The following is a 144,179-nucleotide window of genomic DNA, read 5'->3' as shown; positions in this document are numbered from 1 at the left end:
GGGGTCACGGGGGGCTGGAGCTAATCCCAGCTGGCTTCGGGCGGAAGGCAGGGTACACCCTGGACAGGTCACCAACCTATCGCAGGGCTAACACAGAGAGACAGACAACTATTCACACCTACGGGCAATTTAGAGTGATCAATGAACCTGGTGAGCATGTTTTTGGACTGTGGGAGGAAGCCGGAGTACCCGGAGAGAACCCACGTATGCACGGAGAGAACATGCAAGTTCCACCCAGAAAGGCACCCGCCCGGCTGGGAATCCGAACTAGGAGCCTTCTAGCTGTGAGGCAACAGCACTACCCACTGCACCACCATGCAGCCCCGAGGACAGACATGTAAACATAGATATTCCTGTAAAAGTCCTCCTCATGTTCAAGGATTCAAGGATTCAAGGTTTTTTATTGTCATACCAATACAAGCTGTCACATGATATGCAACGAAATTTTGTTTCTCCGGTCCCTTATAAAGCCAAAAAAGAACATACAATTAAAGAGAGACATTAGTAATGAATGTAAAAATATGTGGAAATGTTCTATTGAATGAGTGATAACAAATAAGCAGGTTCATGTTTTGAATTGAAAGCAAATTAACATGTTCAGTTTAAAATCACCCCGCAAGCAGACTGATGAAAATCTGTTGACCATTAGATTAGAGAGACTTTTTTTTTTAATTAAAGCTGTATTTATAATTTTTTTTTTTACAACAACCCTTTTAAAATAATTTTTCAAAAGCTTCTTTAAATCAATATTTTGTGTCAACTTTTATATGTCTTAAGTTGGTAGTTGGATAGAAAGCAGGATAATGTATCGTTAATGGGTGGTTCTGCAAATTAGAACCAGGGTAAGACAAGACCCAGACACAAAGCTGTGATTCTAATTTGCATACCCACCCACTCACTATACTCGATCCCTCACTTGTTGCATGTGTGATTAATTGAATTCTGATCTAACTGAATGAAAGAGCAACATCAAATCCATTGCGAGGGTTCAAGTTATAAAGTGCAACAAAATATTAAAGATTAAAGCAGCGCTAGACTGACATATTTATCTCTCCTTTAAGATGGTTCTAAGTCCTTGAGTCACCCATTCCCTTTGACATCTGTTTGTAAAAAAAAATATGTTTTTGTGTGATGTTTACCCTTCTCCCCTCAAGTTTTGAAATGTTTGTAGCACACTTTTGATGGTTCAAATACCCATGAGCTTTTCAGGATTTGTCAAACGTCAATCTTTGCCGTTATGACACGCACCTCAGTAAACCAAGAGGGATGGATCAACAATGCAGCTCACTAATACACGGTTACTGTCAGTCACTCAGTCAGCTCAGATGCAAATATTTCAAGTTTTTTCAAAACTGCCAGCGTGAATAAACAGTAACCATAATACATATCCGTCAAGATGACAGGCCTCCTGCTTTTTTAAGCCTGTTTCATTAAGACCTCAGCCCATGGGTTTATTTATGGGTCTAGTGTGATGTGGCTCTAGTGTGTACATCACATTTTCCCACAGTAGAGAACACACACACAAAACAACCAAGCATTGGTTACCCAATGAAGAACACAGCAAACAAACCAAAAGTCACAGTGGTTTGCTTTTTTAGGAATAAGAAAAGTATGAAAACAATAACATTTAATCTCTGATTTCATATAAAAATCAACACAAACTGACTAAACTGAAAGCACAGCTGCTGTAATGGTTAAAAAAAGATGAAGCAGATGAATATAAATTCAATTTGAACACCAATATAGTAACTTACATCACTGTTTTAAAGCTTAAAGAGAGATTTAAACCGACTTTTATGTGCACTCTTTTGAAGATATGACCCATCACGCACTGAGCCTCAGTTCTTCTGAGAAAGGTTTAAATTTTAAAAGGAAAAGCAGTGCGTTTGAGAGGAGACAAAGAAATGAAGTTCGCATGAAAATACTATCTAATACGTGCCAATAACTTTGGGATAATTCTGAGAGTGAAGTGTCTCGAGAAAAGTATTGCATCAATGAAATAGAAAATATATATTGTATTTCTCTTGTCGGTGAGTTTTTCATGACTCACATGTCCAGGTGGGTTTAAAGTATCTGATTTGTGAGGAACAAACTGGTCCAGCAGAGACAGACAGAAACAGTGGGATGGCATGAAAGTCTTTTTTTCTGTCTCTTGTCCAGAAAGTCCAGATTTTTTTGAGGAAAGTTTCTTGTTTCTTGTTAATTGTAATAAAGCAATGCAATAAAGTATACAGTCAGTAAGTTTTAAATATATAATTTAATTGTATTAGTATGTATTTAATTATAGCTAGTACAGTGGAGAAAAACTAAACTTTAAGTGACTGCATAAAAAAAATATTTACTAATGTTAGACAGACTGATCTCACTCCCCAAACCAGATGGGAAAAAACACTTTTCTCAAGTTTTCAAAGGTTATCGTTATAACAGTATTTAAATAAAGACAATAAGACTGTAACCATGCACAACTGCTTTCACAGAATCTATCATTTAGAAGGGATAACACAACTTAATATATTTTAAGTTGTCTGGTTTCCATGGCTTAGGCCTGATTAATACTACTGTGTTGAATCTGCGCCGTAGCATACACTGTAGGTTCGCTTAGATCTGTACCTACATAGAGGTCTACGTACCAAGCTTGAAATGCATCTCCTCAAAAATGTAACTACATGTGCAATGCAGTATGCAAACCCTGTGATTGGTCTAGTAACATCAAAATTCCTGCATGCACAAAATGTTTGTTATTGCTACGATATCATCTCATCCAATGTCTCCTTTCTTTTTCTCTTTGAATAATTACAGTATGATCAACTGCTGCTCAACATTTATTAGCTCCATCTCTGATATATGCACCCCATGGAATTCATTCTGCATGGTTTTCCCAGCACAAACAAGCAGACACCTACAGAAAACATACATTTCATTTGCAAAGCAGTCGTACAAGGTACCACTATACCTCGGGGTAGCATGTGTAATGAAAACTCTACAGGTCTAAGGATTAATCCCTGTGAGACCCCGGGGCGTACGAGATAAAGAGAGAGAAAGATAAAACGACAATATTGGAACATCTACATGATTACTTCTTACTGTGAGTCTCCACAATTAAACATCTAATAAAGGGCTGGAGCAAAACATGTTTTTTTTCTCCTTAGCTGGCATGATTCATATTTATCTTTGTCCTGAGACTAACAACATAATGAGCGCTCTTGGAGGGACAGTGTTAAAAGCTGTCAAAAGAGCTTTTAAATATTATTGTAAGCACAGCTCATAAAGTTAAGACTTGTAATAGTTCTAGGTAGGGCTTTTAACATTCAAATTAGCACTGTCTTAATAACTTTTCTCATTTCCCCATAGTTTTGCATTGGCATGTTACTGATTCATGTCTTCAGACTTGCTTACAAATGTTAGAGCAGTTTAGGGCTTGGTAACTAGACTCCTGTATGATATGCAGGGAGCTGAGGAAATCCAGTGTCATGGAAACCTGACTGAGTCATTCTGAGCCTGAGGCGATCAACAAAAGATTGAAAAATAAAACTAAGAAAGGGACCAGGTATGTTTTAAACAGCTGAGTAAAGTAAGACTAGCATTTTTCTGGAGTGATGAGTCATACAAATGTACAAAAAAAAAGTATCTACTGATGCTGTGTGTGTGTGTGTGTGTGTGTGTGTGTGTGTGTGTGTGTGTGTGTGTGTGTGTGTGTGTGTGTGTGTGTGTGTGTGTGTGTGTGTGTGTGTGTGTGTGTGTGTGTGTGTGTGTGTGCGTGTGTGTGTTTCGCCCGGAGTGAACACAGGCACCCGGTTGCTGGGAGTTGGCGTCTTTGTCTCATATGACTCATGTCACAAACCCGTTATTAAAGACACTAGAAACAAGATAACGGCCCACTGTAGCAATTAGAAAACATATTGTGGTGATTTTTGATATTTGGTTATGGTTCCAACATTAAAAAATTGCAACATATTTAGACTGTAGGGGGTCAGATGAATTAAATCAATGATATTTTATCACATGTAAACTCTCAAAGATTGTCTGACCTCCCAGGAGGTGATTAACTGACCATTGTTTCCTGTCTCTGTTGAATGTTTGATTCTGATTGGCCAACACCCACAACAATGGTAGTTAATTCTCTGTAACAAAGTGCCAACCTTAATGCAGACTTCACATCAAATCATGCCGTGTAAAGCAGTCCAGTAGATTCCCTCTCTGCCTGTTGACACTGTGGCAAAAACAATTGTTTCTGTTAAATTCTAAACATTGTGATTAAAATGTTGGTTTATGAGTCAGACTGGTCTTGAGATTTGGGAAGTAATGACAGCTACCAGGTAGAGAAATGAGAGCAGCCTGAGGCCCAGACCATCATGATCAGCAATCCAGGCAAGCAGAGCTGCTGAGAGCCTCTCTAAGCTGCTGAGCACTACAAAGTGACTTAAACTGTAAGTAGTAGTAGTAGTAGTAGTAGTAGTAGTAGCTACATTGTTTGGTTGATAGCTGGGTAATTAGTGGGATAAGGTATAGTAAATGGACTTTGCATAACCTCCTACACATTATTGGTCTTCATTTTGGTCCAGAACAGTGGGATTACCTTTTGGACTTGGTCTCTATTAAAGGCTTAGAAAGAAAATTTCATTACCTCAGACAATTGCTCTCTGAGAAAACAAAAGACATTTTATCTCTTAGCCCTCTATTATCACCAAACACTATTTTTTTCTGGACAATTTATCAGCTCAATTATACAACAGTTATTTAATTCTTCATTTTTGGTTTCATAAGTTTAATTTGGGAAAAAAAAAATAGGTAGGCAGGACAGCCACCCTGCTGACTGCAAAACTGCTGCTGCTGCTGGTATGCCTGACATGTAATGGATTATGATAAATACAAGGCTGGATATAATCCTCGCCCACTCACCAGCGGCGTGTATGATTTTTAAATCTCAGGAAAGGCAAATATTAAGATTGCTATTCCGTCAGCCAAGTGAGAGCAGTTTCTAACTAAATGCAATCCAAGGAAACAGAGCTACTGTGAAGTGGAAGTTAAACCAGGAAGCCTAGCTCGCCTTAGCTCTCATAACAAAGGGTTTCTATTCCCCTAAAGCACTTCACTTTATTAATTTATTCCCCTTCCTCCTGTGTTTGTTCCCAAACCAATCAGTGCATTTCCTTTTCTTTCTTTTAACTCCCAAACCATTTATCCCCTCTGTCTGTGGGTATACTACCTTGAACCAATCTGTTTATTTTCCTCTTTATTCTCTTGTTTAACTGCTTCCACGTCACAGCGACAGTGACAGGGACATCACCTGAAAGAAAAAAAAAATGAAACATTGAGGATGTTTTTTTCCCTCCTCCATGCATGTGAGAAAAAAATCTGCTGTTTGTCACTGTCTCAGGCTGCCTGTTAGAGTTCAGCTCTATAATAACATCCCTCAGCCTGAGACAAAAGAAAGGCAGATGGATCTTTAACTAACTGACACAAGCTAACATATGAAAGGAAATGTAAAGGAGGAGCAACAGAAGCTGCACTATCGCTCTGAAAGGGGTGTGGATACAGTTCATATCACCCACCATACCTGATTAAAGAGCAACACTGCAGTAATATAAACCAACCATACCTTAAATGAATTGGATTATGTCTTATGTTAAGACTTTCTAGAGGGTGGCCTGAGGTGGCATGGGCCCCCAACATAAGGGTGTCAGCACTTTTTTGAATCATGTTGCTGAACTGGGGCACTGCCAACATGAGTAGCATTTATTCAACCTCTCTGTGTCACAATACATCACTTATTAAACATTTATATTAAGTATCATACATATGGTAAATTCCTTTGTATGATTTTAAACTTTGAAAAGTAACAGAGTGACAACATATGAATATTTTCAGCTTCATTCTTTGAGGACTCAACAAGAACATGTATATCCAAACTCAAAATTTAAAGCCACTGTGAGGAATTTTCTGTTAATGTAGTTTTTGGCACCTTCTGTAAACAAAGTGTCACGTTTCATTTCCTAGCTGAAATAAGCTATTGTCCTGTACATGTGTTTTGTGACATCGAATGTAACCCTTTGTACTGGGACGAGCTGGTGAGTTGAATAATGCTCAGTCAAAGATCTTTATTCAATCGCAGTTTCTCTGCCAAAAGCAGGAGGAGCACAACATTATTATCAATCAAAGACAGAACAAACTTGTCCGCTGACTTTATGTTGTACACTGAAAATGTCCCAAAACATGCACAACTATTAAGCATCACTAACTGTACAACAACTATAATGTTAGAACTATAATTTCCCCGTTGTGGGAAAAATAAAAGAGTATCTTATCTTATCTTATTTTATGTCATTAACACACTTTAAAAAAAAATAATCTGCATTAACAGTCCCATGAACCTCTGCTCCGATATGTCAGTCCATTCTGGGTCACTACATTAGTTAAATTGTAAATGTGTCACTCACTGGAACACTTAGTACCATAAAAAAACACCCTTCCTTCAGCATGGATAGTCTTGTCTGACACCTATCCCTTTGTAGTGGTTAAAGGCATTCAAAATAAGCACATAGAAACACCCAATCTTGTCACTGGTGATCTGGTTTGCTTTTGTAGGTCATACAGAGAATAAATTCAGTCCGGCTCATAGTAACTTTATAATATCATCAAATATGTGCTGCATCAAGGAAAGCAACAGCAGCCTGTTACAACACAGCCCCAAAAAGTTACTATTAACATAAGTCTGTGAAGGTTCTCAGTCATCCAGGTCATGGTAATCCAAAGCTTGATCCGTAAGGCAACTGGACTGGTAGAAATTCTTGCAGACGGTTCACCTCTTCCCCGAAAGGCTTCTTCTTTGTGACTCCTGGACACACCCATGACTGTTAGTGGCTTATATCCTCAAGCTCTTCCCCAGTCTGGTCAGAACTGAAGAAGCCTTTTGGAGGAGAGGTGAAACGTCTTCAAGAATTTCTACCAGTCCAGTTGCCTTACGGATCAAGCTTTGGACTATTAACATAAGTTTTACCTCTGACAAAGCAGTTAGCCAATCATAGTTTAAGATTTTATGTGGCACCAGTGGTGACCTATTGACACACCCTAACCTCAGCTAATTCTGATTGGACACCCCAGATGCCATCCCATAAACTACGATTGGCTATCTGCCCAGATAGAAGCAGGGCTTCAGTTCAGATCAACTTATAGGTGAGTAATAAGGTTGTTCCTTTTTATTAAGACTCTTGGAGAAACACGTCCTTACATGTACAGAGTTAAAGATCAAAGATTTACATGTTGATATTGTGTAGTGTGATTCTTTTCCATAAGAAAACCACAGGTTTGTAAAAGCAGTCAGTGCCCCAGTTGGGCCACCCCAGTGAAAAAAGTTAAGGACACATACCTGATCTTGAAATCTCCATATTACCCAGCCTTTGTGTTTGAATTAACCATATTAACAGGAAAATCCCATAAAATATCAAATATTATCAGCCAGAGCTTTCATACAAATATTCGTGCCTTTTGCTTTCCTCCATAATTTATGCTTCTTCTGATCTTATCATAATTAATGGCAAACAGCTCATCCAGAAACATCTCCCCAATTTTTTGTCATGCTCAATATATACATAGTTCACTTGGCAGGGTTTCAATTAATTCCCTCCTCATGTATGCAGGCGAGTGAGTCATCATGCCTTTTTTTTTATCAGAGCACAAACCTAGGAAATCAAATTGAACATCACTTGGCACACTGTGCAGTTCTGCTCCCTCTGTCCCTCCTCCTGCAGCACAAAGTGCAGTCCCACCGTGTGCTTGATGTTCAGCCACAGGCTAGTCAGCTGTTGGCCTCTTTTTTCATTTTATTTTTTTTAAATGGCCTACTTTCCAACCAGTATGGAGGTCCAAGAAACCTGGGGATAAACACTCCTACATCTGTGCATGGTTGCTGCTCAGTGCCTGACAACTTCCTTCTTGCACTGCAGAGCTGCAGCTGTATGCAACGTAGTGCTCTTTGAACGTACAGTATCTCACATCTGATGATGGTACACAGTCAGCTGGAGAGGAGCCAGGTATTTTTAACTCTGCGCCAGTGACAGCTGCGCTGCTGATTTCCTGCCAGCATTATGTGACGCTCCAATTAAGCCCGCTGTCTGGAAACGTAATTTTTTGATTCAAACTGCTCCATTTTATTACTTCAGTCCCACATTGGATGAATGGTGGTGTGTATCATCTCTATTGTTTTTCACATTGCTAAACAGTACATCTTATGTTTTAACATGTAATTAGCATGATTTTATTATGAAATGGCTACATATACTGCTAAAAACTAAAAGAGACATGTCTGTGACTGTTATAAGGATAATCTCACTAAGATGTCTGAATCTTTAGGTTTTTCTTTACCATGTGCCTACATATGAATACATTTTCACGCTTGGAGCTAAAACAACCACAATATTGCATAAACCTCCATTTGCATTTGAGCTATAGAGGATTAGTGGTGGAGGATCAAACACTGCTTGCAGATTCACACTTGAGCTATACGAGTCACACAGCCCACTACCACCACCCAACATCAACAAGTTGATTATCAACAGATAATCTCACATGAGAAAAGCTACAACCAGAAACACTGTTTCTGTCACCACTGTGTTGCTGAACGTGCTGTGGTGCTGCACTTGTGGTTGCAAAATGCAAATGAAAACCACTGTGAAGTTCCTTTTATTGAATAAAACGAAACACAAGAGGTCAACTGTCGTCAAGAAGACGATCATCGACAACCTCCACAAGGACGGTAATTCACAGATGGTCAATGCTGAAAGGGCTGGCTGTTCACAGAGTGCTGTATTGAAGCATACTAATGGAAAGTTGATGAGGAGGGGAATGTGTGGTGGGGAAAAGGTGCACAATCAACAGAGATGACCACAGCCTTGAGAGGTTTGTAAAGAAAAGTCAATGCAAGAACTTAGGAGAGCTTCACAAGGAAGGGAGGGAGGCATGTTCAGGGGAGGGATTTCAACTGGGTTATTAAGCTACTCCTGAGTCTTACCTGGGCCAACAAACAAATAATGGACTGTTGCTCAGTGGTCCAAAGACCTCTTTTCAGATGAAAGTCAATTTAGCATTTCATTTGGAAACAAAGGAGATTCTAGTTCACTTCATTCTTTCATCTGCTGAATAGCTTCATGGGGATGCTGATTTCCTTTTCCAGCAGGACTTAGCACCTACCAACAGTGCCAAAACCCCTACAAAATGGTTTTCTGACCATGATGTCACTTGATTGGCCAATTAACCCACCTGACCTGAACCCTGTCGAGAATATACGGGCTAATTGTCAAGAGGAAGATGAGGAACACCTGAGTCAACACTACAGACAAGCTGAATGCAGCAATCCTGGGCTTTAATAACACCTCAGCAATGCCACAGGCAGATCATCTTATTGATGAAGCAATTCATGGTAAAGGAACCCCAACCAAGTCTCTGATTGATCTTAGAAAATATGCTAATAATTTGAGATACTGGTTTCCTGATTTTTATGAGCTGTTAGCCAAAATCATCAAAATTTAAACAGTGTTTTAAAATATTTAACTTTACATGTAATGAATATGAATGAAAGTATACATTTCAAATGAAATTACAACTAAAAATAACTTAATCATGTTATCCCAATGCTTTGAGAATGCTGTAAAAGTTTGAACACTGATACTCAGGTGACTCAGTGTTAGAAACACTTACAGCTACAATATCCCCGGTGAATTCTGCAGAGGGCCTTTGTTGGGTGTCATTCCTCTCTATTCCTCTCTCCATGAGTCCTGTTAAGATCTACGCTATCAGTTATCCAATAAAAGTGGACAAGAAATAAAAAGTAATCTTATCAGCTTTACACTCTAGAGTATATTGTTAAAATGTCTGGTCATCTGCCACCAGTGCAGCAGGACCAATGGGGAAAAAGACAAAAAGAATAAAGACTTCACTCTTTGGACACAGTGCTTTTCAGAAAAATACAGCTTTATTTGTGCAAGAACTTGCCATTAGCACTCCTCTGGCTCTGGTATGAAAACAGTTAAAGATACCCACTTTTCAAGATTTGCTGCTGTTGCTTGCAGGCATGTAAGGCTTAATATTATTTGTTAAAAACAGGAAATTCTTAGCACAAAGACTGACCCTAAAAACCACTGATTCTGCTTCAAAGAATCCAACTGCATGAAAAGCAAATTTCAGAGAGTTGAATTAATTAGATAAAAAACTATTAATCACAATATGTGTGCATTTAGATATTATACAAGAATGTGACATAACGCTTTTAGCATGTGTCAATTTGCAGATGACACTATACTTCCACATAGAGGCCTTGTGTTTAGACACTGTCCTCCAAAATACATGCAAAAACAATCCTTGCGTGTTTTAACAATCCAAACTTATGCAGACTGTACAATTATTGATGCAACAAAAAAGCCTGCAAAACTGAAACTCAAGTCTATATTTAATATATTTCTAGCGTGACATGAATGAAGATGTGTTCTGTCTTATATATAGGCTCTTGTTTTTCAGCCATGCTCTATAAAAGAGTGTTTGCACCACTTCCAAAGTAACATGAAAACCAGATAACACTCATAGCAAACAATTTATTAAAAATTAAACAGCAGATCTAAAAATAGAGCCAGTTCCCTGTAAGACTGCCAGCTTATGTGTTTATGTGCATCGTCCACTGTGGAATCTCATCAAACGGAATTTAAATTCCTGCCTGAAATAATTACAAACAGGCATGGAATATATTCATCCGAATGTGTGTTTATGTGTGTGAAACGACCCTGAAATATTCAGTAACTGTCTTGGTGGCCTTATTCGGCGGGGTGCTCACGCCAGTTAGCACATGAGGCTCCCATTGAGGAATAATATAAGGGTCATATGAAGGACTTAAGGCTTACAAATCACCTCAAGAGATTTACTGGAGAAGCTGAGGTCTTTATGTGGCTCACCTGCGAGGGGAGGAGGTCGATGTGTTGTGAACTCTGCTGAGATGTTTTCAATTTTCTTCCCTTCCCTAGATTCCTCAGTGGAGACAAAACACACTCAGAAATGTGCAACACAAGAAGGAAAAACAACAAAGGTGCATAAATGAAGCGCAAAAGAAAGTGCACTGTCTACTTTACTGAAGAAGGGGAATCTGGGGTGTAGGGAATATAATGCTCAAAATAAAAATAATAATTGAGGTTTCACCAAGCAACCCTTAAGGTGTTATAGAATGAGGCAAATGCAGAAGTGCAGATAGACTGCAGTTTTTTGAGTGTCCACTTGAGGCTGGCTCCAAAAGCCAAATATTCCCAATCAGTCTCTGTGAATTGGTCAGGGGAAACGGATGTTGTTACTGTACCTCCAAAATATCAAAACTACCAAAGGCTTGGCTCAGTGGTCATAACAGATGGTACTACGAGCTACACACCTGCATAGAAACTGCTAATTGATTAATGCAATTTAAGTCTTTACATAGGAACACAGTTGAACCTTTTTCCCTCTGGAAGCCACTAAAAACAGACTGTCTTCTTTAATGGTGCAACCTTTATTCCAAATTTTAGGTGAACGGTCAGTTTGAGTGACAGATGGATACTGCTGGCTAACTATACGACACCAACACACCCAGTTCCTGAACTTAACCTGTTGGAATTGTTCTACTGGGGATGCATTTTTGGGGACTCTTCATGCAAAACAATGGGAAAGTTATTTCTGTGTTTACTCCCACAACAGAGCGTCTTCTACGTGAAGAGATCACAGCATGGTGATTAGAAGACTGCTTTTATTAAAGCTCCTGTGAGGAACCTTTAACTGGTTATGAAAGAGACCAAAATTAATATTGATGTGTCTTAATGACATTAAAAGCAAACAAAAATATCAAGAAGAAGAGTGACTATTTTTCTATAGATATGCCAGTGTTGTAGGTGTCAGAAAAAAAAAATTAGCTGTACGCTGCTAATACAGCCATTCTTTTTCACAGTTAAGACTCTTGATAAGCTATATGTGACTGCACAAAAACTTGGCATGAGCTGTTTTGTCAAGAAACATTAATTACACATGGATAGGACAAAATCAGCAAAGATCATGTTGTCCACTGGGGGCACCAACATGCATACAAAACAAGTTATCCTCCAAGGAGCTATGCTACTTTCCACAACCTGGTTTTTCCTTTTCATGCAGTTGAATAAATAAACATGTTCAAAGAGCATTTACAACTTGACTTTTGCCAGTCCCTCACTCCTCTGCAGCACCATGCTGACATTCAAATATTGGCAGCAGTCTAAAAGTCCCAAAAATGACCCCTCATGTGTTTTCCTTACCACTTTTTTCTAAACCACTTACATAAATGTTACTGGCTCAAGGATAAGTGAGAAGAGGAAGGTGGGAAAAGACAACTGTGGTGTTTGGATAATTCAGTCGGAATAAGGCGGATGTTGCAGATGTCACCAGGGTCTGCTGTGCAAAACTATGGCTGGTTGACTAATTAATGGGTTACATTGCTGTCTCATTGTCCATTATTTATACAGTCTGGTTGTAACTAGTCTGTGCATGACGTTTGTTAGTGAAGGTCAAATGAGTGATTATGTTTGGTCAGCATCTCACTACATTCTTGTGCATTGTTGTTCACAGCTGAAAACAAACCCCTCAAAGCTAAACCTCACCCTCCTTTCCCCCCCTTGTTCTTTTTTCATTTACATAGTAGTTTCACTCCAGCGCTCTGCATTTATGACTGCCATTAATGGATTGTTTGTCCTGGCATTGAATCAATCTGCCATTCTCACTGACACACACTATTTGTTTAGTGCTGGAGCGGCTTGGAAAGAAACTAATGGGAAATTGCCCATCACCTTGGTGTGAAGTCTTTTTGGATCTGTTCGTTCTCAGTCACTCTCACAGACACCCCTGTTGATATTCCTGCCTCTAATACACCCAGATCAAATGAAGCAGTGCAGTATTATAGCACGGCATTGGATGACTGCCATCACATAGGCAGTGAAATGAATATATGCCTTGTGCTTCTGCAGGATAGAAATTTAATCACTTGAAAACAGGTCAGGGGTATGTTATTAACTGCTGCCAGTGCTGCAACATTAATAATAGCCTAATTCGATATAAGGACTTTGTGTAATTTGTTGATGGAAACTTAAAACAGTGTCGCACGTATAAGATGCCTACTCTTATAACACATATAAATAGTATGTTGAAGGTGCTCTCAAGAAAGACATAATCTAATTCAGCTTGATTTGTGATAGGTTTATTATTGATCAACAACAGCTACAGCAACATGAGCTACAATGACTCATTGCCAAGCGGCAACCTCCGGTCTAAAAATATGAGTCAATGCGGAAGTGTTAAAAGCTGCAGTTCATCGAGGATCCGCTTGAGGCTGGCTCCGGAAGTACCGGAAGTCACATACACACGAATGGGGAAAAGACGATCTTTGCAGCATTAATAAACATGTTTACAGCCTGGTACAAAAGATGAGTGTAGTCTGAATAGCTAATTTCTCGACGTCCTCTCACTGTGAGGGGGGTGAATTTTTTTCTCTAATTCGGCAATTTCAAAGATATTGAGATTACCAGTCTTCCAATGAGAGGCACAGCTGCCTGTGGGAACACTGCAGCTGTTGGCTAGGAGGCTCAAAGCCCGCCTCTTTACGTCACACTGGCTCGACAGAAGCAATATGGCTGCCGCAGCCGATTGGTCTCAAAACAGCTCTTCAGAAACAGATGGGTGAAGTCACGGATACTACGTCCATATTTTTTACAGTCTATGCTCATTACCTTGGGAAAAAAATGCTCTTAATACTACAGATTACTTGTCATTTGAAGTCCTAGATTATAACAATTAATAATTATATAATAATTAAGCACTTTAAGATTAGGATAGAGTAGTAATGTTCCAAATGTCCAAATATTGACATTTAAATGTATTCAAAATGTGATGGTACTGGGTTTTGATGTGTTTATGCATGTATATTTGTGACAGAACTGTGCAAGTGTTCAGACCAGGTGTTGGTGTCATCTGTGTGACAAGTACTGATGAGCACAGATTTAGAGTGTCCTCCATGATTGCTTATGACTCAAACTCTGCAGAGATCTGCACTGCACTTATTGTTAAATGTGCTATTATGCTACACAACCTTAAGAAATAGTCCTCTAAAGGAGGACTGAGCTGTTTCGTTAACTGTTTATGTGCTACTTCTGGACGTACATTTTTTCACCAAGATTATTCCAAATGCTCAAAGCTCCTGTGAGGATTTCCAGCTTTGGTTATGAAACTTTCTAAAATTAATACTGGAAAGCAAACATGACAATCCGCAAGAAGATCCTCTATTTCTATAAAAAATATTTTTAACGCCTGTAACCTTGACACTGGGTCAGTGTCAGAGTGATGTACAGCGCATGGAGCGGGAATCCCCTTATCTCAGTTGTCAGCAGAAATTATCCAGATTGAGTAATTAATTCGACAGTTGAAACAGCAGGAGGTTTTTTTTTTCTAGGTTGCACAATACTACTTATAAATGCATGTGACAAGATCAGCAAAGGCATAAGAGATGTGTCTTTGTTCAGTGGGGTTGACAAGATCGACACGAAATGTAAGTTTCACTCCACAGCGAAACATTATCATTGCACTGACACTGGTACTAGCTTGAGAAAATTAAATTTTAATTCTAAAATTAAGAATGCAAAGTTTGTATACAATACCCCATTCTATAGGTGTGTGTCTGTCCTTAAGTAAAGGAAATAGAAAGGCAGTAAGAGTGACACATTAATGTTGAGACTGTCAATAGTTCTATTTGTTATCAAGATTAATTGCTGTAATTGAGATTTGTTTCATTTTTGTTTGCAATTTTTTAAATAACATTATTTTGCCATTATTTCTAGTGTCTTAATTTAAGAAACAGCTTGCTGGACTATGCAAACCTTGAACGACACATGGCATGTGTTTGTATGGCAGGAGTTTTGCTTTTGCTGTCATATTTCATACGTGGTCTCTTCCAATCATTGTCTCTTTCCTTGCAGTATTCCATTGTTCTGCAACTTCAAAGGAGTATTAGACAAATCTTTTTCCATCTTTTCATTCATCTGTGTGTTGAACCATCAAAACAAACAAGTGCAATGTCCAGTCAGTGTCGATATGGTGTGCGTTTTTTTCATGATAATCCAGATCATTCCCCCACATCCAGTGATCCCTCGTTATGTGTCAGTATTAGCACTTTTCAAGAGTTCCAGTTCAGTTGCTTTCTCTGTTTTGTACAGGTCCTGTATGCCTGAAAGTATTGTTCTTTGTGATGGTAAGCTACATCAGGACCTGAGGGTGTCTGTTGACTGGCCTTCAATCTTTTGCTACCCACTTTGCAACTTCTGTGGACTTCTTTAATGTAGTTTAATCCAGGGGTTCTCAAACTTTTTGGAGCCAGGGACCCCTTAAAGGTGAGAAAATTGTCCAAGGACCCCCTCATAATTGTAACACAGATTAAACATATTAGTGATGTGTAATGATCAAAAGCTGCGGCTCTGAGCTCTGGTTCTGGTTCTATTTGCTTGAATTGGTTCTGGTTCTGTTTGCTTGAGTTTGGATCTGGTTCTGTTTGCTTGACTTGGTTATGGTTCTGTTTGCTTAAGTTTGGTTCTGTTTGGTTCTGTTCGGTTCTTGTTCGGCTCTGGTTCGATTCTGATTTGGTTCTGTTCTGGTTTGGTTTGGTTTGGTTCTGGTTCGGTTCTGTTTGCTTGAGTTTGGTTCTGGTTCTGTTTGCTTGACTTGGTACTGGTTCTGTTTACTTGAGTTTGGTTCTGGTTCTGTTTGCTTGAATTTGGTTCTGGTTGGTTCGGTTCTGGTTCGGATCTGGTTAAATTTTGGATCGGTTCTGGTTCGGTTCCGGTTCGGTTCTGGTTCTGTTCTGGTTCGGTTCTGTTCTGGTTCTGGTTCAGTTCTGGTTCGGTTCTGTTCTGGTTCGGTTCTGTTCTGTTTTGGTTCAGGTTCTGTTTGGTTGACTTTGGTTCTGGTTCTGTTTGCTTGAGTTTGGTTCTGGTCTGGTTTGGTTCTGGTCTAGTTATATTCTGGTCTGGTTTAGTTCAGTTCTGTTCTGGTTCCATTCTGTTTGGTTCTGGTTCCGTTTGCATAAGTTTGGTTCTGGTTCTGTTTGCTTAAGTTTAGTCTTGGTTCTAACCCTAACCCTTATAAAAACCCTAACCCTAGCCCTAACCCTAATCCTAACCCCAACCCTAATCATAACCCTAATCATAACCCTAACCCTAATCATAACCCCAACCCTAATTATAACCCTAATCATAACCCCAACCCTAACCCCAATCCTAACCCTAATCCTACCCCTAATCATAACCCTAATCATAACCATAACCCTAATCCTAATCCTAACCCTAATCCTAACCCTATCACTAATCATAACCCTTACCGTAATCACAACCCTATCCCTAACCCTAATCACAACCCAAACCCTAATCCCAACCCTAATCATAACCCTAACCCTAATCACAACCCTAACCCTAATCATAACCCAAACCCTAACCCCAACCCTAATTATAACCCTAACCCTAATAATAACCCTAACCCTAATCACAACCCTAACCCTAATAATAACCCTAACCCTAATCCTAACCCTATCCCTAATCATAAACCTTACTCTAATTATAACCCAAACCCTAATCCTTATCATAACCCCAACACTAACCCTAATCATAACCCAAACCCTAATCCCAACCCTAATTATATCCCTGACCCTAATCATAACCCCAACCCTAAACCTAATCATAACTCTAACCCCAACCCTAATTATAACCCTAATCATAACCCTAACCCTAATCACAACCCTAACCCTAATCATAACCCAAACCCTAACCCTAATCATAACTCTAACCCCAACCCTAATTATAACCCTAATCATAACCCCAACCCTAATTATAACCCTAACCCTAATCATAACCCTAACCCTAATCACAACCCTAACCCTAATCATAATCACAACCCTAACCCTAATCATAAACTTAACCCAACTCTAATCACAACCCTAACCCTAATCACAACCTTTAACCCTTACCCTAATCATAACCCTAACCCTAATAATAGGGTTAGGGTAAGAAGGATTTTGTAACAGAATAAATGCACAAAATCGGGAATTATAAGGCTTCTCATAAAAACACTGTACTTAAAAGGGTTTTCAACACACAAACCATTAGTTTTTGAAAAGTTAAGGTAAAATATACTTCAGACCTGTACCATAGTGATAAACAGATAACACTTCAATTTGAATCAAGTAAATACCACTTGTATACTTGTATAAAACAGAGGGTCATTTCATTCCTTGTGGACTCAACATGACAGCATTTATACTTTTCAAGTAATTGATCTTAAACGCTTTCAGAAAATTAATAGTAGCAAGACTCACGTATCCCTTCGAGCCACCAAACGGTATCATAACAGTAGTGCATATGCTGTTTTGTAATGACACAGCACAATTTTATAATTTATTAGAAATGTATTCAAATTATTTCACAGACCCCCACCCTATGGTACACGGACCCCCAAGGGTCCCAGGACCCCACTTTGAGAACAACTGGTTCAATCTACAGATCTGTGGTGATTCACTCATTCCAAAATAGTGCTCTGCTGGGTTTTGTGATGCGGTTGTCTGCTGACATCAGTTTGATTAGCTCCTACTATTAAGTCATAGGTAGTAGTTCAATCTATTATTTGACACATAGTGCACATTAACTTTGAGTTGCTAGCTGAGCTGTCTGGGAGTTTTTTATAGTGAAATGTACCGTTCAAAAGTCTAGCTGTGTCATTATTTTCCATGACAGCGGGAAGCAGGAAGACACTGCGGCACCTTAACTACAGTGTGCTGAATGGGACAAAATACCACGTAACTAAATAAAAAAAAAAACTCAGCTTTGATCTTTATGGTATCAGCAGCTGTACAGTAGCTGATTTGGCACATCAGCATATACAGTCTGAAGTAGGCTATACATCTCACTTCAGAACTTCTGTCAAATAAGTGGCCATTTCCATTGAAACAACTGAAGTCCCACGCTTTAGATTTCATTCACCTGCTTCAAATCTGTGAGGGTGAGATGCAAGCACTCTGCAACAGATGTTCTTCATTCTGCTGTTGTTTATACAGCACATCTAGCTCCAGGCTGTGGCACATCCAGCACAGGACTGATTCTACGTATTGGATACACAAGGACAACAAACCTATTAAAATCTGTGGTATGAACCAACAGCATTACAAGCCCAGAGGTGACAATTTCATTAATATTATTACACATTTGGAAACAAACCAATGAAACGGCAAAAACGTCCCATGTTTCTTTCATTCAGGGGACTGATAGTTACTCCACAGTTGTGTCAGTGTGCTGAAGTTGGAAGTGCACACTGCGGGCAATATATTGTGTTCTCACAGTGTTTTGATCTCCTCACAGGGGAGTAAGAGAGGCTATAAAATCCCACCGCCTCCAGCTGAAGCTTTGCAGCTTTACTGTAGACAAATATGAGCCTCCTTCATTTATAACAAATGGTTTCTAAACTTAAACAAATGTTGATACTTTTTAAATCATAATGGTTACAATTTCTCTTAAGTTCCTGGGTGAAGAATTAATAATTTCACAACTCAATCTTGCATGATCATGTACACTTCTTTGGATCATGAGCACTTTTAAATTTGCTGAAATAACTCATGGTATATTCTACATTTCCTCACTCTAACCAGGATTGAACCTATGGCAATGAAGTGACCAAGTAACATTTCAAGTTTGCATATTCTTAAAGGTCATACCTCAGAAAACCTGTTCAATCCAAGAGATAATGAATCGCCTTTAAATTTACCCTTTGTGAGCCGCCACCATCTAATCCATTTGTTTCTAGGCAACCAAGACTCATGGCAGTTTCATGAAAATATAATGTGAAAAAAATCATGTACATGAATGTACTTCTATTTTAGCATCACACAAATGGCAAAGTGCAGTGTTCTTACAGGAAGTGTAATTGGTACTTAAAACGCTCAAGCCTCGTAGCAGTCAAGTTGCAAAGTGTTAAGATCCACTGAGTTAACTTCTGTGACTGCCTTTAATTATGGATTGGTAAAATAATGTTCAGACTGGAGAGTCAGTTTATTATTTTAACTGGCATTATCTTTACCATGTATGTAATATGACTTTATGAACACTTTTCATTTCACCAAATTCACAACCTTTTCATCACCCTCACATGGACATTTTGATTTCTGAAAAACAAAACACTTTCTGTGACTTTCTTTGAGGTTTAGGCAACAAAATACTTACTGGTTATATTGGTTATTGACTAGAGAATCTATAGAAAAAGAGGTGCATAAAAGTGCAGTGTATTGGAGCTTTGTCAGGCTTCTTGCGTGGGCTTCTGCGTTGAAGTAGGGCTGCATAAGCTATGGCGTCAATTCGATGCAGAAGTATAAATCAGGCTTAAGCCCGCAGTGCAGTATTAAAGTCCCGCTGGGTATTTAGCTGTATGTGAATTCACACACCAGAACACAGATATATCAATATGAAAGTACAAAGGTGTGTTGTTGATGGTGGAGCTGTGTTATGGCGCTATTGCGGACTCATAATATGAAAGGACGTACAGATGGACTGCAGAAAATGAAAAGTGCAAACTAAATTAAATCTTGGCTTGAAAAGTCTTTATCTCTTAACCTGATTGATACATTGGAAGCCAAAAATTGGCCAAGCAACAACAGGCAGTAGTTGATTGTTAACAAGATTGGGGCTAACATAAGCCAATATTAACCTCTGATGTACATCAGACTGCAAAATTGGTCTCCCTAGTAAAAGAGAGAGCTTTCAGACAGGCATCCATCTCAGTCAGGACGGCTGCAAACATACAGAACCATACAGACCAAGCTACTGAATGTCATATTTTTCTTGCCATTTCCTAAATACTGTGTAAGAGCTGTTAAAGGTTTTTTTTAATGGGATGAATTTTACTAATTTGTTCCAAGAAATGGGGTTGCAAAGTTTATCCTGATTGTGACTAATTTAGCTGCTTGTCTGACTGAGTTAACGCTAAGAAGGTTTTGTTTTTCCAGACATCACGTCATACCGCTCTGATTAATTACTGATGTGATTAGTCAATAAATCAATCACCTGCTGAGCTGCATCAGACAGATTCAAATGCATTGCTCTGTGATGTGTATAGTTCACTCACTCGCTACATTTGTGGCCTTGCTGTGTTATTTAGCACCACTGCCCATTTTCACTGACATTACATTTCACACAGACCTACTTATTTCATGCAGAGGTACTGTCTATCTTAGCTATCTTTTATTTTTTATTTTTAGAGGTCTGCAGAGGTAAAACTGTCAAGTAGATGAAAGAAGAAGAGAAAATAGACAAAAACCTCCAGGATTTCTCTCAAGTGGTGGTGACCCCAAGGTTAATACAGCAAACCCAAGATGTGTTCTCGTAAAAAGGATTCAGTTTCTTAATTTGATACAACATTAAAGCACGATGCTCTCAGAAAAAAGCGTGACATGTGCTTTAATCAGTAGAAAAACATGATAGTCTGTCTTTGTAAATCATCATAACCTGAAATCAAAGCTTTTAAGAAGCAGCCTCAAGTGTGTTTCTACTTTTGATATGAAATTCCCAGCATTCACTCTGACACTGAATACTACCACTACACTCTTTTCAAATTCTTTGTGTTTACTGAGAGTTTTACTATTTCCAAAACAGGCAACATTTGGAGGGAATTAGATTAGACTCAGCTTCATTTGAACAGAATATGACCCCTGAATGTTTCGAACTCCAGTGCCCTTCTTTCAGCTTGGATTCATGATCATGTGACGTACAGTGACCTGGTAAAGGAAATTACAGGTGGCATTCAAATATGAGAGCAGCTCTTTTGAATATGAAGTTAGAATACACAAATTGTTGTCTTATCTTACGATTCTGTGTATAAAGTGCACTTTGTATATAACTTTCACATCTAAAAAGTGGGCTGCATCCAATACCAGTGTGACTAAATGCAGAGGCATTTTATTGTTTTATGGTGTTTTTTTTTTTTTTTTTCTACGTTTTTATTAGACTCAGCCAACATCACAAAACAACAATGAAGCCATCAGACTCAGACAAAACAGATATAAACAAGATTTTTGAAAACACCTAGTCCATAGTCAGGAAGTAAAGATATGAATAAATAGATAGTACACAATTAAAAATAAGTGAATACAAACATACAAAATAATAACAATATTAAGATTGTAATAATTAACACAAAATTAAAAAATATCAATAATAGTAATAATAACAACAATATAAATAATTGTATAAATAGTAATTAGGACAATAATAATAACAACAACAATAACAATAACAAAAATAAATCCTCACAGTAAACTTCAAAGAAAGTAATAATAATTCTGTATACCCCAGATCAGCCCATCAGAGAATTGGCCAAAAAGAAATGAAGCAACAGGCGCCCACCTTATCTGGAAAAGATCAGTTTTTAACTGTAATCTTGTAGTTATACTCTCCATATAAAAAATGTCCTTCAACTTGTTCTTCCAATGTCTGTGGGAGGCTGTGGCCTTAACCAGGAGATTGTGATGATTTTCTTTGCAACTAAAAGCAGGACCCTCAGCAAAGCTGCATGGCCACTGTACTCCTCATCCTCTGGTAATATTCCCAGTAGGAAGCAGGAGGGTTCAAATGGCAGTTCTAAACCCAGACAGTTCTTAATTTCAAGTTGAATACCTTTCCAATATGTTTTTAGTTTTGGACAGTCCCAGAATATATGTGTATGGTCGTTTTATGGTGTTTTACCCAGAAGATGGTGCTATGTCTGGCTTTTATGTAGGGTTTAACAATTTTATTACTTACCTTTTACTGTAATATTGATTTAAATGCTGCTTTATCATTTTAGCAATTTCAACTGTTATCTTATTCTATTTTTATTTATCTATTCATTCTTTTATTTATTTTATTTATCAACTCGGTTTTTATTGATATTTTTAGCCTTAGTTTTATTTTCAACTCTTATCCTTACCCTTTTAAAAACTATTTTAACTATTTGTATTCTTAATTAATGTTGATGCTTTAACTTATTTTAATAACACATATTTTATTGTTGGTGTGCATTGGTCTCTATTGTAGTCTCTATTTTATTCTATTTTTAATTTTTTTAGTACTTTTTTATTATTATTATTATTGTCCCTTAATATATCTTGCCATTGTTTTACTTCTGCTTCTTTCTTGTTTTTCAATCGCTGTAAAACACTTTGGGTTGCATTTGATTTGTATGAAATGTGCTATATAAATAAAGCTTGATTGATTGATTGATGCTAGCCAAAGCTTTTTCACATACATGAGCCGTTATAACCACCAGAACAGCTATCACCAACATCCACTTCATACTACCCGAAATTCACCTTCATCTATTGTGTGTTATAATGAACAGTTTCACTATCAAAGCATGCTGGGATATGTAGTCACATGGACCAGGCTGTTGGTGCTACTTTTCCTCACTTATTAGACCTTAATCATGCATTTAAAGAAAACAGTGGTTTGATATTTTGTAACAAACGTCATGGAGTGCAGGTTTTATTGAGGAAAAAAAAAAGAAATTTAAAATGACAAGTGACCAGTGAATGGTGTTACAACTACAGTACTGGTAACTAGCGTGATTGCAAACTTAACAGTGAAAACAGATAGCATTAGACTACTAGAGCTACAAAGCTGCACAGGAGCTGGATTTAACAGTAGCTCCCTCCTTTTGTTTTTAAGCCACAAAATATGATTGCACTGATAAAGAAACAAAAAACAATTCAGTTATAACATTGGGAATAACAAAAATGTTCACATAAGTGGACAACCAGAGGCCAATGTCATTGTGCCTCTGTTTTAATCATTACAGAGAATTCCAGCTGTTTTACTGCCTTACAGCCTTATCCCAGCTGGTTGTTGTTTTGCTCCTGGAACAGACCCCTAATGGCATGAACAAACAAACAAAACAGAGCTAAACAAGCATTTGCTGCAAAACTTCTCAAGTTACTGATACTGTCAAACAGAAAAAATAGGTCTTTGTTATTTTCATAACCCCAATTTGACTGCTTTTATTAAATAGACACACTTATTTACTTATTTTTTCTATTAAGCTTCAATAAATGTTTACACTGATCACATTGCAACAACAAGGGCTTAGTGACATGAAGGTTACCAAGCTGTGTTAAATACTTGATTCTGATTGGTGAAAACTCCACAACAATTGTACTTAATTCTAAACAGCAGAAGTGATGCCAGGAGCAACCTGATCACACACGTCAGATCAAATTAATCCACACGAAAGAGTCTGGAACATTTCACCTCTGCCTGTTGACACTGTTAGTTTCTGTTCACATTCTAAATTGGTTAACATTGGTTTCTGTCTCAAACTGGTCTTCAGTGCCTGGAAATAATGACACACACTGAGCACAGGTGTGAGAGCAGCATGAGGAGCTACTGAGCCAAACCATCTCTGAGAGGGAAAAGTGGAGCAACATCCTGTCCTGCAATCCAGGTAATGACAGCAGAGCTGGTGAGAGCTTGTCTAAGTTGTCAATCTTTACAAAGTATCTCAAACCATGAATGGTAGTGATAATAGCAAGTGTTTTTTTTTTTTTAACCTTTATTTAACCAGGTAAAACCCATTGAGATCAGGATCTCTTTCACGAGGGTGACCTGGCCAAGAGGTCAGCAGCACATGTCACAAAAACAGTCACACGAAAATGACAGCACACATTAAAACGTACAATTTATAAATACATAGTGTTTTACAGTATGAATAATAGGAGTGGAAGCTGTAACAAAACAACAAACAATAATTTAAGGTTTAAAACACAGGCACTGTTCAGTGCTCTCACGCTGTCTGTCCCTCAGGATAGAACGGAAGGCTCCAAGAGTCATAAGTTCAGAGAGTTTCAATGTAGTCTGTAGAGCATTCCATGCCATAGGGGCAGCAAAGCTGAAAGCTCTTTTTCCGAATTCAGTCCTTACCCGAGGAACAGATAAAACAAGAGTAGTGTTGGAACGCAGGGTATAGGAACTGATTTTTCTCTGCACTAAAGCGCACAAATATTGAGGAATCAAGCCTAAAAGAGCCTCATATATTAGGGTCAGCCAGTGTTTATACCTACGTGCACTCTGAGAAGGCTAATTTGATTTCACATACAAATCACAATGGTGGGTGAGACGACTACAGCCAGTGACAAATCTCAGTGCCGAATGAAAAACGGTGTCCAAAGACTGGAGACATTTGGATGACGCACTCAGATAAAGCATGTCCCCGTAGTCAAGTGTTAAAAGTTGAGACTTTTACTTCAAGTCCATTTAAAGGAGTGTCAACTGCAAATCTCAAAGGAAGAGGAGAGCTGAATGAGGACAAAAATGTCAACATGAATACATCTGCCAAAGTCCGGTTCCCCCTTTTTGAGGTTACCTTCAATGTAAAATCAGTCTTGCCCTGTGATTGGTTGGCGACCTGTCCATGGTGTACACTGCCTTCCACCTGAAGTCAGCTGGGGTAGGCTCCAGCCCCCCGTGACCCCCAATGGGATAAGCGGTCAAGATAATGCATGGATGGATGGATGGATGGATGGAAGTCTAGGGTGCTGGTTTGGCCTAGGGTTAAAGACGTGACTGGTGTATAGAGGCTATGGTCCTCATGCTGGTGGCCTTGGTTAGAGTCCTTCCTGCAGCCTCATTTTTGCATCACTCTTCCGGCTTCCTTCTATGTCCACTGTCCTTTCTTTTGTAAATAAAGGAGCAAAATACAACCATAAAAAAAAATCAAAATCAAAACAAAGCAGGCTTCAACTTGACTGAATTGAATGTTTAAGTAATTGCAAGTAGGCCAATACAAGTATCATGTCACTGACTGTGGAATCAAAGGAAGTAGGTTTTAGTTGTAAGTCAATCTATTTTAAATTAATAAAATATTTTTTAGTAATATTTAGTTTCAACTTGTTTTGTCTTTGTTTTGGTTGTACAGCCTCTCTGCATCATGGCCAGGTTCTGCTCACCCTGTCTGGAATCTAAGTGGCATAACAGCCACTTCACTATATATATTATCCCTTACTTGATGCATGTTATATAAAAATGTGTACATGTCATGTAAACATTAAACATAATCATATGAAAATGTATTTATATAGTCTTTCTAACCCCGTCTCATTTGCCACAGGCTGGCCATGTATGATTAATGATTATAATTCAATCCCAGAGCAAAGCCTCCAAGAAGCCAAAATAAATTGTTTTTGTGTGAACAGTGTGTATTACTCACATTGTGTTGCCCTAATTTTGCATTGTTGTTTGGTATGTTCAGTGCTCCCTCTTGAATTTCTGACAAACGCAATGTTGATCCTCTTCATGAATATCAAATGAGAATGAATATTAATCAATTCCCTTGGCAACTCTCCACCCGAGTGAGAATGGAATCAAACTGTAAGATGTCACGGTGAAGAGCGGCACTCCTGCTGCTCCTCCACCTCCAATGGTTTTCCACTTCTTAAAGGGAGAGAAAAAAAAATCAAGGTTAGGTCTATTTAGCTGGCAAAGGAGGATACTCACCGCTGACCTCCCTCTTGACAGAATAAAGATAATATTAAATCTAACTTCACTTCACAGGAAAGTAGGTTTAAAACTCACACTGGCCCTTTTCCCACATTCCCAGGTTTTGTTGAATGTGCTGATGCAATCTTCAGCCTGGAATTTCAGATAACACCGGGGAGCCAACTGGCAGGGGAAAGTATATTCCAACTTCCATCAAAGTGCAGTGCAGAAAGTAGAGGGCTGCTACATTTCATTCATTACTGTTAGAAACAGCAGTCACTTCTATTTAACACACTGTGTTTAGTACAAAGAAAAGTTCCAACCTTAGCAGGAGATTAATCAAGGCTTTGGTGTGTTTCCATAGGAGGTGAATTCAAACACAAGGTTCAATACATGAGTCCTGTGGGGTATTTGCATGGTGGGTGGAGAGGTGCTTGCTGAGGGATGGAGGATGTGGAGTCGTCTGGCTGCTTGGGAGGCCATGCGTGCTGCTGCACCCAGTGGGAAACTAATGACCGATGCACACTGGCTACGCAACGAGGATCTCCAGCACAGCTCTCTCTCTCTGGCAGAGGGGATTTTCTTCAGTAATTGAAGCTGAGACCGGGTGCACACACCATTTGGGGGGAAACTGGCAGAGGAGAGATGCTGAAGTTGATGTGTAATGCTAGAAAAAAGAACTCTTTTCTAGTGTGCCTGCTATGCTGTATTTTATCAGAAGTTACAGAGTGTCTGAAATTTTGGGGCTCATGTATAGCAAGCCGGTGTTTATGCAAATTAGAATCCTGACGGTGAGCGGGACCCCTGTGCTTTGGGTCAGGGTCCTGTTTTTCCTGATCACCCACTCTCCATACATTATCCCACTTATTACCAGCTCCCAACTAAAGCTGTTAACATATTGATGAAATATATTAATTTAAGGATGATTTTATTGATTTAAAAATCATTTATTTGTAGCTACAGCTTAAAGAAACAGTCCCTCTGAATCCACAAATAGTAATGTAGCAATGTTTCCATTGCAACAGATTCATATGAGCCTATTTGCTGGACATCAAGCTGAACATTTCAAGTCACAAACATGTGTTGTTTATTTGTTAGAATTCAGTGTAAATTGAGCATTTCCACTACAAGGCTGCAATAACTTTTATGTTGACGAGCTTTGCAGCCAACACAGCTTTAAACATGTTTCAGACAAAGTCAAACTTTTAACATTTTTGCTATTCTCACTGCCCCTCATGATTTAAGTTACTTTGAGGCAATCTGCAACTAAGAGATTAAGTCACCCGGTCTGCTGCCATTACCAGATTGCAGGACAGTGTCTAACATGAAAACATTCACTATGTTGTAAATCAACTAAAGATATTTTTTGCCACAGTGTCAACAGGCAATGGTAAAAAATGCTGGTGTCCTTTATGAAGAATGATTTGATATGAAATGCATGATCGTATTTTCCCTGGTGTTGCTTTTGCTATTAAGAATAAAGTATCTCTGTAAGGGGTTTTAACATATCAGAACAGGTAGGTAGTAAGCAAGCTGTGTGATAAATAATGCAGAAACTTTTTTATAAAATAGAAAAGTTTCAGGTAACCTAGTTTTTAGACTTACATTTCATTACTGCTCCATGTTTGGTGAGTCAGCATTTCTGACATTTAACCTCAGAATTCTCACACATTTTTAAACAAACAGTCCTGGAAGATTCATATCAGCCCAGCGTTGCACTAAAACTGAATTTTACCACATGAGGGATTGTGAATTAATGGAGTGGTTTAATTTGCTTTAGGCTTAACTGCCCTATTGTTGGCTGTCCCAAGAGAGAGATCACCTAGGTGTGTTATGTGTTGACAGCCAGGTACAAAAATAAGTTTTCAGCCGTGTGTATTACCTCGCTGATAAGGATACAATATGCAAATTCATGCATGCATGGTTTCCCAAAACAGAGACACACACTGGGGAAATGTCTGAAAAATGACTTGGTGTTTTTCCGCCTGACTTTATTTAAAAATTAAACAACTCGTGTTTAATTTCATTAGAACAAACATGGATCAGGATAATTTAGAGAAAAGTAAACCAACTTTGGTGGCAATTTTCATGACATGAGCTTTGAGCAGAAGGTCTTTTTGTTTTTTTAAAATATATGGGATAGAAGTTGAACCATTAAGGAAACTACAAATGTTTAAATATGTGGACAACCGGAGGCCAGTGTCATTGTGCCTCTGCTTCACTCATTACAGAGGATTCCAGCTGTTTTACAGCCTTGCTGCCTTATTTCAGATAGTTGTTGTTTTGTTCCCAGAACAGACCCATAATGGCTTGAATAAACAAACACAGTGCAGACAAACATTAGCTGCATTTTCTCAAAATTATATTGAAATGCTATCTGGCTTACCAACGGTGTTCTTGCTTAATGTGATCTTTGAGAGAAAAAACAATTTCTCTGTCATTTTTATACCCAGGCTTGATATCGTAACAGTTTTCTTGGAAAAATAAACATTTCTCATGGCACACATTTTGACTTGTCTTTGCAGAAAAGCACAAATATAAAAATGTTATTCTATTATGAGCTGTGTATTGAGTCAGTGCGCAGCATTACTAAACCTCTCATAATGAAATAGCTAAATGAATGCAGGTGCAATTAAAGTAATTAGTTACACCTGTGTTTTATGAATCAAAACACCCACTGTGAAAATGGCCTCAACCCTCCCCCATCCCTATCTGTGATGCACTGTGGACAGTCGTTGAGTGATTAAGCACAGGTGTGTTAGCTCCGAAGTGGCAGATTATTGTGTCGCTGTCCGTGGTGCTGATCTCAAGTCACAGCACTACAATGGCTCACACACTTTGTAGAAGAAACACAGCCTGGATTTGTTCAAACATTGTTTTTCCTCTATCAAAGAATCTTTTCCATGCACCGAGGAATTTAAATGACAAATACTGCTTCCTGTAAATCTTATCTTGTCCCGATCATGCAGTGTAATCATGAAATGTGCTCACAGTGTTTATCAGGTTTCCAGAACTCTGCGGCTTCCCGATGTCCTCAGCATATGCACATAATTTAGTGTTAGCCATAGATCTTTGCATGGCCCAAGCAGAATTTTAATATATTGAAGAACATGAACTAGTGCCCCTGTACTCCACACACCTACAAGGGAATCAGGTTGTTGCATGTGAAATTAAATTGCATGCTCAATCTTAGCTGCATATGCAACACATAATCTTTGTTTTCCTGCAGAAAACATGTACCTGCTCTGATCTGTACTAGTTTTACATGCTCTCAGTTTGAAACAACAAGCATAAAATCATAGCTATACATAGACATTTGTGTGGCATGTGGTAATAGAACTTCTCCCAAGGCTGTAGGCTTACCTGCAGGGAGCCCTGTAGAGGGGAATCCATTTTTATCTTCTGAAGCAGAAGATGGCAGTGGGTGGTCACAGTATACTGGAAATGCATGCACTGGAAATATATAACACTGCTCAGCTGCAGCCCCCTTTGGCATGTTAAACAAATCTGTTACATAGGTTTATTTAGGCAGATAGGTGACAAATGCAGAGTCTTATATTCTGCAAAGAATAACCCCTGCAGCAAGGGGTGATGGTCACAGCAGATGGAGCTGCAATGATGATAAACTGGAGCCTCACACTTGCACCTTTCTAAGCATTCTACATATGTTGTTATACACCCTTTGGTGATGCATTTTCTGTAAAATAATACAAGGGAGAAATATAAATAGGTCTAAGTTTATTATTGACAGTCTACCTGTGCTCTTGAGAGGGGGAGATATCAATATTCATTTCCATGTCCCTGCCTCCAGCTGCTGGTAGCGCCGTGCTTAGAGCTCATTTGTGACTCTGAGGAGTAATGACACACACGTCCCTGTGATACCGAGCTAATGCCTGCTGGCCACAAACACAAAGGAGTGTTACAGCCTCCACCAAGGAAGCTTGCTTTCCTGCATCTGCTTTGACATTTTTTGTCCACATTATGTGTTTTGCAGACATACCTTACATGTTTGTTTCTTTGAATATACCATATTCCCCGGCTAGCTCGCGAAGCATTTGCTCATATGAAATGTATTAGCTGCAGGAGGAGAACAAAGAGAATAAATGTTTGACTGAGTACAAAGCACCTGCTCAGTCAGAGTGAGGCCCTCTTCAGGTTTTGATCCATTGCTTCATTCTGACAATGAAGATGTTGGATGGATGAGATGAGAACGTAAGATTTCTGATTAGTGCACAGGGTTATTAAATAGAGTAATGTAAAAAAAATACTGGCTTTGAGAGGCATGCTTAAATCAAACATATCCAAAAAAGTAAGATAATTAAATACAAGAAACAGAAAATGCATTAACGCTTTCAGACAAACCTAGCAGACTGCACCGTATTTCCACTTGATTTAGCTTCTCTTCAGTGCCTGTTCATTATGGAATTCAATTTTCTGATTATTTTGAAGGCTCTGCATGCCCCTTCTTAAGTTATCTCTGTAACCTTTTATTTCTTTTCAGCTTGAATTGGTTTGAGGTCCTCGCTTTAGACTTCCTCGGGTAATAGACTGAAGGTGATCTGGCTTTTGCCTTCAGCACTGTCACAGTGGAAGAGACTACCTATTATTTTCTTATCCCCTTTTGTCTGTCTAGACTTATACTTTTTCAACTGACTTTCAGATATAATTGTCAGATTGTCAATTGTTTTTCATAGCATGTGATTTTTAATATAATACAAAATAGTTGCTGCAGCTGCTGCGGACGTGCCAGTGGCTACAACTACTACTATCAGTCTCACCACTATCATATCTGTCTCTGTTTTCATCACTTCTATCCCTTTTTCCAACCCCAACTTGGTAAAGGCAGATGGCTGTCTAACATGAGTCTGGTCCTGCTGGAGGTTTCTGCCTGTTAAAGGAAGTTTGTCCTTGCTGCTGTAACTAGCTAAATGCTCCAAAGTGGACTAAGATGAGATAAGACTGAGTCTTACCCAGTCTCGATGTTGGGTCTTTGTTAATAATATAACATAGAGTACGGTCTAGACCTGCTATGTTTGTAAAAGCGTCTTGAGATAACGTTCTTTTGTGATTTGGGGCTATATGAATAGAGATTGATTAATTAAGTTGATCATGTTAATGTAAGCCTTTTCAATCTGTCAGGGGTTCATTAAATGTAGTATGTTAACCTTGGTCACTGTTGACAGGATGCCATTTGCAACAACTCTGAAAGACTTGTTGGTCCGTGGGTTGGGATGGTGGCAACCATTTTTAAACATGGGGAAAAAACAAAGGAAAAAAATAGCAGAGCAAACATTGAAACTTTTCAAATAAAGTCACACTTTTGCACCAGTGAGATTTAAATATTTCTGTTATATTTAAAATATCCATCCATCCTCCATTATCAGCTTATCCCACCTTGCAGCCCTACTACAGGGGCTGCAAGGTGCTGGAGCCTATCCCAGCTGCCATGAGGCGGGAGGCAGGGTTCACCCAGGACAGGTTTCTCATCTATCACAAGGGTGCAAGCTCCAACAGTAATAAAGGAAATCAAGAGGTTTGACTATGGGGTGAAAAGTCAGTCATAAATAAATAAGAAAACAATTTAACCGGACAAAGAACAGAACACCTTTGGCACATGACACATCATTTCTAAACATATGAGCAGGACTGAATGTTTATGCCAGCGTGTGAATGCTTCACTGCTCCTTGAGGATAAAAGAGTTAAACCGTATTAAACAAGTACATCTGGTCACCTCTTATAAGCTAACAAATAAATATTATATGACAAATAAAGATTACTTATATTTGATTGGGCAAGATGGGCAAATTCAGTTTTCATTGCACACCAGAACAGAGAGTCGTGGGGTGAGAAAGGCAGGTGAAAGGAGTTTGTGTCCCTTTAAATACACTTTTAGGACTGAATATTGAGAGAATTGGATTGGTGCTGGCAATCAGCCCATGAACACATCACAGTCATATCCTCTTGTCTCCTGACCTTGAAGCGGACATGTTAGGTGAGCTCTTGGAAATAGCTTTTAGAGAGCGACATTAAACTCACCTCCCTCACCGCCCTGGGAAAGCGGTGGTCTGATCCCCTCTTGTTATCCAGCGGAAGGCAGATAGTGACTCCCGGACAACATTGAGACTCAATTGCCTGTGCTTATTATCCTTTGGCATAGAAACATCTCACGTCCTGCTTGCTGCACAGGCTGACCTCTATTCCATCACTTAACCGCTGATGATAAGATGGGGGAGACTGGAGCTGACTTATTCATGTTGAACCAATCGAAGGTGAATACACAGCATGTCAGAGATCCCGGGTCAATCATGTTGACACATGTCAGTTGTTCAATGAATCCAAACCGTAATGGTGAAGGTTAGTTCTACATATTCAGGAGGTGCTATCCATCTCCCTTGAGTTTTGGTAGAAACATTGCATTTTGGGAGCAAATAAAGTGTGTTTCTTTAGAGAGGGTGTTTTTTTTTATGCCAGATTGTATCATACTAAGTCTTGCAAAGAGGAGCTACAATATATCTCTGCATGCACCTTTGAATAATGTCTTTTTGTACCGTTAAACATTCAATATCACTTTCTACTGCAGCTGTATGGTTCGTTGTGGAGTAAAGGTCAGTGGTGTAGAGTTTGGTGAGGCTATTAGATATCAGCAAGCTAAACCAATCAATGCTCGACCTTATTAGAGGCCTCTGGCTTGTGGGGCACGAAAGAAAGAGCAACCAAAATAAATTCTAAGCAGTCTTGCATCCTTGAAGAAATAACAAAATCACACTGAAGGTGTCTGAAAACATTAAGTACACTTTCCTAACACTGCACTCTTTCAGCAGTGTGTATGATAGTGGTTTGTATACAGCTTATTAAGCCCATTAACAATATTAACTATGCAAAGCATGTTTTGTATGCGGTTTAGCTTCAAATAGACTGTTTCTGTGGTTATGAAAAGGAACAATGCTGTCAGTGTCTCACAGTGAATATTCTTGAGCTGTTATTCCTATCATGTGTTCAGCTGTTTAAGCTTCAGTTGCCTCTTCATCGATAATTCATTCTGTTATCTTTGAGATTTAGCATTTGGTGCATAAGAAGCCAATTAAAACACAGTCGGATTCATGCTTAATGTGCTGTATTAAATCAAAAGATATATATTTTTATTTAGATAACAAGTTGCACTGAATTAATCATGCGTCATTGGGGCATGGTTTCTTACATGGACTTTCAAACAGGCAGAGAGAAGTCACTTGGTAAAAGTGGTCTATTTTTATCTCATCTTAAAAAACTAAGTGTTAAAGTGATGAAAACTTCTTTATAATTCAAAGTCAAGTCAAATAAATTTCTAACGCACACTGACTCGCAATATAAGACAAGGGGCACCCACATACACAATAATGCAACCATACACAATACAACTCCAAGAATTAAAGAGTGTAAGTGTTTAAAATGTTAATAGAAACAGATTTTGATGGTTTTGTTTAGTATATAAAGCCTATGTTTAATTAAAAATAGTACAAAGACAGCATTACAAATGATGAGACTGAAAGCAAATGGCTGTTTTATGGAGAATATTTGCTCTGTTTAAATTTGATGCCTGCAACATGTTTAAAAAAAGCCGAGACATGGGCATGTGTACCTTTGTGTTGCATCACTTCTTCTTTTTGCAATACTCTCTAATCTTTGGGAACCAATGAGAACAGTTTCTAGAGTTCAATCTTACCTGATGCAAGATTTCAGCTGCTCGACAGTTTTGAGTCTCCTTTGTTGTGTCTTCATTCCATGATGTGCTGAATGTTTTCAGTGGATGACAACTCAGGACTGTGGGCAGGCCAGTTAAGCACGCAGACTCTTCTACTACAGAGCCATAATGGTGTACTATATGCAGAATGTTGTTTGGCATTGCTGATATGTGCAAGCTCCACTTTGGAAAAGACATTGTCTGGACTGCAGCATATGTTGGCATAGTATAAGCTACCCATGCACTTGCATACATCCCCACCATAAGATCACGGATGCTGGCTTTCCTACTGTGCACTGAAAACATGACATGTGGTCCCTCTCCACTTTAGAGCAGAGGATGCTGCATCACTGAGTTCTTAAAAGGATGTCAAATATTGATTTGTGTGAAAGTTTTACATTTGACCTCAGTCCATCCAGAATGAGCTCAAGCCCAAAGAAGTCATCACAATTCTGGCTCATGTTTTTATATGGTTCAGTCTTGCTGTGGTTCTAACCTACAGCATTGAACTGTGTCCACAGACAACATTTTTGGAAGGGATTTTGAGCCCATGCAGTGATTTCCACTACAGAATTATGTCTGGTTTTTAATGCAGTGCCACCAGAGGGCCTGAAGATCATGGCCATCCAGTATTGGGTTTAGGCTTTGTCAACTTTTTTAGAATTGGGTTTGTAAAGTGCAGTATGAGAATAAAAACTGTTAAAAGTTGAGATAAACTTTTCTAAATTAAAGAAATGTTTCACAGAATAAGATATGAAATGAAAAATAAAAGACAAGATAAGGTCAACATGAATTAAATGTTTTGGAGAAGAGATGGGTCTTTATTGGTGACTTAAAAATATCCAGTGACTGAGCATATCTGTGCACATATTTGTTTAAGCATTCTACTAAATCAGACTCTGCTAGCTTTCTCTGTGAACTGATCCCGTTGCAAATGTTTAACTAAACACACAAAGACCCTTTGTTGTTGAAACTTCAATTTCATATTTCCACCACACCTTAGATAAGAGGAAAAAGCTGCGTCTGAAGTGGACTGTTCATCAGTTTAAACCAACTGTCAAAAATCACCCTAGAATTCCTGACAGATGGAAATTTCAGGGCAGCCAGAGGGTGAAGAGCAGCAGCACAGTCATCCAGAAGGCTTGCTTGTCAAAATAAAACAATTTGTCAGATTTTAATTTAGTGTATTAAAATAAAAGTGTTAATTGTTTTAACTAATATTTTAATTGTATCTTTTTAGTAATTTGCTGACAAAATGGTTTGTTGTGATAGACATCTGCATGCATTATACATTTCAAATCTGGGATCTGCCATCAGTAAGCGTGTCTAAACACCTCCATCTATCCACAGTTTCAAAGAAATCAGATAAGTCTGGTTACACTAATAAGTATGCACAGACCACAAGTATCATGCATTTAAGTGGGACTGAAGGCTGTTAGCACATAACATGCACTCAATTGTGACCAGTAAATCTCCTATAAGGGGGTCAGATCAACATTTTTATTATGAATGTGTGCCTGTAAGTAGCAAAAGTAGTTGCCCTGTAATTTAACATTATGGGTTATGGTAGAGTAAGTCTTTATATGTGTTATAACTTTTCAAATAATACATTTTTACAGTAGGCTTAATAAAACATAAGATCTAGATTATAACTTTGACAATTTGATTATTTATTTAAACAATGTGACTTATATCCTGCATCTCTTGTCATACTGTCATGGTCTGACTCATTCCAGTGGTGGTAGGGTGCCCTTTAATGAGGACTTGTCATTAGTTTCTGACAGAAAAAGCTTTGAGATAATTGTTTGGCATTGGCTCCAAATGAAAATATGACAGGTTAATGAGATGTTACGCAACAAGGGGCTGTTGAATTTTTAGATGAACTTTGCTGTGTACAACGTACAATTTAAATATAAGAAAAAATGCATGTTAAACATCTCATCTTAATCCACCATGAGCAGAACACTTTGCAGTATTTAGCAAGTAACAGCAACAAGGAAAAACTTCCTTTAACAGGCAGGAACCTCGAGCAGAACCAAACTCATGTTAGACAGCCATCTACCTTGGCCAAGTTGGGGTTGGAAAGAGGGATAGAGGAGATGAAAAGATGGATGGATAGTAGTAGTTGTTGCCGCTGGAGTCTGCCATTGTCACAGCAGCAGGCCATCTACGGCAGCTACTCAGAGGAACCTACGAGACGGGAGATCAGGGACTCCAGAAAGGTCTATGGTTAGTCACTTTAATGGGACAGGGAATGTTATAGTAAGTGATAGGCAGAGAGAGGGGTGAGATGGAATCCCAGTGTGTCAGTGTGTCAGTTCCCCCTGCATTCCTAGCCTATAGCAGCATAAGTAAGAGCTGGTCCAAAGCTGAGCCAGCCCTTTACTTGGGCTGCAAATAGATTAATCATTATTTTCTAGAATGTTTCTAGTCTTGAAACCAGCCACAGGGTTTTTACATTACATTTGAAATTCACATTAAAGTCCTGATGGCGGAGGATGACATGTAAGGTGCTGATCATTATTAGATAATCCTGGTCACACTTGTTTGCTGGCTCCACATATTTAGATTTCAAAAACCAAAATATAATGCCTCAATGTGAATCATAATGCAGTTGAATCAAGTTGTTAGAGTCTTGGTCCTTTCATTAAGACATGGTTAGAATATGACTTTGTAGGTAGGTAGGTTTACCAAGGGTTTCAGTTGTGGGATGCAATTGGCCTAGTGGTTTTAGCGCGAGCCCAATATACAGAGGGTACAGAACTTGTTGCAGTGGTCGCAGGTTTGACTCCCGACCTTGGCCATTTGCTGCATGTCTTCCCTCACTCTCTACTCCCCACTTTTCCTGTCTCTCTTCAACTGTCCTATCAAATAACGGCAAAAAAAAAGTGTTCAGATTTTGATAAAAAACATTTCAATGGATAAACTGAATCAAACCAGATGAACTAACCCAGAGGAAATTTTTACTGCTCAAGGCTTTCTCTTCTAAGTCTCTGGAGACAAAATTTAGATTTTCACTTCAGCCTCATTCAAGTTTCAAATTGTTCTCATTCGTTTCTCTTTAGTGTCTCCTAAAATTCACTAGGAGAAATAGTTGAGACCATGACATGAGTCTTATTTGAGACTTAAATGAGAGATCTCATTAATGGCTCATTTTCTTCTCTTTTTTTTAACGATATATTTTTGGCCTTTTTGACTTTATTTGACAGGACAGCTGAAGAGAGACAGGAAATGTGGGGAGTAGTGAGCGGGGGAAGACATGCAGGAAATGGTCGACCGGCCGGGAATCGAGCTGTAGCCTCTGTATGTGGGGCACTTAGACCGTTAGGCCACCAGCGCCCTAAAGAATCCACCAGCGCCCTAAAGAATCCACCAGCGCCCTAAAGAATCCACCAGCGCCCTAAAGAATCCACCCCTTTAATTGTAATAATCTGGCTAAATCTGGTCAGCCCTTTTGCGGCCCATATTTTAAATAAATGGTCTGTCATACCTGGTATGAAATCTCTATCTTTTTCAATTTCTCTCAAATCCACAAAATCTTTGTGAAGTTGTTTTGTTCCAGACAGACTTGTAAAGGAATGACCATATTGTGAAGTCAAAGAAGAGATCATTTGACATCTAAATAGCTGATCTTGCAAGCGGTTCAAATGTTTTAATGAGAATTGTAAGTTTGTGGACAATTACATTGAAATCTTAATTTTGCAGGGCACTATAAATGTTCATGAAAAGATGAGCTCAGGCTCTTTCTTTGCTCCATCTGAGCTCAACTTGAGACACAAAAACTGAGTCTGACAAAAACAAATGGATGAGGTTAGATTGAGACAACTGAGAGAGCTCCCTGATTTCTCCACCTGAGCTCAAAAGGAGTCACAACACTTGAGAAATACCTGAGAATCATTTCAGATTCTGACCAGATCTCCTTTTGAACTGAAAGGGAGACTAAGCTGAGACTTTTTGCAACTTTTTTTCTGAAGGCAAGAATGAGAAACAGGAGACATAAGCTATAGTCTCATTTTGTTTCCAAACAGATCTCATTGTTGTCTAGGAGACATAGATGAAACACTTTTGAGATCTCCTCTTTAAATTTATTTCCCTATGGGAAAGCAGCCAGGCACACATCAGGTATAAATCTGAATACAGATTTTTCTGCAGATATTTTCTGACTGAGGGAGGAGAGTGATGCTCTCTCTGATTGAAAACCTGCTCCAGTTTGTTACGGCAAAATTGTGGAGTTCTGCTTGAAGTTGCATGGCTAAGGGTTGCAAATGGATATTGTGTCAATACAAAGATGTGAGGTAAAGTAGAAAAATATATTCATTGTCAGTGAAAAGATGTGTGCTCAATTTGAAGTTGCTCTTCCTTTAGGACAGAGTGCTCAGTATCTAGAGTTTTATGACTCCGCTTCTTTAGTGTAAAAGCAGAGGGAGAATGAAACAGATATGGCCCAGAGTGGAGGGAAATAACAAGTGGAGTTTAGTTTGAAATCTGTCTGTCTGAGCTGTCACATGCACACCAACACAGACAAACACCCTTCACAGACCGGATGTGTGTTATTACATCAAACGTCAGTGCTGTCAGGGAACAAGGCTATTGGCTATTTGTGGCCAAAAGATGGACTGCAAAAACAGTCCAGCTGTCAAATCTGTCCAAATAAAACCAGACAAGCTGCATCTGAACACAGCTTGCTGGCTGGTGGGATCCAGCAGTCGCTCTCTCTCTCTCTCTCCCTCTCTTAAAACAATTGCTGTGCACTCTAACAATCCTGCCCATACACTCCCACTCCGCAACACTGCTGCTGGGAAACAAAAGCAGCCCTGTTCCCCAGGGGTCTCTTTTTTTAAAAGCAAAATGCAGTGAAACCCATCTATCCTGCAGTGGAGGGTCTTGTTTGGAGGGCGTGCCTTCCTTTTGACAACCTTTTAACCCATCATGTCTTAACTTTGGTTGGCTGTTGAGAGATTTATCTTCAACCTAAACTTAAGTTTCAAAGTTAACTGTAAGAGTGTGTGTGGCTTAAAGTTGTGGATTTGTGGCCTTGTTGGATGCATTCATCTTGCGCACTCGTTTTTAGAATGGAACATTAAGGGGCGCTGGTGGCCTAGCGGTCTAAGCGCCCCACATATGGAGGCTACAGTCTGTGTCGAAGGGGTTGCCGGTTAGATTCCCGGCTGCGACCATTTCCTGCATGTCTTCCCCCGCTCTCCACTCCCCACATTTCCTGTCTCTCTTCAGCTGTCCTGTCGAATAAAGGCAAAAAGCCCCAGAAATATAACTTTAAAAAAAAAGAAAGAATTAAACATTAAGAGATGGCTGGCTTATCCATGAGTATATAGCCAAAGAATATAATTGCATGTGTTTTATCCATGGGAGACAGGGGTTACCCACTAAGGCTGTGGTTTATGACTCCCCTGACCAACCCATGGACACCAGGGGATGCTTGCTTATGGAAGCCCAGGAAGCAACTCAGGCTGTTATAGAGCTCACCAATGGGGTTCTGAAGGTGAGTGACACCAAAAATAAAATCTGTTCTCGGTAACACTTTACAATAAGGGTCCCTTAATTAGCATTAGTTAATGCATTATTAAGCATTAATTAACAGTTTAATAATAGTTTAGTAATCGTTATAATGTATTACCTAACATTAACTAACATAGTAGTTAGTGCATTAATAAGCAGTTAATTAATGTCCACTGCTCAGAGTTAATTAATACATTATTAAGCATTAATAAAAGTTACAAAACTTAATTAGTTAACCATTAGTGAATGCTTTCTGGACCCTTATTGTAAAGTGTAACACATGCATCACTTAAGTAACACATTATAAATGCTAAACTGCCTCATAAGCATCAGCATAAGCATAAGCGTGTGCATCACTTTTAAGTGTCCTCTGGAAACACTTCTGTTGTGTTGCTGTCTATTTGCAGCATGTTTTTCTTGTGTTGTGGTCTTTGCATCGCGTTTTCTAAATGCTGCGCATGTGTTGTCAAATGTTTTCTTAATTTGCTTGTGTTTTGTCTTTTTGCATGTGTTTTCTTAAGTTGCAGTGCTGTGAGCTCTCAGGGCCACCGTACTTCTCTGTGCCAGTTGAGATGTTATCTGTGATTATCTGTTTTATTCTAAATAAAATGTGTTGAATTCTGTACATGTGTTGCTTCAACTACATTTCAACTCATTTTGCTTCAGCGTATGTGTTACCTAAGGGATACATGTGTTACACTTTACAATAAGGGTCCAAAAAGCATTCACTAATGCTTAATTATGGTTAAGTAATGCTTATGAGGCAGTTCAGCATTTATAATGTGTTACTTAAGTGATGCATGTGTTACACTTTACAATAAGGGTCCAGAAAGCATTCACTAATGGTTAACTAATTAAGTTTTGTAACTTTTATTAATGCTTAATAATGTATTAATTAACTCTGAGCAGTGGACATTAATTAACTGCTTATTAATGCATTAACTAATGTGTTAGTTAATGTTAGGTAATACATTATAACGATTATTAAACTATTATTAAACTGTTAATTAATGCTTAATAATGCATTAACTAACGCTAATTTAGGGACCCTTATTGTAAAGTGTTACCCAGTTCTCCACTTCACCCAAAATAATTTCAATCTCAGCCTCTGAGAATTGTATCTCTTTCTCTTTCTGTCACAGCACCATGCTCTTCTTACTGAGCAGTCCTCAAGATGCACATATCCACACCTCCTTATATAGTAGTCATGGTCTATTCATGGGCTGGGATGTATGCTGATTGCTTAATAGTGGGAGTTATAGTTTACAAAGAATTAGGATTCATGAACATACACATGTGGCTACGATCACATCCGGGTATTTGCGTGTTCATGATCCAGTGTAGGTTTTTAGTACCAAGCATTTTTATGAGCAAATGAACACACAGATTTATATCCGTTTCATGAGACCCAATGAGTGTTGTAGGTCTTCTTTAACTCTATTACAACATGTAAGCTGGGCAGGAGATCATTGTTTGAACAAATTGAGTTGAGTTTTTTAACAGAAAGCAATGGCTTATTGATTTTAGTTATCACGTCGTAAGTTTGTCCGTGAAATGCAGTGGCAGGAATGGGGATCTTGTACTAGAAGAATGTTGTTTTCACTATCCTGTTGTAACATATCTGAAAAAACCTAACCTAGTAGCTAGAATGTGACTTACATGCCTTGTATAACCTGGATGTGATGATGATAAAAATGCTGCAAGAAATTACGTCAAAAATGCAAAACCATCAACTGGCAAGTAAAGATCTCGACACTTAATGATATTGGTGGTGGTGATGATGTTGATGACAAAGGCATTGATGATGATGATGACTTTAAGGGTGCTGCTGATGTTAATCAGGATATTCATGATGGTGTTGATACTTGTGGCATTGTTGTTGTTGTTGTTGTTGTTGTTGATGCTAATGGTGATGCTGATCAATTAAAAAGCACTCACACAAAAATTAGCTTCCATACACCCTGTGCATCGCCTCTAGCGCTGAGTGTCAGCACCTCGAGTCTGATTGGATGTGAAGCTAATTGTGGCACTTACTCATGTTGTTCCCTCCTGTCTTGATTGCTTGTGTTGTCCTTACACTCTGATGTACGCCGCTTTAGACAAAAGCGCCTGCTAAATGAGCATTGTGTCATTGCAAGATTGTGACCTTTAAGCTCAGGCAACAGACTCTAGATTAGTTAAGAGTTTGAAAACACTCCAAGAGTTGCCTTTGGGTTCAGGCGCAAATCTCTTCAACACACATGTGGACTCGTACAAACACCTGGGTGTTCACCTGAGCAATAAACCAGACTGGACTAACAACACTAACTCAATCTACAAGAAAAGCCAGAGCAGATTCTGTCTGCTGAGAGAGACTGAGGTCCTTTTGGTGTGCAGGGAGCACTCCTGAGGACATTTTACGACTCTATTGTGGCATCAGCCATCTTTTTATGAAGTGGCTGATTCAAGTATCAAATTACCTTTTAGTTTATTTTAAGGTACAGTACAACTGAGTGGGAAGATTAGATTGAGTGAACCTGTAATGTGGTTGAATTATCTGATATCAATGGTTATACCAACAAATATTCATGGACTTGTGTTTGAAGGTCATTATTTAACGCAGATCTCAAATCAACATGGTGGACATGGTGAAATCAAATTCCTTATTTTAGCATTATCCAACAATGATGTCATGATGCTGCTTGTATAAAGTTGAACAAGATGAAAGTTTCCTTTAATCCCTCTTTAAAACTACTTATAATTGGTCATAAAATTAAAATGCAGGCCTCTTCTGTCTGTCTTCTGTCAGCAGCTCACAGAAACATGTTAATTAATGACCTGTGATAACAGCACCTGGAATGACAAACATCACATTAGAATATAAATGTGTATAATAGGGATATTTATTGACAATAGAAAAGAGCACCTTTTACATTATTAGAATTCAAATGGCTCCAGATCATAGCCTCATATTACACAAGAGTACGTGTGTTTGCGTGTGTGTGTGTCTGCATGTGGATTATTGTTGCAAAATAATCCATTTCCCAGATGGTGAAATTTGTCACCCTCCATAATGTCACAGTCATGAAATAATAATTAAAAGCACAGCAGTGATACTAAAGCCTCTGAAATGTTGCAGCCCTGCTGTAATAAAGTTGTAACTGGCTCCTGCCTATTGACAACTAACTACCCTGCAAACAGAGAAACCCTTGAGGCATTATACTGCCAGAGCTATAGTATACCCAGACTTGCAGTGGGCTGTTACCCAGGCTACAGAAAGTTCAGCATTTGCACCATAAAGCTCTCTTCCCAGAGTTAGGCAGCAAAGATTTCACTACAGTTCAAATCCAGGGGGGGAGCTGCGAGGGCTGAGCCCCAAATCCAATCAGACGAGGAAAAGAACAAAGAGGATTGATCGCACTGTACCTGTTCTTTCCATGTAAAGTATTGACAGTGCAGTGTGCTGCAGGGTAATCCAGTCAGGAAGAAAGGAAAATGTAATTTTGGCTCACCAAGTCTTTGTATAAAGTCCAGCATTTCTAGCAAAGTAATCCATTTCCCAGGTGGTTAAATTGAACCTAGATGGTCACTTTCTTCTGAAGTTGATTTGGGCTCAGAGAAAATACTCATGCACATTTAATGCCATGAGTTTGTTTTCTCTGTTAGGTGTGATTCACCTAGATTCACTTGTACAAGCCACTGCAGTCGGCTGCATCACATGCTTTTCCTCCAGATTTAAAAGTTAGGCTTAACTAACAAGATGACATAATAACATGATATAGGAGCACTGGTGTTAGCTGTACTTACATAATAAAGTGCTTTTCTTTATCTTCATAATACCACATGCAACACTGTAATGCAACTATTCATATGTATAATACTATTTATAGATGTAAACAAGGGAAGAATACACAACCAAGGATTAAGCTCTGATAATCTCATCTAACATAGCACACTCTGTAGGGAAGCTCCCTGGACTCCAAAGTCAAAATATCTCAGTCGTTAACTTCTGTCTCTTCTCTGTGGGCGGCGTATTTTCACAAAATAAAAACAAGGCTTATATTAAAATCCAGGGAACACAAATATATGAGATTTATTCCAGCACCTCAGCAGACGTTTCCCCTTAAATGACTCTCTGCTCGTCTATGTGGTTTCTCTCCGTAAGACCCTAATGTTGACAAATGATGCTGTCTTGTCAAGGTGTTTTATTTATGGTGGGTGAACAGAACCTATTGTGGGCACAGCTCGGTGACTCGATAGCCTGACCCACCTTCAACATCTTGTTTCTGAGCTCTCGTACTCATTTTGTCACTACCTGCCAGAAACAACTCAGCCCGTGTGTCCAAAAACATACCAGTGATGTGTTTGAAACTTGTTTGATTTTGTATGTAAAGAACTGTAAATATACAGTTTGCATTAGCATATGAGTATTTGCAGATTAGCTGGTGAGCAGGGTACAATCACAATGAATTTATTTCATAAAATTTAATTAAAAGTACCAAACTAATTTGTAATATTGTCTTAGCACAACGAAGGGCAGCATTGTTAAATGCTAGCTCATCCAACAAGTAAGCTCTTCCTACAAGCTAGCTCCACCATTGTTCATCTTAGCTTTCCTTGTCACTGCATACAAGAGACATCTCTGACAGTAGCATGTACCACTAGCACACAACTAATGAGCATACTACAAAGAAAACATGTTAACTTAGGAAGTGCTAACTGTTCCTATAGCCTTGCTCTACCATCTTGCATCAGCTCTTCTTCCATACTGCCACAGGCAACCCCCCAAGTGTTAAATAAAAGGTTAGGTAATTGGTATGTGCCTTTTGTGACCTTCTTTGCTTGCTAAGAAAAGTTAAAGGTGACATATGCAAAATTGACTTTTTAATGGTTCTTTACCTGAAATATGTGTCCCATGTCTACAAACCCCCCGAGAATGAAAAAAATCCATTCTGCCCCTGTTTTGATTTCTCCACCTTTCTGTAAATGTGTGTGAAACGAGCCGTTTCAGACTTCCGTGTTTTTGTTACGTAACAACAATATCCGGTCTGTCACGGAGTCAGAGCTCGGAGCTTGTTCAGCCCATAGACTGTATAAAATAATACTGAATCCCCCCTCCGTTTTTCATTACCTGCACAAATGTGTGCTAACAAGGAGCTTAGGAGGGAGGCATGCTAGTTGTAGGCTGTCTTAATAAACACAAAGGTCAGTTTTACTCCTCACGTCTGCAGATTTGAAGATCTAGTGGATGATTTTTATTTATCATGGATAAGTGCTAGCGCTAATTAGCATAGCCACATAGCTACATGTTCGTAGCTGTGTACCAAGACACACGTCGACATACTGATAAATAAAACAACAAGAAACACTAAATCTGTGACCAATCCCTCAGAAAGGTCCTGCTACAGGCGCCTCTCCGTCAGGATCAGATTCTGGATCAGATTCAGAGGGTTGAAGTAACGTGATCTCTGAGCAGCCGTGTATATTCAGCCAACATGTAAACATTAGATCAACGTGCCGGAGAGCCGAGGCACATCCACTTCCTGAGGGGGCGTGGTCAGAGAGAAAACAGAGTGTTCTGAGAAGGACTGAAGAAGAGGGTTTTTCAGGCATGCCAAAATCGGATTTCAAAGTGTTTTTTTGAGCATAAACTTTAAAGACATGTTTTGGGGACCTCTTAGACCAATATATATTGACGAAAAAAGTGTGATATGTCACCTTTAATATTCAGTCAGCATGTAACAGTAGCACACTTGCTGACAGAAGTACTGCTTTACAACAACAATTAACAACATTGAACAGCAGTTAAATGTGATCAAATGTGATTAAATACTGGACATTACAGACCTGAACCCTTCTGTTGTTGCTGTTTCAAGCCTCCGTTTATTATTCCTCCCACAAACGCTTGACTTTTCTGTTGTAGGTTTTCTTCTTTTCAGGTAAAAAAAAAAAAGATAAATCAGCACTAAGCAGGTTTATTGAATCTTCAATCCATCCAAACTCCCGTTCCTAACCTCCTTCACCTCAGTGTCTGGGAGTATATCTCACCCCTTCCTCCAACTTGTGCCCTCCCCTCCCCTTCCTGCGCCGTGTTTATTAAATCATATAGCACATGAACGCTTTATTAAATGAGAAAATATTGAAATTCAGACATTCCTCTCAAGTCGAGTTTGTTCTCACACTCCTCTGCTCTTAAATTGATTTCACGCTCTGTGGCTATCTGCATGGGAAATAATGTGCAGCATTATTAACTGGGAGACAGGGAGGAGAAAATCACAGGGGAGGACAGGAGGCTCTGACTAAGAATCTGGGCTCTAGATAAATGCCGCCAGTCTGTCATCTAAGGCCGCATCCAAATTTAAAGTGGCTATTCAGTCCAAATTAGCATTGTTCCACTGATGTCGTACTTCTCCGAAAGACTGAGCTCTTTGAGCCTTCCTGTGTTTGACAGGGAAGCCTGTGCTGATGAGAGTCTCCTCTTTCTCTTGGTTTGCTGTGCCAAGAGCGTCAACCTTCTTCGCCCTCATCAGGAGGAAATTGATTTCAATCTTCCCTCTGAGGAACCAATTGATGGAGGGAGTCACGATAACAATGGTAAATTTAAACTTTGAAGTTAAAGGAATGTGAAGTTGCTGCTTTTATTCATTGGTTCTTTTTAATCAAACACTTATTTTGTATCTCATTGTTTCTTTTACACACAGCATAATATGCTGAAAACCTAAACAAACTATAAGACAAGAGCATTATTAAAGGACTCAAATGTATTTCTGTTGCAGTGCACTCGGTCGAATATACATTTCCCAAGTTAGAATTACATCATTGCATTTCATGATTTCTTGCCAAAGAGTCCTTTTGATTATATATACATGACCCACTAACACAAAGCTCCATCTGATTGGAATAATCTTCCTCTCTTTCTTAAGCCCATCAGCTCTTTCCACTTCTTTAAGTCAAATGTATTCACTTATTCAAAAAACAAGTTGTTCCTGTTTATTCTCTTGCTGAAAATAATTCAGACATAATATGTTTTATTGCTGTTCTTCATACTGTTGACATTGTTTTCCATGAAGATCTTGTTTAACAACTGAATGCCGGGGGTGGGGTGTGAGTGACCGAGGGTGAGGGAGAGATGTTTGTTTGTATTTGTGTAATTGTGTCTGTTAAGATTTGCTGTTTTGTATGTATGTGTTTTACTTTGTATTCATGTTGGGGCCTGCTTGGAAATGAAATGCTGCATCTCATGGGCCAGCCTATAAAAAATTCGGTAACACTTTATATTAACTACACACTTTTAAGCATTAATTAATACTTAACTCATCCTCTGTAAAGCATTGTTCATACATTAATACTCATTTATATATCATGTACAAACACAGTTATAAATGTTTTATTATTCATGAATATGACTCTCTATAATGTGTTAACTAACTCTTTGTTCATACTTTATAAATGATGGATTCACCAATTACAAATGAGCTATTATGGTCATTATAAACCAGTTATAAACACATTTACAGGTTATGATTCTAACATTTAGTAAGGGTTAGTGAACACCTTTTTACATAGCACATTATGATTAATTAAGGTAGTCACAAAGGACTTATAAGCTGCTTGTTCATGGTTTTGTGAGCTGATCTAAAGTGAGGACTTTTTATGCTTTACAAAGAATTCATTAATGAGATTTAAGACCAGCAGCAAGCTGAAATACAGGTGAGGGAGACTGTGGCTTTAAAAAATGCTGGTGAAGGAGGCATATGAGGCGAAGGGGAAGAGGGGCTTCCTACCCTCGTGGAAGACCAACTTGTCATGCAGTCCCTCCAGGATTTTGCAGGATTTTTTTGTGATTGTTGCGTCCCAAAAAGCCTGAATTTGTGACAGCTTTTTAAAAAAAATGGCGGTGAAAGTTGTAATTGTTTTTTTTGTTGCTTTTTTGGCCACTAGGCCTCCAGCGCCCAAAAGACTCCGCCCCTTTAATTGTAATAATCTGGATAAATCTGGTCGGCCCTTTTGCGGCCCATATTTTAAATAAATGGTCGGTCATACCTGTTGTATGAAATCTCTATCTTTTGTAATTTCTCTCAAATCCACTAAATCTTTGTGAAGTTGTTTTGTTCCAAACAGACTTGTAAAGGAAGGACCAGACTGTGAAGTCAAAGAAGAGATCATTTCACATCTAAATAGCTGATCTTGAAGTGGTTCAAATGTTTTAATGAGAATTGTAACTTTGTGGACAAGTACATTGAAATGTTAATTTTGCAGGGCACTATAAATGTTGATGAAAAGATGAGCTCAGGCTCTTTCTTTGCTCCATCTGAGCTCAACTTGAGACCCAAAAACTGAGTCTGACAAAAACAAATGGATGAGGTTAGATTGAGACAATTGAGAGAGCTCCCTGATTTCTCCACCTGAGCTCAAAAGGAGTCACAACACTTGAGAAATAAGTTGCTGCTGGTCTTAAATCTCATTAATGAATTCTTTGTAAAGCATAAAAAGTCCTCACTTTAGATCAGCTCACAAAACCATGAACAAGCAGCTTATAAGTCCTTTGTGACTACCTTAATTAATCATAATTTGCTATGTAATAAGGTGTTCACTAACCCTTACTAAATGTTAGAATCATAACCTGTAAATGTGTTTATAACTGCAGAATCCATCATTTATAAAGTATGAACAAAGAGTTAGTTAACACATTATAGAGAGTCATATTCATGAATAATAAAACATTTATAACTGTGTTTATACATGATATATAAATGAGTATTAATGTATGAACAATGCTTTACAGATGATGAGTTAAGTATTAATTAATGCTTAATTAATGCTTAAAAGTGTGTAGTTAATATAAAGTGTTACCAAAAATTCAAATTCGAATGTAATGCCTTCTTGTATTACAGGATAAAAACATGTATTTCAGTCTCCTGATTCTTGACTTACTGGATGGATAACATTTGTGGGAGTAGAGATGAGTATTTCTCTGCAGCTGTGAATACCTATAAGTTATAATACTACTTAAAAATGCTTTAATTTGTATGAGTAAGACTGTTTAAATCCTGTAAATGGAATCATTATATGAATAATTCCACCTTGTTCTTCACTCCTGGAGCTTTTATGTGTGCATGTTCTTTCAATCCCCATGTGAGTTTTGTGTGAGATCTCTTTCGCTAGCTTGGACAAAAAGACATGCATGTTAGGTTAGTTGGCAACTCAAATTTGACCATATCTTTGAGTATGAGAGTGAAAGGTTGCCTGTCTTTTTTTGTCTACCCTGTGATGGATTGGATGTTTCAGCCTCTTGCAAAATGTCAGCTGGGATCTGCTTTCAGCCCCATCACAAAACCCTCTGAGGACAAGCTGAATGGCCAATAAATGGACTGCACTCCTGAGCTGGGTTATTTAGAATGCTAGGGGAACACTGTTGAGAGTCGTGGAAATTGCGTCTCATGCTGGATGTATAATTATGTATATGCAGTGTTAATAATGGGGCTTGCTGGGAATACATTCAACAACAAAACCAGAACAAATACATTCATCAGTTCAATTCTGTTTGTGTGGCCTAGTGTTTCCACATCAGGGAAAACAAGCACGGCTAAAAGGTCTCAGACATGGCAGCTTGGAAACACGTCAGGGCAGAGTGCTGGCAGCACTGAGAGAGGAAGATCGAAATTCCTCATCAGCTGCCCAGTATCACCAGTCGAATCCTTCTTTTTTTCTTTCTCATGGCAGGAAAGCAAATTCCTCAGTTTGGGGTTTAGAGCTTAACACATGTATCAGACTGAACTGTGCTGATCTACCAGTCTGAGCATTCGCAGCCATGCTGTTTCAAACCACACCAATAGATCTGCTCTGCAAACAAACATTGGCGTGAATACCAACAACAAGGTGATTAAAGACCTGAATTGTGTCGCGCTAGCCTAATAACTTGATGTTTATTACGGCATGAGTGTTTATCTTTCCCAGGGTTTTATGTAATCCAATTCAGTAATGATGTTTACAGATGTGATGACAATCTTGAAGGCATGCCTTCTATTTAATTCAATGCTAACAGGTGAAGACACAGTATGGTATTTAATGAATTCATCTTCTAACAACCCCTGTGTGGCTGTTCCGAAATGGAAAAAAAAAAAATTGATGATAACAAGTACAAACTTTGACAGCAGCCTAGTCTATTACATAACCAGATAATAAGGTGCAAATGTTATGCCCCAACGTCCTAACAGCAAACACTGTGCTACAGCTACTCTGAATCTTTTTTGGAAATGTCAGCAAGTTGATACTTAGGGCCAGATTTAGAAAATGTGCAGTAAGGACTGAAAAACAACACCCCCCCCCCCCCCCCCCCCCCCCCCCCCACACCACAACAGCTCAGGCACTTTGAGGCCTTTTTAAAGTAGTTCTGTTTTGAGCCGTCAATTTTTGCAAGAAAATAACAAACTGTGCAATAACACTTGATTATGAGAAGATATTGAATTGGGTAGATGGTTTGCCTTATTGCTGCAGGGTTTTTGTGTTCTACATACACAATACATAGCTGTTTATCTCATTTCCACACAGGGATGTGTATGCAAGAATTTAGAAGTTACCCAATGTAGCCCCAGACAGATTACGTCTGTCTGTAAACATTTACCAGCCCTGTAATTCACCCCACCCTGACCGATTATGGGTCTTGTCTGATTATTAGAAGCCAGAATTCAACAATTGGTCAATTCTCTGTATCAGCATTTTATTTAACAGATCACTGATAAAATTAATTGATTTAAAGGGCTCTACTTTGACTCCACTGCAGTTATAGCTTTCCCTTTTAGGTCTGTTTTCACTCACCACTCTCACTCTGAATCTATTGTTCCGCCCACAACACTATCTGATTGGCTGGACGTCATGGGATTGAGTGACGCAACTGGAAGTTTATCTTTTACTGCAAATACATATCGGTTATCAGTCTCATGAGTGTCTGATGATCAGCATTAGTATCAGCCCTAAAAACAATATCAGTCAACCCCATACTTGATAGTGCTGTGTTAGAACCTTAGACTTTATAAAACATGGACATAGTCTCTGCAATGTCAACCACTGCTTCCTGAAGAGACTTTTTGGAGCCAAACGATGGTGGCCGCCATATTGGAAATGTTGACCCAACCTTACTTACAGATAAACAGGCAAAGACATGAAGCTGAGGCGGGTGTGAAGCTTCCTGGCAAACAGCTATAACACTTCCACCTGTCAATCAAATCAACCATTCCTGATTATGCAAATCTATGCATAACTCTTAGTTTTGATATAATCCATATGAAACAGTTGTACAAAAAAAACACTCCTTGTAGTTTGAAATGAGCTAATCAGCCCATAAATGTTTTGGAAATTGTAACACAGGTGTTGATGAAGCTTCCAGGGTTTTTGGAGACAGCTTCAAGTGGACACTCAAGGAACTGCAGATTATTTTGTTCTTCTATTTCGTTCCACATTGGCTTCCTTTTTCAACACGAAAGGTTTCTGCTTAGTTAAGCCCCCTTTTCCCTTCGGAAATGCCTACATTATTAATAGAATAGATTCGACAAAGTGCTAAAAGCATTTTTGATTTTGCTCCGTATTGACAGGACAGAATCACACACGCCGAAGAGTTGTTAACTGCATATCCTTTAAGCAAAAATCTCCTTGTCCCCCATGTATCAAATTTTCTCCAAAAGCCTAAAATCTTGGAAGTGTTGAGACTATTTTTGTGCAGTGAAGTCTATAAGAAACCAGTTTGTGCTGATGACTCATACTGAAAGAAGACATTAGGCAGAATGGGTACACTGTGATCAAAGAGACGGACATGGTCAGCAGGAATAGCTAAGTAGGCTAAAACAAGGCTTACTCGGATCAAACAGTGTGCAAGGAAAATACCCCTCGACTGATTGCTCTAGAACTGCAAGCAGGATAGTGGAGGATGAAAGATCCATTGGTTGCTCCAAATCATGTCCTAAGTGTCTCAATTACTGAAGAAGGTGTTCCATCATTATGCAAAACTTTGCCATTCCATGCCCAAAAGCTTCTCTAGTCTCCTGCAGAACTGAAGTGCATCTGCATACTTTGGTAGCAGCAAGTTATTTGTGCAAATGTTGGCTTTCTTTCAACCCAACAGTCTGGCTTCTTTCCTCTGACCTTAACCATTAAGGCGGAATTCTGTCATTCTCACTAAATATTTTCTTTTACTGACCATTCTCTATGAACCCAAGAGATCATTGTGTGTCAAAATCCCTTTGATCTGCAGTTTGTAAAGTGCACATACCAACCAGTTTGTCTCCAACAACTTTGCAGAATCACATTTTGATTCTTGGTTTTTAACTACAATGCATTGACTGGGTCTATATGCGATAAAGCAAGAGAAACATTTCCCATAATATTAAACTAATCCTTTTTACACACCAAAGTTAAGCCTAAATTCACCTACTTCCACATATTTCACATTTCAGAAAATCCTGTATCAGGTACAGCATCAACCCCTCACTGCACAAAATAATCCATCTGTCTAGGCCCACCTGCTTTTTATTCCAATCACATGCCTCAGTCTCTCCTGTCAATCTTTGATGCACCGTTGGCTCAGACATCATTCCTCAAAACACTAAAAAGAACATGCAGCAAAACAGAGAAACATGAGTCATAAATTGGGATTTCGAAAGAGGATCTGGTCAGCAAAAATTAATGACAAAAAAAAGGAACACACAACAACCCTTGCAATCTGGCTCATGATGGCACAGAAAGTGCTTTTTAATCTAATAGAGAGCTTTTGAGCTGTGAATTAGTGTGTGTTTGGAGTGGAGGTAGTAATCCTCAGCCTGGCATGAGCTGCTGCTGAGTCCTCCTACGCTGCAACAGGGTGACACAGATAGTTCTCACAGTACATTCTCCTCCAGTCTTTGGCTTGTATGAGAATATGTGTAAACAGTCTTGAGAGGCTCATGTCTGGTCAAATACTCTGTAATGTTTGCTGCACTAGTTATTGGCCTCGCCTGCTTTGGGCCACGTGTCAGCCTCACTGTCTGATGCTAACTGTGCTACATTAGACAAGAATAGTTCTTCATGCTCCATTTGCGCATAAATACACCCCGCTTAGTGCACTGACCTTGGAATAGCCTGACATCTGGTGCCTTGCTCAAAGTCATTTTGACAATGATGGAGAGTTTGTGTAATGTTAGCCCCTCTCCAGCCACTGGCTCCCATTTCGCTTGCATCACAACTGACACCATCGTCATCATATTAATATTTTAGCCAACATGCTCTCACTTGTGCATTTCAGTTTACCCACTTTTCAAATTCAGGAAGTGGAATTCCATGTATTGCTTTTTTTAAACAGGATAATTTCCATGACTGAGTGACTCACCGCATCCAGGGACGCAGGAGAGACGCTGAAGGCGGAGGACACATTCACAAAATATCAGTCTGAGGAATTCAGGCATGACATTTGAGGACAGTGAATGAGCCTCCCGGGCTACCAACTGCTCTGTTATACCCGACCAGACAGTTCAGCTGTTTCCCCCTGTTTCCCTCCTGTGTCCTGCTGTCCTCTCACTACTTCACCGTCTCAAAAATAACCCATTATTCCTGAAATAGAACCATTTACACTGAACCGCAGCATTCAAAGGTAATTTCTTTTCAAAGCTTGCTGAGATGAGCAGCTTTGTAGAAACCTGTTCAAGATGCACCCTGAACAGTGTATTCAAATCATGACAACTGAAATACAAAGATAATACAGACAACAATTGAATGTCACAGAATGAATCTTTTCATTACGAAGACTGGAAAGCGCTCGTTTATCAAAGCTTTTCTATCTGCTGAAATTCCAAAAGGTAGGACGATTTTTTAAAGAAAAGTGACATGTATCATAAATGTGCTCCAGTTCTACTTTGAGACCTTTTTATCACCAGCCACATCTCTTAATTGTTCATAACTCAAGAAGCTTAAGATTGTGCACTGTATTACTGCTGGTTATTGATGGGGAAAATCAAATAAGAATGGAGAGAACATTGATCATGCCAAAGTTCTCTTTGTTTTGGCAAGAAAAGCTCAGGGTTGTTCAACAAATAAAGTCAACCTCCAAACTCAAAAAACACCAGCTATCCTCAACAATTTCTCTTATTAGTGATTCACTTACAAGGATTTTTTCCCCCCATGCACTTATCATCAATTGAAGTCCAACAAGCAACTTGTGCAGCATGAATTGAGTTTGAGTTTGTTGACCAGATTGCAAATATCTATTTATATAGAAACATTAAGAAGGTAAATAACCATCACATACCAACGTCACATACCAACCAGCTGTGGTGGAGAGATGCACACAGATGAAGCTAGAGGCCATTCTAAATTACACAGATCATCCACTTCACAACTTCTTTGTGGACCAGGGAAATAGCAGCAGTGGACAGCTCATCTCTGCGCTGCAGGACTGACAGATACAGAAAATCATTCATCCCTGCAGCCATTAGGCTTCATAACTCTCTAGCCAATGGGAGATGAGCTGACAGTCACCTGAATTACTTGTTTTATGTGATTTTTATAATTTTATCTGCCAGATACCTGAATTTCCCCCTTAGGGGATGAATATAGTACATTCTATTCTATTCTATTCTATTCCATTCTATTCTATTCTATTCTATTCTATTCTATTCTATCAGGATATGGCTCCCAGTTTTGTATTTAGTCCAATACTTGGTGCACCCCTTGGTCTCCACTGAGACTCTTTCCCTGCAGCAACCTGGGTTGCTGGAGAATATTATCCAAATATCATCCACATTGTTTAGCCCATTGATTCAGAATGCTAACAGAGACTTGTGTTTTTGCCACAGTGTCAACAAGCAGGGGGGCGACATCTGCTGGACTCCTGTCTGCATATTGATGTGACCCTTGTGATCACATTGTCATTATTGATATTCAGAATCAATTAATGTTGTCATGGGGTTTGGATCAATCACAATCACAGCCAAGTGATTACTAAGTAAGCCGAATGGTAACAAAGACTTTGGCCACAGTGTCAACAGGCAAAGGTGAAATATGATGAACAGCGTCTCTGCATATTGATTTCATATGCCCTGTGTGCCCAGGTTGCTGATTTGAATAATTCCCTGTTGTTGTGGGGTTTGACCAATCAGAATCAAGTATTCATCACACAAGGTAAATACAACACCAGTGGATTATACTCCTCAGACTGTAAGTTAAAACTCAAACTTTTCCAACCTTAAAACTCTTATTTTATGCTTAAAGATTCTGTTTCATCTGCAGAAAGTGTGAAACCGGCTCTATTGTTTTGAGGAATGCCCAAACTGTTTTTTTTTCTAGCTTATTTTTTGCTGAATGCTGCCTTAGCTGTGTACCTTGTTACAAATAATGCTAATACAGTTCCCACAATGATAACTTTGCAGAGTAGACACATTTTCGGTAAAGGTACTAACTGCAGATAAATGGTGTTTTGGTTTTGGTTTATAAAAGCCTCAAACTTATGGATGTGTCACTAAAACTGGACTTTTTTTATTTGTACCTGTTTATACCACACTGCTGTTTTCAATCTTAATGCCACCCAGCCTGGTTGTTTGAAAGAAACCTTTCACAAAGTATGTACTGCAAGCGAGCACAAAGTACAAGATAAAGAGCTCATGTTTGAGTTCAACTCATCATTATTTTAGCATGCTTTCTCCTCAATGTATTCCTCTACAGCTCTTGTTTTGTTTTGATTCAGTGGTCTGCTCTAAGACGAGGCTTTTTAAGAAACAACTGATATGACCACAACTGCTGACACATCCAAAGCTGGTGCGTCATCCTGAACCGGAGATAGAAACCAGACATGATCCCACAACAGAAAATATAAGGAAGAGAGGATTAGATGCAGACACAGCATTTGAATGCTCAACCCTGAGTAGGATAGAATTAAGTTAAAGGAATTCAGACTGTTGGTTATCACTGGTAGGAAAGGTAAGTTGTGGATATGATTGATGAACCAGATCTCAACAGATCTGACACAGATATCCTGACTCTACACTTAATGGAACAATCCATCCATCCATCATCTTGACCGCTTATTCTGTTCGGGGTCACAGGGGGCTGGAGCCTATCCCAGCTGACTTCTGGCAGAAGGCAGGGTACACCTTAGATAGGTCGCCAACCTATCACAGGGCAACTTAATAGATGTAGTCTAATAAACCCTTCACTGCAAAAACCTCAAATCTTACAGAGTGGATTTGTCTCATTTCTAGTCAAAATATTTCAAAAATACTGAAAACAAACTTGAAGCACACAACATTTTCTTGGAATCTTTCTTGAAATACACATTACATCTTCTTTCAAGACACTGATCACTCCCAAATAGTACTCTGCTGGCATTTGTGATGTTGTTGCCTGCTGATGTCAGTCTTATTAGCTGCACATGTATGCTTTGCTTGTAGGTGGTAGCTCCAACTCTAAGTACTTTGATGATATTCTAATTTTGTTAGACACAAGGTGCATTACTTTTGACTTATCAACTGAACCATCTGGGACATTTAAAAAAGTGAAATGTGACGTTCAGAAGTGCAGTGGTGTCGTTATTTTCCATCACAGAGGCAGCAGAAAGCAGGAAGTCACTGTGGCGGCTTTACCACAGTGCACCAAAAGTGACAAAATAGCACAAGATTGAGAAACACTAATCACAGACCTAAATCATATCCCTGTAAACTATTTGATGCTGACAGTCCGTATTGCATGTGATTTAAAATGAACTGTTTGATAAGAGAAGTCCATGTCAATAAAGTCCAGCACCAGTTTTCTGTTTTTGAAGGGTGTATCAGCAGCAATCCGCAGATCTGCCCCTGAACACTAATTCAAAAGCTAGATAATGCATTTGTTTGCATTATTTTTCCATGTGTTGTGCCACAAATTGGAAATATTTCTCTGAGAAAACGAGAAGCTACTTCATTAGGAGAGATTGACATTCGTGTTGCTGCCCTTTTCTTCCTGTCGGCGTACCAACACATTCACATCACGTACCACATTTTTATTAGTTCACTCTCTCTGGGTTTGTAGGCAGCAGCCAAACCAGCCGTCTCTTTTTTTCTCCTTTTTATCAATCAGATTAGAGCTTCAGCCAACAACAGGAACATTTCCTTCAGGAACAGAGATGTTTGCACCACTTTTAAATGTCGGCTGTGGTCCAGGTTGTTACATTGTCCCCCAATTTTTTTGAAATTGATAAAAGCTTTAAAAATGTTTCAGATAATTTATGAACTAATTCATCTTTGGCCCCAGGTTTTTAGAAGAGACACATTTGCCACATTCAATTTCACATGTCATCTTCCATTTCACAGATATTAGTGACAGATAAGGTGTCTGTGATCAGGGTGAGACACACACCTTTTCAGCTGCAAAAATTAAAGCACTGCCTCAGGCAGAATTATGTGAAAATGTTTCCCTGCTTCCAATTTCCTTGGTGAGAAAAGAGCTGAGAAGCCCGTGAACTCTAGAATACCTTTGGTAATAATAACAACATATGCTGGAAACATGTAGAGCTTGAGTTTTCACTAACATGTGAAACCTTTGAACTATGGTTTGAAGGTGGAGATACAATGCATTCAAACAGGGTTATTCACCTCTCTGACTCATAGGAAGAGGAGGTTTGAGCTGCAGTGGAACAACAAAAAGAGGTAGTGCATCACTAACATCTTGTTAGAATATTTTCTGCAATGTTTTATCAAACACTATGTGTGGTGTTTATCTATCATATCTTCTCCCCGCACTCAAATAGGACACTCATGCATGTGCCTGTCAAGACAGAGAAACACATTTGCTCAGAACACATGTAAATGCAATAGACACCTTTGCACAAGTGGGAAGCCCAGATGCTTAATGTGATTAACACATCGGAGGAGCAGTAACAGGAGGATAATGAGAGGACATTTTTAATATTCTAATGATTTCATTTAACAGCACAAAGCAAACAAAGAACATTTCAAGCCTTTCATGCCTTTATCTTTCATTATTAAGAAATGAATTAGTTTAGTTTTAAAGCAGTGGTTGAACAACAGATTACAAAGGCATCCACATGTATTTAATTATGCAGTCTGGTAAACAAATAGAGCATTAACAATAGACTGGTGACAATGAAGAAGATACTTGGGCTAATTAGTTGCAAAGTAATGATTTTTTCAATACTAATGGATGTGTCAATCGTTCTTTTGATGAACTGGTTAAAATGACATCTATCAAATATCAGAGCATTGTGAGAAATGGCCATAACAGTTTCAGAGCACATGGTAACATCCACACATTTGATGTGATGTATATTACCCATCCCGTCCCATGGGTTTGTGTATTGTAGAGATCCGGGGGGTCTCCACAGGTCGGTAAAGATGCAAATAAAACTCAAAACGACTATTTACCGTCACTGCACGTTTATTTTATGCAGGTTAAGCTTAAACATAACTCAGATATGACGTTTCAGAAAGAAAATAAATAAAACATAAAACACTCTCGCTGCATTCGGTCCAGCAGCATGCGGGCCAGGAAGATGACTCTGCTCTGACCCCAGTCTTGACCTTGGGTTACCACGGTAACCAACACACAGCAAATGTTACTTAAAGAGACAGTACAGAAAGGTGATCATTACAGTATTCATAAGAATATGGCACAAAGAGAAGACAACAATATTGGCATTGTAAAACCTTCAACATTCTAATTTTTGTTGATAAAAGACTCACTGTTTGTTACCTTTAAAAATAAGTTGATCTCATTTTTTTTGTAGTTGACCCATCTTTAAACATTCAAGATTCAAGATTCAAAGCTTTTTATTGTCAATTTTCACTGTATATGCGAGACATACAGGAAAAACGAGATGTTGTTTCTCTCTTCCAGCTTTCAAATATCTAAAATTGAAATATAAAATACAATAAAATATAATAAAATACAGTATATAAAAACAGCCTATGTACACAGTGCAGGTAGTGCAGTGACAGTTTAAAAATGGACAATGAAAATGAAAATAGATAACAGTGCAAATGATATTAAGGTGCAGACAACATAACATAACTGAGCAAATTTTTTACATTATGTCATTTTTGCCACAGTGTCAACAGGCAGAGGGGAAATGTGATGGACACTTCTTTGCACATTGATTTGATATAGCCAGAGTGGGCAGGTTGCTGTTGCTGAATTAATCCTCCTTGTTGTGGGGTTTGACCAATCAGAATCAAGTATTCATCACAGCCTGGTAATAGACGGTACACTCAGATACCCCTTTTGATTACGGTCATTTACACACTCTTACATGTTTGCATTGAAATGTCAGCCACAGACATCCTAATTTATCATGCACCGTACGTGTTCAGTACGGTCTACTGATTAATTGTACTGATTGTGAGAGCCATATGTTAATTTTATTGTGCTATGTTGTACATCAGTGTCACACATGATCACATGTTGACTTGTAAGGGTTGTTCATCAAACGGTTGTTTCCTAAATGAGACTAAGACATCTGAGGGTAACTAATGGAAGCTTACGGCTTCATTAAATGTCTCTGTATACTCACTTTAGATCAATTACACCACCATGTGACTTCTGCGGCTTATCCTGCTGGAGGATAAATGCCGATGGTCAGATTGTTATTGAGCTGACTGTGTCTTAACGTGAGCTGCACTGTGGAATGCACATTTCAATTCATTGTTATTAAAAAGTATAGAAAATGCAAATAAGTCTATCTGAGTAGTGACACCTTCACGTGCTGTATTTAATTGTATCTCGACTTTTTACACCACTTTCAGAAACTATATTTTTTATGAGTTAATTGGAAATTCTCCATCAGTCAAATCAATTGCAGGCTCTCTATAATGACTGATATATAGCGTCTGAAAACCAGCTCTCACAGACGAGAAGTAACAGATGTTGTAGACGCAGTGAATCTTATCACCAGAGGCTTTCGAACAGATGAATGCATGTCAGCAGCTCTTAACTAAGTAGTGGGGCAACACTTCTGATGAAAGTGGATGTAAATGTTTTTCTATAGGAGCTGTTTAACTAACTATAGGAAGGGCTTCGAGTAAGAGGCAGAAGATCCAGGTTCTCCAGGGACCTTTCAGTTCATCTGTAAGGTGGTGCTCAGGAGGAGGGCACATCTGGCGGGGCCCATTTTTCCACTTCATGCGTAGTAGACATTACAGTTTATGTCCACTGACTGGAAACTGTGGACTCATCTTTAAACACAAGGTGGAGGATTCCAGGAAATGTGTAGCCATAAACTTTGATTTGCTTTGCGTTCTTGTGGTTACTGAAAGAGGAGATAGTCTTGCACAACTACTATACTCCACAGTGTTATAGTTAATATTCAAATCAAAATTTAGCTAGAGTAAACCTTTCAGCTGTGAAGTTAGGTTTGTTCCACTGTGACTTGAAGTACTACCTTTAGATAATTTAATAAATTCTCTCCTTCTCAGTCAGATAAAGGGTTCCCAAACTTTGAAGCCTGCAACCCGAAAAATAACAATGCCAGAGACTGATGACCTCCATTGTCCCTCAAGGTGGTTAAATGTCTCACACCCACGTGTAAGCATATAATCCAAAAATAGACATTTGACCAACAATAAGCAGACACACAGGTGATGTCTGTGTGTATCTGCGAGTTTCAAACTAGCCGAAAGCCGAAGATCGTTCATTTAGCTGGACTGCAGAAAATGAGTCTGAATGTGAACATGTCATTGTGTTTCTTGTGCTGCTGTACATTACAATGCTGCAGGTGACACTGTCATTATTATGTTGTGATCACCTCAAGGTTCAGGGGTAAAACTGATTATGATTTATTATACAGTGCTATTTTTTTTCTTATAATACTTGTTTGCATGATTTTATCTAAAATGCATCTACTATTTAAAGGCATTTTTACAAAAACGAATATAATTTTCAATTTCACATAATTCAAAACTTCAATTTGCTTTTCAGAGGACATCTTTCTTTTAAAAATGAAATTTCTGAAAACCAAGGTTTCATTTGGTTCTAGAATATTTGGGCAGTGATAAATTAATTTCCGTCGGGCCCTTTGTCACTTTTCATCATGTCTGTTTCTTAGAAAGTGGAATGGTCCTGAAGGCCTACCTCTCAGCTTTTAGCCAAACATTTGCCCTCAAACTTCAAAACATTAGTGAGTCAAGCCTCCTAGGAAGTCTTTGGTGATTTTACATATGTTATGAACTTGGTTACAACCTTAACAGATAAGAAGTGATGCAACCTTGACAAAGAGCCACTGCCCTGTCCTCATTAAAAAAAAGTATATAGATAAAACAAACACTTTAAGTATGTTATTGAATCACTTCTGTCCTCAAAGTTATGAAATTCAATGAAACAGCTTCTGTAATGGAACATAATGAACCCATGAATATGCAACGCATATATAACTCTTTATCATTCAGCCACAGACAACCCTGCTAACACCCCAAGCCATCACTTACTATTTCGTCGTATAGCCTACGTCTGTGATGCTCGCAATCAGCCACTTGCATAAGGTGTTAATTAGCTTGTGTTAGCAACAGTGCAAATTTAATTGAAGAGGTGCTCCTGAAAAAAGAAAAAGACAGTGGAGAGTTTCTAACAAAGCACTCTTTTTATTTAGCATTAGCTGCTAACTACCTAGCAGGCAAACTAGCTGGCTCCTTGTGAATTTGGGTTATAGCCTACTTAGCATAAAGCCAGTGTTAGTAGAGTTTGCTCGCTCCCTTTTTTGTTGTTGCTTTCCATTTTCCAAGTCCTTATTTTGAGAATAACAACAATAATGAGTATTCAAGCATCAAGATTACATCCCTTTAAAAGCACAGTCCCATTGCTGAATTCAATTTTGTTAAACACAAAAACATTCAGGTTCCTTGGTGTATTTTTGGTCAGCTTTTATCCCAAGTCTCCTTAAACAACCATTTTTAATAATGCCTGCCTCTGTTCTACATAAATTTCATTGTTTTAATTTGAACCATTTGTAATCTGGGGAGATTATTCCTCAAACAGAAATGTCTGAATGTGATGGAAATCTCTCTCTCCAGCTAAAAGAGCAAAACACAATTCATCCTTTCTTTGCATTGCTTATTTCTTTATGGAGCCCACTCATTCAATCCTCCAACTTACAATACATGCAGAGAGGCTCATCCATCCTCACTGTATGCATCTCTTATATAAACAAACACCTACACAGATTCCTCAGCGACTTCTTCTATAATTCTCCAGACACACTGTCTGTGGATCCTCTGTATTTGTGTGTTAGATTTGAGCCATGAAATCATACAGATTTGCTTTCTAATGTTCAGATGTCAGACATTTCTGCAATACAGTGATGCATTGTTCTAGGACAAATCAAGGTTAATCTTGTGTGGTCTCTCTGCATGAATTATAAATAGGTGTTGCAGATGCCTGTGAGTAGTTTCATACACAAATCTGCAACACAAAGTACAGGCCTAGTCGACCAGCAGAGATGAAGAACCTGTGTTTATCAATGTGAGCTCTGTTGTGTAAGTGTGATTAGTTTGATGAAATGAAAAGACACACAACACCATGAACATTGATTTCTTTTCTTTCATATTCAGTTTTTCATTTCTATATGTTTATCAGGAACCTTTTACAGCTTACAAAGCTTGCATTTTCTTGATATCATAACACAAACCCCACTGTATACTGTGGGAGGGCTCTATTGAACACGTACTCTGGTCACTGAGCAAAACTTACCATTCAAAACATTTTTTGGAGTGTCTCTTTATTTCTATAATAAGATGAATAGACCAATGATAAAGAACAGATCTGAACCTGCAGGATAATTAGGGCCTGTGTCCACTCACTGCATTTTTGTCATGCAGGTAGTTCTATTTTTCCTCACACTGAGGATGCAGTTCAGTGTCTTCAGCGCTCAGCATCCTCAGTGTGACATCCATAGCACTCTTTGTCAAAAATAGTTCAACGTCTGGAACACTGCTACTCTCGTTTGTGGCACTTCTCAATAACTAACCAATCAAAATCAAGAGATGGACCTCAACTTTTTCAACAACAGCAGTGGAAGAGAATCAAACCACAGCTTGTTTTTCAGGGGTGCAATTTCTGGATATGCAGCTGCTTCTAATGCAACAGTGTTTTTTATATTTTCTTTTCAAAATGTCATTGAATGAAATGAAATAAGAAGCCTGCAGCCCATTTAACACAATCTTAACGGTCACTGCTGAGGAAGACAGGAGTGCCATGAGACAACTTTCATAACCTAGCAATAGTGAGCACAGTTGATCTGATTTTAAGGCTAAGTGCACTGCCAGGACAAAAAAAAAAAACATCAGTGGACACAGGCCCTTAGCTTAAATTAGCTTGCACTATGTTAAGCTAGCTAGATATTATTATCTATTTATAAAACAATGCACACAATCATACATGTTTTCCATAACATTATTTAACTGTTAGTGTGTGGTAATACTATGTTTCTATGTTTTGAACTCTCTTCTGTCCCATGTAGAAATATCAGTGTGGTATGTTGTGACAAATAGATACCGCTCTAATCCCAGGGATGTGTTGTTTTTTTCACCACTATTTTCCACATCCTCAGTAAATTAAACGCTATATTGCACCCTTCTTTTCCATTAATTTTACATTTATCACAACCATATTGCAGAGGCCTTGTTGAGGGACAAGCACAATTGATGGTAGAATGGAACATATTTTTTTGGCCTCAAGTTCAGTGCGAATGCATTTACCTAGCACAGATTAGTTTCGAATTAAACTTATATAACATAGGGTCTGAGCAATCAGACCTTCCCCAGTAGCTCCCTGCGTCTCATTTCTTTGAGCAAGTTTAATTATCTTTAATGGCAAAGTCAGGCTCTGCATATCGGTGAAAAACAAGGTCCATTCCTCATAAATTTCATTATACCGTTGGGTAGAACGTTGGTGCTCAAGGCAAGTAAATGTCTCGTGTCATTTATGGAAACGCAGAGAGTGAAGTTTGCGGTGGTGTTTTGTTTTGATTAGACCGCAAAGAAAATTATCCATTGAGACAGAAATAATTAATTGTAATGAACTCCTTTAATAACTATGTGCAAGCTTAAGGAAAGGCACATCTTTTAATACATTACATTTCCGTGTGAATTGTGTAGATGGGACGGGACAAAATACACAACCTTACAGACACATATCAATAAATGTTGCTTATTAATATTTGGATCCTGAAAACATGCTTTTAATTATATTAAAAAGGTTTCCTTTATGTATTAGATAAGCAAATCTAATCTCAGAGCGATCTTTACACCAGGTTAATGACAGGCAGCACATAAAATCCCATTTTCAGTCTTTGAAAGGCATTCAACATATAATTATAAAAGCAGCAATATTGACCATTATATTGATTTTATAATGTTATAAACAGTTCCTTTGAATCAGGGACTGCTTCTGTTGTTGGCTGTCCTTGGCCTGTGTTGCATGATAATAAAGTATAAGTGCTGCAGTGTGGGGTCAAATGTGGGAAAGGTGACACTGACAACATTAACTTACACCATTTCAGGAAGCTTTAATTAATGCAAAGTGAGTCCTGCTTGCTCGTGACAGACCTGACCTCATAGTCACAGCTAAACCTTTCATGGAACCCAAAATCCACTGAGCACGTGCATTTCTTGCTAAATGACATTACCCTGAAGATCTGGACCGGGACCAGAAGCAGATCTTTAATGCCGCAAAACTGCCAACCAAAATAATGTAATCTAGCTATCTATTTACTGTAGCTTAGTGAGTTTACCTCACTAATCAAGTGCACAGTAGCTGTAAACTAATCTGATAAGCCTGCTTACGTGCCAGGAGTCTCAGCAGGTACATCCGGAAGGGAATAGTAACAGTTGGTGTTGTTTTGCTGGTCCCATGGAGCATGTTCTCCCCAGCTACAAGGTTTGTTTTTGAACTTCTCGATAAGATGCTCAGGATAAGATGGATGCAAGACGTTGGTGGCTAATGCTAATCTGTCTCTACTCTACTTTACATGTTCAGTGTGCCAGTGCAGGAAAAAAGATAGACTCATGACTTATTACCAATGAATTGTTTTGCTTATTGAACTAAAAAAAGCTTGTTGGCTTTGTACCCACCAGTGGAGGTTCTTGGGAGGGGCCAACACGGGCCAGTGCCCCTGTAAAACTGAACCTGGACCCCCTTGTGGCCCCACCTCCACACCAAACAAATATTATACAATAAAAAAAGCTTCGGTATCGCGCCAATGTTACAGGCAGAACACATGCGTGTGGCACTTGGTTCCAGTCCCTTAGAGTGCTAAGGGACTCATGTTGAGTGTAAACAGCCAAACAGCTGCTGTCAGTCTGCATTTTGATATAGTACACAGAAGTATATATGTCTATAGGGATGCATTGATGTTTTGCCAGTTTGTTCTCAGCCGGTCCTCGCCCTTCTCAGTCTCTTTTGTCAGGTTGAATGTGTCCCTCTGACAACACCCTTGGCCCCAGCCTGGCCCCCCCCAGTAAAATTGGTCTAGAACCGCCACTGGAACCCACATATTTAAACAGACACAAATACAGTACCAACACTGTTCAGCGTCGGCACCATTGAAGCCTGAATATTTCAAGAAGCACCAACACAATGGTGCATATCGATAAGTGTTGTAGACCATTCATGTGGGTGTATGACTCCTCTGCACCTCCAAGGGGGTGCATTACTTTAGAACTTTCACTTTTGATTATTTCTCACTCAAAAAGTGTGTTGCAGTCTCTGCAACAACTTATTTCTTATGCCATCATAGCAAGTCATTACACTACAGCTGGAGTAGTTGGTGTAGTTAATTAGAGGTCACTGCTGATATGTAGCCTGGCATCTTATATTCCATGCTGAGGTGGCTTTATGGGAAACTGACCTAATATTGACCACATGCAACACCATAAAACATTCAAAACTAGGGGTGATCTGGATCACGTCCAACATCTTTGAACCCAATGTGATTTGCAGGTCATTGGAAAATATACCATTACAGTGAAAAAGGAGTATACTGTGCATTAATCCTTCTGCACAGTCTCAGTGACTTAATGCAGTATTCCAGTTTTGCCTTTAGGGGCTATGGAGACCCACTATACAAATGTGAAGTCAGTTCAGACTTGTTTATGATAATGTTAGACAGGTTTGGTGGACTCTAGCACAGGAAATGATTGAAAAGTGTTCTTATTTATATCTGATGGCTACTTTGTATGAAACAGTGCTTCAACTCTGCTCTCACTCTCACCATGTCTACATTTATCATACAGGTATACAGCTGGTGGCTGTGTGTGACAACAAAAAGGAACTTAGCGTTAGTAAGGTTATCTCAGCGGGTGTAGTCTTCAGCTGTAAACTTAGCCATATTACACAAACTTTGTTACACCGCCTCCTCGTCACATACCGTTGTACTCTGAGCTTTTAAAAGCTTAAAAAGCCTTTATTTTACTTTGGCCAATCAGAAAAGAGATTCACTCTGTTTTAAAGGATCTGTAATGTTGTAGGAACTGTGAGGTTAATGATCCCTTCCACTCCAAGTCAAAGCTGTGGGAGTTATTATGCGACACACTAAGAACAAACTCATTAAACAAAGACAAACTTAACTCAACAAGAACACAAAATCTCTGTCTGAAAGACAGTTAACAGCAGTCTCCACTCCAGAAGCCTCTCTTCCTCAGTACTGGACTTTTAAGCACTGTTTGAAGACCAGGCGCGCCCCGTTGGGCAGTCAGCATCACCTGTGGAGCTAAAGACAAGAGGAGGTAGAAAAAGAGAAAAGTAGAGCAGGGAACACAACATCCCCATCCTTAATACAATCCCAAACTGTCTTTAATATCATGACACACCATTAAGTATGAGTTTAATTCAGAACTAACATTTCAGACCAGAGTTTACACTGAAATTTTCATCATAAATTTATGTTATGGATGCATTGAAATAAAGTGCACAGCTATAATAAATGTAGGCCTACTCATCACTTAAACATGAGTAGCACTTACCAGAGCAATGCCGTATTGCTTTAAGCTGCAAACACTTCACACTAGAAAGCTCTATAAGCCTAAATATAAGATATGAAAGTAATGTGTTCAACTGGATAACACAGATTGGGACAATTGCTGGCAAAATATTTTATTCAGGGTCAAATGCTGAAGAATCAGGTAGTGATAACACATGCTAAAGGATCAACTCAGGTGCTGCTTAGTTTGTGAATGAGCCAAGACAGTAGATGTGTCCCAGTTCAGGGACTGAGTCCTTGACAGGACGCATCTAAAGACTGGGAGTGTCACAGGGGCGCCTTGAAGGCTGTCCAGTTTCAAAGGCTCCTTAATGTGGCCAACAAATACGTTCTTCTTATCCAGGGCTACAAAGAATGCAGCCTTTTTGGCCCAATATATCTCATGATATTTTGGGCACCAATTCAAACAAGACCTTGGACTCTCAAGCCGAGTAATACACTGTTAAGTATTTGTATTTGGTTTAAACTCAGGGGAAACGCAAGGGATGAAAATGTTAAAAGTAAGACTTAGTTTTTAAATGACTGTGATGGCGGTGATGGTGAAGTTAAATGATGCTTGCTTTGTTAGCTAGTTAGCCAACCACCTACTTGAGTGGTGCTATGTGATTCAAGTGTAAGGGTGGGGACAGCTGGTGACCTAAACAAGGAATCCTTCATAGACCAGGCTGTCTAATTTCAGTTCAGAGCAGTTCATGCAGGCTGCAGAGGCTAGATCCTTCAAAGGTTGGGTTCTGCAAAGGATCCTACACTTAAATTGTGACAAAGCTAATGGGAGGCACTAGAAACAACAAGGTTACCATCGAGAAGTTTGAAGCTGATCACCAAAACCAGACAAAGTTACTACATTTCCTCATACCAGAAATACATAAAAGAAGAGGGCAACAGCTATGTACCAATAGCAGGAGTAAAAACAAATTCACATTACATTCAAGATATAATTCCCTGGTTTTGTCCTCATTTTATATTATATTTTGTCTTTATAGTTTTAACATACATTCATTCAACATGTTCATCTCAATACCAGCCACCAATTATTGCATTTTTACATTCACCTATCTGTTAAAGAACGGAGACCCCAATAATCCAATTATATGTTCAGGAGTATTTTAAAGGTAACACAGGTGATGGCTGAAGTATAAGGTTCTCTCTTACAGAGCTTATTAACAAGAGCAACAACAACAAGAAAAATCTCTCTGTATCCATCTGGTGTTGCACAGCCATTCCTGGCAATCTCTGTATACAGTATCCATAGTAACAAGACAATAACCTGCCAAAGCTTAAGAGCACCTTGGCAGCGAAAATAGGTTGTCGAGTTCATTTAACACACATCTTGGGAACAAAGCAGAGTGGACATTAGCTACTCAAATACACCAACATAACATAAGTCATGTTGATAAAGAGAAGCCTAAGACCTGGGTAGTGACACATGTAATGAATGAGTGCTTAGCCAGGAGGCAAATATTAGTGATGGTTTATGAATAGGAAGATATGACTGGAGGACCCTTGGCTCATAATCCTGCATAGATTTCCCAGAAGGCTAAGAGCAGTGCTTTTGGTGACTAATCAAAGAGCTCAAAACTGGGACTACTGGTGCTCAAAAACTGTACAACAGATTAAATAAAGCCTTACTTCTATTTACAAATCTTCAGGAATCATTCAAGTCTCATTTTCACTTCAAGAAAATGAAGCTTGATATGAAAACAGCTTGTATCAGTCCATGTTTTTATGGGTGACTGTGATGCACTGTAATACATGTATTGTAGCTGTAAACTAAATCGGTATATTGAAACCCTTTCCAATAACTCTTTAGTTTTGTTGGATCTTTATTTATTTGTCCAGAAACATGATTAAATATTTCAGTAATAGAGATTGTTATGGAATATTGTCCATTTTTAAAGTTGAACTTGACATAAAAAATATTCTAAAGAACTTAAAGGTGACATATCACGCTTTTTTCATCAATATATATTGGTCTAAGAGGTCCCCAAAACATGTCTTTAAAGTTTATTCTCAAAAAAAACCTTTGAAATCAGACTTTGGCATGCCTGAAAATCCCTCTTCTTCAGTCCTCCTCAGAACACTCTGTTTTCCCTCTGACCACGCCCCCTCCGGAAGTGGATGTGCCTCGGCTCTCCAGCACGTTGATCTAATGTTTACATATTGGCTGAATATACACGGCTGCTCAGAGATCGCGTTACTTCAACCCTCTGAATCTGATCCAGAATCTGATCCTGACGGAGAGGCGCTTGTAGCAGGACCTTTCTGAACGATTGGTCACAGATTTAGGGTTTCTTGTTGTTTTATTTATCAGTATGTAGACGTGTGTCTTGGTACACAGCTACGAACATGTAGCTATGTGGCTATGCTAACTAGCGCTAGCACTTATCCATGATAAATAAAAATCATCCACTAGATCTTCAAATCTGCAGACGTGGGGAGTAAAACTGACCTCTGCCAGAAAGACAGCGGGACCTTTTATAAAGGATTGGTCACAGATTTAGTGTTTCTTGTTGTTTTATTTGTCAGTATGTCGACGTGTGTCTTGGTACACAGCTACAGCTACAGCTACAGCTACAGCTACAGCTATGAACATGTAGCTATGTGGCTATGCTAATTAGCGCTAGCACTTATCCATGACAAATAAAAATCACCCACTAGATCTTCAAATCTGCAGACGTGGGGAGTAAAACCGACCTCTGCCAGAAAGGCAGCGGTACCTTTTCTGAAGGATTGGTCACAGATTCTGTGTTTCTTGTTGTTTTATTTGTCAGTATGTAGATGTGTGTCTTGCTACACAGCTCCAGCTACGACATGTTGCTATGTAGCTATGCCAACTAGCGCTAGCACTTATCCATGATAAATAAAAATCATCCACTAGATCTTCAAATCTGCAGACGTGGGGAGTAAAACCGACCTTTGTGTGTATTAAGACAGCCTACAACTAGCATGCCTCCCTCCTAAGCTCCTTGTTAGCACACATTTGTGCAGGTAATGAAAAACGGAGGAGGGATTCAGTATTATTTTATACAGTCTATGGGCTGAACAAGCTCCGAGCTCTGACTCCGTGACAGACCGGATATTGTTGTTACGTAACAAAAACACGGAAGTCTGAAACGGCTCGTTTCACACACATTTACAGAAAGGTGTAGAAATCAAAACAGGGGCAGAATGGATTTTTTTCATTCTCGGGGGGTTTGTAGACATGCCAGGGAAACATATTTTAGGTAAAGAACCATTAAAAAGTCAATTTTGCATGATATGTCACCTTTAACATTGGTAGACATGAACATTACATTTTACTACAATGGGCTGAAAATGAACTAAGAGTCCTTTTTTAGGCTTAAATATTATAGAAGCATTTTTTTTTACCCATGGAGACATAATTTATAGAATTTTACCCAAATATCCATCCCATCTAGAGCACTTTTTGAGCAAGCTATGAACTTGTGTCCATCTTAAGCTGTAATAACAAACTATTATCTATTGTCAGCATATAAAATTAAAATGGCTTTTTTCCTACTATCTGTATATAATTTATGTATGTCTCAATTGTGTTAGTCATGATTGGATTGTATAAGGAATAAAAGAGGTCCTAGTATTGAGCCTTGTGGAACACCAAATTGTAAGATAGCTCAACTCCAAGTAACATATCATGATAAGAGGGTAGCTAAATCAATTCAATCCAGTATCAACTACCCCATGAACTTGATGCTTGGTAAATAATATATTATGAACCCTCAGATCATGTCATTCATGAACACTAATAGTGTCCCTCAATTGTTACTGCACCTACAGTACATCTTAAAAATGCTTACACATTGCAATCCACAGCGTTTTAACAAATTTCTGTGTAATATTGGCGTCCCAGTGTGTTTCACAGTGCATCTTGATGTTGAGGAAGTACAGTCATGGCCAAAAGTTTTGAGAATGACACAAATATTACATTTTCACAAAGTCTGCTGCTTCAGGGTTTTTAGGTATTTTTGTCAGATGTTTCTATGGTATAATGAAATACAATTAGAAGCATTTCTTAAGTATCAAAAGCTTTTATTGAGAATTACACAGAATTCATGCAATAAGTCAATATTTGCAGTGTTGACCCTTCTTTTTCAAGACCTCTGCAATTCTCCCTGGCATGCTGTCAATCAACTTCTGGACCAAATCTTGACTGATGGCAGTCCATTCTTGCATAATCAATGCTTGGAGTTTGTCAGAATTTGTGGGTTTTTGATTGTCCACCCGCCTCTTGAGGATTGACCACAAGTTCTCAATGGGATTAAGATCTAGGGAGTTTCCTGGCCAAGGGCCCAAAATCTTAATGTTTTGTTCCCCGAGCCATTTTGTTATGACTTTTGCTTTATGGCAAGGTGTTCCATCATGCTGGAAAAGGCATTCTTCATCACCAAACTTCCTTGCAGGTAACCATGGCTAACAGATGAGGAACAATGGTGTCATGCACCATCTTCCTTTTAAAGTGTCCAGTCACTCAATCATGACAGATTGATCGCCAGCCTTGTCCTCATCAACACCCACACCTGTGTTAATGTGTGTGACACCTGTGTGTCATTGAAATTATGTTAGCTGGTCCTTTTGTGGCAGGGCTGAAATGCAGTGGAAATGTGTTTTTGGTGATAAAGTTCATTTTCAAGGCAAAGAGGGACTTTGCAATTAATTGCAGTTGAGCTGATCACTCCTCATAACATTCTGGAGTATATGCAAATTGCCATTATAAAAACTGAAACAGCAGACTTTGTGAAAATGTAATATTTGTGTCATTCTCAAAACTTTTGGCCATGACTGTACAAGAAGCACAGTGTGTAAACACACAGTGGGAACTCCACATACACACACATTGAAACCTGCACACACAGCACTTTTCTGTCCTGTCATCTTCAATGTGACACATTGCCACCGTCCTCCACCCATTCCCCCCTCTGTTCCTGCCTCTGATGATGGAACAGAGAAGGAACAAGTTTGCCACACTATTCTGCCTTTGTGTGTTACACATTGCAGACAATGATAACAAGGGAGTAAATAACCTGCCTGGTCATGGCAACCTGTTTGAGCTATAACAATAAAGGCAACGTGCTTTGTTAGCAATTTACAGAAGCACTGATAAAAAGGGAAATCAAAAGGTTTTACCTTAGTCCAAATATCTGAGAAATAAAACAAAACTATTGAAGGAAACTTAAAAGGGTAGTGAACTTACTCTTCTTTTCTTCATCGATTTTTAGGGCGAGGAACCTCTTTATTCTGCACTCCAAAGCCTTTTTCAAATGTACATCATTTCCTTTATCTAGCTCCACTTCTTAAAACACTGAGGAGTTGTTTTAACATGTTTTTAACAACCTTGTTTATCCCCTTCCAAGGATACCTGTAATGCCTGCTCTCATTTATTTGATAGTGAGAAACTTAGGCACCCACCCAGTGATAAAATGAAATTTGGGAGAGCTTTTATTTGAAAAGTGACAAAACCATGGCAGTTAACTCAGCAATTTGGAAGCACTGCTTTAAAACTGCCCACCTGCCCGAAATATATCCTTTTTTTATGGAGCACTTGGCCGCATGCAGCTCCAGTGTTTTTACTCCTCTTTAATCTGTATCCTCTTGTGCTGTATTTTCTATTATCAGGTGTGCAACTCTGAGACTGCCATGAATTATATGTGCCTGCTCATCTGTGCCTCTGCAGCAGTCATACACAAATTAATACCTTGCACATATCTTAGTAACTGCAGTGGCACTTTTTTCCCTCACCGTCTCAATTTGCTTCTGTTCCAGAAGTGTCGAGTCTTAGTGTTACGACGCGCCTCTTTTTTTCTTAACTGTATTTTTAAGAGTAGCAGGCTCTGGGCTGACTCTTTTCTTGCTTTCAGAGATCATAGAGCTTTGAGTCTCTTGAGTGTCTCTTTAATGTGTCAGAGAAACTAGTCCTCAGGTAAATTCACCCCAGGAGCTTTTGGTCTCTGCAGTCGGATGTGTCACAGATCCTGTCAGAACAAGGGATATGGGATTAGTCAACAGATTCTTCCTCACTGGCGTGTCCCATTGTGTCAGGTTGCTGAGGCTGAGATAACCAGCCAGCAGGTGTACAGTCACATCTTTTGTCTCCGGGGGCGAAGTCGTGCCGCTCAGGCTTCCAGTTCATGCTGCTCACATCCTTAACAGGATCAAAAGTTACATCTCTGCTGTAGTGGTCATCATCAATTAAACACATTTTTTTTTTCCTGAAACTTTTTAAGGTTCCCACACAGTGTTTTGCTGTGGGTGCACTCATGCTTCACGCACAAACACTTACTCATCCTCACCTCACTACTGAGCAGATTCGCACAAATAACTGAGCCTGAAGAAGGCCCAAAGGCTCCTCACAAGAACTTTTAGTGATGTTATAGAGTTTGGCATCATTAAAAAGGGATCAAAAGAACATTATGACATGATTTTTTTTCTTGTATTGCACAGCCTAAAGTAGAATCCTGAGACAAGTATTAAAGCTCCTGTGAAGAGTTTTGAACTGCTTATGAAACAGACTGAAATTAATACTGATGCCTTTTTATGACCTACAGAAGCAAACAGGATTATCAGCTACACTTGTGATAATTCCTCTTAAGTGATTTTTTTTAATGCTTGTAACCTCTGACACAGGGTAGGCGTCCAGTGAGTGATAGCACTCTGCCAAAACATCTCTTGTTGACACTTTGTACAGCAAAGATTTTAAAGTGAGTGATATGTTTGACTGTTAAAAGAAAGCAGGATGACATTTTTTAATCACAAACAGTCTTCATTTTTTTTAAATTGTGACACATTTTTGATAATTACTTTTTTTTCCTTGACAAAGACAAGACGATGACAAGCCAAAGATACAGCATGAGTCATAAAAACTCTGATGAAGGACTGAAATGTTGTTGGTGGACTGTCCGACGTTCAAAATCTGTGATGCTTTCTCTCACTTTGTCAAACCTGTCTATCAAAATACAAAAAATGAATTCCTGTGACAGGCTGAGTTAGCTGAAGGGTGCAGTGATAATTTAGTCGCTTGCTGTATCTGCAACAAGTGTGCTGCAAGAACAAATCCTCACTGCCTCCATGCATCTCTCATTTTCATTGATGATTTTATATTTTTTTCTGATGTGACAAATCCACAACCGGTTCAGCGGCGCCAGTTTAATATTTAATGTCCGCCATTTCTGTTGCTGTTAACTTTGATAACTCTCTGCCACAGCCTGGATGTATCATCCTTTGGCGAAATGTTTGAGAGCATATTTAGTGAGACGTTACACAGATATGATCAACCCAAAATCATGGTGATGATGATGACTTGGTTGAGAGTGCTATGAACTAAATGTCTGTACAGCTCAAAAGTCACCAGAGACTGTTTTAAAAGTGCAATACAGCCCTTTTAATATTGAACACACTTACAGTACGTGTTCATTGCATGTTTATTTGAAGTCCAAGTTAAATCTAGGCATACTAACCATAGCAAGAAAGATATGTTTCTTCACTTGGAGTGAGGAGGATTTCCCTATATTACTACTTTTATCTGTGCGAAATACACATAGACTGTATGGTAAATGGACGTAGTCTCCATGATGTCACCCATCTCTTTTTGAAGTGGAGTTTTAAAGCCTATGGTCGGCAGGTGCCATATTGAAATGCTGACTTAACCTGAATTTGGTTGATCTAGCATGACGCAAAGACATGGAGTTGAAGCGGGCTCTATAGCCTCTTTGCTAACAGCTACAGGGTGCCCACCTGTCAATCAAGCCAGACATGCCCTTATTTAGGAAAAACTTGTACGTTTAATGTCTTCAAAAAACAAATTGCAAATAAATCCACCCCCCTACAGATATATGACCAAAAACATTTTTTGAACAAGCCTAAAGCGGACACTTGATGAACTGCAGTTTTGGAGGAGGTTGCAATCGACCTTCCTTATCCTATTAGATCAGCTGGGACAGCAGAGCAGCATTGCATTGGTGGGAGAGCCAAGGTTAGATTATTACACTAAGGTAAAGGAGTTCAGATAATACACAAGTAAAAGTTTTAAGAGAGGGAAAAGTTGCTTTCAGATTTCAACACTTGGTGCAACCTTGATACCAATTTCTGATTGGATCAGTTTAAAAAGTGGAAACATTTGACTAAAAGATATGACCAAGTTGTAATGACTTATTATTGACTAAAACTAGACTAGACTAAAACTCCAGAGGGCCAAAGAGACTAAAGATTGACTGAGCCTGATGGGCATTTTTGTCATAAGACGGAGACAAAATCTAAAATAGCTTCCAAAATTAATTCTGATCAAAAGACACTATTCTCATATGTGAGCAAAGAGATAAGACTTTTCATGTCAAAAAATCTCTCACATGAGCTTTAAGTTCCAACACAACCATTTTTAATCCATCTTTCTCTACAAGCAGCAATCCATCCAACAGTCCCAAGTTCAAAGAGTTGTACTGTACACCTACATGCAGCTGTTACAATCAAATGATTGAGCTTTTTGTTGGAAGCCAACTAATTTCAGGTGACAACAGCAGCTGGTTCCTTCAACCTCCCATCAAGTATTAGGTTCCTGAGGCAAAAGTGAGCTGAAAGTGGAGAAAAGTTTTTCATCGTCAGCAGCAGATGACTGGGTGTAGGCAGCTATAGCAGATGTGAATGTAGTCTCCCTAAATTAGTCATGTTGTTGCTGCACAACAACAATTAGTGCTCAAACAACTTCTCTCTGAACAAATGTTTGTGCTTCTTAGTTCAGTCAAGTGTATCGAGCTGTATGTGTATTCCATGATTACATACACTCACAGCAGGGATGTATGCAAAAACCAGCTTGCACTACACCTAATGTTTTCTTTTCTTAAGGTGCAGGCTCAACAAAAATCAATTATGTGAGTTGGAAAGAGGCAACATTATTCTTTGAGTTGAATAGAGTCAAAGACCAGGGAGAGGCTTGTATTGTGTTTGTGCAACATGCAGAATCAACCTGCCAAAACTGCTTTGTGTTTCCTTAGAGACTTCAGCACAGGCTGTACTCTGTCCTGTGTAAATGTTTTTGGCTATTGGTCAGTAACACACTTTGTAAAGTTGTTCTTTAGACTACTCAACTGTTCTCTCAAAAGACCTTGGTTGACAATGGAAATGTAGTTGGAATTTTCATAAATCTCATCTTGATAATAATAGTTCAGTTTGCAAAAACAACGACAAACTGCAAGCAATGGAATTGAGTAACCAAACTTAGATTTAGGATTCAGAATGTTGGCCAATGTTTCACATTATGAACCTGGACTGTGATACCTTTTGAATGTGTAGATAATCTCATCAACATCATACTCTGACTGCAGGTCTGGATATTTAGCAGGTCTGGATATTTAAATTACCAATGAAGTTACAGAGCTGCACGTAAAGAAGCTCTCTTAATATGGAAACATGAAAAAATCTATCAAACCTTCTAACATCCGTTAGAATTTTAGATTCAGTTGTCTTTAACATTCTTAAACCTGACTTCACTGCAGGAACACAGCACTGTGAAGACAACACAGAGCTGAAGTAGGGACCATGTAGTGATGTCTCGGTCACGGACGACTCAGCTCTTAGAGCCGACTCTTGTATGTGAACAATATGAGCCGGATGAACACACATCAGTCACAGGTGAACATCTATGGCAGAGCTGCTTGGGAGCTGAAAGAGCTGACCCCTGCTGAGCTGAGCCAAATTATCTGATCACTAAAAAGAGCCAGAATTCACTTCACTGTACTGTTATGTGTTTTTGGATTGAATCTTTTACATGACTTTGATGGTGATCCTTTCTGTTGCAGCTGGAAGATGGTTAGACCGTTGGACTTTCAAAAGGTTTTAACTTCACAATGATGTTAGCTTCCTTTCATTTTGAACCAAATTAACAGAATCCCTGTTGAAGTTAATCTGAAGTTATTGAAGTGAACGTTTTAGTTAACTGATAAACACTTAACGGAATGGAGTTTTTTGTTTAATTGTGCCTTACTCTGATTAAATAACAACAAAAAGTTGAAGCACAGAAATCAGCTCTAAATCGGGAGGCAGCTCATTTCCCTTCACATACATGAGCCAGCTCTCTGAGCCAAGTTATTCAAAACCTCCATCACTGGATTCCTCTCTGTGTTCCAAGTGTGAATGAAATCAATGCTCAAGTCTGAGTGCAAGCTAGAGTCATCAGTGTCCAAGTCCAAACCATGTCGTAAGCTGAGGCAGGACTTTAGATGAACTGGAGTCTGAGTCCTACTACAAAACTGCAAACTACTTCCTGACTTCTGTGTGTTTGCTTTCCAATGACAAGAATGTTTGTAACTTCATTTCAACATGGTTTGGCTTAAAAATATCTCTTCAGAATTTTGATAAACTATGAAACAGAGAAAATACAATATACATGGGGCACCAATTTGGTCAGTGGTCTCGTGGCTAAAGCCGTCAAAGTGGTTCAATACTCCTTACTCTCTCCGCCAGTTTCCTACTGTATCCACCGACCTTTCTTCTCATTAAAGGCATAAAAGCCCACAAATAAGCTTTAAAAAAATTCACAGTTAATGTACTTTTTTTTTAGTAAAAGTCTGTTTTTTTAAGTATTCAAATGTGTACACCGCTAATAAATAAATCAGTAGTAGAGAGGTTTTATTGTAGACATCCTTGGGACTCTGGTGATAAATGCATGCTGCTAATTGGGTATTTTTTAAAATACATTTTCTAACAAAGCAGTGGAGTTCACACGGGCACACATACTATGTGAAAAACAGTCTGCTTTTAAAATCCTACATCCGTTTGAAGGTTTACTGGATGTTTTTTTTTAGCTTGTTTTCTATCCCAATTCTGCTATAAATGACAAAACACTCCAACCCATTTAAACAAGTTATTAACCGCCTAGAGAATTTAAGTTTACTTTTTTTGGCCTAATTAGCTGAGCAACTTTTCTCCTGGCTGCCTTTATATTGCAGTGAACTATATTGTTTAATACATGTTTTTAAAGGGTGAGGAAATTATGGAATTTGATAAATGCGCTGATAAACGGATGTGTTTTTAATACATTAAAAAAGTCCTTTTACAGTACAGGAATGATAAAAAGTCAGAAGATAATTCAGAGTGCTCTGAAATACTGCCTTTTTAGTTTTTTCCTAAGACAACTGAGGCGTCTGGAGGGCTCTCCTCTGTGGTTTAATGTCGGAGAAGCTGAATTTTCTCACCCTCGTCTCTCCTTGTGACTCTTTTTGAAATAATTGAAAGCTGAGTAAAGCCGGGCAATTCTGTCCCGCTGAATGAGAGAAAAAAATGTCTTCAGTGGGCGCCTGCAGTGAGACTGTTAAAAAAGCCAAAACAGCTTAGATTTGTAATATCTCTACGGCTGTGTGGTGCCTTTTCCATTGTGGTACATCCCCGAGGGCTTTGCAAAGAGAAAGTCATTGCAGAGGCATTCAACTGGTTTCTGACATGGACGCTATTTTACTTCAAGGGGATTTGAGCCTCAGAGAACGACTGCTGATCACAGCTCTTTGCCTGCTGTTAAGTCTGTCTTCATCACAACTTTAGGACATCTACTGATCTGCAGAAGTTTCCCTGTCATACACTTATTACCTCTATAGAAAATTAGCTGCTGCCTTTTGAAAATTGCTATATGTGATCGGGCACGCTTTATAGAATAATTATGCTCTAGTCAATTACGAGCGCTTTTAAATACCTCTGTACTTTTTCAGAACAGCCTGTAATTAACATCAGTCAATATGGCGTCCTTTCACTTCTGTGCGAATCACAGTTATATGCACCTCTAATAAAGGGAGCTCAGTTGATCATAATGATGACAGAATTTGAGTTGGAATATAGCCCGTCATTATTTTAATGAATGTCTGAAAGAGCCCCATTTAGAAAACATGCATTTGATGAGGCACAGCTGTGTTTTGGGAATTATTTCTGTCTGGGATGTGAGGGTTCAGTGAATCAGGAGCTTCCATCAGCTGATTAGAGGGGTGTTTAGCCTGCCATGTCTACAATATACAGCAACATTGTATGATTGTTGATGCTTATTTATATAATGTTATATATAAATAACTTGTCATGTCTAAAAAAGCTTCACTTTCTAGATGACAGTCACAAAAAAGACTTCTCATGCCCGTTTTTCTTCCATGTATAAAAACAAATGTAGAAAATAGTGAACAGTTAGTCTAAAGATTCTTGATTAAAAGCTCTATGTCCAGTTGGGAGCAGTGAGCAAAGGCCAAGGCAGTCAAACATCACTAAGACGTCCTTTCAGTCGATTATTGCTTTTTCCCAGTCTACTCTGGGACTGAAATACACCTGGGAATGTTAGTTAGTGAACATCTCTGTCAGTCAATAGCCCGACTTGATGAATTAGCTGCTAAAGAGAGTCAACTAACAGTGATGAAGCCTGTGAACGAGGAGTGGTGCCTTGAGATTTAGAGACTACTTTAAATTCTGATAGATTAGGAAAAGGTGTGGACTTGGGGTTAAATGATTCTGACAGAGTTCTGAACAGAGCAGAGTGTTTGGCTTCCTGTTAGGATTAAATCTTTATTTTAAGATCCTATTAAAATGAATGGTAATAAAATATGTATAGAAAAAAAGAAAAGTGTCATTTTGGACTATTTATGTCTGAACATGTTACTGGAACCAGTACTGTGAACCCAGGGGTATTACTCACATCAGTTTAAAGACACAGTCTGTTCTTGCTGGCTTCTATAGAGGGTTAAAGGTTTAAACTGTGTTCTCCAGTGAAGACTTAATCACACTTAGCAACGTGTAGTTTCTATGCTGATGTGTAGCTCTTTCTAGTACCATCTGTTATTGTCACCTTGCAAGCGACCCGTTCTGTAGTTGACCTCAGCTCACAGTAGCGTTGATGGATGTGAGTTACGGACAGACCCATTAACTGTGGCCAAGTTGCCGGCACTAAGACCACCGCTTTGTGCTAGTGACTTTTTTGGAAGTGGCACTGACAGACTGGTTCGCTTTATATGTATCCAACAAGCTTTGAGCATGGAAGCAATCGCTTGTTTCTTCATGTGCCGTCTTCTGGGTAAAATACGATAACAGAATAGAATTATAGTGGTATATTGGTTGCACCGGGTTGGTCATATATTCTAGATGCAAGCATATAATGTCTAATCTTATATGGATGAGATTTTACTAATGCAGACATTTAATAACCAATGCATTTGGATTTCATTCCAAAATTGTATCCATCCAATTGGTACAGCCAATTGGTACATCTTCATCGTCTAAGCAGATTTGGAGAGGCAAAATTACTCTTAACATTCCTCACACCAGAGATAAATCTGGCAAGATAATCTTTAGAACCATTAAAAAATATCATCGTTAGAACTGTTTAAAAATTGGGCCTTTGCTGACTTTTGATGGAAGTGGCAAGTCGGGCCTAAAACTTGTCCTCATTATCTTGTGGTGTGTACCCTACTTTACTTTGATACTGTAATTAGCAACTGATAAGATTGAAGATAGAATAGAAAGTTAAATGGGCAATTTGAAATCATGCAGGCACTTTTCTGTCTTCAAAAACTGAACTTTACTTAGATGTTGTGAAACAAAGGTTTATAAGCTCTTGGTTGGTAGAGCAAAAGTCACCCTAAGCTTTTAATATGGGAAGAGTAGTGAAATGTCTTTCAGTTTAAAGTCGGCCTCTGACTCTGAGCCATATGTTAGAAGCTTGTGTAAAGATCTGTCTTTACAGGGCTCAAACCTCTATAGAAAAAGAACACAGAATTGCTGAAATGCTCCTTTAATTTTAACAACACAAGCCTATTTAGTTCAAGGACACCAACTCTTCTGCCTCTACTTCAACAGTGTCATTAGTCACAACTTGTATTTGATCTATCCTACTTTCTCAGCCCATACAGATGGTGCAGATGGTTGTTCACCATGATTCTGGCTCTTTGCAATGTTCTGCCTGGGCTGTTTCTGCCACTGCTGCCAAATGCTGCCAAAGGCTTGCACATGGTGGACCCCTGTTGGGTCTCTATAAATAATATAACAAAGAGCACAGTCTAGACATGCTCTATTTGTTATGGGGCAAGATGGTTAAGGTTTGGCGCAGTAAATATATATAGAGTGAACTGATTGATTATCATGCAATGTACTTTCATAATGCAATTTATAGTAAAACTATGACAGTGTAATGCAATTTGTGGTAAAATTGTTTATTTGCTTCCACAAATCCCAACTCAAGTTGTGTTACTCTTGTTCAATCAGTGACCTTTTAACATCTCTGAGATAGCATGATAGTGGGATCCCTGCAAAAAAAAGCCAGACTGACAAAAACAACAATCTCAGAAGGTAGATGGAGAAAATAATGAAAAATGGAACCCGTACTCACCTGCAGATATCTTGAAACAATGCTGACAAATAGGAGCAGCAGCCTTGCTGTACTGTTTTCATCAGATCCCATCGTCTATCTCACAACGGCACCTGCCTCAGCTGCGCCATCAAATTTCTGCAGACCGCTGTCCTTGAGGCAAAGTAGGCAGAAGCTAAATTATTTGCGGACCGCTTAACCACCCCAAGGTGAAACAACAACTGAGCTCTCAATTATTTCACGGTGGCATATTCAGGCCTTACACAGGGGAATTGGAAATAGAACAGAATAATAGGATGGATTGGCCTCTTACCTGCTCACCTATTTACCTTGATAATACTGCCCAGATCACCTTGGTAATACATCCGCCTGCAAACATCCAGCTGTCCCCCAACGTGAGCACAAATCATTGGTTTAGTATAGACATTTGCCTGCCGTGAGTCTGTTTAAGCAGGCTGCCAAAAAGATGGTTTTAATGGCAGACAGATGCAGTCTTTTGGCTGTCACATTGTACGAATTGGGATCTCATGACTCTTTCATGGGGTTGTTAAATAAATAAGGAGGGTAGATTGAGTTGCCCACAGAGACACAGGTTGTGGCATGTGGCCCAGGCAAAAATGGGCCTCAGCAGATCGCCTTCTTGGACGCCGTCCTGGTGCACGCGAGATAGCCATGAGCTCGCCAAGACAGTAAAACAATAGCAAAGCAGTCAAAGAGCCGGTAACAGAGGGGAGTCAGGTGGTCTTCTTTTTGTAGCAGCGGGGTTAGGGGAAGTGTTTATTTACTATGCAGAGCTGTCTGCTCGACATCAAAGCATCAGCTAAGTCTCCTCATGGGAGCCACACCAGACATAAACCCCTGAACCCAGAAGGATCAAAGTCTCACACACTTTCAACTGTAAGCATATTAAGTAGAAATAAAGATCTGAATATTATGTCACACATTTTATAACTAGAAATCTCATCACAACACATGATAATTACTATGGAAGTTTTGAGTAAATGTTTTGGGGTTTAGAAACACTTTGCCTTTTTTTAAAAGGTAAATTGATGTTTATTTACAGATCCACATCAGAAGCATGTAGATTTTACATTCATATGTTTGCATGTGTATTAAAACTCAATTCTTACTGTCTTTTTTGAATACATTCTCTATTTTTGAGTTGAATCCTAGTATCTGCTACTTTACTGAGGGCTCTACAGTAAACATGAGGTCAACTCAAAGCTCTTGTGATGAGTTCTAAGCTGGCTTTGAAACTGACTGAAATCAACAGTGATATCTATTCATGATTTTCAAAAGTAAACAAGACCATTAGTGTATTGTTAATGCATGTAACCCATGCAAGGGGGTAGGTGTCAGACCAGACCCGAAGTAACACCCTTATTTTTACTTTTCCGCAGCATATATCAACAGTGAGTGATGCATTTGACTTCTAAAATAAAGCAGGATTGGATTTTTGTCAGTAGTTATGACTCATGCGTGTACAGGACAATATCAGCAAAGAAATAAGAGGTGTCACTTTAACCACAGGGAGGACAAAATAAACACAAACAGGGAGTTCCTCACAGGAGCTTTAAATTACTTTCTTATTTGTCATCCAGCTGTGTTAAATACTTGATTTTGATTGGTCAAAACCCCTTGATACTGGTATTTAATTCTGAATAGCAAGAGCATCACCAGCATAGACCCCAGGAAGAGTAGCTGCTGCGTTAGTGGCAGCTCATGGGGATCTGAATAAAGAATAAAGAATAAGAATCACTAGAGACAAGCAAATCTCACACATCATATCAAATCAATACATGAAAAAGAGTTCTAGCCCGTATTACTTGTGGTTTTTGACACTCAGGCAAATAAATTAGTTTCCGATAACATGCTATATCTGTAGGCTAACCACATGGAGGGTATTTTAATATTGGATTCTGTGCTGTACTAAAGGCAATGGCAGCAGAATTGGTGAGTGCATCTCTGAGTTACCAGTCGTAACGAAGAACCATGAGGGGTAGTGATGATAGTAACAATGTTAAAAATTGTGACATTTGCCTGATTTATGTTTAAAGGTGTGGACAGAAATGTCAACTTAAATATTCTTGCAGACTACTGGTTCACCTTGTTTTCACCTTCAATGGAAAAGCTCAGTTTATTATTACTATATTAGCATGCTTATGTTTTAACTTGACCGTCAGTTGAAATGTTTAATTTTGATTTTTCGTGCTGCAAGGAGGCAAATTTGAATCTGTTGCACTAACTTTTGTGGAATCAGATGGACTATTTTTTAAAGTGTACATATTTCCTTTTCAAAGCAATGAAATTATCTTCAAATCAATACTTTGTGTTGATTTATTGATTACCTTTGTCAGTAGCTGAGTAATAAGCAGGATAATGATTGCCTCTCGTCTGGGTCTTGTCTCCCTTTGTCAGAATTCTAATTTACATAACTACCCCTTCACCGTGCATTATACCTTACATACATAACTATTGCCATAATGTGATAATAATATAAGAGTTGGGTCTTTATCTGTGAAGCCCAGGGAGCAATGAACAAAAACAAGTTTGTTGTTGTCTGGCCTGTTTGGTAGCTTCTTCCATTTATCATTCCGTCAGTGGAAGGAGGTAACACAATAAACTGTCATGTCCAGTTTCCCCAAAAAACCTGGAGGGGAGAAATTCAGTCAACAACCTCCAGAAAGCCGACACTTTGCCTCTCACTTCTGAACAAAGGATGCTGCTGCTTTGATTTTGACTTTAACAGGAACAAGACGAGACACTCCGAGTCTGTTTTGTGTGTCCGGTCTGCTTAGGAGAGCTGCTAACTCTTTATCCTTTGGGGTTTTGCTAAGAGTGGGAGAGTACTTGTGTTGTTTCACTTCAAAGCTAAAATAATAAAGCAGAAATTATTTGGAATTATATTCATATTCATGTATGAGTGAGGCAAACAATTAAACAGTGTGTTGCTTAAACTGTAAATACTCAATAATTCAATGCATATGCTTTTATCTGTATGATCGTTGCAAATGCTGTAAAACTTTTTCTTTCCATTCCTTAAAATAAAATCTTAATGTTTACTGTGCCTGTTAATGACACATATTAGACCAAAGAAAATGGACAAATTCAACATGAAATATCAGTGTTTCTTAGAATTATCTTCTGTGGTGACTTTATGGAGCTTTTTGCACATAAGCCACTCTAATCTATGTATTAAGCATTAACAGCCCAAAGACTGAGGGCATCTGATATTTTGAAACCTTTTTACTTAATCCCTCCGGCACATGCAGTACTTAGCAAGAGGATCCTGAAAGTAAATGATGAAATCAGCACGGAAGAGCTTGACACATTTTGTAGACTTGTACCCTCAGTTATATATCAGCTTGCACTGTGTTGTGATAATTATATCAACATTGTTTGAAATGTTAACTATGCTGAGTTCTAAAAGCAGTCAGCAATGAAAAATAATATCAATTATTTAAAAGAAAAAATAAACAAAGTTTTCTGTCGTGATGCCTTCTGGGAGGCTCTGAAGGGATGTCAGACTTAACAATATGTTTTTTATTTTATTTTTTCAGAAATTGAAGTTTGCTGCTCTATCCCATTTGCCTTAATGGTGCGTGAAAATGACTATTTGCAGCAGATGAAGTTTTACAACAGTGAAGCAATAAACTCTCAAAATCCACACAAGTCTGAGTTGAGCATGATAAATTCTATCCCTCTAAGCTGAATTCATCCCATCACATTTTTATACTGGTTTTTGATGATAGCATAACAGTCGTTTTAATACTCAAAACACCATATAATGAAGAGGATTTATCAAACTTCACCCATTATAAAGTATCTGAAGTACGTGCTGTAGATTTTTGAATTGAAAATAGCCAACAGTTCATCATTCTCCTGGAGCTCCTCTTGGTACACCTTTTTCATGTGAACAAGCTTTCTTCATTTTGAATTTGATGGTTACAGATTTGTTTTCAGTGTTTTCATTGGGTGACAAGTTTGGATTGCAGAGAGGCCAGTTTAGCGCCCGGACTCTTCTACTACAGAGCACAGAATCATACCTGTTTTTAATGCAATCCACCTGAGAGCCTGAAATCATAGCCATCCAGTACTGGTTTTCAACCCTGTCCCTTGAATCTTTTAATGATATTATAAACTGTAGACGGCACGATTCGGACATTATTCTGAAATTGTTAAACTATTTGCTCGCGCAGTCTCTCAGAGTGGTGAGCCTCTTCCTTTCTTCAGTTCTGAAGGACTCAGCCCCTCATGTCCCAGTTGCTAACCTGTTACAAGATAACCCAGTTAAGATGTTCCTCCTTGTGATTTTGTTTAGCATTACATCACTTTTTAAGCGTTTGGTTGTCCCAACTTTACTGAAACATGTTGCTGACATTAAATTGAATAAAAGAAGCATATATTTTTCACACGATAAAATGTTTCAGTTTCAACATCTGATATGCTGTTTTAGCACTATTTTCAGTGCATATTCAAACCATCAAATTGTGTTTTTATCAACACTTAAAAAGCCTCCAATTTTTTTTGGAATGGGGGTTGTAACTGTACAGTGGATTTAAATGTTGAATTTAATGTATATCCATCCTGGAATGAGATCATGCAGGCACTTATTTATATCTGAATAGATACATTAATTTTAAATAAATAAAATCAACTTAAAATCAATATTTGTGTCAACTTGTCTTTGTCTTTAATTAGAAGCTTGGGTTTTGCTCCCCCTGTTGAGATTCTGATTAACATGACTACATGCTCACTCTAAAATATCCCTTACCTTTCGTCCATATTAACAGTAATTTTGTATGTACGTATATGGGATATAAACTAAATAAGTCATAGTTGACACAAAAGGTTGTTGTATTGTAATAACATTCCAAGTTTCTTGCTGAAGACATACAAATGTGTAGATAGTGCCTGCATCATCTGTAACACACTTATACAACTTGCTATATGACACAGTAACCATTTAAAACTTTTTTAAAAGTATGACCTCACAAGTAGATATTTTATAAGTCTTGATTTTACAGTCCACCTGTGTATACCTGACTGATTAACTCATGGGGTTAGATAGTGATTACACAAGTTCAAACCTGCTCAGTGTGTGTGGTTTGACTGACAACCACTAAAATAAGCGAATTAACATACAGTAGGTATAAAATGGAGATTCAGATATAAACAGGGCTTAAATTGGACCCTTTGAAATGGATATGATATGGATATGAGAAACAGCCTCCCAGCCACGAGTTTAGATTCCACATCCAAACACAAATCCCAAATGACTGTCTTTTTATTTTAGGCATCTGAAGCTTCCATTGTGCGACCGAGACACCGTCAACAGCAAATTCACACTTTTGTTTGCTTACACGCAGTGTTTCCCAGATGTCATTAAGCACATGGATTTGGATGAGCCCAAGGAACACCCAGAGGTGTGTTGGTGTTTTCATGCTTGGTTGAGGAGAGGGGGACTTGTCGCAGAGTGTCAGAATCCATCAGCCTGTTCCTGACCTAGAATTTTAAGCACAGATCTAATATCGGAGGAATGAAGAGAATGGATGTCTCCATTACTCCCCAGGGCTTAGAGACCTCAAGAATAGCTTCTCTCCTTTTCTTTTCTGCCTGTCTGTTTTCAAGTCAGAAGATAAATGAGCATGCTTTGATACAGCTTGAGGGGGAAAAAAAAGAACGACAAAAGTCCCGACGGAGTACTAACCAAAGAAGCAAAGAAGGGGAATAAAAAGGAATGAGACAGAGATCCAAACTTGATGCAGAATAGCAACATGTTTTATGAAACTAGGCTGTATGTGGATCCCTGGTCATTTCACATAACCTTCAAATGGTAACATCAGTTTCCTCTTTTCCCTGAGAGACATCCTGAGGTAGAAAAAATGCTAATTGGTGTTGAATTTTTTTTGTTTAAATGAAAGTTAACTTGTGAATAACTCTTTCAATACTCTCCTGATGTGATTATAAATATGAAAAATACATTAATAACTTCCTCTATGAATATCCCAATGTCTGTGATCCTTTACTAATGGTGGTTAATGAATGTTTACAGTCCAGAGTTTACCAATGCCCCTGTAAACAAGTAATTAGTGTTGGAATGTATGATGCTATATTTCCTTGCAGTCTATCATCATTTAATGAGATATTTAATCAACAAAATTAAAAATGGAATTGCTCATTTGGTTACTGGTGCACAAAAAATTTACCCAAATGTTCAGCCAGACGTCAGCTTACATTTGACTGTCAAAGCATTAAAGGGGAAATCTGCAATATTTAACTTGTATATAAATAACTATGTAATTATCTCTCTCACTTACTCTCTATGTCTACATCAACAGGTCTTTTTCAGTGTCCTGGAATAAGTTATATGATGCTCTTGTTACTAGCATAAGCTTAGAGATAGAAATGATTGAACCCCGCCCCCCTTCAAATATAGTAAATTCAAATAAAGCACATCTGATAGCAAAAAGCTTTCAGAAGTATATAAGTGTAAATACATTTTAAAGATGAGACAATAATAATATGAACTATTTGATTTATTTTTTATGAATCCATGACTATCACTATTAAAATATTTGAACTTTGAAAAATCATGACCCATTCCTTATTGTTGTGTCATTGGTGTTATTGTCAAACCAGTTTTATCTAAACCTCAGATATTGAGCTGTCCGCTCAAGGTCAATAAAGCCCTTACTAACCACATATTGAAAATCAAGATAGGACCATCATGTGTTTAAAAAAGTCCATAGATTGTTTAATACAACATACCATATTCTCAACAATTCAACATCAACAAAATTTTGTTAATTAAAAAAAAAATCTGCATATTACCTTTATTGCACAGAACAATTTGAATGTATTTTCCATAGATTTCTTTTTAGTACCTTTTTTTTTAGTAAAAAGTTGGCTCGGACTACATTAATCAATATAGTCCAGGGTGAAAATAAAAAAAGGAATAACGGAAATGAAAAAGAGGATCCCGGGATCACTCGGGACCAAAAAAGGCTAGGTACGGTAGCCACACTTTGAACAAAGAGAGCATTCATAATCAGCAAGAGGGAGAACCATGAGCCATATCCAGTGTTTTTTTTTCCTTTATGCAAAACGGATTACACCAAAGCTGCTTCAGATTGCTCCATGGGTGAAACCATCTGTGTCACTCCAACCATCTGCATATTCTGTCCATACTTCCAGCCCATTACTGTGTTGCTGTCTGTAATGTCATCCATCATAAATAACTTAGCCTTTATCCTCACACACGTTTGTAAAGCCCAGCTGTCCACAGTGTGTACTTGGAAAGGTACGGCTGTAACCTCAGATTTTCTATGCAGGCAGACTGGGAGCATAATAAGCGCAGTTCTGTTTCCCCTGACACACGCTGCACATTTCTCGGGAGGATAGCAAACTTGTAAAATGATCCTGGAAGGAAGTATTTCCATGGCTTTGATGGGGGGGAGCATCGGCATAAATAAATTGTTAATTTCATAAAACAATCAAAAAACAGAATCAACAATGAAAGAAATATTCTACAGCTTGAGGAGCACATTGTATCCAAAAAACATGAGCACCACAGTTTGATTCCTCACAATCTTCTTGAGCACAAAATAAAACCATTACATAATAGTTTTTGAAATGTGATTTAAAAAAGTCAGGGATAAGCGCCGACAGTATCAAGGTGCCAGTACGAACCATTCTGTTTGATGGAAGAGCCGGGGGATAGATGCTGCTTTATTGTTGGTACAGAGCATCATATCAACTACATTCCACATTCCCTTCTGTATCATCCCCTCAATCCATCTGTGCACTGTCTGGGTTCCATCTGAAAATTAGGCATGAGTGACACTGATACTGATATCATTTACTGGGCTCATAGAGATCTAACAGAGCATTTCCCCAAAGCTTAAATCCCATTCTAAAAGCCAAATTTAACAACAGGCGTCTATACTTTTCAACACTAAATATTGTTTCATCTTTCTACAAACGCAATATTCACAAACCAGTTGGCCTATTTTTACAGTGCACTGCTGCCAATTGATATCAATATTCAAATTTGCTCAGAGTATCTCTTTATGACTGCTCTACTTTTCTATCATTCAGTTTCTTTGGCCACATAAAGACCGATGTAAACTTTCAAAGATTACCATACTTTGCACTTTTTTGGTCAAGAGAAAGACTCTGAATCCTCTCCTGTGACAGTCAACTTAAGTTTGTGTGACATAAAATTATAATATGTAGGCAAAGCTACGTTATGTATTTCTGCTTACTTTTGGGAGCTCACTTTTTCAACCATCTTGATCGGATTTTGTGATACAGATATACATTTAATGGATTACAGAACAATCATCACTGCTGGAACAAAAAAAGATCATATGCAGCACGTAGCATTCACAATTATTACACTGATGTGTTGATGATATACTTGAAATGCATCAATGTTGTATAAATGTGCTCATCAACCCATACAAATCTCCTTCATCTAACTTTGAAAAATAAAACTAACACTAAAATAAAAACACAGACAAAAACAGCAATGGCCAAAATATGATCTGCCCCTCGAATCTGGCAGCTAGAAGTGTTTTTCTTTTCTGATATTTTTCCCAGTATAAATCCACAGGAATATGAACTGCTTATGACAAATCTGACTCTGAATTAATGCCCTTACAGGCCTTGTAGAAACCACCAATGCCCTTTCGCACTGGATGTGCTTTCATTCCCTCTCACATGTGAAAGTCAGGAACTGCCCTCCTCTCTAGTGCTTCAGTCAGGAAAAAACATTTTACTCTATGTTAACAGACCAGGATCCACAGGTTTGTAAGAGAGAAAAGAAAGTGTCCTCTTCTCCATTTGTCTTATTTTTTGAGTTCCAAAATTCAAAATTCCACAACTCCTTTTAGATCATTTTCATGTTAAACTTGCGAGGAGCATCCACCGTGCTGCTGCTCATGCCAGCGTCCGATTTCCTTGGCACATACTCGATCTCGATGTTGTGCTTGGTGTTGCCTTTACCTCTGCTCCAAAGGAAGAGCAGCACCAGGCAAAACAAGACAACACCCAGAAAAGAGATGAAGCCCATGGTGGTGGCGATGATCAACGTCTTTATATCAAAGGGGAAAGGAACGTTGGCCCTTGTATCATTAGAACCAGTTTCTGTGGGCTGGTTGGAGATGAAGGCAAAAGTCTTGTTGGGCTGGTGTGGCCAGTCAGGTGAGTAGCTGTGAATGTGCAGGTGAGCCAGAGAGGTGTCATTTCCACCAGCATTGCTAGCTATACATACGTATGTACCATTGTCCTGAATCTGAGCATAGCGCACCTCAAGGGTACCATCGGGCAACACAGAGAGCCTTCCAATTGTCTTGGTGGTGATAATTTTTTTCTGTGGGGATAACCACATTATCACTGGAGCAGGATCTCCATCTGCTTGGCAAGCAAAATGAACAATAGCTCCTTCATCAACAAACTTCTGCTGGGGTTTGCGATCCCTAATCCTAGACTTGCGACACGTGAAGTAGTTAGGCTGAAGAACATCGGGGAAGTCCTTGAATTCTTTGCCTTGGACAAACTCAGGGGAGGCGCAGGTCGGTTGCTGCCTGTTGAAATTCAGTCTCCAGCGCCGTCTGAAGACCCATAACAGTCGGCAGTCACAAGCCAGGGGGTTGTCGTACAAAGCAAGGGTTTCCAAGTTGCCAACTGAATGGAAAGCAGCCTCCTCCAAAGTGCTCAGAGTGTTGCCAGACACATTTAGAATTTTCAGGTAGTTTAGTCCGCGGAAGGAGTAGGGCTCAATCATTGCCAGTCTGCCTCCTACCAGATGGAATTCCTGCAGACGCAGAAGATCATGGAGCTTATTCCCCTCAATGGTGTGAATAGGGTTATACGACAGATTAAGAAAGCGCAAATAAACCAGGTGCCTTAGGGCGACGTAGGGAATTGTGGTCAGGTTGGCATTTGCAATGGTCAGGGAGGTGAGATTCAATCCATACAAGCAATTTGGGGTCATGGTATCCAAATATGGCCAATTGGCTATTTCCAACACTTTCAGTCGATAGAGCCGTTTGAAAGAGTAATCCCGAATCACATTGATGTTGAGGAGGCGGAGCCTGAGAGTGATCAAACTGTGGAGGTGGGTGAAAGCCTCTGTTGGCACAGAGGACAAGTTGCACTTCTCAAGACTCAGGTGCTCAAGGCTACTTAGACCGTGAAAAGCCCGATGAGAGATGAAAACCAGGTCATTATCACCCACCTCTAAAGACCGAAGGTTGTACAAATCCTGGAACATGTAGTCCAACAGGATGACAATTTTGTTCTCACTTATGTCCAGCTGTGTGAGATTGCTCAGGCCTGTGAAGACACCAAGCTGGATCAGCTTAAGCTTGTTGCTTCGCAGTCCCAATGTCCGCAAGCCATAAAGGTTGTTAAAAGCTCCAGGCTCGATGGTGGAGATGGTGTTCTCACTGAGCTCCAGGTGCTCAAGGTTTGCAAAGGCAGCAAACTCGTCCGGGTTGATGGTTCTTATGCGGTTCTTGCTGAGGTCCAGCAGTTTCGTTTCCGCAGGAATGCCCTCGGGAACTGTCATGAGCTTCTTGCGGTGGCACATTACAGAGCGCTCTTGAACATTGCACTCACAGCGGGATGGGCAGCCTGTGGTGGAGCCAGACAGCACGGTGCCCAGCATCAGGATCAGAATGGGCTGCCAGCAAGCCACCAGGTAGCTGTGCCCAGTCGCTTCCCTGGCCACCATCTTATCGGTTACCTAGGAGACAAACATAGAAAAACAAGAGAAAAGATTCAGTAAGGAAATAAAATCCACAGAGCTGACACACTCAGTATTTGGACTACCGAACGATTTGAAAACATTTAGTTTGGTGGAAATAAATGCAGATGTTGAATAAAATACGTCATCCCAAGCATGGACAGTGGAAGTCAAATCAGGTGGTTTGGCATTATGTCACCAAGATATTCTGTTCTGTCCCCTGGTTAATTTGGCAATTAAACTTTATAAGATGGCAGCAGAGGACAGCAGTAAGAAATAAAGACAGTATCATGCTCAGTTTAAGAGCTTTGTTTTAGTTAATTTGTCTATTTTCTGTCAGCCCAACAATCCTAAGTGTTCAAAGCAAGCCACTGTGGTGTGACACATTTCCTAACAGAATAGAGGAGTATGAATCGTGCTGCAATATTCATGACACAGACTCGTGATGAATAGAGGTGGGCAGTTACGAGGGATAAGGTATGTGCATGCATAACTGAGTGTGCTGACAGTTTTGAATTCAGCATCATTCATTCTCGGCACAGAGCTTTGTAAGGTATTCCCAATGCAAGTAGCAGCTTTGAATGCACAGCATTTCATGTAACCTAGATGTGACATAGAAAGGGGAAGACCTGATCCTTGCTTGAAAAATCAAAGACCAAATGTTTGAAGGTGTCTGTATGCATCTTAAACCTCATTGTGTGTGCCGCGGAAAGCTGAATACCATTTCCACAGCACACCTTGTGGACAATCAATCAGTCTATGCTGCCTCCCTGGTGTGGAGTGAAGGGGCACAGCCTCAAGTGGAATTAACAGCATTTTTCAGACGGTAATCCAATTCATGTTGTGTCGCAAACACGTATGCTGAGCCAATCTGTGGTTGGTTCTGGTACCATAAAGTCTCTTTTTTTTCTCCCCCACTTCTCATTTCTTCCAACGTCCAGCTTGATTTTTCTGTGTGACTTAGAGGAAAACAGTAGGGGTGTGGAGCAGCAGTAGCAAGAGGACATAATCTAAGATGGATGGTGGCAAGCGTGATGTATATGCTGCGGTTGACACTCGGCTCACGCAATCTTTTAGGATAAAATATAGACCATACACTCGCAGGTAATTGGATACTGAGAGATAAATACAGGGCTAAGGAGCAAAAGAAACCTCCCAATGTTTAATTTCATTGCCATCTGTTAGCATTCTTGAACCCCTCTCTCCAATAGTGCAACTAACAATTGATCTTTTATGTTATATGCAAACAGCTATGATGGCACCATTTTCATAACAGACTGGATTTAAAATGACAGCAGGGTATATACTTTCATTTGTAAATACTACTGGTTTGATGGGGTCCAGGACTTAACAGCAGATGGACTTAAATCATTCAGTGGTGGCTTTAAGGATGTTATTTCCAACAGTGAAAGACTTGTGATTGGATTGTAATTCTCTGACATGATGAAATGTGTGAAGAATGAAAGAAAAAAATATATAGAGATATATTGTCTGTGTGTGATGGCTGTCAAAAAACATAGAATTTTGCCAGTGGCATTCAGTTTCATCTCATACTCTAAATTTGTCCCTACAGTTGATTGCTCACTGGTCACATGACGCCTCTTCCTGATTCACACACGGTTTGTGAAAGAGGATAGTGTGCACTTTTGTGATGGGGCAGATTTCATGGACCACATTACATGTGACAGATTGAGACTGTAGAGAGGAGTGGAAAAATATAATCACTGATATTATGGTTGACAGTTAATTATGGGGTGACATGTTTCCACCATTGTGGCAACCACTAATAACTTATTCCCACCCAATAGACAACTGGACATCAGACTCATCAAAAAATAGGGGGTTTATTGGCTTGATTTAGTGAACTCAATTTCATTTTATTCCCTTTGAGGTCAGAGTTCAGATTGGGGATTTGATGATACCATCTGTAATCAAGTGAAACCGAGTGATTTCAAAACAGGCAGCGGTGATGGCAAGTATATCTGAGATCAGAGACCCGCACCAGAGCCTGCTGTGCTCCCCACCGCCTCCAGACATACTTAGTCATTCTTACTCTTTAACCCACATTGATCAAACCAGTGCTGAGCGTGCGGAGATGGAGTGCTGTGAGGCTAAGACACCTTAGGAGAAGGAGTGGCCTTATCACCAGCTCAATTCCATCTGTCACCCTCTATCATGTGGCTATCGCGTATTGGATATCAGTCGATGAGATGCTATTATGTCCAACTCTATTACCACTGACACTGAAATCCAATCAGGAAAGTGATCAAATCATAATCCCCTGTTGGTGAAGCTCCACGACTGCAACTTCAGCAGGTTATGGATCCTAGTCTGGCTTCTTAACGATCCTTCACACTCCTTCACACAGAGTTGAAATCCTCACAACATACAGTCGCACTTGATTACTCAAACTACATCTGAATATTTTCCAAGACCCATTAGGGAGAGAGAGTGTGAATGAAGCCTTTACAGCCATTTCTTCAAAATGTGCGTCCATGTTTCTTTCATTACAGAGCAGCTTGGACAGTTATTGGGCATGGCTTCGGCAACAAATATGCAGGGAAAGCTGCAAAGACAGGGACACATTAAGATGAAGAATGTCATCCACGGGGTAAACATTTGCAGCTCTGTTTTGTTAATGATCTGGTCTTATCATCCCCTCACAGGCATGTAGCCTGAATGCACTTCTTCATTCCAATCAGCACTCCAGTGGGCTCCCAGAGAATTACATTAATTGAGGTGAAGAGAGAGGGGGCGTGCTTCTCCAAGAAATGAATGTGGCTGAGGAAAAATAAGACAACGGCGCTCAATAAATGAGGACCCACATGTCCAAGACCGGTAATGACTGGATCAATGGATGGTGAGATTAATGAATTTATGGCAGAATCCAATGGGGGAATGAAGATGTTGCTTCAAATCTAGAAGTGGATTGTGCTCTGTGCTACTATTACGACAGAGTGGCATACAAGTAACCATTTCATCAGTTCATACAATCATGATCTAACAGGTAATGTGTAGGATTTTAATGCACACTGGCTGATGATTGTTGTGCCTCCTTATTCGGTCAGCTCGCTTCCTGATTGGCTATTGTTGCATTGCATGCCACGATCCATGGATTGCATGCTCTACTGGCCTCAGGGTTCCCCCCAAACAACAGGATTTCAATCTTTAATATTGAATATGTTTAAGGGTGCATTTTGGTGCAGATCGAGGGAAGTAAAATTACTCTTAACATACCTCACAGCACAGGGAAATCTAGCAAGTTAATCTGTAGAACTCAGAAAATCAGGCATTTACTGACTTTTGTCGGGAGGGGGAAATTACCTCAACTTGCTTCAGCCAAGTTTATTGGAGAGTTTTTTTTTAAGGCCTGAGCTTTTACATCTCTAATAAACATTCGTCACATAAGAGTTCTATTAAACCTACTGGCCTGATTTCCTCTTAATATTTCAATGCTTTGCGGCTAAGACCCAATAAAAAAATCAAATTGAAATTCAATCTTATAATGATTCCCCCCCCCCCCCCCCCCCCCCCCCCTCTCTCTCTCTCTCTCTCTCAAAAGAGCGTGCATTTCCTGCAAGAGCTTCTTTCTACACACAGTGTGACACTGTTGCTGTAGTTACAACCCTAATAGAAGATCAAGCCACCATTTTCATCCAATATTGACTCTCTGGTACTTTCCAATCAAAGTCTTGACTCACTACATTTAAACCCTGTGGCTCAATGTTAAACCAGTTTGTAATTTGATTTATTCCTTCCGTCCACAAGTAACCTTCATAACAACATGCTAGCACCTGTCTAAATCTTGTCCCGTGTGTCTGAATGAGGCTGTCGGTCTTCATTAACTTCTCCACAGTAAGCACAATGAAGCGTGTGGGACAGACTATTGTTAAGACTTTGTTGCCCAAAGCTTTGGTTTACCTGTCACACAACATCATTCCTGAGTCCTGCTAAATACCATAGTTAAATACCTGTAAGCTGCCAAGCAATCCCTGCGATGATGCTGACGTTATCTGTAGCACAAAGTGTTAAAAGCCTTTAAAACCCACCCTTCTTCAAAGTGCTTAGTCAGCAGCACTGGCTAATCCTGAATGGACAAAACAAGCTGGAGATTTGTATTTCCTGTTCTGTTCATGGTAACAATAGTCTTTCTTTAAACAATATGCAGTAGGAAGATGCCAATATTTCTAATCTCCTTGTTTAGGTGCATCAAAGTCACATGGGCCTTCTTTGGAAACACATTTCAATCCACACTACTATACCGTTTCGTCATTCAGATTCATCTTTAATTGTGAATGCTGAGGAAAAGACAGAAAAATGATGCACCCAGCAGCTGAGAAGTCAAACTGCTTCTTGGGTTCAATTCTTTGTAGTAAGCAGCAGCTTCAAGTCATGGCACAGAACATGTATATTGACAACCTTACTTTGGATAAATCCATCTTAACCAGGAGTGTGTGACCTTTAGCTCCACGAGGAAGATCACTTTCACGGTACTATAATGTCATCCAGCTGAATTTCGAGAGAAAGGTTACTCTTGTGTCATTGAGAAGCTAAGCTGCCTGGTGGGATTGCTGGCTGATGCTGGGCCTGTGAAATGGCAGGGCTTAAATGTAAGCCGATGCCCAACAGATGGACAGCAAAGCCCTAATCCAAGTGAAGAAGCTGGTCGGAGCAACAAGGTGCAGAATTCCAACAGTGGCCAGCTGTTGTCCTGACGAAAACTTTATGTTGTAACCCGCCGATATGTCCCTACTGAACTTCAACTACTAAAGGGGTCATTTTTTAATCGCTTCCTCCTGAACTTCACCTCCTAAAGGGGTCATTAACTGATTGTGTACAGGTGGTGTCCTTACTGATACAGTTAAGAACACATTTTCTGATACAGAGCGTTTAGGGTTACAGAGAGGGCACCAAGTCATTTACCTTCAGTATGCCCACATGTAAGCCTGAAGGTAGGGTTAGTATGTGTCTACACTCATTGATACTGATTGGGAAAGATAAGTGGAACACTTTTCTGTGTACATCTGTAATTTTTTATCTATGTTGTTTTTTCTATGTTGCTCAGGAGAGGGTCCAGAAATTGTTGCCTGAGGTGGCCAAACTCAAGCTCTGACATGCGCAGGGGTGGCATGAAGTTTGTGTGCACCCACAAACACAAATTAATGGTATCTATTTACCAATTATTTCTATACTAATAACATTTGTAAGAACTTTAATTAATAACAACCATCTGAAGTATCTAAATAAATAGTTAAAATACTAGCTAGTAACTAAAGTAGAATATGTATTTTACTCTAAAAACAACATCTTTAAAGTAAGTAGTGAGTATTTTCTAGAAATTAAAGTACCTATAAAAGACAATGTGTTTTGTTTTATTACCAGCAGGCTGTTACAACACAACCAATAGATCATCATTTCAACAAAAGTCATGCCTCTAGTTTAGCATTTTGAAATGTACTACAGGTGGAAAATCTAATTTCAGTATTTAGCAGCATTTAGCAGAACAGACTTGTAAATGGAATACACATGTATTTTTAAATAAGTGTATAATCACTTGAATATGAAAATCATTTAAGTTCTATTAACTTTGAATTAGTCATTTATATCTACATTAGACCTCCATGGAGGACGCCATCTTTAACTGCCATGTTTCTGCATGTCTTTGTATTTAGTGAGTGGCTGCCTGAATTGCAAAAGTTGGAATACGAAGAATAAAAGAGTAGTTGTTGTTTCGCACAAAATAATTTGTATTGGGTGTATTGAGGTGTTTTTGATGGCCACCATGCATAACAGAAGCAAAGGCCACCATTGCTTCTGGAACAGGAGGGGTTGGAAATGGAGGTGTTTCAGTCTAAAATCTGATAGCTACGTAGATAATTGTAAATTTTCTGATTTCTACACACTGTACCTTTAACAATAAAAACAAAACAATACCTTTTTGAAAAATTGCAATGATATTCATAAGCAACAAAATAATGGCCCTCGTTTTAAACTGAAAAAAATAATAAATATATATATATATATATAATTATTATTTTTGCTAGGCTGTGCTTGGCTGTACTTGGTTGTACTTGGCTGTACTAGTTCCTTGAAACTGAGCTCATAATAGAACTAATTAATCTTGAATAATAGAAGTTCTCTGATCCAGAAGCACAGCAGTCAACCCCTCGCTCATTCAAAAAAATTGTGTTATTCCTCCATTATTTAAGGGTCCTTGAGCTGTTATATATTGAATCCCTGAAGCTCTAGGGGCTGTTGACCCGTCAAACTGACCTTATCGAATGATGTGGGTGGTAGAGGGGAAAAATCAATTATGTGTGTTATCGTTGTTGTTATGGTCACAGGTCAAATGACACTGTTGTATTCATTGTGTGTGATTTTGTAATTATTTGCAGTCCTTTAAATATTAATTACACAAAATGGACATACATATGTTTTAATGAGCAGATTCCTTACTGCCTGCAGAGTTTAGTCATTAACTGATTCTGATTGTGAAAACTCTTAGAGTCGCATTTCACCGCACCTGAGTTCAACCACAGCTTTTGGCCTTCTTTTTCTTCTTGAAAATGATTGGTGCATGAGAGACAAAGACTGTACCTTTATGTGATGGTCCATCATTATTGGGCTCATTAGCCTCATCTCTGCAGCTCTGTTGCAATCCGGCTCTGTTCTGAGAATCCACATTAATTGGTGCTTCTTAGGAGTTTTGTTTTCAAAGAAAAAACAGCCTCAAGAACGTCCGACTTCTCTAAAGAGAATCTGCAGTTTTTGGAAGGACTCTGATCAGAGCTCACTAATGAGAAGCCAAATTCTTTTCACACCCAAAAAAACAAAACAGTGCCTTCCAAAACTTTGTGTAGTGAAACAACACAAAAGTCCCACACAATTCCCCTGATCAAAGCGAAATTCAATTGACATTGAAGTTATAACAATGTTTGTGTGGTGTATGATTTGACAAAAAATGCTGTTACATATATTTATATCACAACTTAATTACCTTTTTTGAGATCAAGGATGACTTTGATTATCCTTGTATATGTGCTTTGAAGAATAATACTTTATTTAATAGTGGTATCTTTAAAGAACCATCACAAGTCCTCTAAACAAAGTGTGGGCGGCAAGAAAAAACACATTAGCTTTGTGGATATAAGAGCTGTACACATTAACTGTTCATTTCACCTCAGATGTAAGAGCAGTACTGTACATTACTCATAACATAATGAAAATATCCCCCCTGTAATTAGCCTGGATCACTGTAGACGGTACAGCATGTCAATCTGATCTCAAGCAATATCTCTCTATCAGTTTTATATCCTGTACACATAATATCCTCCCTATGATATGATCTTGATCAAATATCTTGAATGTGCCGCTACAAATACTTAATAAAACTGTTCTTAAATTAACTCATCATGAACCAGTTCTCTGTTTTTCATTTAGATATGTTGGAAGCCTGTTTAAACATAATCATATTACAATTGCTGTAATAGTTTCCATACAGGCAGATATGAAAAAGTAATCATTGACTAACATTGATTATAAGTGCTTCTTTGTAGAAATATATTCTTCTATGAAAATCTGATTATCTTTTTAATTAAACCTCGACTCAGGAAACAGTTGCTGATTGCACTGTGAAGCTCTGTTTAATAACATATGTGCTTCTGTAGCTAAATGCTAATGCCAGAACATGATTAAAGTAGCAATAGGAAATGCAAATCTTTAGAAAGCTGCAAAATACTGCAGGTCCTCAAGTGTCCACTTGAGGCTGCAAAATCCAAGGAATCCCCATTAGGTCCAATGTTAGAGTGATATATTTACAGCCAATGATCAGGCATGTTTACAGCCTAAAAAAACAGCATTTGTTTGAATAAGTCATGTCTTTACTCAATAGACTGTAGGAAACATGAACTAGTTGCAAAATTGGGAATGCTGACTCAACTTAACATTTGGTCGACCTAGCAAGTGGCGTCAAGGCGGAGCTTTAGCCTCTTTGCTAACAGCTACAGTGTTCCCACCTGTCAACCAAGTCAGCCAAGCGTTTAATTATGCAAATTTTGTAGCCTTAATATCTTCAGAACTAATGAGTTGTGAATAAAGTTTACCCCCTCCCCCCCATACAGTGTGTGGGAATATAGAAATGAGCTATTCAGCCCAAAAACGTTTTTCGTACCAGGCTGTAAACGTGTTTATTTTTTTGCTGTAAAGAGCTATAGTTGTTAAACTATATTGCCCCATTTCCCTAGACAGGAAGTTACTGCTTGCTTTATTCTGATTTGAAAATAGTAAGAGCAAGGGTTATGCATCTATCTGCATATAGGAGGAAGACTGGTTTACAGGTGGGCTTACAGCTCCAGCTCCACCTCTTGGTTGAACAAAAATCAGGAGACGACGTCCTGGTTCATACAGTCAGTGATCCCTTAACAGGTAAATTGTGTCTCTGCTGAGCTCATATAGCATGTTAGCCTGTTGAGAGCTGCTGATTGGTACTACAGCTGATTGGATGTTATTGGCTTTGTAGGTTTTTTTAGACGTTGAAGCAACCCCCCCTTCACCCCTACACATACACAATTGGAATATTACCCATTGTACAGTGTCATAATCTCATGTTCATATTGATTTATTGCAGTTCTACTAATAAACCTAACAAGTAAGCCTGGAGGAAACTGACTGAACCTGATGGTAGTTCTGTGGGGAAGGGGGTCACAGCTAAAAGCATACGCTTAGCATTTGATTACAATATTTGGTATATCTCCTCTCCCCCATTTGAATGTGTTAACTGTAACATCAGCATCTGATACAATTAAAGGCTGCAAGGTACTGTAAAGGATGTTATCATATGGTATCTCAACATGAAGTCCAATCATATACAAAAAATTATAATCTAAACCTACTGTCTGGAAATATTGACAAGATAGAATCCTAGTATGTTTATTGTTGCAGCTGCAGTACATTGGGAGTGTTTGGAAGCAGAAAGTAGGTAAGCAGAACAGTCAGATTGTGAAAGATCGAGCTCCCCAGGAGAGAGCTGCTGCAATGGCTGTTCCCTTATTCTCCCTAAGGCTTGGAGAAAATCCTCTGAAGGTGGGGGGGAGCCACGCTAAACACAGAAACACACACAGAGGTGCTGTTTATGCAAATGTTGAGGTGAAATATTGTTAACTATGTCCCTTCTTCATGAACTATATCAGGCATTCTGCACCTAGTCACCTAGCCTTGAAGTATGAAACACAAGTTGTGCCTCACTTTTTCTGTGTTTCTGTGGCTCTGTCACAAAAAAGCTGCGCCCTCCCGCTGAGGCCTGAACTTCTGGGTGAGGACAACTTGCTGACAGAGCTGTCAAGACATGAGCCGATTATGTCCAGGGGGGCCCACGGTTACACATGGACTCTTTTCCCGAACACCGCAGGATGTGCCAACCTTCAGTGCTCCGGAGCAACACTTGCTGTTACGCTGGCCAAACAGAAAAACACTGCAGCCATGGCAAGAAATGTACGATGAAGGTCGCAGGGCTACTACTTGTGATTTTATGTTAGATACTGGTCTTGGATGAGTGTTTCAATGTGTGGGATGAAACCTGGCTTGTTCTAGTTTGTTTAGTTTGCAAGATAGAAAGGCCAGCACTAACAAGGCCCCATGAGGTGCTTTAAGACAGTCTGTTTCAAGCAATGGGCCAAGGAGATTCTTTTTTAATTCACTCAGCTGTTCTGCTCAAACTATTTTTGCAGAAAGTGCATACCACAAACTTTTTTCCCACTGTCAGTTATTACAGGATCAATTAACGGGTACAATGTCAGAGAGTCAGGCATGGTCACAGCTTTCAACTGCATGGACAGGTTGGTTTCTTCTCACTGAACACTGATACAAGTTTGATTAATGATCCCTCAATTGTGTGATTTGTTAAGCAGAATGCCAACTATTATCTTATACCTGATGCTCTTTATTCAAAAATGGACATAAGTATTTAATATCTTGGAGTTTTGGACTGGGAGTCCAGCACAACTAACAAACTGAAGAGGTCATCTTGGATTCTAAACTTGTAATGAGGGTGTTTTATCACCATTTTTTACATTCTGTGTACATGCCCAAAAATATAAGTGTTGACTACTCAATCATTTGCCAACCATTTGTCGTTAGCTCACTAACTTGGTAGCTTACCAATGATCTGATTGGTTGTATGCCATTGTAATTATGTCTTTGGGTATTTGAAGGTAAAAACTGAAATCAAGTTAGTAGCAGCTGTTACCCGGGGAGTCCACAGGATGCGTGTGCGCCACGTTACGGCTGCAACAGGGCTTTGCTCCATCTGAGGGCTTGCGCCCTGGTCCACAGGACGCGTGTTGAGAGCATAGCGCCGTTCAGAACTGGCAGAATCAGCTGGGTCCAGCATAGAGAGAACTACATACATACAGCAGGTCACAGAGCCTGTCTGTGGTTGAATTTCTGCTCATTTGCACAGTATTCCATTACTTTTGTGCTTTAATCATCACTGAGTATGCTGCAGAACTGTTATGATATGTTTTTGCAGGTTTAGATGAGTTTAATTTGAATAATTTGGCTCTACTTTGTTGTTCTGTTACCTTCTGACACAGTTATCATCTTAAAGTCCTGTTGTAGTCGACATGGATCACATATATGTGGCTGTTTGTAGCTTACATCCATAATCAATGAGTATTTCTTTAAACGGTCGGGAGTCCGTTTATGATGTTTTATTTTGAGATTGAGATTTTGAGATCCTTGTGCCTGACTTCCTGTCCAGGTCATTCTCTTCTGTGCATATTGACCCGTGCTTTGCTGCGGGCTCCATTGAAAATAGACTTGAAGCATTTCTCTGGCGGAGCGGTGCGGGGTCACACTCCCAAGATGGAGCTGAGATGCGCCACAGTGCGCCTTGTGGACCCTAAAGCATTGACTTGAATGGGAACATATCGGCTGCGCAGTGCGCTGTGGACCCGAGGCTTTACTGATGTTCCCTGTGTCTCTGGAGGCTAAGCCATTACTGTTGGATGAAGTTGGTGGCCTGGATTAACTACAGGCTATTTGACTTTGATATGTAGTCTCAACCCGGCTTTGTTTTCAAGGCAAAGAAGGAACCAGGCTGGAAAATCCATGATTTATATTCCAAACTTTAAATGAAAATTATGATATAAAAGGCAAAGAGTTGCACATGAATTAACGAGTTAACTAGTTGGCTGCCTTTTTCTGTTTTTGGATTGATCCAAAATGAGGTTGAGTCAGCATTTCCAAAATTTTAGACTACATCATTGATTTACAGTCTCTGTGAGTGCAGTGCATTTTATGCATATGGATGCATGTTTTCAGTGACTCAGCAATTTCCTGAGCATTACATCATTGAGCCAAATATCACAGAAAGAGGTGCAACAGAGTAAGCAGAAGGCTGCAGCTGCTTGCAACATGGACCCAAGTCAACACTGATCTGACATCCTCATAATACATGGACAAAATGAACTTTCATAAAAACAAAAGCACCAAATCATGCATCCGTGTGCTTGATCCTAATAAAGCAGATATTTACAACAACAAAAAACTATCTGCTGCTATTTGCAAACAAATTTCAGTTCAGTTTGTGTTGGGAAACGCAAATGCAAATTATTTGAAGTTAATTTTTTGATGTACTTGTGCTCTGCTTTAGATCTTCATTGCTCCGAACAGACCCCGAGGCAGTGTTAAAACTTCAATAGAAATAGCCCCAAATGCTTCTCATCCTTCAAAGTAGCTTTGATTACACATGTAGTGTAATCAAAATGTAGTAAATATTTAGCACGACAGGCCCACATAAAAACGGCAACTTTCTGACACACACTTGTCCTTTGTGAACTGTGTAATTAAATTCCTTTTCATCCAAAATAAAGAAGCCCTCCTTTCTCTAACATGATGTACCCACAAGCAACTGATCAGACAGAAACACTGACGTCTCACTATTATTATTGTAATATATTCATGGGCTTTTTTTTGTGAAAAGCAAAGCAGCTTAGTCAAATAAACAGGTTCCCCAATCACTGCTTTGATGAGCAGCCATGAAAAAATCTTCTTATGTAATCACACAAATTTTCTTCAACTACACCAAACATCTCCTTGTTTATTGGCCCAATTTTAAATCCAATTTACATTCAGAAATGTTAAGAAAAAGCAAGATCCAGTTGCCAGTTCAGATCTGAGTTTTTTACTTGAATACTTACATACAATGCTTCAGTCTGGATAATATCATTGCTTCTGTTTTTATGTTTGGCAGTAGAGACAGGAAAATAAATAACTTCAGTTCACAACCCCGAGCTGACGTACATATAACATTCAAAACAAACACGGTCTCCATCGCACTTCCTGCCAGAGCATCCAAACTTATTTAAATAATCCACATTTTTGCTTGAATTAATCATTCATGTGTGTTGACTTCATATTATGCAAGCTAACTCAAGCTTCTACCAGTAATACTGCACCAAGACACTCACCAAGACTTTGTGAGAGGGCTAAGTCATGAATGATGGCATTAAAACAAATCAAAACAATCCTCATTAAGTGCTATAGGGTAAGGTCTGTTTTGATAGATGGAGACTTAAATTGTTGAACTCAACATGAGAACAAGAAAAAGTGAATTCAAGGGTGAAGAGGGGATAATTGAACATTTTGCGAGGGTTGAGAATTAACATATTACTCCATTTGTGAGTGAATAAATGTTTCCCTTGGATGAAGTGACTCGATTTGGCAGTTGCCCTTGGACTGTTTGTGCTTGGGGGCGGGGTTGTTTGCACTTTGGCGAGCTTTTGTGCTAGCTTATGGTAAAACCAACTCATCTCTATACGTCTGTAGGATGTAGCCTTAATAGCCCCGAATGCACCGCAAGCTACACTGGTTCCTCAATTAAGGGAGTCAACACGGAAACATGCCTTCATTTCATAATGAATAATTTAGCCTGTATCTTATTGGCTGCTGGCGTTTGTGATGGGCACAGTGTGGAACAGCTCTGGGCCATATTGACTTTAATTGTGACTGGCATCTACAGGCTTTCCTCCCAGTGTGCTGAAGAAAATGTCCCCGATGCTTAGCGGGCCCTGAAGCTCACAGTGAGGCCTTTACAGAAAAAATGAGCTGTAATTAGTTGATAGAGAGGTGACCTCGATGCAGAAAATGCCACCCTTGTGCAGTGCATCAGATGCTAGAGAATGTTGCTGTTGCCTTGTGTGGCAGAAAAATAATAGACTACAGAAAAAGTATGGTGCAAAGGGGAGCCCCGACTATGCTATGATTAGTTTTGACATTCACTTTGGTATGTCAGTGTCCATGTGAGAGCAAGTATCACTTGCGGGCTGAAAAAGGCTTTGCATTCTGGGAAAAGGAAACATCATGAGATGAGAACAGTCAGTGAAAGGTTTACAGTTTGCTTTCTGACCCAACTCTCTGAATAAAAACTCAAAAGTAAAATGAACAGGCTATTATTAATTACTGAGAGATTTATCATTGAGGATGTGTACATTTTTAAAGGTATAGTATGTGCTAGTTAGTGTAATTTTCAGATCAAACTTGGTAGAAATGTAATGTCATATAATATATTTATGTGATAATAGTGTATAATCATCAGCATATAAAATAATTGAATATATCTACATATGGAGTGGGTCCCCTTCCATGGAGGCCCCCATATTACACCAGCATGTTTTTACTGTAGCACAGGACAGAAAAAACTGAAGGCCATATGCTTAATGACCTGCAAAAACAAACAAGGCCATGAGCATAGAGACTGACCTTTTCTGTATAGTCATTTTTAATGTCTGAAATCACTACTAGGGGGTAGGTGTCAGACAAAGTGGCTAGCTGCCAAAACAGCGTTATTTCTGTTAAATGATTTTCAGGCCAAAGATTGTTGATGAGTGATTATTTTGACTTTAAAAAAAGCATGTAAAGCACAGCCTTCAAAAAGACTGGAGGTCCTGCTTTGTACACGGGGGGCACCAAAGTTGAAACCAGTAGCTCTGTTCATATGGACCACCCATAATTGAAATAACAGCCTGATGGGAATAAAAAAATCCTCATGCAAGCACCTGATTCAAAACAGACTGGTCCAATCCAGCCCTTTTGGAAATAACTTTCATTTTGGTTGGGAGGAATGGTTTATGCTGTTTGATGTCTGTTATGTAAACAGGTGATCTGATCATTTCTTCCTGGTTTAAGACCACTGTCACTCTGCATGTCCACTCCATGTGACATGAGGGTTAGTTAAACAAATGATCTAGTGACATAAAATGAGCTCATTATCTCTGTAACACTGCTGCCAATGTGTGGATGTTCTTTTCAATTGTCTTTATGATTCAGGAGAAAACTGTTCCAACACAGACATCTTATTCAGTCCTGAAACACAACAGCCATTTTTATTCAAGCAACTATTTACTGGCATACCAACAATCGCAGCATCCCAAGGCTTTTCTCTCACCTCTAAATGTACCACTTCACAACTTGCTACCGTCATGCTTTCACCACAAAGAAGATGAAAAAAAAGCAATAAAGCAACTTCCCAGCTTCAATCTTGGGTCATTTTTCTCATTTTCTAAATGACAAAGTTCAATCAAATATTTGTTTTTGTAGGACATCTGTGAAGGTGAATCTAAATCCTAGACAGAAAGGACGGTGTTTCATGAAGGGGAAAATGGGTGCCAGTGTAACCACACCTTCAGCAAGGTGACAGAGGATGAGTTCTAAGACAGTTTCATCTTGAAACAATGCATGAAAATACAAAAGAGAAAAAAAACTATATTTTCCCCCCGCATTGGTCTTGATTTATGGATCCCAAATGTACAGACGTGTGTATAAAACTGCCTCAGCAGAGTCACTTCAGTTTACCCATCTAGGATTTATCTCCTTCAATGGCCGGGGCTCAGACAGAAACACTGTCTCATAAGTGCTTTATCAAAAAACCAGAGGTGCATTATGAGAACTGCACATGAGCCAGCCAAAGCTCTGAGGCAGATTGTGTTTCTGCACCGCAACACAACAAAATCTGTTTTTTCTCCTCTCTACTGCAATGTGAGATATCAAAACGGCAGGCTTCACCGCTTTAAACAATTAGAGACAAGTTCTGCAGTGTATTACTGAGGGATTGTTCAACCTCCATTTACATTGCAAGAGTAAACTGGAGTTTGCTTTACTGCGTGTGCCTACTTACGCTTTCATCTGGTGACCTTCTGCACAATAATATGACAGTGGACCCAGAACAATTCATTTGAAATTCATATAGCTGCTCTTTAAACAGTGACTCAGGATCTCTGCTCCAGCTCAAATGAATCACCTGATTGCAAATGCAAACGAAACGGCGCCTGTTGAGGCATGCAAACTGATTGTAAATGAATTGTTTAGAGGCTACGGCTGGATAGGTTATTGATTCCAATGGCTCTCTGCTGATAAAATAGGCAGGACAATTGACAAACACCAGCAGTGAAAATAATTTACTGTATTTAGGTTATGGCGGGATTTGTTTCACACTGGAAGCTGGTGCGCAAGCTTTCGTAAGGCTTGAATCCATCAAAAACAAAAGCAATCCTTCAGCACCTTGAGGCTTTAGGGAGATGTTTGCCCAAACTGAGTCTACTGTGCTATAGATTTTCCCACAACCTATACCACAGCTCATCAATAAATCCTTTGATTCCCACTTTGAGAATCCAATATTTGTATTTTCATCCTTTTCCAAGCACAATTTCACCAAAACAACATGATGTCAATAGTTTTTTTCTCTCTCTGCAATCTACACAAACCTTGTCGACCCCGACGTGGCTCTAGTGCAGAGATAGGGGAGCTTAATCCATGTCCTCTGAGAGATTGCCCAGAAAGATGAAGCCTTAATTAGCTAGATAAAACCCTACATAATGACGCTATTGATATAGACTCGGAAATGAGGTCTAAGCAGCACGGGAGGGGGGGGACCTAAACAAAACAGAGAGACGTATATTGGATGGCCAAGACGAGAGGTTAGCAAAGTAACTGCAGTGGATGGAAAAAAGGTGCACTTCACTTTCTCTTCACTCCAACAGGGGAGCATTGTCTCATCTCTCTCAGCAATCCACCTGCTCCAAATTCTCTCATAAGAAGCTTAGAGAAAAATGCTGACCTTCATATTATCAAAGATTATGAGGAGGAAAACAACAACAGTTTTTTGGAGTACTTAAGCAATAGCACTCATGGGAGGTTCGAGCAATTAAAGGCAAAATTACTTGTCTAAGCTGTCCTTGTATCCTCCCGTTCCCTATCTTTGGTTCCCTGTAGTATGAGACGAGGTCATAAAGATAGTGCAAAGAAAAGAGTCACATCTCACTAGCGCTGCTAATCCTAGGGGGTACTAGAGGGAGCAGAATCTCCCTTTAAGAAAGACAATCTAGGTATTTCACATGCTACACATGGATCAATGACAAGGTGACCCTGTACAGTAATACCAGATGGCTTTACGGCTGGCAAAGACACCGCAAATCCCTTGTCAACACTTGTGCACCCCTTAAAAAAAGTCACAGAAAAAGGCATGAGGACTCTATTCTGTCAAGTCATACTGCATTTAAAAAATGGTGCATTTATGTCTGGATTAATAATTCTTAGAAAAACCTCATTAGATTCCCGGTGCAACTCATATCAAAGCCAATCCAACCTCAGTCTTCAGAGCGAGGAAGTGAGATCCGTTCTGCCACTTCTGCTTTAATCAATGAATGAAAATGTGTCTGTGTTTTTCCTTTGTTTCCCCCCACAAAGAGATGTGTCTTTGTCCCAGCATGCTGACAGTCAGATGATATGCTTGTGGACAGACTTTTTTTTTTTTTTTAAGAGTTCCCTCTCTGTAGTCGCGTCATGTTAGCCATGTTGTGATGTAGCTTGTATGACATCTACAGAGGAGACGTAAGTCAGCAGTGCTGAAACACTGCTTAACTGTGCTGGGAAATCTCTCCAGATTTCTCCCCACAAAGCTTTATGTGGACACTCTGGATGATTTAACACATACTTATTTATAGATTTTGCTTAGGGATGAAGTGAAGGAATGGTGGATTACCAAAATTGACACCTTCCTACCTAAAACACGGTTGACTTTATGCTTTTTTTCTACTCTGTAGAACTTTGATATTTGCTTTAAATGTGAAGTTTGTTTTAAATACATTGTATTATTATTATTATCATTATTATTATTATTATTATTATTATTATTATTATTATTATTATTATTATTATTTACTGAAAAACATCAGGAGGTCTCAGCTTCATGGCTAATAGCTAAGATCAAAAACAATGAAGAGCCTCTACCTGTTGCAATTCCAGCTGGGAACATTTGCCAATTAAGGGCCTGTGTCCACTGACTGTTTTTTGCGCTGGCAGTGCTTCGCAGTCGTTGCAGTTGTTCATGATGGTGCACTCACAGTGCTATATATTTAAATGAATTTGTCTTTTCGAACACTGCTGTGTTTGTTAATGTCACCTCTCCCTAACTGACCAATCCAAAGAGGAACTAACCACACTTTTTGCTGGAGGACAACATCTCCCTGTACTAGTTTGGCTGCTAATGCCTGTGCAAATATTAATTGTGCAGCGCAATTTAAAACAGCCTCAATGGTCACTAATGATGTGAGATGTCTTTCATAACTTAGCAGCAGTAAGCACCGGTTAGGAGCACTCTATAATTGAAGTTGTGGGTGCTGGTAGCACAGAAGAATGCCATCAGTGGACATAGGCCTTATTGCATTTAAGTGTGATAATGAGTAGGAATTTTGATAATCATGTTGCACCACGTACTTAGCAGAAATTCTAACCATTCCCTGAATGCACCATATATGGTTTGCTGCTTATCTCTCATTTAATTAGAATTAGAATAAGAATTAGAAGCAGCTTTATTGTCGTTGTACAAGTACAATGAAATTTTGTCTGACTTCTCTCTGTTTAAATACAAATACAATAAAATAAAATAGAAGACATAAATAGAAATGTATATGTATCTATAGAAAAATGTGCAAATATAAATCTAAAATTGCCAGAACAGTGCAAACAGTGCAATACTTTCAGTATATTAAAGTTGTGAATCAGAGGGAAATTACTGCAATACTGAGGATGAGGTAGTAGCGGTTTATGTCCATGATTGCCTAATATCTTTTGGTTTCAGATCAAGAGTTGACTATTACAAGACATTTGATAAGTTCTGCAACGTATTGTAATGGTCAACTCTCTAAAAATACAAATTTGGCTTTTTGTAAAATTGCTTAACTCTTGTTTGATATTCTAGATACTTGGTGATTCATCAGTTTATCAAAACATTTGATCAATCAATGATTCATCACATTCATTTTTAGTTTTAGCTCTATATCTATGGCATGAAGCAGTGATGATGAAAGTGCTACAGTGCATTCTGTACCCTTAAATGTGGCATCGTGAGCCTCCTGGACTTACCATAGTTAAGAGGAAAGACACACATTCTTACTGCAGTTTGACTCATTACTGTTGACATGGCAGGAGCAAGCAGAGGAAAATGCAAAAAAGCTGAATTATTTATTTTACATTTGCATATCTACCACAGGTTCAGGGCCAGGGTGAGGGAAGATTATTTTTTATTTGAATGCATAGTGAGTTTACTACGTGGCACACAATGTTTTCTGTACCTGGAATTGACTCATTTTGACATTGCAATAACTTTCCCCACCTTTACACCTTTGAACTTTTGCAAAATCAGTTATGAGACGGAAATGGTTCAATTGCCCAGGCCCATCCTCAGCGCCCCGCAGACCTGATCTCTCTCCCCTCCAGATTCCCACAGGTTCCCAAACTACTTTGCACTTCTGTGACGGCACGTCACTCGCCAGCATCCAGCAAGGTCAAATGCCATTTCATTTTCTCGCCTTTGATCGCTGCCTGGCTCTTTCATCAGTCCCACCCTCCCCATCCGCCCACACGCCACCATTTCACCGCTTTAACTGCCCTCACTCATCCCCCTGCAGCTTTAGAGGATGCGACGGGCAGTAGCCGGAGTTAAAATATGTCTGTCCAGGGGAAATGCATAAGCAATCGATCAACTTCACCTTGCCAAACTCGTAAAGTCACAGCTACGCGTTGCTTTTGGACAAGATGAGAAAAATAATCTAAACAGACCACATTGTGCATTTAGGAGTTGCATACCTGAGTTTAACAGCCTTATACCTGTAATTCTGCTTCTACTGTGAGTACTTGAGTGAAGCTTACAGCTTTCTGCTTTCTTAAATGAACAATCACACTGACCTAATGAGAACGTCCATCTGTCTCCATGCAAAATCAACCCCACACATACCTTGAAGACCAGCTCAGACAGAAAGGTAAGATTTTAGGTTTTAAAATCAAGTTACACTAAATAGCTGCTTACAAATAAAAAGATACAATTTAAAAACTACATTATTGGCAAAAAAAAACTCAGATTAAAGTAAAAAATAATCCATAACTATCTTTAAATGACACTCTCTTCTTCCAAAGAAAATAAGTATTTTTTGCCACTTTATTGTCACATTATCTCCTAGTTTATAGATAATGGAATACGATACACCTTTCAACTTGGTGAGTTATCTTGCATGTGATGGATGTCTTTATTCCAAACTATTTTTAGCTGGCTAAAGTGCAGGGAAGACATCAACATGTCTGAAAATACATTTGATTTGATAATTCTTAGAAATTGTTCCTCTTGAATGCAAAAGGATGATGCACATGATTACTGTGAAGTCATTTAGACTCAAGAACTCCTTTGTCCCTCGTGCAATTAAACTGTATAACTCCTCACTTGGAGGGAGGAGGGGGGGCGGGAGGAGAACAGAGGATGGGGGGGAGAAATAGGCCTAAACTGAACTGACCACAACACAATTTAAACAGCTTGCACTACTCATTATTTATAGTTAATTATATGTTTATCTATTTATAAACAAATGCTTTTTTTTATTGCTGCTGCTATTTTATTATAAACCTGCACCGGTATTCCTTATTTAGACTTGTATATTGCTGCTACTATGTACTGTACTGTGTGTATACTGTGTATATGTTTTTCTGTCCTTTGGTGTTACCTGCTGCTGGAATCTGAATTTCCTGAGGGAACCTTCCCAAAGGATTAATAAAGTTTCTATCTATCTATCTATCTATCTATCTATCTATCTATCTCTCTCTCTCTCTCTCTCTCTCTCTCTCTCTCTCTCTCTCTCTCTCTCTCTCTCTCTCTCTCTCTCTCTCTCTCTCTCTCTCTCTCTCTCTTCAAACAGTAGTTAAATTTGCTTCTTTGCAAAGACATAATTTCAGTGTGCTTCACTTTCATGCAAAAATGTAAATATTGCACTCTGTGGTCTATGTGATGTTAACAATGTCAGAGGCATATTTAATATTGTGAAGGGAGCAGTTTCAAACTTTCCCCACAGAAAAATAGAAAAAGAGATACCTCATGCTCAGGCAATTGGTGTTATTTCCCTCTAAATATGTGCTCTCTGTCTGTATTTTAACATTTTCTCATTAATTTGGTCATTTTATTGGATGTTAAAAGGACCAAACAGATGTTGACTTATGGGAGAGTTAGCGGCATAGTGCCTGTGATAGAGGGTGGAGCAGACAAACACACACAGATGTGAACATATCTACATGTTTTTTTTATGCAGAACCTCTGTTTAAAAAATCTGAAAAGGACTTTGATTTTTTCATCTGGCTGTTTGGTTTATGTTCTCTCTCTTTACTTTATCTTTCTGTTGATCAACCATTGCTTATCTCAGTCATTGGCTTGTGGCAGCTGCTAGTTTAAAATATGACAATACATTGTTTGATTTTTTTTATCATTTTTTTTTATATCATAGAAATAAAATAATGGAAACTGCCTTTCAAAGCACTTTGTATTCAAAAGTATCAAATTCAATTTTGACAACCCTGCTATGTGACAGGTTTGAGTTGATAAGGTTGTGGGATTGAATCCAGTTTCGGTCTTGTAATTATTTTCGTAAGACTCACAGTGAAACAATCATTTCAGACATTATAAAGGTATGAGATGGGACTTGAAAAATGCAGGGAATGTGTGTGAAGGTGTGAAGAACCTTGTGACAGTGTTTTCAACAGTGGCCATAGATGCCTATTAAATGTTTTATCATCCAGAAAATGCTCACTGGAATGTGACAAAAGAAAATTGAATTACTGTGTTGAAAACTGACTCCAATTTTCCACAGTGGTTAATGTTTGAACACTTTATTGGTCAAATAAATATACATATTTAACTGGGTATGAGTTTCTTGTGCTTCTCTTGTGGGTTGCATAGGAATTTTAATGAAACACTTTGGATTTTTGGCTGCTGGTCAGATTCATTAGGCAGTTTTAACACATTATTTTGGCTGCAAAAACTTGGGACGGTGATTTGTGATTACTTTAAAAGCAAATGATGATGTTTGGTGGTTAAATCGGTAATTAAAATAATTAGAAGAGGAAGCCCTGATTCATTCTGGATAACTCAAAGTATGCAGTGTTTATACATATTGAACATGTTTCAGACTAATCATAACCAAAGAGCAGGAACAAAAATAGTGTGGATATGGTTTATACATAGCAGAATATATCAGGCAGTGAGCATATCCCAGCTGACATCATTAATAAGATATAGACAGAATATAAACAGAAGATGTACTTGAATTCAGAAGTGGACCACAGTGGTTGAAATATAATTGTTAATGTGCATGCAAATATATTCAGTGGCAAAGCATATGTTCAAGTATTCCAACAAGAACTCATGAAGCTCTCCTTCATATCAAAGTGGGATTATTTCAGCACTTTCACATCTAGCAAACCAACATCTACTCATGCCACCCAGTCTGGTCGATAACCTGAAATCTGACCTCTTGTTTCCTCCCTGCACTTTCGCTCGCCTCCATCGACAGTATTAGCAGTTCTTTGTTACAATGTTCTGCCATTCCTTTCCTCTCTCACAGCGTTGACAGCAAGTGGGTGAAAGAAAAGCCAGTATGAGGGAGGAAGTGAGAAAGAGAGGGAGACAGACAGACAGAGAGAGAGAGCTTTTAGGGGGAGTTAAACAGCGAGAGCGAGAACGGGGAAGAGCACCAAAGAGATGGAGAAAAGGGAGCTCTTAGGCAACTAAAAGCCTCTGCCCCCTTTGTACCTCAAAGCGCGGCCCCTGTTGTCTTGAATCACATGATGAATGGGAACAGACCGTCAATGGGTAAAAAGCAATGGAAGTTATCTGACGGAAAAAGAGGAGGGGATAATGGGCTTGAGGCACATTAAAATATTTGAATTATCAAAGAACGCTTTAATCCAAGTATCACAGAGAGTAGCCTTTCTATACCGAGGCAGCACTTGAACAGGGGTGCTCATATCCTTAATGAATTCTAATGGGATTACCGGCTGTTAATGGCTCTTATTGAGTGGCATGAAATAGCAGCAGCAACAAAACAAGTCCTGGGACACGTTCCCGCCATGATCAAAATGAATTAACTTAATGTATAGGGGCTGCAAGGATCTGCTTGTCAGTTGGCTAAAACATGAGTAGGTTCACCTCAGAAATACAACCCAACAGAAATGCAAGATGATTTATTCATATGGAGGAGTCCTGTAGCAAGCCCGGTGTAAATGACAACTTCACATCTAAGTAGAGCCTACTAGACAGAGGAGAGAGAGAGTAGAGTAGTGCTAGCGCTGCACCTGAACACTGGACTCAGTGAACTCTGGATCTCAACAGGGTATTTTAACAGCTATTACAACAATGAGGTGGGGCACAAACACAAATCTTGTTCCCACTTATAGACGATATAATATACTCCATTCAAGAGTGGCTGTACAAGTGGAGCCCCCATTGTCCCACAATTTGGTTCCCAGTCACCAATGAGCAGCACCGTTTGAATAGATGCTTTCAGTAGAACAGATGCAACATATTGTAATTTTGTCGCACAATACTAATCATCACCAGTGCAAAACAATTTATTCAGACTCTAGTTATAAATGCATGTGAGGTTATCAAAGGAGACAGTAATATTCATTGTCTCCAGATGGATTAGAGGGGAACACATTGTGAATAGCAACAGTAATAGAATCTACACCCCAAAAGTATCACTTGAGGTTTCTCAGCATATGTTGCTCCAAAACCTGAATGCATAGTTCAGCATTAATGATGCCTCCCCAGATGTGTAAGCCACTCATGTCATGTGTGTATATGCATTACCATACTATCATGGTTGCTGGATTTTGACTTGTGTGCTGCTATCAAACAGGGTGGACCCTCTTCTCTTAAGAATAGAGGAAGTGGCGTCAATGATTTCCAAAAAAGATGGTACAAAATGGGGGGTAAATAAATATAGTAAGGAGAATACTAAGGGCCCACAACTGACAGGGGCCCTATAAAGTATTAGAACACTTGCTTTCGTGAAGTGGTTGGTCCCATGTGATACTTTTTCATGAGGCTCCAAATCCCTGGCAGTGCCCTCTTGCAGAAGTAAATAAGGAAATTAAGTGAGTGCTTTCTCTGCTGACTAAAGTATCTCTTTGCAGATGTTGTAGCCCCAGTCTGACATCCCAAGCTGCCAGTCTGAGGCCATCAACTGCCTTCAAAAATGTGTTTTACAGCCCACTAGCAGCTTAGTAGGGTGATGTAAGTGTCACTGATGCAATCGCCCCAAAAGACGGTCATCAAAGTTTAAGTCTGCCTGGCAACAGGGACCCCATCATATGTACTGATTAGTCCCTCACTGTGAATACAAATGCCCTCTCAGGAGGGTTGCTCCAGAGCCTGAGCCAGCACAATAACACCTCCCCAACCTTTCACCTCAACCCCACCCACTGTTAAAGCCTTTTTTAATTATGCAGCCTCCAACAGACTCACGATGTTGTTGCACCTGCAGCAATCATTAGGTATTTGCATTTGTTTTGTGGAGATGCTTCAGTATTGCATGCATATTCAAGGGAGCATCAAAAAGCTGGCTATGGTCAAGCATTATTAGAAAAAAATCTATATGGTTACTACATTTGCATGCAGACTGAATGGGGTCAAGACTTTTGGGGGCTGCTACAGTCCTCTAAGCATACTTCAGCCGAGGATCCATTTCTGCTGGCGGTTGCCATTCAAAAACATGCGGTAATCCAGCTTTTCTTTATGGACTCCCTTTCACACAGGCGAACAAGGTGAAATCACTCTCTCTCGGCGCCTTTGCAAAAATGCTCTAAAGACATTTTTCACAACACTGTGAGGCATATCAGAATTAGCTGCACTTGTATCGGCTTTCCTAACATGGATCCTTTAAAGGTGAATGGACCCTATAGGCTAATGTGGATGCCTGGCATTTAGACGAGCCTCTGACATGCCTCTAACAAGGCTGTGCTGTTCAATGACATTTCAGTCAAGCATTAATTCAAACAGTGATGAAGTTATAATCAGATATGTTCCTGTAAGATATTCTTATGTGTTCCCTTTACTTTTTACAAGCATGAAGACTTGTCCTACAGCCATTTAAATGAAATGTGTATATGTTCTTTAGCAGTGTATGACACCAGGCGGCTTTGACCATATAGGGAACCTGCTTTGTGCTCTGTATTGTGAGTGTGATGAAAACAAGGTTACTAATTTGTGTAAATTCTGGATTAACATATACAATAATTACGGTAATGTGTCCAATGCTGAAAGATTAAGGCCAATGTGGTCACACTTCAACAAATTTGATTTGAGAATTGAATCACTGAAAGCCGCTATCACTCTGATGAAGGTAAAGTGGAGATCAACAAATGGGTTACATGCACAAATATGTGTAAACACTGCAGTGTTTGATAAAGGAACCCAGCCTAAATGAAGCAAAAATATCTAACAGAGCTTAGAATTGTTTGGACGTTAGCGTCATGCATTTGTTTCTAAATCCCTCTAAGGTGGCTTGGAGTTCAGCATTTTGGCGCTTGCTAGCTTGGTTACTGGAGCCAGGAATGACCATATTTGGAGAGTAGACACACATTGCTGCGACTTGTCAATATGCATGGAAGCAATAGATTAACTGTGCCATGCTTTATTTCCAATTTTAGTCTCAATGGGACCATTATCATTCAGAAATATTATGATGGAGTAGACTTGAAACTAGCTCTTGAGACCATTAAGTCCACTGGAAAATCCACTAAACAGGGTTAATTGTCCATAGACTTTGATGAAGTTGGATTCCATGCTGTTTCCAGTGGAATTGCCCCCTGCAGGCCATTGGAAGGATGCAATTTTTGGGCACTTTTGCACTGGCTGCACTTTTGTCTCCCACTTATTGATGGTTTATGCATCATTATTTGTGACACATTCAATACATGACAACCAGCTGCAGTGTTAAAAGATACAATGACATGGTGTGTTTTAAATTGCACTGGGCAGGTTGGTCCAAGGGGAAACAAGCAAAATACATATTTGTTGATGCTGCTGAAGAAGACAGAGGCACCCTGTCTCTGACACAAAGTCTTACGCTGCACTGCTGAGTCTTTGCAAAAAAAGACCAAAAATGCTGATGACTTTCAGACAGCACTTGCAGCTGCTCTTCCTGCTTATCTTCTTCAAAAGACAACCACCAAGGACAACAGTGACTTGTGAGCAAGACTTCCCCCCTCACCCTTCCATCAGACAGCTACTATGATACCACCGCAGGCCTTTTATAAACATGCCATCCAGCCTCAGGCGTCAGTTTATCAAGGCGGTGGCATCAAGTAGAATGGCAGGCCCAGTCTGATGAAAACAACATAATTGCCGTCCCGGGTGAGAACTCCTCACCGTGTCATCGTAGCATCATGTAGGCACAACGGCCTCACAACTGGGAGCTAATAAACACCTTGTCCATGCAGGAGGTGTCAAGCTTTACACCCAGGATGAATGTATCCAAGAGACGCAGCAGCACGTCATAAGCCAGCATTAGCCTTGCACACTAACACTGTTGGTCATTTAGTGTGTTGTGAGAAGGCGGGTCGGTCATCATCACGCGCTGACATCACGGTCCGCACCTTCACCACCCACTCTGTCTCGACTGCTCCTCTGCCTCGCTCTGCTGACGAATCTGTGGTGAATATGATCTCTTTCACGAATGACTCAAAAAGCTGCATGCACTCTTCCTCTGCTCTCATTATTTCTACATGAGAGTAAATTACAAACATGTCAAACTGACACCATACTTCACAAAGATCTAACACAGTTATGAGGGGCATGATTTCCCCGTGACATCTGATAGTCTGTATCATAGCAGCCAGCATATAGAGCTTAAGCTTATTGCAAACATTGATCAACGTCCTGTAATTCAATACAGCATGTCAACAGCAGCATAATGTGGGAGGGAAGGAGGGAGGGATGGAGTGCGTATTTGTTACATGTGTCCCAAAGCCTATTGCAGGGTTAGAGAGGTGAATCCTATCGACAACTGGGAGATTGCCAAGGTCAGCGGCCACACATTTGTTTAATGAAGGCAGCCAGGGCGTCTGGACAAAGCCGATCACACACTAGGGCAGCATCTTAGCTGTTGCGAGGCAGCCATGATTGAGTCAGCAGTAACCCTACCAATCATAAAAGAGTGTCAAGGGTGAAAAGCACATTTTTAAGCCTTTAAGTGTTGTTAAAGAAACCTTGGGGATCAGAGGAAAACATGCGTGTGCCGAGGTCACTCTGAAGTCACTGGTGAGTGCCATAAAGAGATTTAGAGGCCACACAGAGCGGAGGAACTGAAGGTATTTCTTAAATAAAGAGAGCTCATACTATCTGAGAGGGAAGATGAACTCGGATAAGGCTATAATGCACCTATGAAGCCCTTTTCTGCCACACCCTTGCCCGTGTGTCTGTGTGATATCTCAGAGTGTATCAGCCATCTATCATACTGGATTGTGAGCTCAGATAAAGGCAGAGAGGGCTGTGCTGAGGCTGCTCCTGTTTCTATCTGGCAGTCCGCTCCCTCCGGCTATTTATAACCAATAGAGCTACAGCACTTTATGAATGTCCGCAGGCTCAGCATCACACAGTCTTCTGATATTCTGCCGCACATTGTTTCTTGGTGTGTCATTAGAAGAGGCAGTGCAGGAAGGTGACAATATGAGAGGGGGTGCTGCTGTCATAGCCTATATTCTCTACATATGCTGCCTTGAATAACAAACAACAGAAGGCATGTGGCAGCATCAACATACAACTTCCATCCTGCGCCTTGTGCAGTCGCACTGTGAGCTATATATAGATCCCAGGACTGTTGTGTAGTTGAAAACCCCACAAAAAAAAAAAAAAACCCAAAGTGCCTCCTGAGGATCAATAAATAAAAAAAACCCCTCAGGAGTCCGTTGTAGCAGGAGCCTGCTCTGCTTTGTGTCCTCTGCCCATTTAACAGATAGCCATCTTTGCAGATGAATCAAATGGCATATGGGCAGGATCACGACTGCTTTACACTTGCCCACATAGAGAAATGTTATCTCAGCAATGGCAAGAGAAAGGCTAGATTAAGATAACATTTTGCAATTCACCCCCTCCTTCCTTTCTCCTTCCCCCCCACACACATGCACTCTTCATTCTCTCTCCCTCTCTCTCTTTAACACACACATACACACACACACATAGACACGCATACACTCACATTCACGGGACAATTACATTTGATTAATGGCTTAAGCCTCCGTCCTCCCAGACAGGCACACATAGGCAGAGAAACGACCAGAAAAGGAGATTACACCGTCGAAATGTGCGCGGATAACAAATCTATAAATTAATTTCCAATCTGAGTGGATTAGATGCGTTTTTTACCTGCAGAGGACGCGCCTAACCACACTCAAGTCCCCCCACAATCTGCCCCTCTGTCCTGCCAACCGCTTGTGCCCTGTAATCATGGCAATATTTTAACCGATTTGACATCGGAATGAGATCCGAGGAGTTTTAGGAAAGCCTCTGGTGTGCGCTGATGTCGCCACTGGCGCACTAGAAACCACATATTTGAAGGATGTTTTCTTCAAAGTAGCCCAGAGAGACCCGAGGTTTAGCTGCATTCTGGAAATCCACCTCTATAAAATCTTGGCCTGAGCCCACATTTAACTGCATCGACAAGAACACAGAGAATATCCCCCCTTAAAAAGCGTATCTGCGTTAAAAGACTCCCCATTTTTACGCTTCTTATCGGATGCTCACCTGCTGTAGAATTCACTGAATCCAAGCATCCTTTCGCATGTCTCCCCGACGGCAACTCCCAGCCACCAACACTCAAATTGAGACGCACTATCTCAAGTCCATCGCCTTGAAAGACAGCTCTCAGGAAAAAAAGAACGAAGAGGAGGAGAGGAAGAAAAGACAGCAGCCCGCCGTTTCCTTGCAGATTCCCAATGAGTTTCTCCTCAACGTCGGCACCGCGGCTCTAAAGATGACAGCTGTACTTAAAAACAGGCAACCCACACACACACACGTACACACACATACACACACGCACACCAAGCCGAGGCACAGCGCGATCCTCCCTGGGTTTAATGGGACTCCCTGTGCGCCCGAACTCGTCCGAGGATGAGTGTGGAGAATAAAGAAGGAATGCAAATGGCAGGTAGAGAAAGAGAGAGAGAGAGAGAGAGAGAGAGAGAGAGAGAGCGAGAGAGAGAGAACAACTCCCACGCACCGCTCCCGATGCGAGCGCGCACAGTTCTCTCTCCTTGATGCAGTCTCTCCACACAGCCTCACACTCACACAGCACAGCAGTGTGTGTGTGTATCTGTGTGTGTGTGTGTGACTGCTGGCTGTCGTCAGTGGCACAGGCAATCCGCCTGCTGGAGGGAGGGAGGGACAGAGATGATCGGCGGAACGCACTCTGCCCGGTGTCCTACTCAAGTGTGAGTGTGTGGCAGAAGTGTGTGCGCGTGTAACTGCGTTTGTGTGGGGGTGTTTGGCTGTATGTGTTTGATCACAACACGCATGCAGTCTGTTCATTTGCTGCTTCATTTATTTAGACTGTGCTGCTGTTTTGTTAACCAGCCTTATCTGTCCGGATTGGTCTGTCCAGATTTCAGCCTCCCCTTGTGCGCCAAACGTTTACGCGCAAGGACACAAGCGCAAAGGACGCTCTCTAAAACATTCTTCGGGGGTAAATTGAAAACAAAAAAGCTCGCATTACTTTTGCAACATGCAAATATTTTCCCACCAATCTGCTTGCAAACACTGGAATGAATCAGATTCTGATTCTGACTGGATCTAAGGTAGCAGTTCCCCTTTTGAGAGCCTGATGGCACTGTGGGCTTCAGATAGTGCAACACAAACAGAGACACACATGCTCAACTCAGGCTTCTTGCAGGAGGTGGGCCCTGGAGTGGCTATGTTGTCTCATACACACTTATCTGATCCTTTGTCTGTCTCCTGTGATTTTTAAAGAGAGGATCTCATGCACAATCAGCCAAAGATTGCAGAGGGATTTTTAAAAAAGCAGCAGGAATGAATGTTTTATTGGAGCAAAGTCTTATCTTGTCCTATCTTATGCTCTCATTTCAACCTCCTTTAATGTCATGCCAAAGAGGGAGAGGATCAGATACTTCTTGAATATATAATAGTGAGCAGAATTTGGCATCACTGGATCTCCTTTTGCGTTCTGGGATCAATATGAGATGAATAAAGCCCGTTTTGTAGGCTTTTAAAGTCATTTTAGCTGTGACAGAATTCATTTGTAAAAGTTATGTCCTTCACGTATTGATTGTTTCTAAGGTTTATAGAAGTGCAGCAAATTGGATGGATTCCACACCACTGCTTGAGCACGACAGGGCTTTGGCCATGGAGTTTGTGCTAAAGATGAGAGAGGAATAACAAGACAAAGACCTAATCAGAATGCTTTCAGAGTGTTTTTGGTGACACAAATGTGACACAATAAGTCAATCTGACATTAACAAAATCAACACAGACATTTGTTATCATTCTTAGACAAATAGCAACAGAAGCTGCTTGAGTAACACAATGAAACTAATTGTGAATGGTGTGTTATGCCTAGCAACAGGGACAACAGATCTTAAGAAAGAGCCCATGCTGTATCTACCGCTGCCTGTGGCTGTCTGGAACCTTCCTTCAGTCCTTACACTGGATGCCTGATACTTAAAAATACTCATCATCATATGCCACTACATGCACTTTCATTCTAAATGGTTTTATCTTGCTGTTAACACATTGTGTCTTATTGATAGGGATGCACCGATCCTACTTTTTAGGTCCCGATACCGATATCGATACCTGGGCTTTGGTATCTGCCAATACCGATACTAGCCAATCAGATCCTGGTATTGATTTAACAACCTCTATTCCTTAATGTGAGGATAGAATCATATTTTGGCAACTTCAGGCTTTTCTGACTTGATGGTGAACTGTACCTGGGTTCCAAGTACTGGAATCCCTTCATTTCAAGGATCTGGAACAATTAAAACCCAAAACCTGTCTGTGTTTTCACACTTTGAATCCATTAATAGAAGGTTACTTGCTTCTTTGCAGTATGCTACAGCTGACATAAACTTCCTCCTTTGGGCTTCCATTATATTTTTCAGTGCGACTGCCATCCGTCAAAAGATTACCACTGCACATGTTGCAAGTTTCTGGCTGAGTTGTTAGCAAAAGAAGCGTGACATGCACCTAAACCGCAGAGCCTCTGTAGTTATCCTGCAAAAATGCACAGACCAGCCAGCGCTGAGACGCACATGGCTGTTGTAAACACAGAAAAGCATAGAACTGAGATGAATAGATCTGCCATATGGATCGGCACTCTATATCGGCCCTATGTCACTGATATCCGATCTAGCTTTTTGAGTCCGATCTAGCCGATATCTGATACCAGGTGCATCCCTACTTATAGATGAGTTTTTTAACAACCTTAAAATTGGCATCTGTCTAGGATAAACCCAGAAAAGTAAGTAAGATGCTTAATAGCTACTGTTACCAAGCTGCTAGATAATGTTAGCCACTAAAGTCTCTCAAACACTGGGCCCGATATGTTTGGTTAGCTAAAGTTTTGATAAACATTGCGTTGGCTGAGGGTATTTTTGAAACACCTGCAGTGATCCTATCACAGCAGAAACAATGCCCTGTTAAGAGGATAGACATTTACACTAAATGCTCACCTCATTGATAATTTAAATCTCCAAACAGGTCTACAAGATCTGTCAGAATCTAACATTTATAAATGACATGTTGTTTTGCCTCCAAAAGGTCCCACACAGTCAGTCCAGGTTCATACTGTGAATACATAAGAGTCAAACATCAGTGCTCAGGTATTGGGGACTCAACTCAGACTACTCTGAATCTTCTTTGGTGACTCAGACTTTTCTCAGACTTGAAGGACCCGAGCTCCGGTGTCTCGGCTGCGACAGTGTTTGAAGGAATATGATACTTTTATTCAGTTGTTTTTCAACTCATACTCAGAACTGTGGTCCAGCGGTACTTGTCATATGATTTTAAGCATGAGAAATGGAGTGTGCAGGGAGCTAAAAACAAAGAGTGTAAATATTTAAAGTGTGACCACTGCTGCTGTCATGCAGGCATTCAATTATTGCTGTGTTTTTGTAATTGCTGACGTCTGAAAGTGACGGAGTAGCTTCAATTCTCCTGGGACAGGTTACCTTGAATCACCCACTTTTTTATGATCTATATTTAAGTAACTGAAATATATAATAGATATATAAATCCTTTATGACTAAATACTTGTCATAAGAAGTGTTCTGAATACATTGGCAGCTTTTAAACACCGTCACATCCACATATTATACAAGCATGATCTGAAAGTTATGTGATTCAAGTGTTTCCTATCAAACATCAAACCCCCTCTTTGCGTGCATATTCCTGTCAAGTTTTCACTCAAAGCCCTGAGCAGAGGAGGAAAAAAGAACACTAAAGTATTTGTCCGTCAGTGTTGAAATGTGTCTCAGTCCCTCTTGCATCCTGAAGCTTTTCTGCACAGACCCTCGGAGCATCTTAAGCCACTCAGGCATCTCAGCTACATGTGAATGTCATCAGCATCAGTTCACGCATGGCCAAGACACCCTGGCTATGAGTACAGAGTATTTTCTCTGTATTTTCGAGCTGTTTCCCAGTGCCTGGCTGTGAAACCGTTCCTTAAGGGGGGGACACAGGCTTCTTTCTTTCCAGTTCAGTACACGAGACCTGACTAGATACAAAGTTGGCTGCAGAAGTAACTTACAGCTACTTCGGTGTAAAAGTCAGATAAAGTTATACTCCCCTATGGATATAAGATGTATTAAGAAGGGCTGATGAGCTTTGAGGGCTTGAATGATTTTCATTAGAAGAATTTCAGCTAAAGGTTGCAAATTTAGAAAACATTGCAAATAAATGACACACAGGGAATGCACTATGAAAAAAGTACTTCAAAAATATTACATCTATTTATAGATTCTACATAAAGATACAGAATCTGTTCTAATTTTCAGCAAGGGATGATTCTGTTTGTAGTAGTTTTGTAGTCTGACCAGTCACAGACCAGCAGGCTTTGGTGTATGCAGGAAAAGTTTTCCAAGCAGGAATAACACACACCATCCTTATGACATCTTCAGTGGTTATCAGGCAATGATTCATTTATCTAGAGGGATGGATTCATGTTAGCGCAGCAAACAATCCATTCTTGATCAAAAATTTACACTTGAGCGACAGATCTGCTCGAAGCTGTTTTAAAAGCCCATCAGCGGTTACATTTCCTGACTCCCTGAATACACCAATATGACCTCCGTTTAACAAACAACCATTTCAAAAGTCATCTTCTTCCTCTCTCGAGGACATACCTGGTTAAGTTTGTATTTTTACCTTTCCCTCATAACCACGTTGTTATTTCTTCAAACTTAAGATCCGTAAATTGCAAGGAAATTATGTGAAAATTGGTTTCTTTTTGGGGTTCATACTGCTGAAGTGAACCTCTGTGTAATGCACTTTCTTCTGACAACTTCTTGAAACAGATGAACGGCACTTCTCCCGGGGATGTAATGGGCCGAAAATGACGGCTGCATGGAAAAAGGAAGTCTTGGCTGGGAGCCGTTGGATGCCAGACCAGCTACACTGGAATTACTGAAAAGTTGGCACAGTTTCCCTGAGGCCTATCTATAGTGCCATGCTGTGCTGTAAGTGGAAAAAAAGTGCAGACACTCCCCATATTCAGTTCTTGGAGTGTGTCTTGTGCGCACAGTCCCCAGTCGATAAATCATTGCAATCTAAATTTGAACATTTATTAAAAGATACTAGAAGATAATGCTGGTTTTCACAACATGCACCTTTAGTGTGTCACAAACAAAGAATCTCTGCATCCCTGCTTCACCATGCTCCTCTCTAGTTTTCCATCAGGGTATTTAAGCTCTCTACACTAGCTTCATGTACATAAAGACTTACGAGTTCACACTGTTTTGACGTTACTCTCCAGTAAAAAAACTGAGAAGTGAGCATCATTTAACACCTACGAAAGGACACAAACGTCTCAGAGCACGCCATGGGTAATGTATTTTAGGTGCTATTATGAATCACCAAGAGAAACTGTGATACGGGGAGGACAGGAAATGGGACCGGCAGCTGGTTAGAAGTCGCAGTACACTAAGGGGTTAGATTTTAAAAGTGGCAGTACTGCAGCGGCCCACTTAAAACACTGGCATCATCAGATTATGATTGGCAATAATTGCAGATGGGTTCCAAGGCTGCCCTCTGAGGTGTCTCCCCCATGTGCCGGCCTGACAACTTCTCCAGGTGATCGGAAGTGGCTAGTAAAAGAACTACACAATGACTCTAACCGGGTCCTAACATACAGAGCCAGCAGATGAAAACACCAGCAACACAGCAGTGACTATAGCTAACCACGCATAGCAGAGGTTAAGCTGTTAATTTATACAAGAGGATCCAGTTTGAGCAAATCCTTAGACAACAGCTGTGAGGGTTTTGTCAGACTAGCGTAGAGAGGAGTGCAAAAATACTGATGGTATTTATGACAGCAGCTATTTTTTAATTTGTAGCATTTTTTTAGATGTTTATTGCAGACTTGCGTAAGCTGTGACATTTGCACATTTAATGCTCTTGCAGCCCATTTTTTTATCATTGGGTCTTTTGGGTTTTTGCACTGCATTTGCCCTCATGGCCCACTGTACGTTCAAGAGCAACCAAATGCATTTCTAATGATAATGCAACATTTTTCATCTGAGGTTGTGTGATTCTCACATCCGATGTTCCCTAATGCTTTGACACAAATAAACCAACCATTAGCTGCATTTTAGCAGCAAAAATGTTTTAGATGAATAAAACCCAGAACAAATGAGATCAAAATAGAGAAAATTAGCTTTGGCAGGATGCACTTCATGGGAGGGAGAAGAGAGGCTAAGTTCATGGTCTTTATCCCCGCCTGCCTCCTCTCCATCCTCTCCCTGCGCCGCTAAGAGCTGCAAACAACAACAGAGGTAACAATGGATACCGAGTGACGCCATGGGCTTTGAAAGCATCCCATCAATAATTAATTTGTTCTGCTGTGTTTCTGTTCACCGGCACGCATGCTTGTCCTTAATCTTTTGTTATACTGGGTGTGAGGGGTGCCGGTCACATGGCCACTTTCGGCTCTGAAAGATAAATGGCTCCGTGATGAGATGATAAAATAACCATTTGCCTGTCACGATAGAATCATTTCCCCCTTTTGTTCAAGCAGGTTGGTGGGTTTGCATACCAACCTGCAAGACTGTCATTCATTCTGCAGTTTACCTGTACTGATAAGCTCCACATTTTAATAAGCGTCAGTCCTATTTAGATTCTTGTACTCTTCACGGCATTCTGTTAATAGAGTTGCCATTCTTCAGAAGAGAAACAGACATGTTTTTAACCTGAATCTCGAAATGTGCCTGCGACTGAGAGGAGCTTCCACTCCACCTTAATTCATTTTCTTTTGGCCAAATTAAATTCTGGTGTTCGGAATGAGATTTCTCCCCTCAGTATGGAAATTCAAGAGTGAAATCCTAATAGTGTTTTACGTGAAGAGAAAGCAGGATTCACCTGTGATACACTGTGTTTCTAACGGCTTTTGTCCCTTTTATATCCTTTTGAATCAGACATGACAGAGTAGATTCCAATATAGTTAGAAGCTACAACTTTTATTTCAGATTGCATTAGACTATACAGACATTCATAAAATGTTGCATTATAATGAAAAAAATATTGTAGTGACTTGATAAATTGCATTAAAAAGGTCAAATAAAGGGAGGTCTGTAGTCCATGAAAAGTATTGCAGGCAGTTTGTATTCAAAGTAGAGCTTACATTGTGGCTTTAACACATGGCTGCACTCCACCACTTTATAGCACAATAGTTTATGATGTATATATCTGCATTATAAAAGGCTGAGGACAGAGGAGACACTCTAAAGGTGAGCTGGCTTATTTCAGGTGAAGAGGTGTTAAAGGAGAGAGCCGAGCTGTGTTACATTTAAATGTCTTTTTAATTTAATGGTGAAGATTCACAGAATCTCTTGTCTTGAATGTCTTTTAGCACCTTTATGCTAAGGTGTTTGTTTTTTGCCTTTCTTATTTTTGTCTCTTAATAGTTTGTATCATGCTGTGACAGCAGCCGAGTGCTTGCTTGTACATTTTTTCTCTCAGCATAGGATTTTGGAGAGCTCCTGATAAGAGAGGAAGTTGGCCAAACCCTCCTGCTGAAAACAGATAGCCACAAAATCTGCTCGACTGGACCCTTCCTTTTAAAAGAACATTTTTTACAACTTGTTCAACAAAAAATATCATGATTTCTGTTTCATATTCATCATTGCCTTTTCACAAAAAAATATGTTCCTCCACTTCTAATTGAGCACAAAATTACGCCTAAAAGTATGACCACAGACTGCATTCTTAAATCTGCCAATGTAACAAATCACATATCTCCCTTAGGGACTGTGTATTGTAAGCATATACAGTACCTATACTTAGCTACACTATGTAAAAGGCAGCTTGTGTTGTCTCTGTGATTTCAGCACCATGGAGAGCTCCAGTCACTTTGATTCAGAGCTAAGCAGCACAATAGCAGGCCTGCTTTTAATTCTGTTCAGCACCATGGACAGAGCCAGACTGAGGCAGACACAGCTACAGTCCTGTTCTCTTTTTAGAGCAGCACACAGACAAACTCAAGTACAGAAGAGCTCAATTATTTGCCATCTTGTTTTTCATGTTTTCAATGAAACAAGAAGACAGACTCGCTTCATGCAGCAGCAGCAGCAGCACTGACCAGAGGGAAATCCAGACACTTTAATTCTCTGTGCGAGAGTGTTATGCCAAACTTGGCCTAATAGGTCATGTCAATATTATGATGATTTTTAGAGGTCAGTGAGGTTCAAAGAGAGTCATGCATAGCAGATGGATGTCAAAGCTGCAATCAGGCTGCTGGCTCCGGAACAAACACTCAACCCAGGATTCATATTTGAAGTTGACAACAGGCATTCAGTATGACAATCAACAGCTGTTATAAACATGCCAAGCCATGGTGCATATTACCTTTAAAAAAATAAAAGTAGCATATTAAATTAGCTGTCTTTCCTTTTATTTCCCCCATCTGTTCATGGGTTACATTAATAACTAAGTAAAAACTCTTCATCAGCAGATTGCAGAAGCATCCCAAGCACCACTGCAGCAAGACCAATCCATCTCCGTGTGCTCTACTCCTCCTGGCCTTTCTGGCAGTGGTTCCCTAAAAGCCTCTGTTTCACCACTATCTTGCACCATGCTGATCCTTCTGACCTTTAAACTGTATATACTTCAGTGGTACAAGCGTTTATTACATTTTTGAACTACTCTTGGACTTTCCTTTGAGTTGCTTGGCAAAAACCCAACACGGACTCCTTAGGCTTTCCGCTACACTAACTGTATGAACACAGACTCAGGTTTCCTGTGTGACACATTCTTTGCATTATGTATGTCAAACCCCCTTCATATTATCAGTGTGCACACAGACAGGCAAGGTAATGCTAATTAATTAGAACATGGCTTGTAGAGTAGTCCTTGTTCAAAGGGACATCACTAATTCAGCCTATTTAAATCATTACTTCGTCCACAGCTCAAAGTAGCCACATAATTGTCTTCTTGTGAAACGAAAATAAAGATGTTTAACTAAATGTAGAACATTTTCTCCCAGTCATTTACAACTTGCAACATAATCATGCATTGTTTTATCCCAGTGCACATTTTTCTGCTGAAAACTGGCTCCAAAGTGAAAGTTTTCCAGTGTCAGTTTAGAGACTTTGACTTCAATTTCTGTGATTAGACCATAAATTCTGCTTCTTTCCCAATATTGGCAACAAGCACAAAAACATTGAATCCCTTATGCGGACTTTGTACTGTTTTGAAACATGTTTAAATTAATACTTATGTCTATTTTTGACCTACAAAAGCAACAAAAACATCACAAACAAAGACAGATACTTCCCATATTGTAAAATCGAATGCCTGAACCAGCTGCAAGGGGCATGTGTAAGACCATACAACTGACAGCACATGATAGAAACAGCCTGTCTTTACATTTTCAATATTTGTCTACAGGGGGTGCCAACATTGACACAAACTAAAAGTTCCTCACAGGTGCTTTAACATTGTTTTTCCAAGTGGTTCCTCTTATATATCACAGCTAATATGATTGCCCTACAGTGTATCACTGTTACCTTTGAAATTGATGAGAAGATCTGAGCTTGATCGACTAATGAAGTTGGCTTTTCAAGCCTGGCAGTTACTGTGAACAAATTAACTTGTCTTCCATCATAGTCATGTCAAGTATCAATCAACTGTATCAGCATCCAGGTTTCTTTCTACTGTCATATTGTAGTTCCTACCTGACTTTTCACAAAATGTTCCTCTGTATTCTTAACATTCTGAGAGTGAACATATGTATTGACATGTCCATTTATTGTTTATATTGTATTGTCTATATGTGTAGTAGCACTCATAAAATAATATGTATTGAAATATGTAAAACAAAGAATATTTGCATTATTCCTTACAGACAGGCCCACACTTTCTCTCTCTTTCTGTCACTCACTCTCACACATACATAATACTAAACACACACATATAGACTCACTCGTCACTCACTCTCACCCTCACAGTCACTCATTTGTCCTGACTTGCATTATTGTGCTGCTACGTGACACGCCTGGTGTTGTTGTGAAAATGGGAAGTGGAGTATTTGGCGCGGTTGGAGGGAAAACTGGCCTCAGTGGGCTTTCAATTGCCAAGATCCTGAATAAGCATTGTAACACGAGCTGCAGCGCTGAAACTAAACGTGCAAAGAATTGGATTTGGCATTGCTGACATCTGGTTTTGTCCTTGCAAATGCATAACCTATGCATTAAGAGATTTACAACCCCACTGTCATACACACTAATAGCATCCTGTCATACTGCAAAGGCTATTGTATGGGACTGCATTGGGTTTAGAGGTGGTGCTTTTGTTTGTTTCTTTGCAGCATGACATCCTTGGAGTGAAAGCTATTTTGCCGGAAGGTTTTCCAAAGCTGTAATGTTGCAAAGCAAAGGTGCTGAAATGACTTGATGGTGCCAGGCATCAAGATCATGAAAATGTGTTTAAGACAGTGACTGTGCACCAGAGAAGAATCTCTTTTATTGTTATAAAGATGAAGAAATATGCATAAAGCACCAAAGTACCAATAATCATTGACAAAGATGTTCCTCAAGGTTATTACATTGTGTTTTTCAAACAGTTTTTTCCTGGATACGAATGTTAAGATGCTGAGAAAAGAAGGCAAACTAGCTAATTGAAACTCAATAGGTAGAAGTGCAGTGGAATCATCAGCATTGATTCAGTTATTCAGAATGAAAATGTGATAAAGAGTCATGAGCAATTCTTCTCAAGTGTCTTTGGGAAAAATCCATCGACAATTTCTGAAGGATAAGAAGAGAGTTATTTACACCAAGTGCTGCAAATTTTACCCGTCTCTTTTAGGCCGATGGTCATATGAGCAACACTTTGTCTTCAGTGGTTTAGATTCCCCACAAAACAATTGGCAGGCTGCTGCTCTCTTCCCTCTGCTCAGCCTCAGTTCGGTGCAAGACAGACTGTGAGGAAAAATGATGCTCCCATGCCACTTGCACATACTGCTTTGGGCAGACTATCATTCCCATTAAACTAATAACAGTTAGCTTCTTATCTCACAATGTCTTGGCAAAGTCACTTCCACCCTTGAACAAAACACAATATCTTTGAATGCTGGGGCATAATCTATCACTGAGGCCCAAATGAGATGGCATAATCCTCTGCAATTTGCCTCCTTGTATTCTGTGTTATCACCAATTTCTGCTGCAATGTTGAGTACACAAATTTCTGTTTTTGGTGGGACGAGGATGCTGCCCTTCAACTTCAAAAGCAGGCAGAAGTTAATTATTTTCTTCTTCTTTCTGACAAACATGAATCATTGCATTAGGAACCTTCCACAAAAACACTTTCAGTCTGTCTGAATCACACGTGTTTGTTGTTTATTGCATTATTCTTGAGTTAAAATCCTTTTAATTTTAGTTAGAAGTCATGTTGGTGCCACGAGACATCCAAAGAAAAGCTTACTGTAGACTTTTGAATGTAAAAAAAAACAAAGTCAGTAAAAGGGGATCAGTTACCAAAGGATGATATGGGAGATTAAGTTCCCCAATTGATGCCAGTCTGTGAACTTTTCCCTCTGGTACAATGACAGATTATCTGTTTCTGTGATGCCATGTCATCATACTGTGGAGTGACAGATGGAAAAAGATTAAAAGTGCCTCTAGTGCCTGAAAACCAATAGTCTATAAATCAGATTTAAGAGGCTCTACTCCTCTCAGATCAACCACTCTGGTCCTGAAGGCCCAGAAAAGGTGCTGAATTATTTTATTTTTTACAGACACATGTCCTGTTGGTCTCATCTTTGTTCTTACAGAAGTCTCACTTTGTTAGATTTGAAAATGATAACACAGGTGGGTTTAACTGAGAGTGGAAGGTGAGATTTGTCCTCTTAAGCACATGCAGTTATTACACTCAAGCTCAGTAAAACAGGGGCTGCTGTTTAACCATGACAGGCAGCAACATAAAGATGGACATTGTCTAAGTGTTATTTTACTCAAAGAAGTGCTGAAATCCATTAATTGTGGAGAAAATATACGGAAAAGTTGTAGTTCTCTGAAACATACATCAGTATGTCATCTGCATACAAAGACAGATTTATTGTTGGGATGAGGGATGTATTGATTCTGCTGTTAAGCTGGGGTTTGACAATAATAAAGTAACCCTTTAGCTCCATGGTGTTATTCATAGCTTATCTATGGGTTGAATTAACATTGAACTTAACATATTTATTTACAGTCAATTAGCCTTCATCTGTTGGCAGATGCAGAAAATAACTGCACCTGTATAACCTCGTCTCCCACTTAACTTTGCTTTGGCATTTAACTCCTGTCTGTGGATTGATATGATGATATGAGATGTAGAAGAAACATACTTTATTAATTATTCAATTACATTTTTTTCACTTGTATTGTTTTTTGGTCATGCTACACGCAGTTTTTGAGTATGTATACATACAATCATGCACACACACATGCAGTGGACATGCACTTTGGGAGAGATGTCGGAGTGAGGATACTGCCATCAACCAGCGCACCCCAAGCAGTTGGGGGTTTGGTGCCTTGCTCAAGGGCACCTCGGCAGTGCCCAGGCAAGTGAACCAGCACCTCTCCAGCCACTAGTCCACTTGCCAAACTTCGTCCATACTGGGACTCGAACCGGCATCCCTTTGGTTCCCAAGCCAAGTCCCTATGGACTGGCACTTTTGCTATTCAGATTCAAAAATGACTGTCAAGGAGTTTGCACCAACCAGAATCAAGTGTTTAACACAGCTGGGTGATTAATAAGAAAAATGGGTAATATGTTGTTTTGAACGCCTTCTAAATAATTTAGTTTATTTGACATTTTTTAGATTAAAGCTCATGTGAGGCATTTAAACAATCCCACTTTCCAGATATACTTCAGAGTAAAGCAACTGTTTTATATTTGGGTCAGTTTAGTATTCATATGTATTACCATTCAGTGGAAGTCAGTGCCTTTTGCTTGTCCAGAGTGAAATGTGATGTGAATGGGGTTAATGAGAGCATGTAGTACCTGAGTGAACCCTGAAAAAGTCTGTTTCAACCCAGTTAAACTCTATGCCAGCCTGGATAAAAGGACTTGTGCAAATAACCTAACATCAGAGTTTAACACTGGAATAAGATGAAAGGTATATATTTCTAAAGGACTCTGCCACCTCTCTGGAAACGGAGTTCAAAGCAACTTTTCAAATCCTGTAAGAGGTGTCAGCCTTGACAGAGTGATTTAGAAACTCTGGCACAATAGATCCAATTATATCAATGATGCCTGACAGTTATAAATCAGGGTAGTGTGCTGTTGGCACTGAGTCCTAGAGGTATTTAAGCTCAATAAAGTAAAAAGAGCATCTAAACTGTTAGCATGGGTGACAGACAATGATGGAAGGTTAAGGGAATTGAGCAATGGCATTATTTTTTGTGCTATCACCTTGAGAGTCAGAGGGGGATTATTTTGTACAGAAAGACTTGTGTAACCATTATTTACCTGCCAACTACTGTGAATAATTCACAGTGTGAATTTTTCAATAAGTCTTTGGGTGAAATATTTTAGCTTTCTTAAACTCATGTGAATGATTTGATTCTGGAGAACAAACACAAACTTGTCTTTGTGACTTTCTTGTCTGCTGCTTTCGAAAGATAAAATTAATATTGGTGAATAATATCATCCCCACTGCAGGGTAGAAGGTGCAACAATATGTCAATTACTTAATGTCACATTGTTTAATGTAACGCTGTGCATAGGCATATGTGACCAACATGTCTGCTACATGTCTGAACACCAGGGAACATCCGAAATATAGCCTACTTGTGGGTTAAATTAACATTACACTGAACATTTACTAATTTAGAGTGCCAACAGAAGCTAATGCATTTGCAACAGTGTCATCAGACAGGTGAAATGTGCAAGACTCCTTTCCCTGGATTGAATACATTTTGATTTGTGGGAGGGGTGGCTTTCTATGGCAACACTTTACTGTTGAGAAACAAGCCCTTAGCCATTAAAGTTGAACAGAAATTAAGGCTGTTAAATATATATTTTTTTCATTTATTATTTTAATGTTCCTTATTTATCCTTTTCCCTTTTTCTATTTTCTCCAATGTGATGACGTCCTCTCATTCTGAAAACCTCTTTTATTGTCCTTTTAATGCCTTTATTTACTTATCCATTTTTATGTATTTTTTTAGAAACCTCATAAACAATGATTTATTGGTCTATTGTCTCACCACTTAATTCTGTTTAATTTGCGTTTATTCTTTTTAACCTAGCCACCTATTTACTAAGTTCTGTAGTTAACTTATTCAATGTAGTTTCATTCACAGGTCTTTGGAGATTCCATCAGATCAGCTTTCATTGCTCTGCCAGGTTTTAGATTTGTGATATGATATGACTTGATCAAATTAGAGACACATGCATGCTTAGCTAGTAGGAGGTAGCTCAAACTTCAAGTCTTTCAGGGATATTTTAATTCTCTTTATGACAAAGTGCACATTACTTTTGATTTAGGAGATGTTTTTTAAATTGAAATGTGCCAATAAAAAGCTCAGTGGTGTCATTAGTTTCCTTCAAGACGACAGTGGGAAGCAGGAAGACACTGTGGCGGCCTGACTATGGTGTGCCAAAAGGGACAAAATAGCATCTAATGAAAAAATGCATTAATTTCAGATCTAATCACATACAAATGAATGCACTAATACTGACTACATTAGTCAGATAATAATTGTAGAAAACAGATCAAATAATTACTTTTACCATAGATAAGACAATCTAGAACATAACATCTGTTTCACCAAAAATTAAAACTCATCATACCTAAGTACACGGTATATAATGGGGTCGATCTTATAAAATAATAGAGGAAACTGCATCAACTGAGCCACTCATATCAGCTTTAATGGCATTGGAACTGAAAATATATTCTCCATTGGTAAGGGAATCAATTCCATGCTGAGAGCAGATTTGCTAATCAGTCAAAGAAAAAAGGGATTACAGATGAAAGTAATGGATTAATAGTGCATGACCTTTACCTGTAGATGACCTATACACTACTGTCAATGTATTAACATAAAAGGCTGAGGTTGTTAATGTGAAACTTTGATTGTACATGTAGAGGCAAACAACTGCAGAATCTGTTTTCTCTTCAGGAAAGAGCCATTTGGGTTTTTCATTTTGCCAAGAGACAAATGTGACAAATGTGTTTCCCTATAGACAAGCTATTACGAGCAGTGCTTTGGCCTCAGACCCCTGCAGATATTCTGCTCATGGCCTCTGAAACAATGGCTCCAGTTTTATTTATTTTTTTCATCTGCGGGGCACCATCCATCGCCGGGACCACTCGCCTGTCATCTCACCCCACAGACAATGCCTCCCTGACACGAGAGCTCCTTGTAAAAGATGTTGCCACTCCTCAATCTCTGTGCAATACAGGCACACAGATAAAACTATGTGCACAGACAAACACACAGTTGTCACATACACATGAACGCATGAATACTCGCACACAAGCACACACAAGAAATCTAATCTATCCCTGAATCAAATCCCATCCTTTTGTTTTACAGACGTAAAGCAGGGTGAGCGAGTGCTAGTGGGAGCAGTGTACGCTGGTAAAGTAATCACTATTTCACACCGTTTTGGGGTCACGCCCCACTTCTCACCAACACCAAATCATTCAGGAGCATAGTGAGATTTCAATCACTTTATAGCCTCTACCATGGCTTTAGTAAATTGTTGACAGCCAAATCCAGGTCGATCCCTTGAGTGATTACAGGCTGCGAAGAGTCTAATATAATTTTCTCTTCAGCCTCAGACTGCCTGTAAATGACCAGACACTACTTTTAGGTGTCCAGTGAATTTCCCTTTGTACTACTCAGTGTTACATCATCCAGGAAGTGCATTTCATGAATTGGAAATAAGTTAAGAGCAGCATGGGGAGACGCCGGTCATCGCCAAAGCCTCTAAGGCTTTGAGGACTTTAATAACAGTTCTGTCTCAGTGAGCATTTTCCATTGAGTAGATGTTGAAAAAATGAGGTCGGAAAGAAAGACTAAGGCCAACATTAAAAAGAAAACTTCAAAAGTGAAAGTTTTTTTTACCAGAGATTCATCAAACATCTATGTCTAGACCATATTTCATAAGAAAGTCTGCTTATATCACAAGAGTCATCACACATTCATACACATTTTGCGACAAATTTCAAGTTACATGTCATATGTAGCGGATTACATGATTTTATTGTCCTATCTTAACATCCCTTGATGTGCAGATGCAGAATACACCTCGTGACAATGGCCAGCTTGAATAGTAATTAGATTAATTACAATCAAACAGCACAAGTATCAAACAAGCGTCAGGACTGCTTGGAGGACAACCGGGCCAGATGAAGTCACCTGCCCTCTGCCTCCAAAGTCCGTCTTATAAAGGGTGTAGGTGTCGTCACAACACACACATATATGGACATCTCAATACCAGTAGAACAATGTTATTTTGGACTCCAACACTGAAGACCCTAAATGACAACAGTCAAGTGACCATTGGTCAAAGATGCTAACTGTCACAGTCAATCACATTATTGTCTCGGTCAAAGGTGATCTTCTTTTAGACCCCCCCTAGAGATTTCTGGAGCCATTCTACAATAACACATTCTTGAAGCCTCCTGAAGTTATTTTAAACACAGACTAATGACATATACTTAATATACTTATGGAGTGAAATATCAGATACTTCAGTATAATTCAGCTGTGCATCACTGTAGTTCATAAGCTGTGTTTAAAACACCAACTTCACTTATGTCAGTCAGGGCTCACCATCAGCCACCTCCACTTGTCACTTGACTTCAATTGAGGAGGCGATTCACTTAATAGCATATCTACTGTTGTTCTAAATGCATGATTTCGACACAATGAGGGACAATAGCCGTTAAAAGCGGAGCTACCTGATTCTTTGTACTTCCGAGTATCAGAGAATCCTTTCTACAGTAAATTGGTTCATTGTAAGACATGAGGAACTGGGGCGAATATCCAGCCGTGTCGTGCTGCGTGCAGTATACGTCCTATACCCTGAAACAGCAACATCAGCATCGAGGACTTGTTCTGCTGTCGTAGTCAGAGCTGCACAGCCCAGGTGTCTGTGCCTGTGCTGTTCCTTTCTTTTTCTTCTTCTTCTTTGGAGAATATTTTGAACTGATGATTTACAATGTCTCTGAACCTTCTTGTTAAAGTCTCACAGCTCATAGTGTGCTTTTTTTATTCTGTTTGCATGAAAAATTGAATTTGATAGCAGTGAGTCTTTCCAAAGATGGCATTTCAACTACGGCTTGAGAATAACTTAGAAGAAATACCATAACAATAATCATTTCCATCCTACTTTCATCCCCAAAATAGACCATTGATCAAAAATATGTTCTCTGACGAGTTGATGTTGCAACCGTATTTTGGTTGCAAACTGATTAAAGTTAGGTATTGGATGTTCACACTTAATGCCACCCTGTTTTTCAACACTGAGATCCTGTGTAGTTTTCACTGGGATGTTGGAAAACCTGCCTCTTTCAAAGTGCCTGTGGTGAAAAGTGTCACGTCTGGGAGCTGATACATGTAAGACTGCCTTGAAGGATGAACACCATATGATGAAATCACTTTACACATCACAAAGGCTGCACATTAAGATGTAGATAGTCAGTGCTCATGCATTTTGCTGATGTCACATAATAAAAGTGGTTATAGAAGCCCTGGGCCCCAGGGTTTTTCTTTTTTTTTTCCATATGACTGCACTGTTAATGCTATTCATGCATTTAATATTGTCACCAAAAGGCATGAGTCATGGAAAAAAATTCCCGGCAATGTATATGAGCTGCATTGTTGCATAACAGAAATAAAAAAAGGCTATTTCTTATAAAACAAATTGGTAAAAGCCAAAGAAAAGTGTACATTTTGATGCAAAATCCCAGGAAATAAAATAACTCCACAGATGCTTTGGAACTGTGTGGAAATACCTGCCTATTTAGCCACATTTGCGTCCCTCCCAGGGCGTCACTGTTGTTTATCCATGCAGTATTTATAACTTAATCTGCACTTATGTACTTTGTGGTATACCCAAAAGACTGATGGATTTATTAATGCATAAATATAGCTTTTTCCATCGTACCATTGAATAGCAAAGACCTCACATTGTTGTCAGCGTTTAAAATCAATGTTTCACCCTCCGCTCCTGAGCATTGCTGTGCACCCTGACAAACTGTCTTCAACACCCTACGATTGTTTTCCATCTGATCTACATTAGAGTTCCACTGAGGCATCAAAATTCCATTACTCCTAAAACATCATTTGTTTTCTCGGCAGAATGTTTTCATACTAAGCACATGACAGACAGCTCAGTTTTTTTAACCACTCTCATGTAGCAGATGAAATGTCATGAGCTTGCACAAAGCTAATGGTTTGCATCTGATGCCTCATTTGAACAAGGTTGAGACTTGGACCACGAATGGGTCCCACTATGCTATTTCATCTTTGTCGGCTAACTCCATTAACCAAAATGCACTGATGCATGTGATGTTCATGCTACAGGCCTTAATGTAGCACCCTTTTTTTCCCTACAACACCAAACTTTGAATTAAACAAGGATGCACAAAATTGATATTCTTGTGTTGCTACCAAAAACTGAAATTAAACTGCTCCTCATGGCCCATACCAACAAGATAACCAATAATGTTGGGGCATTTTTTGTAAACTGTGTAGTTTATAGAGACCTGAGGGTATCAAAGACTATTATTTGGTGTTTAAAGGTGAATATATCATGTTATGTACTCATCAATTCTAACTGAAATCACTATTATGAACTCACAATAACAATAAGGAAAGAACAGTTATGACTCTTCCCTTTTTTTAACTGTGCATGGAAATAAAAAGAGGCTCAAGGAAAAAGACTGACTTTTCATCTTTTCAATACAGTCACAAATCACACAGCTGTGGCAACAAATCTCTTGAAAATGTACATTATAAACTGAGAGAAAAGAAAGGAGACACACCCGCCATCCAGCCCAAAACCCACAGACTTGATTGTGTTCATTTTTAAAGAGTGTATACTGCGATTACAATAGATTCACGACTAAACAAAAGCTGCACATCAAAATCTTGAATATCAAGACTATCAAAAAAGGCACAAACAAACAGGTCGCACAGAGAACTCAGCAGAAGCTTTTTATACAACTATTCCCAGAATGCTTTCCAGAGCCCTAAAAGTTCAAACTAAACCCCCAGAAAAGTCTTTCCACAGGTAAGTCAAGTCCAGGCACCTCAGATTATGACTCGACCCAAGCACTGGGGTGCTGTCATGTCTTTTCCATGTTTAAGTCTTCATCCTGCCACTGGGCCATCAACATAAGCTTCCTCACTAGACTAATGCAAGAAGCCCACATCCATGGTAAAACTTATGACACTTACACTGAATGAATGTGTGGAGATCACATCATACATACAGATCCGGTGGTGGCTACTGTGGCCTTGAACTGGATGCCGTAGGAAAACAAGCTTCCCAGGTCTGTTCAGCTCATAACTGTCCAACTCAAACACCAAAACCTGAAGTGATGAGTCCAAACCAACATGACAAAACTTGAGGCGGATAACCAGATTTCTCCCAGCTACCTTTGGAGACCTTATAATGCGTCATACAACTTTGTTCAAATGTGCAATCTTACTCACCAGGACATGTAAAATCACTATGTAAATTTGACGTACTTTGCCTTTAAAGCAGCGTGGTTGGTGACACATTTTCTTTGCCATCAGAACTGATCATCCTCCACTCATCCTCCTGTGTTCTAAGCAGAAAGCTACCCTCTTTTAGCGATTACTGATTCTATTGTCCAAAATTTATTTCCAGAATCATCTTCTCTGTGATTCACCGATTCCACCTTCTCTCTTGGACACAAATTTGTCCAGTCACTGTGCCTGTTTGTCATATTCAGCAGCTCTACAGCCCCCAAAGAATTCAGCATTGTTTACTGAATCCCTGAGGTGATTTTAGGAATGTTTTTACTATAATTGTGCTTGGTTTAATGTTTACTCATCTGGGTCGCATCTTTGTCTTTATTCAGGGAAAATTATTCAAACTCCCTGAGTGTTTGAATCTGACCTTGCTAGAAGTATCACCAGCTGCTATCTGAGTTTAGCACAGAGCCACATGAAGTATGGCTTAAATTAATCACAATGAATCAAATTAAAACTAAATCCACAGTTCTGTCTTGTTTGATTTACAGCAATTCCCAACCCTGCCCGGACAACCCACTGTGATCCACAGTCTGTGAGGAACGCAGTCAAACAGAGCTGCATCTGTCAACATTTGCAGGCAAAGCTGAGAACACACAAACTGGTTGAACTAACTCGACTGAGAACAAAAGTTTCTCTTTCCCTGAGGGATTTTGTTACAATTGGGGTTAACAGATGTGAAACAAGTGTTTAAACCACAATCTAGGAGCTTAGATTGCCTTCTTTACAAATAAATCATAATGATGCTACTTTATTCATCACTACAGAACATTTCTCTGATCAGATTTTTCCATTTCACAGACAGCTGAGGAGTCACAATCATAGACTGTAAAAAATATGGACGTAGGATCCGTGACGTCACCTATCTGTTTCTGAAGAGCTGTTTGAGACCAATCGGCTGCAGCAGCCATATTGCTTCTGTCGAGCCAGTGTGACGTAAAGAGGCGGGCTTTGAGCCTCCTAGCCAACAGCTGCAGTGTTCCTGCAGGCAGCTGTGCCTCTCATTGGAAGACTAGTAATCTCAATATCTTCTAAATTACCGAATTAGAAAAAAATTCACCCCCCTCACAGTGAGAGGACATCGAGAAATTAGCTATTCAGACTACACTCATCTTTTGTACCAGGCTGTAAACATGTTTATTAATGCTGCAAAGATCGTCTTTTCCCCATTCATGTGTATGTGACTTCCGGTACTTCCGGAGCCAGCCTCAAGCGGATCCTCGATGAACTGCAGCTTCTAACACTTCCGCATTGGACTCATATTTTTAGACTGGAGGTTGCCGCTTGGTCACAATTAGCTGAAGGACATTATGCTAGTTAATAACATTGTTAAAGCTGGGGTTGGTAATCAGATTTAGATACACTTTTTGTTATACTGGTTAAAATGATCTTCATGTCCTGATGGCAATCAATACATAATGTGTTCTTAAAAAAGAGCGAAGAAAAGCTGCTATCTACAGCCGGAGTAAACCTGGGAAAACACCAACCAATCACCGTTTTTTTGGGTGCCAAAATTTTAAACCATTCAAATCCTGTCCTTCCGTTCTGCCTGCCTCCTGCGCGTACATTTCCCCGGCGTGTACTCTGAGTCTCCGTCTCCTGCCTCTGCTTCCCCTGCCTCTATTTACTGCCCCTCTCACTCGACCTCGGGCCTGTCCCCTCTGACCCGATGAGGTGCTTTGCTCAGGACTGTAGTCCGGATCAGAGTCTAAAAAGCTCTCACCACCGGGGCTCTGACAAGCAAAAGAATTAATGACATTTAGTAAGTCCTACAGAAAATGTAGATGTATCGTAGCGTCCGTCCGTACGCTGTAGGGATGACGAGCCGATTTGTGAACACGTTGAGTTTTAATAACCGGTCACTGTTGGCCGTGATCACGCCAACCAACAAAACAACAATCAATGTTTGAATGAATGAAGAACTTCTCCTCTTGTCTCTCCTCTCTCCAGCTCGCACACTCTACACCTCTCCTGATGCCTTCACTGACCGTCAACACTGTAGGAATTAAGAGCATCTACACTTAACAAACAGTAGAGCTGTTACAGTATTATATATGTGTTATAACTTTTCTCCTGATATCGTGTCACCAGTACAACTGGATAATGCTAGCATGACAGTTGTGAGTACTAACAGCAGCCATGTTTGTTTGTGTTTTTAACTTTCACTATGATAATGTTTTGGTGAGGACCGGTTTTGAATCAGTCACCATCATATGGTCGCAAATCAGCTGCGCTCGTGCATGTGAGCGGGGGGCGTCGTTTTGGAGGAGCTCCGAGGGAGGAGGGGAGGGGTTAGACGGAGTCATGAGGAAATGCTACATTCAAATTCATGCTTAGAGACTACCAACCCCAGCTTTAACGCATTACAGAATGATCCGTCAGAGTACTCAGTGTACTTTTCTTACAGTAATTAGTAACGTAACATGTTCCTTCTGCAATTTCAGTAATTGCAGAGAAAATTGCAGTATTTTTCTTTAGTCACTCAAAAACAGAAAATCCTTGAAGTATTTGCTCTGTTTCAGTCTCCTTCCAACTTCCTGGCAGCGAGCTTCGTAACAGCAGAAGGTATGTCAGTGCACATGCGTAGCTAGCTAATTCAACTAGCACTGCAGTGAGATATTCTTACTTCATGAAAATATTCCATTAGTATGACATTTGGGGCAAAGGGACAAGAACAACATCCCAGTGAAATGTACGTTGAGTCTGAAGGACTAAAGCTGGGCTTGTCAGCTGCTAAGAACTCTACTTCAAATTTGAAGAAGCATCATCGGAGAAAGGTGCTACAGCTTCCAAACAGTAACGGCTAGCTTTTAGGACAGCTAAAGGAAAGGAAAAAAAGAACTTGAGATGCTGCTTGCTGCAGAGTACCATGCTGGGAAACTGCAAGCACAACCAACGCCTGCAGCAGCTACTGGAGTAAACATTTTAGCCTTTATGGTGTCTGTATTTAGGTATATACAAAACCTGTTTTGCAATGTTAATGTTGAAACAGCTGGGCTTAACATGGTATACCTCTGCCCTGTCACCATCAGATTGTCACCATCATAAAGAGCTGCAAGTTTTATGGGCTGTAAGCTCAACAATGGTTGCAGATTTGATACTCTCTTAACTCTCAAAACGTGGATGTACAGTGGGCTACACTTCATCTGGACAATATAACTAATACGTGTCACATGTCAGGGGTTTAAGAGGTTAATATTTTTGGTAAAAGCTTTTGTAAGTATAACACAGGAATGCAACATGTTATTATTTAAGGGCAATAATCTTGTAACGTAACAAATATGTTTATAAGCAATGTTACCCAACACTGGTTGCTATTTGATACCAGTCTAGATACTTTCTCTTCTTCAGGCTCTGAACATTTGACATACAGTTCTTTTACTGTTCTTTTACACACTCCTGGAAATGTATAGTTTCTTTTAAGAGCTCTGGCCCTCGAGATTCTTCAAAGTTGCCTGTCACTTAAAGGGGTGGTAGGCGGGGAGTCGGGGATGAGTGTTCAGGGACAGAACATCACATCAAATCAAAGGCAGCCTGTAAAAGCTACAGTGTAATGTTTACAATATGAAGGCGGACTGAGGAGAAAGCCTGGTGTTACTCTGTGCAAGTCTTGAGTCTGTTTGTGAAATGTAGGAAATCCACTGAAGTCTGGAGTCCATTAACAGAGAAAAAACAGTCCTCTGTAGGTTAAAAGTGCAGTCAGAGTGTGTAATATTGCTCAAATTGTTCACTCTTGTTGCAGGTTTCCCTCCTCTATCACTTAAACTCTTCTCACTCCTTGTAACTTGCTTGTATTTTAATGATTGGCAAAAGCAGGAAGAAATCTGCAGTCACGACAGTGTCACTTCCTCCTAGATTTTTCACAGTAGAGGATAGATACAGTTACAATACAACAGCAATTTCACAGAAGCACGGAGCAAATAAAACCATTTAACCTTTTAAACCGCTCTACCCTGTAGAGGCAAATGGCAAATATATAAATGTTTGGGCATAAACACAAGGCCGCCTCACTCACACATACAGCCGAGCAAGCAAAGAGAGGTTGGATGCTACACGTATTGCATTCAGTCCGGCCACAGCATTGTGTCAGCAGAATCTCATTATTTCCATGCACTTTCAGAGGCAATTATTGGACGGGGAAATGCTCGCTCTCTATTGGGTGGCTTTATTTGTTCCAGGGTTATGGCCATTCTTCAATGTGTGGCTCGGAGCAACAAGGCCTGTGAATGTGTGTTAGTGTTAAGGGAGTGATCATTGTTAACCGTTTCAGTGATGAAAAGTCAATGCTGAAAAGGTGGCTGGGAGTTGAAGTAAGTAACTAACAGAGGTCAAATGTCAAAAGAGGACAGGGAGGCTTGTCTTTCATCTGGTAATTAGGGAAAGTTGAATTAAAAGGCACTGAGCAGAGCTGAGCAGGAAACAATACAGAGCCCGACAGCGTCCTCAAGTTACTGATGCAATCTTGTTCTTGATATTAAGAGAGCCAGTGTAGTCCAGTGTCAGAGGAGGAGACAGTTTTTCCTTGTAGTGCTCAGCAGAGGGGTGAGAAAACTGCTGACAGTGAATTCTATACTCAAGTAGTGGCTTAATTGTTAGCTCGATCCATGAATAGCAACATTAAAACAAATGTACATCCAGTTCCTTTGGGGTCGCACTGACATGTGGTATCTGCTTAATGCAGGCTGGTTCTTGATCAGTGAGCAAGACAAGTCTCAAATCTTGGGACCTTTACTTTTTTAAAGTATGTTAGTTATCACTAGCTGAGCAACCAAAAGAACCAATCTGGTGTTATCCAGTTATTAATTTTGTCAAATCATGTAATATAATAGAGACCTCTTTAAGGTATGGCAGATACATGTACATAATTTATCATGCTCTATAATAAAAACAATAAACAGTGTGACACATGATCTTCCATCTGCAGAGTAGTAGACGCTGACCTAAGCGCACACTCAGACATAAGACAGGTGGAGATGTTGTAAATAAATTCTAATCAACTGAGTCAGAACCACAACGGAGAGCGCTGGAAACAGGATCGAATGAGCTTCCAGGTACAGGAAACCACAACAAAACACTTCCCTTTATACAGGTCTATAATGGAGAGGGTGAAGTAGCTGCATGCAGTTTTGAAAGGCAGCAGATGTAAAAAAGAGAATCTGATTATATGCTACAACTCAAATAGAAGGATTTAAGGGAAAGAGGTATGAGACATCACAGCTGGGAAAGATGAGAAAACACAACCTCTGTGCTAATGTATGGAAACAAATGGAAAGCTAAGAGGAAGGGGAAGTATTCTTTTTCTCACTCTTGTTTTCCTTGTCTAATCTATGCTTCCGATTGTATTTATTATGGTATTCATTTATGCTTTGGTAAATGTGAGTTTTCTCACAACATCATCATAAAAGAATGCATTTTTTTCATTCACTTTGAAGCTTTAATTTATATAACATCTTGGAAAATTGAAGTTTTTCCTAAGCATTACTGTTAAAAAATGAAGCAAATGCTGAAGTGCAACAAAACTGCAGTTCCC

At 39.4% G+C, this 144,179-nt stretch overlaps 1 protein-coding gene across 1 annotated transcript; it reads right to left on the bottom strand.

The window, feature by feature from the left end:
* Window positions 1-86,807: 86,807 nt before the first annotated feature.
* lingo1a (leucine rich repeat and Ig domain containing 1a) lies at window positions 86,808-119,550 on the bottom strand. Its single transcript, XM_034684979.1, has 2 exons — window positions 118,944-119,550; window positions 86,808-90,829 (listed from the first exon to the last, which is right to left on the bottom strand). The coding sequence occupies exon 2, from the start codon at window positions 90,815-90,817 to the stop codon at window positions 88,970-88,972; it is 1,848 nt and encodes a 615-aa protein (XP_034540870.1). The 5' UTR covers window positions 90,818-90,829; window positions 118,944-119,550; the 3' UTR covers window positions 86,808-88,969.
* Between the last annotated feature and the right edge of the window lie 24,629 nt (window positions 119,551-144,179).

The sequence above is a fragment of the Notolabrus celidotus genome, chromosome 6 (genome assembly GCF_009762535.1).
Source record: "Notolabrus celidotus isolate fNotCel1 chromosome 6, fNotCel1.pri, whole genome shotgun sequence".
NCBI lineage: Eukaryota > Metazoa > Chordata > Actinopteri > Labriformes > Labridae > Notolabrus > Notolabrus celidotus.
This window is presented reverse-complemented; position numbering and strand designations above follow the sequence as displayed.

Coding starts and splice junctions, on each gene's coding strand:
- lingo1a (XM_034684979.1), bottom strand. CDS start 90,817: ATGGTGGCCAGGGAAGCGACTGGGCACAGCTACCTGGTGGCTTGCTGG.